Below are 144,179 nucleotides of genomic sequence, written 5' to 3'. Positions count from 1 at the left end.
TCTTCATGTTCTGCTTTACAGTTTTGAGGCTCCAGGTCTTCCATGAGTCTGAGTCTGACCACGCGATTTTCCTCTGGAATTTGATGGTGGAAGCCGTCGCCACTGCCTAGAGGCGGATGCACTTGGCGCAGGAGAGAGAGTCCATTTGAATGAAGGATGTTTAAGCTTTCTTTTGACTGGCAAAAATTTAATCTTTCCACTGGAAATTTGTTTGGATGTATTTATCCAAATCATCGCCAAATAGTCTCTCCCCATGAAATGGGAAACTGGACAGAAGCTGTTTGCAGGGTGCTTTAGCAGACCCACCCTTCACCAAAGGGTCCTACGCATGTGTGCTAACACAAGGGCCAGACAAGATGCCTGGCAAATAGAGTCTTTCATAGCATCTATGGCCAACATATGCTTTTGTAATTCAGCCAACTCATGGGCCTGTTGTGCAGGGAGCTCGTTAAGAGCATCTGTGAACTGGTCCTTTAAGGACTGACAGATGCCTATGGCTGCAATTGCAGGCTGAGCTACAGTACCTGCTAAAAGAAAAGGAAGATTTTAACAGGAATTCCAACTTGTTGGATCCTTTAGCATTTGTGCACTGTCCACTGGACAAGTTGCACACATAAGCAAAAAGACAAAGTGAGAAAAGTGTTGAAAAATAGGACAAAAAGTCCGGACAGCCGCGCTCCGAAAAATAATGATTCCTTTAATAATGCAAATCCATACAGCAAAGATAAAGATAAAAACAGCCAATGCGTTTCACACCATCAAGGCAGGTGCTTATTCATAGCTAAATTTCAAAATACTAACACAGACATATATATATATATATATATATATATATATATATATATATATATATATATATATATATATATATATATATATATATATATATATACACATACATATACACACACACACGTATACACACACAGTGGGGACAGAAAGTATTCAAACCCCCTTAAATTTTTCACTCTTTGTTATATTGCAGCCATTTGCTAAAATCATTTTAGTTTATTTTTTTTCCTCATTAATGTACACACAGCACCCCATATTGACAGAAAAACACAGAATTGTTGACATTTTTGCAGATTTATTAAAAAAGAAAAACTGAAATATCACATGGTCCTAAGTATTTATTTAGACCCTTTGCTCAGTAGGGAGATGGGAGAAAGTTATAGAAAGTCAACCATCACTGCAGCCCTCCACCAGTCGGGGCTTTATGGCAGAGTGGCCCGACGGAAGCCTCTCCTCAGTGAAAGACACATGAAAGCCCACATGGAGTTTGCTAAAAAAACACCTGAAGGACTCCAAGATGGTGAGACATAAGATTCTTTGGTCTGATGAGGCCAAGATAGAACTTTTTGGCCTCAATTCTAAGCGGTATGTGTGGAGAAAAACAGACACTGCTCATCACGTGTCCAATACAGTCCCAACAGTGAAACATGGTGGTGGCAGCATCATCCTGTGGGGGTGTTTTTCAGCTGCAGGGACAGGACGACTGGTTGCAATCGAGGGAAAGATGAATGCGGCCAAGCACAGGGATATCCTGAACGAAAACCTTCTCCAGAGTGCTCAGGACCTCAGACTGGGCCGAAGCTTTACCTTCCAACAAGACAATGACCCTAAGCACACAGCTAAAATAACGAAGGAGTGGCTTCACAACAACTCCGTGACTGTTCTTGAATGGCCCAGGCCAGAGCCCTAACTTAAACCCAATTGAGCATCTCTGGAGACACCTAAAATGGCTGTCCACCAACGTTTACCATCCAACCTGACAGAACTGGAGAGGATCTGCAAGGAGGAATGGCAGAGGATCCCCAAATCCAGGTGTGGCCCATGGCTGTATTAGATCAAAAGGGTACTTCTACTAAATACTGAGCAAAGGGTCTAAATACTTAGGACCATGTGATATTTCAGTTTTTCTTTTTTAATAAATCTGCAAAAATATCAACAATTATGTGTTTTTCTGTCATTATGGGGTGCTGTGTGTACATTAATGAGGGAAAAAAAATGAACTTAAATGATTTTAGCAAATGGCTGCAATATAACAAAGAGTGAAAAATTTAAGGGGGGTCTGAATACTTTACTGAATACTTTTTATATATGACTCTCACGTATGCCCACTTAGCAAACCTTCTCTGTCAGACCCTCTACGGAAAAATAGGACTCTCACCGAACAACGCAGCAAATGAGCTATTGTTAGTCCTATGGCCAGTGTTACCCCATACAGATACAATCTGAAATATCGATCCTGGACACCATCGTCCTAGTCATGACACATTTAGTTAAATGCAGATGTACATTGCGCTTCTTTATAAATATACACCTCACAAAAAGTGCATATCATATCAACTAGAGATTTGAAAAAAGGGAAAGACAAAAATGGTTGTTCTAGAAAATATATATATATATATATATATAAACATACACAAACATATTTCTTAATATGTACACACCTAGTACCTAGATTTCTAAACACCGGCCATTATCGCATTAGACTCAAATCTCGTAACCATTACTGATTATGAGTGTCCAGATAAAGAGGATAAGCCAAACTCAAGGATCGGTTCATCTGCTGATCGATCCGCTAATAGACAAAGGGTCTACAGGACAACTTATTGGTGCTATATGGAAGCCACAGTATACTCACAATATGTATACATGTGTACATATTAGGAGTGCTGAAATTAATCGCTGCATCAATGCATCGCGATTTGGGTGTCCCCGATGTGGCATCGATGCATACGAATGGAAAATCATCCCAACTTGCCCCACCCCTCCCGGGAGAGCTCCGAGCTTATGGTTGTTAAAATGACTGTGTTACAATCAAGTGCCCCGCTGTATGTGCTTTTAAAAAATATGCAAGTTCATACCCCATGTCTCAGTGTGTGTACAATACATGCCGCTCATGTGACTGCCTGGCCCGCCTCTCTCCTCTCTCTCCTGATGTCAGCGGAGAATTCTCAGCCCCGCCCGCTGACTGTAGCTATCAGATCAGAAGAGAGGCGAGCAGGGCTGAGAATTCCCCGCTGACATCAGGAGGGACATGAGACGAGAGAGGGAGGTGGGCCGGGCAGTCACATCAGCAGCATGTATTGTACACACACTGAGACATGAGGGAGGTATGAAGCTGCATATTTTTTAAAAAGCACATACAGCGGGACACTTAATTGATCGTAACACGGGATTTATTAAAACACAGTAATTTTAACAACAGTAAGTAGAGTACAAATGTGTACACTTTCGCGCCGTGCTGACAGTTCCCTGGCTTCCCCTTTGCACATTCCATTGCGTTAACTCCTAGTGTGCTGGAAGGTGCGAACAGAAAAGCCAGGGAACTTCACAGGACTGTTTGTCAGCTGTGGATTGTAATCCCTCCTGACCTCCCAGCAGCAGTGTGTGTGAATGCCTGTACCCCATAGTGCACCAAATTAGTGCACTTTTTAAGGGAGTGAGGTTATTTTTAATTCAAAGCGGAGTTCCAGTCAATTTTTTGTTTATTAAAAGTCAGCAGCTACAAATAGTGTATCTTCTGACTTTTAATAAGCACTCACCTGTCCTACAATCCAGTGACGTGGCCACCCAAACCCTCCCTTCTCTTCCCTGCCTGTCCACGGCGCTGTTAATACTACTGTGGGCATCCGGCTGTGACAGCTTGCAGCTTCACAGCCGGGTGCGCATGTCTCACTGCGCTGTCCTGCATAGCCAGGCAATCTTCTGGGATCTGTGATGTGTCACAGAAGATTGTAGGGAGGAAGGGCCGCCTAGGCGGCCCAAGCGGAAGTGGGAGCTTGTCGGTAATCGAGATGCATTGCGGAATCCAATTGTTGACCAGATAATAGTAATCAAATCGAATCCTGAGACCAGTGAAGATGCGCACCTCTAGTACATATAACATCTCAGATGTTTAAACACCAACATTGTTATGTCGGTCCTGAAACCGTATGACCGGTATAGTGATGTATATACCTGAAAAAGATTGGAAATGAACAGGATTGTAAAAGCCCAGTGAATCCATTAACCAAACAAATAATGGACAAAATGGTGACAGGACAACACGTTGGTGCTATTTGAAAGTCACTCTGTGCCCATGAAACCTCAAGTACAAAAAAATTACTAAAACCGAGAGGAGTATGTATATTTTCTATATATTGTTAATCAAAAACCAGAGAAGACAGGAGATTTTACTCATAAAAATGGGAAATATCCCATTCATGATTCATTCCACCTGGCTTTCTGGTATTAAAAATAAAAGATCCAATATATCCTTTCTTGCACAACATTCTGAACCGTCCCTGGCCAATCTGTACATGGGATGGTGGGAGAGGTTCCACGTCTTTGCATGTGGTAGTCCCCTTCGAGCACACACATTGTTTTATGGTCGCTGCATAGACGACCTGGTACTCATAGTTTCAGAGGAAACTGGCAGTTTAGAGAGTCTCTTGTCTTATTTCAATGATAATAATCTCAACTTGAAGTTTACAGGACATACGAGTCCAGTTTACATAGATTTTTTGGATGTCACTCTGAAGGGGGTTGGGGATAGAATCACTACCAGCCTTTTTAGGAAACCTATGGCAGGTAATGCACTCCTACGAGCTTATTCCAACCATCCGAAGCATACCCTGCGGGGTATTCCTGTAGGTCAATTCTTGAGACTTAAACGTATCTGCAGTGACAACACAGAATATATACAAGAGTCAGAGATTATGTTATCACGTTTTAGGGAGAGAGGCTATTCTGATTCTGTTCTCATTAGAGCTCTTAATATTGCTAACAGCACCCCATGGGAGATATTGCTACAGGAGAATCCAATTAAGAAAAGGGCATACAGGGGGACTAGCACACATAAAGATCACTCTTTCTCTTCTACACCTGTATTTTCCACTCCGTTCAGTACAGAATTCAATAAGATTAGGAACATTGTTTCCAAACATCTGCCAGTACTATTTAATGATCCCATTTATGCGAAAATTCTTGCTAATGGTGTTAAGTCTGTATCCCGTAAAGCCCCTACTTTGGGAGGAACCATATCACCAAACCTATACACCAGTAAATGTCCTCGCAAACACTGGTTACAGTTTAGGGGCACATTTGGATGTGGACAAAATGGTTGTCCCTGTTGTCCCCATATCCTTAAAGGCGATGTAGTTCAAGCCACTGCTATTAATAATAAAAAAGCCAAAATCACTACATTTGCCAACTGTAATACCATGTATCTGGTTTATATTATTACACACAAATCATGCCACATACAATACGTTGGGCGTACCACACGCAGATTGCGTGACCGCATGTATGACCATCTGTACGATATTCAGAAGGACCATAACACAAATGTAGCCAGACACTGGAACATGATACACCAGAAGGATACTTCAAGTTTAGTAATCCAGGTACTTGAGAGGGTAGTTATGCCAGCCAGAGGAGGAGACAAGTTCAGAATGTTGTGCAAGAAAGAGGTATATTGGATCTATTTATTTTAATACCAGAAAGCCAGGTGGAATTAATCATGAATAGGATATTTACCATTTTTATGAGTAACATATCCTGTCTTCCCTGGTTTTTGATTAACAATATATAGAAAATATACATACTCCTGCTGTTTGTCATTTTTTGTACTTGGGGTTTCATGGGCACAGAGTGACTTTCAAATAACACCAACATGTTGTCCCATCACCATTTTGTCCGTTATTTGATTGGTCAATGGATTCACTGGGCTTTTACAGTCCTGTTCATTTCCTTTTTTTTTCCCATCTCTTTATTAAGGCTTTTTTTTTTTTAGACATAAGAAAATCATTCATACAAAACCAGTTCAGCCTGCACCGGGTTGTGACCCCGGCCCTGCTATACATATAAGATTGGTCTCAACATTACAACCGCACACCCCCCCCCCCACTATCTACCCCCCAGATCTCTCCAAGTATATGTCTGTATATATCTGTGGTCCAGCCCTCTTATCTTTACTCACACTGCCTTCCCTCTACCATCCTTTCAGCATATTTCGTAGAATGCTTATACTTTTCCCATTCTTTCCATCTCCTTTTGAACCCTTCTTCTCCTATTTCGCCACTAAACCTGAGAAACTCCATATTATAAATTTTGCTGATTTTACCAAGCCAAAGCTTCAATGAAGGGCTCTTGGGATCCTTCCACTTTTGGGGGATTACGCTTTTAGCTGCATTTAAGAGATAGGGCAGCAATGAACTCCTATATTGTTTTATGGGCATACTGACCCCATGGAGCAGACATACCCATGGCTCTTCAGGTATCTTGGCGCCCGTGATTTCTTCTATTGTTAGTAATACTTCTTTCCAGTAGACTTTAATTTTTGGGCATGTCCACCAAATGTGGAACATAGTTCCAATTTCTGAACATCCCCTCCAGCAAAGATTAGAGGTCTCCTTTTGAAATTGATGTAATTTATCTGGGGTTCTGTACCAACGCACCAAACACTTGTAGTTCATTTCTAGCGAACTACAGTCCGGTGAAACAGCATGTGTCAACCTTAATATTTTACCAACATCCACCTCCGTGCCACCTGTTCCCATCTCTTCCTCCCATTTTTTAATAAATGGCGGGGGACCCAATATTCTTAATCTAATTAAAGTTTTGTAAATCCTCGAAATCCCTCTCCTACCGTCTGTTGCCAGGCACAGCTGCTCAAAGGGGAGCAAGCTGTCCACTGATCTGATCGGCTAGAGGATGGGAATCCACAAAGTGTTTCAACTGTACATACCTCCACCTATTTACTTCTAAAACATCTTTTTTATTAATCAGTTCATTATATGTGCAAATTTTACATTTGCGTGTGATATCTTTTAATTGTATATCTTTATGCTTAATCCATCTACCAAAAAAAACTCTCTTTCCCCGGTGCAAAATAAGTGTCACATAGTGGTATCAGAGGGGAATTATACCCCCATTTTTCCCGTTTGTGTACCCCTTCCCACGTTGCCATAGCTGTCCATGTGATTGGGTGAGTGTGCCCGTCTAAGTCTCTTAGGTGCACCGGGATCCAAATCACTTTCCCGAGGTTAACTTTATGACCAAACTTTCCAATTTAACCCACCTTTTTTCTTTCTTTTTTTTTTACCCATTCAACCCCCCGTGCCATCAGAATTGCGATATAATAAGTTTTAATATCCGGTACCTCCAAGCCCCCTTGTGCCTTGTCCCTCATAAGTACCGCCAAACTTAAACGAGGCTTTTTAATTTGCGAGATAAACCTCCGTAGTAGCGTATTCATTTTTCCAAAATACGTATCTGGGATTGCAATTGGGAGCATTTGTAATTTATATAGTATTTTAGGGAGGATTTTAAAGCTGTTCATCCTACCGATCCAGGACCTCTGTCTGGAGGCTATTTTATTTAGATCAGATTTGATATTGTTTAACAGAGGGATGAAATTTTGTTGGAAAATGGTTTCGTGTGAAGGTGTTATTTTAACTCCTAAATACTTTAACTCGGTATCCCTCCAAATAAATGGGAAGTTTTGTTTATAAATTTGTTCCTCCTGTGGCCTAACGCTTATATTAAGTATCTCAGATTTTGAAGGGTTCATTTTAAAATTTGCTACATGGCCATAAGTTTTAAAAGTTTTCAGTAGGTTGGGGAGGGTTAATCTAGGGCTGGTAATAAAAACAAAATGTCATCGGCATAAGCCGCCACTTTGTGCTCCTCATTATCAACCTGAATCCCCCTAATATCAGGACTTTGTCTTACCCCGGCCAGTAATGGTTCTAATGAAAGGACAAAGAGTAATGGGGACAGGGGGCAACCCTGACGAGTCCCATTGAACATTTCAAAGGTCTCAGATACTGTCCCATTGACTTTGACCTTCGCAGTAGGGTGGTTATATAGGGCATTTATCCAACGCATCATCCTAGGGCCCACTCCGCATGCCTCCAGTGTGTTCTGCAGGAATCCCCAGTCTACTCTGTCAAACGCTTTTTCGGCGTCTATAGACAGTAGCAGCCCTGGGGATCTACTCTCTTTTATCTTTTGAACCAGCAGAAGGGTTCTAATACCGTTATCCCTACTTTCCCTACCTGGAATAAAGCCCACTTGATCGGTATGTACCAGGTCGTTCATTACTGACTTCAATCTGCTGGCTAAAATCTTTGCAAACAACTTCACATCTGCGTTCAATAGAGGGATAGGGCGGTAGCTTGAGCACAGTGAGAGATCCTTACCTTCCTTAGGGATGATGGTAATCAAGGCCTCCAATGCTTCCCGTCGTATCTCCCAACTAACGCCTACCCCATTCATGTAAGAGCACATTCTAGGCACCAATATGTCACTGAACTTTTTATAATATGCAACTGACAACCCATCGGGACCTGGACTTTTCCCAGCTGGTGACTCCTTTAAAATTTTACGTATTTCCTCTTCCGTTAAGGGATCCTCTAAGAGGCTAAATTTATCCAGCGGTATTTTTTTTAGGCCAGTTTCATTTAACAGTGTTCTAGTATTGTCTAGCCTCTTCTTGACCCTATCTGGGGGATCTTTTTGGGTTATTGAGTATAGTTTACCATAATACTCTTGAATAACATGTGCAATGTCTGGAGTTGAGTGTACCTTCTCCCCGTTAACGGTTTGTATACTTTCGATAAAGTTGGCCCTTTTTTTCCTTTTTAATACTTTAGCTAAGTATTTACTAGACAAATCTCCCCATTGGTACCTTTCTTTTTTGAGCCGACAGAAGAGCGCTCTGTTATCTTGATCAATAAGATCCTTTAATTCCTCTTTCTTTATGGTTATCTCCAGCTCTTTACCGTGGTCCCCTGTATTTTTAAAGCTCTGATCAAGGTTGTGAATTTCTTTATATAGCGATTCAACTTTCCGCCTACTCTCTTTTTTTTTTTTGCTGCTCCTATTGCAATCAGGATCCCCCTGATATATGCCTTGTGGGCCTCCCACACTGTGGCTTCAGAGGTAGTATCATCACTATTTGTTGTAAAATACCCTTCTAGCTCTTTTTTAGCCTTTCCACAACCTTAGCATCCTGTATCAGATCTTCGTTCAGTCTCCATATGTTATTCATTTTATGTACACCCTCTATCTTTAGTTTTATTGATACTGGGGCGTGGTCATAGAATGTCCCGATTTCTATGTTTGAGACCATTACTTCGTTCAGCATCCTATGCTCCACTAGGAATAGGTCAATTCGAGAGTACGTCCCGTGCACGGCGGAATGGAAAGTGTAGTCACGTATTTTGGCGTGTTGAATTCTCCACACATCTATAAATTGATGTTGATGTAATTTCTTTTTCAGTGACACTCCCTGGGCCATCCCAGACTGCCGTGCACGTGACGTACAGTTCATTTCAGAGTCCATGCAAACATTAAAGTCCCCTGCCATGATTGCCTACCCTGTCCTGAACTCCATAAACATCTCCACCACCCCCAACAAAAATTTTGTTGGGTACCTATTCGGTCCATAGATATTTGCTATGGAGTACTCTACATCATTTATTCTACCCCTTAGAAACAAATAGCACCCTTCCGGGTCCGCCATTCTCTCTTTGGGGGTAAACCGCACTCCTCTAGCAAATCCTATGGCGACACCCTTCGCTCGCTTAGTTGGAGAGTCCCCATAGTACCACAATGGATAGTCTCGTGACCAAATTTTAAGATTTGAGTCCAGAGTGATGTGTGTCTCCTGTAAAAGGACAACATCAGCTTTAAGGTGCCTCAGCTCACTTAAAATGTTGGCCCTTTTGGTTGGAGTACATTGTAGGATACTATTTTTAGTATGGTCATCCTATATCCTAACCCTCCCACCACCTACTTCCATTGACTCTTCTAGACGATGATATATTAGGGCTTCTGGTGACCCTTTTACTTTAAATTGGATAAAGATCCACCCCCTGCCCTCCTCTCCCCCACTCCCATTGTCCCCTCCCTCCCCCCCTATCGCCCTCCCCACTGCCCATTGGGGGCTTTGCCTTCACAAGGCCCTGGGATCCGTGGCCAACCCAATCCTTCCAGCTCGCCGGATCTCCCCCCGAAGGTTGAGCTCCATCTATGGTGCCCACAGCAGCCGCCGCTCCCCAGCCCGAGGTGCCCCTCCACGTCCCACCCCCTCCCCCCTATGCAGCGCTCTCCCTCTCCCTAGCCCAACCCCCATGTCCATTCCCCTATCTCCCCGTCATCTTCTCTCTGGCTTCTTCTTGGATTATTTCTTCTTTTTATCAGACGATTGCCACAGTTTTTGGTCCGCGACATTAGACGTTTTTGCGTGGGCTTCCCACCAGCCTGGTATCTCCACTAACGGAATGTCCAGTTTCTTGCAAAACTTTTCCATGTCTTCTGAAAATCTTAGTGTTGCCGACTGGCCCTCTTTCTTTCCTATAAGACAGGCAGGGAGGCCCCACGAATATCGTACATCATTGGTCTTTAGCAGTTCCAGCAGGGGCTTCAACATCTTTCTCCTTCTGAGGGTTTCCGATGCCAAGTCAGGGTATACTTGTAGTGCGGATTCGTCGTATTTAACTGCTGTTGTTTTAAGTTTCATCCAGATCTGCTCCTTGTCTTTATACTTGTGGAATCTGGCCACCACATCTCTTAGGATTTCACCTGCCAATTCTGCCGGTTTTATAATCCGATGGATTCTCTCAAATTCAATCTTTACTGTGTCTTCATTCCCCAGCAGAAGGCCAAATACGTTGTCCATTTTTTCTTGTAAATCCTCAACTGGTAGCTCTGGTAACCAACTAATCCTTACATTTTTCCTGCTGCTGCGATTTTCCTGGTCCTCCATTTTATATCGGATATACTTTTGTTCTCTCTGCATTTCTTCCAGCTGTTCCTTAAGTTCTGTCATAGCGACCGCCTGAGAGTCCAGTTTTTCTTCTGCTTCTTCGACTCTTTTAAGTACATGGTTCATGTCCTCGTGCATAGACACCAATTTCCCTTGTATGGACTCTTCCAGCCTTGCGAACATCTCTACCATCTCATCTTTTGTTGGTAAATGGTTATCCGATCTTGGTTCGTGTTCGCTGTCATCAATCATTTCTTCTATGGCTTGTGCTGGTGTATTGGTGTCTGTCAAGGATCTTCTCATCCCAGTCTTAGGTGTTGTTTCTGGTATTTTACTTTTTGTGCTGGTCCGTTTGCTTGGGCTGACTTTGCCATTCTCCTGTGACAAATATTTCTTAATTGTACCGGGACTTGCACTTACTTTGGGGGGATTTGCTCCTGCCCCCTTCATTGACCTTCCCCTCATTCTATAATTGTACTCGGGGTTTGCCCAAGATACTCAGGTGGGATGGGAGAAAAAACACGTATGTATATGATAGTTTTTCTTTTCTCACCTCCCTGACTTCCTCTCCCCTCTGCTCCTCCTCCCAGCCGTGTAGTTAGGCTCCGAATCAATGCTTTATTCTTTATTCTGGATGTCTTGATGTATTTCAGTAGAGTAAATCAATGTTCAACAGGAAGTCAATTCTTACATGCCTATAGCTAGGCCTATGCTTATCCAAACCCCGGTCTCTTTTAGTTACTTCCTTTAGGGAAGTGTCCCCTCTCCCAGTATCCTCACCCCTGTCAAAACCAATGTATGGTGTCAGAGTCTTAATGTCCCCGCCGAAGCCCCGAGCACTGTGCGTTCTAGTATAAGTTTGCTCCGGTTATCAGTCCTTTTATAATCCCAGTTGCAAGGTATACTATTACTTTATTGGTCAACCTTCCTTAGATCTGTATATTCCAGTAGCTCTGCTTATTTCCCCACCGGGTATTGTGTGCCTCTTTGGGGGCCTGAGGGAGACTGTATCTTGTTTCAGCACATTTACACTGTATTTCCCATATTGTGTCAGTATCCTTGCCCCTGTGTATCTGCAAACGCAGAGCAGAGAAATACAGAACCTCCCTCTGTTGCTACATAGAGTTCTTCGCTTTTACTTTATTTCAACTTTCCAACAGTCTCCTTTTTAGCCACTAGGGGGAGCATAAGCACAAGCTTGACCAAAACACGCATCAATCACAATACTGTCAGCTACTATGTTCCCGTGACTCACCCCTCGGATGTTTTCCGGCTTTTACTCTCCTCGGATCTGATTAGACGTTGCCGCTGACTTTGAGATGACCACTGCTTAGTTCAGGTAAGAGGGGGGTGAGGTAGGAGGGGAGAGACAGGTGTCCTCTGGTAGCAAGTATTCAGGGATCTTGTGACAGGGATCGCTCAGGCACTTTTCGTGTTCACTGCTGTCTGTAGCCGGTGTCTTGCCGAGAATGTTCCCTCGGCGGATAAGTTCCCCCCCTGTACTGCGCAGGCGCAGCGCCTGCGCAGTACATACTACTCTCAGCCGCCGGAGATAGCCGAAGCTCAAATGCTTCAATCAGCTGTACACAGCGCCTGCGCTCTGGGTCCAGGTTCCTTCCCCACCATCCAAGTGGACCTAGAGGGGGAATCTAAAAGTGGCGAGCGCAGCGAGGCCGTGCCCGAAGCGTGGCGAGCGAAGCGAGCCCGCGAGGGGCCCTCTTACAGGCGCCGTGTACAGCTGATTTTCAGCTGTTCTGCTTCGGCTATTTCCGCCGATACCTACTGCGCAGGCGCAGTAGAGGGGGGAACTTATACGCCGAGCGGAACTTTGTGGACGCTCGTTGCTGGAGCCTGGGAATCCCGCACCGACTCGCTCTCTGTCTGGTTCCTTACTCCCATCCAGCCAGGGCCGTTCGCACTCCTTCCTTCCCCGCTGCAGCCCTGTAAAACTGGGCCGTCCGCTTCTCCTGCAGCTAGGTGAGATGCTGGGGAGGACGGACCGCTGCCCCACCACGCCGTGACATTCAAGATCGGCAGGCCTACAGCGTGGGGCTAGGTGAGCTGACTGGAGACAGGCTGGGTGGTGCTGGGGAGAGATCATCCCTTCAGCGCTGCATCCCGGGAGGGTGGTTCGCGGACCTCAGGCTCAGCAGAAGCACCTGCGTGACGCCCACATTGGGCACCTCCCTTCCAGCGTCAGTCCTGTTCATTTCCATTCTTTTTCGGGTATTTACAACACTATACTGGTCAAGGTTTCAGGACTGACATAACAATGTTGGTGTTTAAACATCTGAGATGTTATATGTACACACATATACATATTGTGAGTACACTTTGGCTTCCATATAGCACCAATAAGTTGTCCTGTAGCCGCTTTGTCTAGTAGCGGATAGATCACCAGATTTACCGATCCTTGAGTTTGGCTTATTCTCTTTATCTGGACACTCATAATCAGTAATGGTTACGAGATTTGAGTCTAATGCGATAATGGCCGGTGTTTAAAAAATCTTGGTACTAGGTATGTACATATTAGGAAATATGTTTGTGTATGTTAATATTTATATATTTTCTAGAACGACCATTTTTCTCTCTTTCCTTTTTTCTTTTTTTTTTCCCAGGTAATGACATACTTTATTTGGTGAACATCGGATGGTACATTATCATTAAAGAAAGGTGAAACAACAGAGTTGAAAACTATAACCTAATAAGCCTTACTTCTGTAGTGAGTAATATATTAGACAGTATTTGAAGTGATGACATAAAATATATAGTAAAGAATAATCTAATAACAGAGAATCAGCACAGGTTAATGAAAGACAGGTTGAATCTTACCAAGTAAATTCAAATCTAATGGTGGTGATGTTGGTGACATAATATATTTATATTTTGAATAAGTATTTCATACTTGTTATGGGTTCTCTAAGATAAAAATAAAATAAAAATAGATAAAAAAAGTATATTCGGATTGCTGCTTTGTTGCACTTTGCAGAATATTCATTATTTTTTAACCACTTGAGGTCCAGGCCATAGCCGAATGACGGCCACAGCACGGACCTCAATTTCCGGGAGACGTCCTCCCCTGTGCACGCGCACCGCAGGGCGCGCGGTGCACGCGTTGTGATCACCAAGTCACGGAGACTCGGATGATCACAGATCCGAGTAAGGGACCGATCCCGGCCCCTTACCATGTGATCAGCTGTCAGCCAATGACAGCTGATCACATGATGTAAACAAAAGCTCGGTAATCGTTTTCTTCTTCTCCTCACGCTGACAGCGTGAGGAGAAAAAAAAGCCGATCACCGGCCTATGTTAAAGGGACATCGGTCCCGAAGAGGAAGGAGCCACATATGCCTCATCTGTGCCTGCCAGTGCCACCTGCCATTGCCACCTGCCAGTGCTCACAGTGCCCAGCAGTGCCACCTATCAATGCCCACAAGTGCCACCTATCAATGCCCACCAGTGGTGCCAATCAGTGCCCCCTAGCAGTGATGCCATCAGTGTAAGCAATCAGTGCCCATCACTGCCACCTATCGGTGCCCATTAGTGCCGCCTCATCAATGAAGGAGAAAAATTACCTGTTTGAAAAATTTTATAACAAAATATAAAAAAAAAACATTTTTTTTTTTAAATTTGGTCTTTTTCAATTTTTTTAACAAAAACTAAAAACCGCAGAGGTGATCAAATACCACCAAAAGAAAGCTATATTTGTGGCTCTTTCCTTTTTCAAATCTCTGGTTGATAAGATATGCACTTTTTGTGAGGTGTATATTTATAAAGAAGTGCAATGTACGTCTGCATTTAACCAAATGTGTCATGACTAGGATGATGGTGTACAGGATCAATATTTCAGATTGAATGTGTATGGGGTAACACTGGCCATAGGACTAACAATAGCTCATTTGCTGTGTTCGGTGAGAGTCCTATTTTTCCGTAGAAGCTCTGATAGAGAAGGTTTGCTAAGTGGGCTCCCACCCACCTGTGCATACGTAAGAGTCATATATATTTTATTAATCTTTTTTCATTATATATATATATATATATATATATATATATATATATATATATATATATATATATATATATATATATATATATGCGCGTGTGTATATGTTTTGAGAACTCTCAAATGAGGTATGCACAGGGCCGTCTGTTATAAGACCTCACGGATATTTTATCACAGTAAATATACACATATATGTGTTCAGAAATTTTAGATAACCTTTTTGGTTTTAATATGATTTTTCAGGTCGAAAGTTTTCCACTAGTTCTAGTTTTTTATTGTGTAATGTATTCATTTTCGTTAAACATCAGACTTATGTTACACATGTCCCTTTCATTGTATTATCTCTTTTTTCAAAGGAGCAACATTTGATGTCTACACAGAAAAGAAGCTCAGCTGATCCACTTCAATATTAATTGTTGTTGTGTATACTATCTTTAATTGAACCAATTTTCAGCTGTGTTTGTTTGAGTGTATATATATATGTCTGAGTCAGTATTTTGAAATTTAGCTATGAATAAGCACCTGCCTTGATGGTGTGAAACACATTAGTGGTTTTCATCTTTGCTGTTACGGATTTGCATTAATAAAGGAATCATTATTTTTCGAAGTGTGGTTGTCCGGACTTATTGTTCTATTTTTCTGCATATGGTGCATATCGAGCAGCACCCACACCTGAAGAGGGAGGAGATCGTAGGTAACAGACAATTGGAGCGGGTTTTCTTTTTCCTTTTACCTATGTGAGAAAAGTGTTGCACGGACCCCTTCATCAGAGCCTGGAGTAGAAGGTGAGATTTTCCCTCGGAAGGGCTAGAAGCATCTTCTCTGCACAAGCAAGGAACCAGGTAATCCTCTTCTAAAGGTAGGCCCTTTCCAGATTAATAGTTGGGTTGTGCTTGGATTTGGGAAGTTGTGGGTATGGATTTGCTGTGTCAATTTGTGTGGATTTGCTGTATGTGTGGATTTGGGGGGGGGGGGGGGGGGGGCTGTGTGTGGTTTTTTGAGGGGGGGAGAAGTGACAGAGTGGGTTTGCTCTGAGTGTGAATTTAGGCTTCAAACTGTTACTCCTGTTTGATTATGCAGGGGATTGAAGCCAGCACAACATTATTATTGTGTGCAGCACTGGCCTGCTGAACATGTCGACTGAGCGACCAATGTCTCAGGCTTTAAGCTGTGAACTATTGGTACTGTCTGATGTGCATGCTCAAGGATGAAGAGAGAAAGTAAGAAAAAAGTGTTTCACAGACCCCTTCATCAGAGCTTGAACTAGAATGAGGACAGTACATTCAGAAGACCTTAATGAATCTCCTGTGCACAAGCAAGGAAGATGTTGAACCTCTATGAATGGTTGGATCTTTCCAGATCCATACTTCGGTTGTGTTTGGATTTGGGAAGGTAGGTCTGGGGATTTTATGTGTCAATGTGTGTGGATTTGCTGTGTGTGGATTTGGGGGGAGGTGAGGAAGGGTGGGTTTGCTGTGTGTGTGATTTTGGGCTTTAAGCTCCAAATTAGTACTCCTGTCTGATAGCGCATTTTTGCGCTATAAAAGAAAAAAAATGGGATTTTTATAACAGCTTACCTGTAAAATCCTTTTCTTTGAAGTACATCACGGGACACAGAGCCATAGTAATTACTATGTGGGTTATAGGCCACCTTCAGGTGATGGACACCGGCACACCCTAAACAGGAAGTTGCCTCCCTAAATAACTCCTCCCACTACTGGGAGTACCTCCGTTTTTGTAGCACAGCAATACACGTGTATACCAGAAAGAGGGGAGGGACCTCTGTGTTACCTGATGTACTTCAAAGAAAAGGATTTTACAGGTGTAGCACTAATCCCCGAAGGAGCGGCTGATTAATTATATCCGTAATTCACGTTCACCACCTGACCCATCGCAGCCCATAAAATCAGAAACAGTCCATATTGCATTTTTCTCTTGCTTTATTAAGTAACATGAACTGGGATAGGAGAAGGGTTTCTTTTGAGATGCTCTTTTGTTGCTTTATCATGTTTTGTCTGCCTCTCATGCAAAGACCTAGCATCACTGCGGATAATAAGAAATCACTCTATGTGATTTCTTCATTCAGGGAAGATGGAAGTAGATTTGATAGAGAATAATCGATAAAGAGTCACTCTGAATAACTTCTTCATCTGCAGAACTTTTTAAGGACAGTCTGTATCTCTATATGTGTGCTTGCAGCTTTACCGCTACCTTTTTACCACTACTTCCCATCTGCATGGTACTTCCAAGCTGAGCTAAAGAAAAGTCGCTCTGAATAACTCCTCCAGCTTGACTGATTGGAATCCCGGGGCATTGCTAAACCCAAAGTCACAGGCCATCACCGCCTGTCTCACTGACTTGCGTACCAACTTTCCTCAGCCTCTGGCAGTACCCTTCCCTTGGGCTTTCACTCACGTGATCAATAGTCCATGTGCCACTCAAACGATCGATCGGCCAGTTTCCTTCCGCTTTTCTGCTACTTCTTCTGCAGTGATTCTTTGTTCCCTTTCCACTTTTCTGGCACACTCCCTTCCCCGCAGGGGCGGCCAACGACACCAGCGACTACATGCTGTACGGTGTCATACTCCTCTACGGGTGCCAGTTCCCCACCCTCCTCACAGGGGGGGCTCCGTTGGCTCCCCAGAGGGGGAACCTCTCCTCTCCAGGAACCAGGCTGGCTTCTCTCCCAACTCAAACTCTCAAACTCATCATGTGACCCGGCTTTTATATGAGAGTCCCGGGGCATTTCCAAACAAATTAATGATTGGCCGAGACTCATAGTTACATAGTAGGTGAGGTTGAAAAAAGACACAAGTCTATCAAGTCCAACCTATGTGTGTGATTATGTGTCAGTATTACATTACATATCCCTGTATATTGCGGTCATTCAGGTGATTATCTAATAGTTTCTTGAAGCTATCAATGCTCCCCGCTGAGATCACCGCCTGTGGAAGGGAATTCCACATCCTTGCCGCTCTTACAGTAAAGAACCCTCTACGTAGTTTAAGGTTAAACCTCTTTTCTTCTAATTGTAATGAGTGGCCACGAGTCTTATTAAACTCTCTTCTGCGAAAAAGTTTTATCCCTATTGTGGGGTCACCAGTACAGTATTTGTAAATTGAAATCATATCCCCTCTCAAGCGTCTCTTCTCCAGAGAGAATAAGTTCAGTGCTCGCAACCTTTCCTCATAACTAAGATCCTCCAGACCCTTTATTAGCTTTGTTGCCCTTCTTTGTACTCGCTCCATTTCCACTACGTCCCTCCTGAGGACTGGTGCCCAGAACTGGACAGCATACTCCAGGTGCGGGCGGACCAGAGTCTTGTAGAGCGGGAGAATTATCGTTTTATCTCTGCAGTTGATCCCCCTTTTAATGCATGCCAATATTCTGTTTGCTTTATTAGCAGCAGCTTGGCATTGCATGCCATTGCTGAGCCTATCATCCACTAGGACCCCCAGGTCCTTTTCCATCCTTGATTCCCCCAGAGGTTCTCCCCCCAGTGTATAGATTGCATTCATATTTTTGCCACCCAAATGCATTATTTTACATTTTTCTACATTGAACCTCATTTGCCATGTAGTCGCCCACCCCATTAATTTGTTCAGGTCTTTTTGCAAGATTTCCACATCCTGCGGAGAAGTTATTGCCCTGCTTAGCTTAGTATCGTCTGCAAATACAGAGATTGAACTCTTTATCCCATCCTCCAGGTCGTTTATGAACAAATTAAATAGGATTGGTCCCAGCACAGAACCCTGGGGAACCCCACTACCCACCCCTGACCATTCTGAGTACTCCCCATTTATCACCACCCTCTGAACACGCCCTTGTAGCCAGTTTTCAATCCATGTACTCACCCTATGGTCCATGCCAACGCACCTTATTTTGTACAGTAAACGTTTATGGGGAACTGTGTCAAATGCTTTTTTTAGCAAAATCCAGATACACCACGTCTACGGGCCTTCCTTTATCTAGATGGCAACTCACCTCCTCATAGAAGGTTAATAGATTGGTTTGGCAAGAACGATTCTTCATGAATCCATGCTGATTACTGCTAATGATATCATTCTTATTACTAAAATCTTGTATATAGTCCCTTATCATCCCCTCCAAGAGTTTACATACTATTGATGTTAGGCTAACTGGTCTGTAATTCCCAGGGATGTTTTTTGGGCCCTTTTTAAATATTGGTGCTACATTGGCTTTTCTCCAATCAGCTGGTACCATTCCAGTCAATAGACTGTAAAAATTAGGAACAACGGTCTGGCAATCACCTGACTGAGTTCCCTAAGTACCCTCGGATGCAAGCCATCTGGTCCCGGTGATTTATTAATGTTAAGTTTCTCAAGTCTAATTTTAATTCCGTCCTCTGCTAACCATGTAGGTGCTTCCTGTGTTGTGTCATGAGGATAAACACTGCAGTTTTGGTTACTGAAGCCCCCCGATTCACTCGTGAAGACTGAGGAGAAGAATAAATTCAATACCTTTGCCATCTCCCCATCCTTTGTAACCAGATGTCCTTCCTCATTCTTTATGGGGCCAATATGGTCTGTCCTCCCTTTTTTACTGTTTACATACTTAAAGAATTTCTTGGGATTTTTTTTGCTCTCCTCCGCTATGTGTCTTTCATGTTCTATCTTAGCCATCCTAATTGCACCCTTACATTTCTTATTGCATTCTTTATAAATTTTGAATGCTGTGGATGATCCCTCAACCTTGTATTTTTTGAAGGCCTTCTCCTTTGCTTTTATATGCATTTTTACATTGGAGTTAAGCCATCCAGGATGTTTGTTCGCTCTTTTAAATTTATTACCCAATGGGATACATTGGCTAATGCCCTTATTTAATATGCTCTTAAAGCAAACCCATCTCTCCTCCGTATTCTTTGTTCCTAATATTTTATCCCAATTTATGCCTTTTAGCAAGGTTTGTAGTTTAGGGAAGTTGGCTCTTTTGAAATTCAGTGTCTTTGTGTTCCCTTCATGTCTCCTATTTGTGTGATTTATACTGAAACTAATTGACCTGTGATCGCTGTTACCTAAATTGCCCCGTATTTCCACATCTGTTATCAGGTCTGTATTGTTGGTAATCAGTAGATCTAGTAATGTTTTATTTCTAGTTGGTGCGTCTACCATCTGACCCATAAAATTGTCCTGCAAGACACTAAGGAACTGGCGAGCCTTAAATGAATGCGCGGTTCCCTCCGCCCAGTCTATGTCTGGATAATTAAAATCCCCCATTATGATAACACTTCCCATCCTTGCTGCTAATCCAATTTGTGATAGGAGATCCGTCTCCACTTCCTCCCTCAGGTTAGGGGGCCTATAGCATACTCCCAGTATTATTTTCCCCTTAGCTTCATCCCTTTGGAGCTCTACCCATAAAGATTCCACCTCCTCCCTAGCCCCCTCAGTGATGTCATCTCTCACATTCACTTGTACATTATTCTTGATATATAGGCATACCCCTCCCCCTTTTTTACCCTCTCTATCCTTGCGGTATAGGGTATACCCTTGAATGTTTGCCAGCCAATCATGAGAGCTATTGAACCAGGTCTCTGAAATTCCCACAAAATCCAAATCCTCCTTGTACAACAGTATCTCTAGTTCACCCATCTTGTCCGCCAGGCTCCTGACATTGGTGAACATGCCACATAGTTTAGACCGGTCGCATATTGTCCTCGTATTGGGTGTTTCAAGATTGCAACTTGGACTTGCTACTATACTCACCTTGTGTTTTTGTGCTTTGGTTAACCTACCACTAATGCCCCCAATACTACCCTCTGGAATATCTTCTGCGCTGGCTATCACTGTCTCTGGACCCTCCCCCCCATCGCCTAGTTTAAAAACCCCTCTAACTTTTTGGCCATCTTCATTCCCAGCAGATCTGCACCCTCCTCATTTAGGTGCAGTCCGTCCCTTCTATAGTACCGGTTACCGACTGAGAAGTCGGCCCAGTCCTCCAGGAACCCAAACCCCTCCTTACTACACCAGCTCTTCAGCCACTTGTTTACTTCCCTAATCTCCCTCTGCCTCTCTGGTGTGGCTCGATGTACCGGTAGTATTCCTGAGAACACTACCTTGGAGGTCCTTTTCCTCAATTTAGCTCCTAAGTCCCTAAAATCGTTCTTTAGGACACTCCATCTGCCTCTGACTTTGTCATTGGTGCCAACGTGCACCATGACAGCCGGGTCTTCCCCAGCCCCTCCCAGTAATCTGTCCACAAGCTTCAAACACAGCTTCAAACTGACTCGCATACAAACTAACTGCCACTCAAATCCCAAATGAACAAACAGGCCTGCTATAATGGTACAAGCCTGCCTAAATTTACCTGGAATTGTAAACTAGCAGAGAGGTCACCTACATAAAAGTAGGTGCCCGCTACACAGGTAAGCTGTTATAAAAATCATATTTTCTTAATCGTAAATCACGGGACACAGAGCCATAGTAATTACTATGTGGGATGTCCCAGAGCAATGCCAACTGAGGGGAGGGAGACACAACAGAATTAGGGCAACATGAAACTAGAGGAGTTATACTGCTGCCTGCAGCACACTACGCCCAAAGGCGATATCCTCATGCCTTTTTACAGGAAAAGGCATGGAAGACAGGAAGTTTAGCTCCCTATATAACCCCTCCCCTTACTGGGAGTACCTCAGTTTTGTAGCAAAGCAATATATGTGTATTAGAAGAGGGAAGGGACCCCTGTGTCCCGTGATGTACTTGAAGAAAAGGATTTTACAGGTAAGCTGTTATAAAAATCCTATTTTCTTTTTCATACATCACGGGACACAGAGCTACAGTATTTACTGAATAGGATGTCCCAGGGCAATGCTATCTGAGGGGAGGGAGACACAAACAAAAAGTAGGGTGCAATCAGACCTGAGGACCATATACTGCTGCCTACAGCACACTGCACCCAAAGGCGATATCCTCATACCTCCTCACATCCAGGGCCGGGCGGAAGGGGCGGATCAATGTATTGTAGGAAGGGGGCGCAGTGCTGGCAGGCAGTGTGTTCTTAAACTTTGTGGGCAACAAGTGACTACCACACTGCAGAGCTGCGCCTGCTTGCAAAGCTGTGCAGAGGCGTACTAAGTGGGGGGCGGCCCGCCCCGGGTACCACACACTGGGGGAGGTGTGTCAGGCCAGCCCCCCCCTCCGCGACTGAAGCGGTGGCAGTTTTGCGGATTTAGGCAGCGGCGCAATGACAGGCACAGGCAGGGAGAGGCGATCTACATTGTGATGCAAGGGGGAGAGGGTTTACGGGGGGGGGGTGCAGGGTGACACCGCTGCACCTACCATCCCCTCCTCTCGCAGGCTGTCTGTGCAATCCCGGATGTCACACAGGCACAGCCGAGCAGAGTGAAGCCGCCTCCCCCTTCTCTCTGTTTATGTGTAAACAGGGGGAGGGAATCTGCTGAGCATGTGCTGCTGCGCTGATCTGAGGTACTGAATGGGGGGGAGGGGCTGCACACTGCACTGAATGAGGGACTACACTAAAGGGGGGTGTCTGCACTGAATGGGGGACTACACTAAAGGGGGGTGTCTGCACTGAACGGGGGACTACACTGAAGGGGGTGTCTGCACTGAATGGGGGGGCTACACTGAAGGGGGTGTCTGCACTGAATGGGGGGGTGTCTGCACTGAAGGGGGGTGTCTGCACTAAACGGGGGGCTACACTGAAGGAGTCCAGAGGTGCAGGGTGTTGTGTAATGTAAAGGGGTGCAGGGGGCTATGTAAAGGGGTGCAGGGTGTTTTGTAATGTAAAGGGGTCCAGAGGTGCAGGGTGCTGTGTAATGTAAAGGGGCCCAGAGGTGCAGGGGGCTGTGTAATGTAAAGGGGCCCAAAGGCGCAGGGGACTGTGTAATGTAAAGGGGCCCAGAGGTGCAGGGGGCTGTGTAATGTAAAGGGGCCCAGAGGTGCAGGGGGCTGTGTAATGCAAAGGGACCCAGAGGTGCTGTGTAATGTAAAGGGGTCCAGAGGTGCAGGGTGCTGTGTAATGCAAAGGGCTGCAGGTGGCTTTGTAATGTAAAGGGGCCCAGAGGTGCAGGGGGCTGTGTAATGTAAAGGGGCCCAGAAGGTGCAGGGGGCTGTGTAATGTAAAGGGGCCCAGAGATGCAAGGTGCTGTGTAATGTAAAGTGGTGCAGGGGGCTGTGTAATGTAAAGAGGTCAGTGCGGGGGATCGCTGGACTCCAGGTTAGCAGGACTGGGGGATGGGGAGGGGGTCCAATGTAAGTTCACTTTACAGATTTTCTGTAAAGTGAACTTACAATTTAACCATTTGCTGACCCACCTCAGTACATATACTGCGACGGGGCTGCAGCCATAGTATTGTATTGTTTTAAGTGTTTTCTGGTTTTGAAAGGACACTGACTCTTTCTTTATACCGGGAGGGGAGGGGGGGTGCAGTTTGCCATCTTCGCCCTGGGCACCAGATGGCCTTGTCCCAGCACTGCTCACATCCACCTGATAAAATCTGGTAAATGTATGGACTGAAGACCAAGTTGAAGCCTTGCAGATTTGAACCATGGAAGCTTGGTGATGCACTCCCACGAAGCACTAACAGTCTTAATGGAGTGCGCTTTTGATTTGAGAGGGTGGAATCCTCCTCTTTAAACCATAAGCCTGAACTCAGGAATCAGTACGGGGGGGTGTTGGGGGGAGGCATAACACCTGGTGAAAGACCAGCTCTAAGCCAACGCGTCCACTCCAAGTGCCCCGTCCCATCTGTTCAGGGAGAAGAAAAGACGCGTCTTTCTGTTTTCTCTCGAAGCGAAGAGGTCTACACTAGGCCTTCCCCACTTTCGAGATATTGCCTCGAAAAAACCTCCTGGTTCAAAACCCAGTCGCCTTCTCTCAGCAATCTCATGCTGAGGAAATCCGCCACCTGATTTTGTTCTCCCTTCAAATGCACCGCCGAAAGGAACAGGACATTTGCTTCGGCCCACCTGAGAATGGTTTCTGCGAGGACCCACAGGGATCTGCTTTTGGTACCCCCCTGCCTGTTTATATAGGCTACTGCTGAGGAGTTGTGCAATCGGACTCTCACATGCTGCCCATGGAGTTCCCCTGAAAGGCTCTGAGTGCCAAGGCTATAGCTCTCAGTTCCCTCCAGTTCGAGGACCCTTTTGCCTCCTTTCTCGGCCAGACGCCCAGTACCATACGGGAATCTAGATGCGCACCCCAACCTGTGCCACTCGCATCGGTCATGATACTTCTGGACACTGGTAGGACCCAATCCAGACCCTTTCTCCCCCTTTTGGCCCCCTTTCTCCACCACCAGAGGGACCTCTTGATTTGACTTGGCACCGTTATCAGGGAGTCCAAAGACCCCTGACTGCGGTCCCAGACTCTCAGGATGAACAGTTGTAAAGGGCGAAAATGTAACCCTGCCCACTGAACTGCTGGAAGCGATGATGTCAGTAAGCCCAAAGCTGACATGGCTCTTCTTACAGATATCTGATGACTGCCCTGGAGTAACAACATTGCCCTGTCCACCTTCTGGATTTTTTCCAAGGGAAGGAAGACCTGCTTTGTTGAATCCAACACGTAACCCAGAAAGATCACCCTTTGTGACGGTATCAAGTTGGATTTCTCCAGGTTCAAGAGCCAACCTAGATTCTCCAGGATGTCTCTTGACAACTGTAGATCCCGTGACAACTGTTCCGGGGAAGAGGCAAACAGGAGCAGATCGTCTAAGTATGCGATTACTGAGATGCCTCTGAACCGCAGAAAAGCTAAGACCTCCACCATGACCTTGGTGAAGATGCGGGGGGGAAGAGGATAGTCCGAAGGGAAGGGCCCTGAACTGCAAGTGAAACGTCCCTTCTTTGGTATTCACCGCCAGCCTGAGGAACTTCTGGTACCCTTCTGCGATGGGAATGTGCAGATAGGCATCCTTCAAGTCTACCGAAGCCATGAAGCAGTTCGGGGGAAGGAGCGCTTTCACCGAGTAGATAAGAGTCCATTCAGAACCTCTTGTAGGTGAGCGAGACATTCAGAGGCTTCAGGTTCAGGATGAGTCTGAACTTCCCTGACGGTTTGCGGACCACAAAGATGTGGGAATAAAAGCCTCTGCCTGTCTCGCCTTCTGGGACTCGTACTACCACCTCCTGTTCCTCCAACTCCTGCAGAGAGGAAAGAAGAGCTGATGACCTTTCTGCGCATTTTGGCAGCGTGGTGACCAGGAGTCTAAGTGGCGGAGGTTCTGCAAACTCCAACCGGTACCCTCTTCTTATGATCCCCAAAACAAATTGGTTGGAGGTGATCATCTCCCACTGTGGGAGGAAGCACCCCAATCTTCCTCCCACTGTGGTTCCGTCACTTGGTCTTTTTGGGCTGTTCAGGAGGGCGAAAAATAGCCCCCCCACGCCCTTTTGTCCCCAACCCTTTTTCTGTTGTTCAGATTTTGGGGGGTCAAACTTCTTCCGGGGGCGAGACCTTCTTTTAGTCCCTGCAAATTTCCTTTTAAAAGGAAAAGCCTTTTTTTTGTCGGCCGTCCGATCCAAGACGGCCTCCAGACCAGGTCCAAACAGCAAGTCCCCTGTGAGAGGGATTCCGCAAAGTTTGACTTTAGATGCGGTATCTCCCTGCCACGTCTTAAGCCATAACGCTCTCCTTACTGAATTGGATAATGCTGCAGACCTTGCGGACATACGCACCGACTCTGCCGAGGCGTCCGCAAGATAAGCCACCCCCTTAAGGAGCATAGGGAAAGACGACAAGATCGTTTCCTTAGATGTCCCTGCCTCTATGTGTGCTTTAATCTGCATCAACCAATATTCCATGTTCCGTGCCACCACTGTGGACGTCATGGCAGGCTTGAGGTTACCCAGGGAAGAATCCCAGGATTTTTTGAAGAGGTAATCTATTCTCTTGTCCATGGGATCTGGGAGCGCCCCCATGTCCTCAAAAGCCAGGTCAGTATGCCTGGAGACCTGTGAAAAGGCCGCGTCAAGTTTAGGAGATTTATTCCATACCAGCGCCTCCTCTTCTGCAAAGGGAAACCTTCGTTTAAGAGTTCTTGAAAAGAAAGGTTTCCTTTCCGGGTCCTGCCACTCTTTTTTGATGGCATCAACCAAGACCTCATGGACCGGAAACACCTTCTTATGCTCTCCCAGGCCCTTATACATCTGGTCATGGAGTGATAATTTCTTCCTTTCCTCCTGGATTCCTAAAGTGGTATGGATAGCTCCTAAGAGCTCCTCCACTTCTTCCAGCGAACGTTTGTAGCGAGAGGCTTTTGTGGATTCCCCATCCACTTCCTCTCCCTCCGATTCCCCTTGGAAATCTGAAGCAACGCTATCAGGCTCCTCCTCAACTTCCTCCCTGGCGCCTCCTGGATTCTCCCCACTCCCAGAGGGAGCATCCATTAAGCTTGGAGCAATACTCCGTTGTGTTGGCTGAGAAATGACCTGGGGCTGTGGCAACTGGAAACTAGAAAAAAAGTGTCTTAAAAGTTTGCACAGTGCTAGAAAGCTTCTTGACGGACGCTGCTAGATCCAAACATTGTTCCACTGACTGTTCCCTCACTAACCCCTCTATACACTCCTTACAGAGTGGCTTGGACCAAGACTCCCCCATCGTGGCTCTGCATGAAGGGCATTTTTTCTTGGCATTATGGGGCGACTTGCTTTTTTTCGTAGACTTGCTCTGAAAAAAAAAAAAAAAAGGAAGAGCAGTCAGAGAATATATCCACCAGCACTTCCCACAGAGGGCCACCAGGGGTGCTTTTCCCAGGACCAACCACCACCAGGGTCCCGGTTACAACCCTTCCCCCTACCACCAGAGGAAACAAACACCTGTGGAGCTTACAAGAAGGAGGTAAGGGAACACCACCCCAGGGTTCTTACCTTTTGAGTGACTCTTACTTTTGAGTGGCTGGTGCAGGATTCTGCAGGAGCAGTTCGAGAAGCCTCCGCTTCCGACATTTTCCCTCTGGGGATCGTGTGGTCTCCTAACCTCCGTGTGCGGTCCTCACAGCAGAGATGAGGCAGCACCAGCCAAGCGCGCGGTCCGCTTTCAACCCCCACGACCGAAACCGGAAGTCGCGGGTTAGACGGAAGCACTGACCCCCCCCGCCGGAACTGACGTCACCCGCCGTCCGACCCAGCGCTCAGAGCTCCCACGCCAAAGCGGACCCTTCCAGCTTTACTACTTCGCCAAGAGAAGTTGGAGGAGCGCGATGTGCAGTTGATAAAGGTACCCAGCTCACTAGCCTCTCAGACTGCAGGGTCAAGGGAGAGAGAGACCCTGGTCCCCCCCCTCCGCTCAGGATATAATCGGCCTCAGCCTCCCTGGCTGTTTTAGCCCTTGGCCCCTAGTGGTGTCTCCCCACCAGAGGAAACACCAGAACTGAGGGGCAGGGGGGACGGTGAGGATTAAATCTTGAAATTGAAGGCAGTGTTTCCTCAAGAGTGGAGGAGCCAAGGTCTCTCTATGGTGCTGTCCTGAAAGACGGAAATGGGAAAAGGCTGTTTTTGTAACGCCGACAGAACTAAATTCAAGTTCCAAGGGTTCAGGGGTGACCTAACCGGGGGATTAAGCTGCGTTACCCCCTGAAAAAAACTACAAACCAAAGAATGCAAAGCAAGTGGTCGTTGAAACAATACCGATAGGGCCAAGACCTGGCCTTTGAAAGTACTCAAGGCCAGCTTCATTTCTAACCCCATCTGCAGAAAGTCAAGGATTCAACCTATGACATACTTCCTGGGGTGCCAACCCCTGGATTCATCCCAAGAGACACATGCCTTCCAGACTCTATAATATGTGATTCTGGAGGCCTGCTTCCTTGCATTAACCAAGGTAGATGCCACTGAACTTGACAGCCCACGTTTCTTCAGAATGTGGGTCTCAATAGCCAAACCATTAAATTTAGTGGTTGTAAGGTAGGATGGAATACCGGACCTTGTGAGAGAAGGTCTGGACGTGGTGGTAGGGTCCATGGGGTCAAGTGCCATACCAAGATCTCCTGGGCCACGCTGGGGGCCACAAGAATCACCGACTTCCCTTCCTGCTTGATCCTGCGAAGAAGTCATGGACACAGGCAGAATAGGAGGGAATGCATAAATCAGTGAAAACTGATTCAACGGGAACACCAAGGCATCTATTCCGCATGCTAGCGGATCCTTTGTTCTTGACACAAAGTTGTTGATTTCTTTGTTGAACCTGGATGCAAACAGATCTACATCTGGGATCCCTCATCTTTGACATATTGACAGGAAGATATCGGGGGTGAAGAAACCATTCTCCCGGGAACAACTGCTGGTGACTCAAGTATTCCGCCTGCCAATTTTCTATCCCTAGAATGAAGACTGCCGATATGCAAAGTATACTGTTTTCTGCCCAAGATAGGACAATTCCATAAACTGAACGTTCAGGCCCTCAGGGCCAAGTGCTCTGGCCGAATCTCTAGAATGTTAATGGGCAAGGTCATTTCTGATCTGGACCACTTCTCTTGGACAGCTGCCTCTTCCAGGACTGCTCCCCAACCTAAAAAAGGTTGGCATATGTTGTTACCACTTCCCAGGTAACTGTAGGAAGGATTTTCCCTTTGCAGATTTTTGGTTATTAACCATAAACTGAGGCTCCAGCGCACCTTTGGAGTTAGACACATTGGGAAATCTAGAGCTTGAACCTTCTTGTTCCAAGCCGATAGGATACTGTTTTGCAGCAGTCTCGAATGAAACTGAGCATAAAGAACGGCCTCGAATGAAGCCACCATCTTTCCCAACAACCTCATGCAAAGCTGAATAGAAGGATTCGTCTTGCTTTGACCACCTGAATAAGTTCCTTTATGGCGCTGATTTTTGCCTGGGGCAAGAATACCCTTTTCTGGGTGTATCTATGATCAGACCCAAGTATTCTAGCCTCCTTCATGGTTTTAAGGAAGATTTCTTTAGGTTGAGAATCCAACCTAGGTATTCCAGGTAGTTGAATGTGGTGACCATACTTTGGTCTAAGCGGGCTACCGACTGGTCTATCAAGAGCAGATCGTCTAGGTAAATTATAATCGTTATACTTTGGGCCCTTAATCTGGCTAGAGGAGGGGCCATAACCTTTGTAAACACTCAAGGTGCAGTAGCTAGACTGAAAAGCAGAGCTACAAAACTAAAAATGAAGATTTTCTACCTTGAAAAGTAGATATTACTGGTGAGCGGGGAAAAAGGCACATGGAGGCATGCATCCATGATGTCGATTGACGCCAGAATTTTCCTCCTTGTAGGATGGAGACAACTGATTGGATTGACTCCATGCGAAAAAAGAGCGGATATTCAGGAACCAGTTTAGATTTTTGAGATCCAGAATGGGTTTGACATCTCCATTCAGTTTTGGCACCGTGAAAAAAGGTTTGAACAAAACCCAACCCCTGCTCTTTCATGGGGACCACCATGATCACTTTTGCCAAAAGATGGTTCAATGCTTGAAAGTAATGCCGCGTACACACGGCCGGTTTTGCCGTCAGAATAAACTCCGAAGATTTCTCCGATGGAATTCCATTCAAGTGGTCTTGTCTACACACGGTCAACCCAAAGGCCGACCGTCCAGAACGTGGTGACGTACAACACTTATGATGGGACTAGAAAAAGGAAGCTCAATAGCCAGTAGCCAATAGCTTTCGTCTCGTACTTGCTTCAGAGCATGTGCCGTTTTTGGTCCGTCGGAACAGCATACAGATGATCGTTTTTTCCCGATAGGAATTGGTTGCATCGGAAATATTTAGAACATGTTCCATTTCTAGGTCCGTCAGAATTTAAAAAAAAAAAAGAAAGTCCGATGAGGCCTACACACAATCATAAGGAGGCTTTAGTATTTTGTAGGTTTCCTCCCACAAGACTTCTTTTGTCCCTGGGGTTGACCCTGAGGATTACCTCTTGAACTTGACGGCAGAGGCCGTTGTGACTGCCTGGAGGCTGATGCCCCTGGCACCGGAGAAGGAGCATGTTAAAATGAAATACGTTTACTCCTTTTCTTAACCACTTCCCACCCGGCCATTGCACATAAATGGCTGGGTGGGAGCTCTCTCCTTCTGAGTTCAGGAACGTCCCTCAGAAGGAGTGGGATTGCGTGCCCGCGCAGCGGCGCGATCCCGATGCGCTCGTGTCACCCGGACACGGCGCATCTCCGATCGGCAGGAGGGCTCTGCGATTGGCCCTCCTGATCACATGACAGCCGTGTCGAATCACAGCCGTCATGTGATGTAAACACAGAGCAGGTTGCTAGGCAATCTGCTCTGCTCTCCTCACACGGAAGTTGTCAGTGAGGAGAGGAGAGCAGATCGCTGCAGCCGGCTGGTGATCAGCGAGTATGAGCTGTTTTTTTTTTAGTGACCCTACACAAAACACAAAACAAACACTAAGTAAACACACAATGTCCCCAAAACACATCCCCAAAACACATGTCCCCACATAGTAAAAACACATGTCCCCCACATATGTCCCAGTAAAATCACATGTCCCAATGTTTATCTGCACACATATGTCACCTGCACACATCTGTACATGATCATTTGCGCACATGTGTCCGTGATCACACGAACCAATTATTATACACTTAACGGGATTTTTTTTACCAAAAAAATGTAGCAGAATACGTTTTGGCTTAACTTTATGACAAAATTTGATTTTATTGGATTTGTTTTAAAATGGAAAGAAGAAAATATTGTTTTTTTTTTCCAAATTTCCACTATTTTTTCACTTATATCGCAAAAAATAAAAAACGGAGTCGTGAATAAATACCACCAAAAGAAAGCTCTATTTGTGTGAACAAAATGATAAAAATTTAATTTGGGTACAGCGTAGCATGACCGCGCAATTGTCAATGAAAGTGTGAGAGCGCTGAAAGCTGAAAATTGGTCTGGGAAGGAGGGGGGCGAAAGTGCCCAGTATTGAGGTGGTTAAATGGCAAAGGGGTACTTTTTACACTAAAAAATTCTTTGGATGTATTACCCAAATCATCCCCAAACAGCCGTTTTACCGCAAAAAGGAAGACTAGCCAGGAGCTTTTTGCATGGTGCTTAGCGAAAGGCGCGAGGCCTGAAGGATAGAATCTCTCATAGCGACTATTGCAAACATAAAGCTGCTAGTAGCTTGCCAGATCCTGGGCCTGCTGAACAGGATAACCTTGAGCACCTGTTTAAACTGGTCTCTCAAGGATTGACCAATTACTGTCAGCGCAGGCTGAAACACTCAACCTGTCAAAGAAAAAAGTGTTTTTAAATAGGAATTCAAACTTTTTATCCATTGGATCCCTAAGCATTTGAGCATGGTCTGCCGGACAAGTCAAACTTTTATTCACAGAGGATATAGCAGCGTCAATTGCTGGTATCCCTACCTTTAGTGAATTTTTTCCTCCATAGGATAAAGTGTGAAAAACTTTTTAGGAGGGAAAAAATGTTTATCTGGGTGATCCCACTCAGATACAAAAAGCTTTTCCAGCAATGAATGGACAGGAAAGGCATGCGCAGCTTGGGGAGGCTTTAGCGAACCCAAACACTCAGTTAAGGGTACATAAATGTGGAACGCACCATTCAGTAAGAAATTGCACCATCAATCTTACAGATTGTGAAGCTGATCCCCCCACATTTGACCCCTCAGAAGAGGAGTCATCAGCCTCACCATGGTCCCCTGAGGGAATTCATCTTCTTCCACCCCCAGTTCCTCAGTTTGAGGGTCCTGAGTAATGGAAGGGAACCTGTCGCATTTTGTCCCACACTGGGATGCGATTAAAGCCGCTAACCTTTTTCCCAATCCTATCATGGCTGAGGAAAAAGACCTTTTTAGTAATATAGACAGGAACGGCAGTGTTGAAAACATTTCATGGCTCCGATGCTCACTGTGACCAGCCAATCCCTCTTAGGGGAGGATGCCATTGTAGAGAGGAGTTGGCTTTCCAGAGCTTGAGGTAGACCCTTTTAGCCCATTTTGGGGGTGTTTCAACCTCCCCTTCTGACCATAGCCCGATGTACAAATGCAGAGGTACTACCAGAAGAAATTGCATCCACTGTTTGAGCAATAGTCTAGCAACTGCCACTGCTATTAACGCTCAGCCTGATGCTTTTAGTAAATGTGCCAAGGGAATGCCTGTGTCACCAACCTCTTACATGCCCCTTTTTGCTCTTGCGTCCCTCCGACATCTGCAGCCAGCAAAAATTGAGCTTTTAAATATACTCCTGCGCTGGACGTTGCTGCACGCCAAGGCCGCGCAAAGCCCCGCCCCCTCCGTCACATCATGCCCCTTCTCTTTTCAAAGGAGGGTTTTCCCGCGCGAGGCCTCCGATCCGACGGGATCGGCGTGTGTGTCTGTGTGGGGGGGGGGGGGTGGCGAGAAGGAGACCTGTGACAAGCCGCCGTGCAGGGACGGTGCAAAAAACGGAGCGGCATCGCCGATCGTTTTGGCTTCCCCCTATCGAGGGAGAGCTTTGTCCAGGTGGGGGGGTTTTTAGTGGAAAAAAATCCCCCTCAATCTTACCGGAGGTCTGAGCTGCTCGCCGGAGGGAAGCCTGCTGCTTCTGCTGACACGGTGGGCTCCATTTACAAAACCTTCAGGAACCGGGGACCCTCGGGGAACCCACACTCCTGGACCCGTAAAGCACCCCGCCAGTAAAAACTTTATGGCTGAAAACACCAAAGCACTGGATCCCGGGGTCTATCTCTCTAAAGAGAAGCGTTACGGGCTAAACCTCGTTTCTTTTGCCAGGAGGCCCGGGTACCATTCAATTTGGCCTGAAAAGACACTTTGAATGGATCTGGCTGCATAGCTAGCCCAGCAAGGATTGCTTCAGTGGAGCTCAGCACAGCACATCTTTACCCGTGACCAACACCTTAGACACTGGCAAAAAAACGGAGGTACTCCCAGTAGTGGGAGGGGTTATATAGGGTGGCAACTTCCTGTTTAGGGTGTGCCAGTGTCCATCACCTGAAGGTAGACTATAACCCACATAGTAATTACTATGGCTGTGTCCCGTGATGTACAATTAAGAAAAAAAAGGGACAGCGAAGTGTTGTGTGCCCCTATTCTGAGGAGGTTTGAAGGCAGCGCATCATTATAATTGTGTGCACCACTGGCCACCTGAATGTGTCGGCTGAGAGACCAATGTCTCGGGTTTTAAGCTGTGGACTATTGGGGCCATCAGATGCGCGCACAAACAAGCAAAAAGACAGAAAGTGAGAAAAGTGTTGCACGGACCCCTTCATCAGAACCTGGAGAAGAAGGTGATATTCTTCTAGCTTTTCTGAGGGAAAATCTTCTCTGCAAAAGCAAGGAACCAGTTGATCCTCTTCTAAAGGTAGGACCTTTGCAGATTAATAATTGGGTTGTGCTTGGATTTGGGAAGTTGTGGGTGTAGATTTGTTGTGTCAATTTGTGTGGATTTGGGGGAGGGGAGGTGAGGGAGGTTGAATTTGCTGTGTGTGTGGATTTGGGGGCACCTGGAGATAGGGTCGGTTTGCTGTGTGTGTGATTTTGGGCTTTAAGCTCCAAAGTATTACTCCTGTCTGATAGCGCATTCTTGCGCTATAACAAAAAGTTGGATAGGGAAGTGTTGTGTGCCCCCATTCTGTGGAGGATTGCAGCCAGCACATCGCTATAATTGTGTGCAGCACTCGCCAGCTGAACGTGTTGTGACCAATGTCTCGGGCTTTAAGCTGTGAAATATTGGTCCCATCTGATGTGCATGCTCAAGCATGAAAGTAAGAAAAGTGTTTCACAGTCCCCTTCATGAGAGCTTGGAGTAGAATTAGGGCAGTACCCTCAGAAGAGCTTAATGAATCTCCTGTGCACAAGCAAGGAAGATGTTGAACCTCTGTGAATGGTTGGATCTTTCCAGATCCATACTTGGGTTGAAGGTAGGGCTGTGGATTTGCTGTGTGTGTGTGGATTTGGGGGGAGGTGAGGAAGGGAGAGTTTGCTGTGTGTGTGATTGTGGGCTTTAAGCTCCTAATTATTACTCCTGTCTGATTGCATTCTTGCGCTATAAAAGAAACAGAAGGCCAGGGAAGTGTTGTGTGCCCCTATTCTGCGGACGATTAAAGGCAGCACCTTATAATTGTGTGCACCACTGGCCACCCGATTGTGTCTGCTGAGAGACCAATGTCTCGGGGCTTTAAGCCGTAAACAATTGGGGCCATCAGATGTGCACACACAAGCAAAAAGACAAAGTGGGAAAAGTGTTGCACAGACCCCTTTATCAGAGCCTGAAGTAGAAGGTGAGATTTTCCTTCAGGACAGCTAGAAGAATCTTCTCTGCACAAGCAATGAACCAGTTAATCCTCTTCCAAAGGTAAGACCTTTCCAGATTAATAGTTGGGTCGTGCTTGGATTTTGGAAGATGTTGGTGTGGATTTGCTGTATGTGTGGATTTGGGGGGGGGGGCTGAGGGATGGTGTGTTATGGATTTGGGCTTTAAGCTCCAAATTATTACTCCTGTCTGATAGTGCATTCTTGCGCTATAAAAGAAAAAGGAGGACAGGGAAGTGTTGTGTCCCTGTAAGGTACCTGTGATAGGTAGTGTCCGAAGTGGCGCTTGTGTGCTGAGGATTCAGGCGAAAACTTAGTCAGGTAGATCAGGTTGGCAACAGATCAGGCGAAGCGGTACACGATCAAAATTCAGAGTGTGGTCAGGGAGGCAAAGGTCATACACGAGCCGGCGGTGAAGTACAAAATCAGCAAGCTAGAGCGTAGTCAGGAATTCAGGCAGAAGTTCATATACGGTATTCAGAGTCACAAAGCACTCACAACACCCAGGGAGCTAGTCCACACAAACGGACACTGAGAGATAGGAAGTGCTGCTATTTATGGGCTGCTTTGATTGTAGATTGCCCACAGCTGGCAGCAGGTGGGGCTACTGAGTCCAAGGTAATGCATCAAACTGAGAGAACATAACCGTAACTCCAGAGCTCTTCTGTGGCACAACAAGCAAGACTGCAGCTGTGGGTCCAGGAACATCCCGGCTCGAATACACCCAGGCACATGACAGTGCCCCCATTCTGCGGAGTATTGAAGCCAGCACATCACTATAATTTTGTGTGCAGCACTCGCCAGCTGAATGATCAATATCTCAGACTTTAAGCTTTAAACTATTGGGGAAGTCAGATGTGCACACACAAGCAAAAAGACAGAACATGAAAAAGGTGTTGCACAGACCCCTTCATCAGAGCAAGAAGGAGAAGGTGAGATTTTCCCTCAGAAGAGTTAGAAGAATCTTCTCTGCACAAGCAAGGAAGAAGTTGATCCTCTTCGAAAAGTAGAAGCTTTAAAGATCTATACTTGGGTTGTATTTGGATTTGGGAAGGTGGGGTGTGGATTTGCTGTGTCAATGTGTATAGATTTGAGGAGGGGAGTGGAGGAGAGGGAGGGGGGGATGGGTTTGCTGTGTGTGTGGATTTGGAGGGAAGGTGAGGAAGGGTGTGTTTGCTGCCTGTGTGATTTTGGGCTATAAGCCCCAAAGTATTACCCCTGTCTGATAACGCATACTTGCGCTATAAAAGAAAAAGGAGGACAAGGAAGTGTTGTGTGCCCCTATTCTGCCTAGGGGTGAAGCCAACACATCATTAAAATTGCATGGGAAACACTGCGCTAACAAGTGAAACCGGAGGAGCAGCTACATAGTCTGACAAAAACAATGCATAAATGAAAAATAAAAAATGTAGCGCATAATAAATGTGTCTAGGTCAAGGTCACAACAATTCTTAATTGGTACTTCAAAAATAATATTAGTGGAAAAAGCAGCCAAATGGCATGTGTGTAAACATAAAGTCAATAGGTAAATGTTTATAAAGGGATATAATGTCCCGCTGTACAGGAAGGAAAACATGCTCCGAAAAGTGGTGGTATTCCAATGGTTGTCAGAAGTTAAACTTCACAAGAACCTGGCATATCAACGAGATGAAGCAATAATCGAAAGGGTGGTGTGTGGAAAACTCTTACCAGATCCCGTGGATTCCTGTGTCAGCGACAGTGTGCCACCGAGGGCGTATAGAGGGACGTCCTGTCGCTCAAATCCTCTAGGCTGGAATCTGCATGGATCTCCAGGGGCCGCCAGGCAGGTACTCACAGTAGACAACCGAGGTATGGATCAGGAAGACAAGGACATCGCTTGTGGAGCTGTAGTAAGCACTTAACCTCATTCGGAAGGTATGTGGAAAGAAAAAATATGCTTCCACATAGTGCAGATAAAAACGGGGGTGTTTTTATTTCTAAAAAAACCTTTAACAATATAAAAACGTGATCACAATAAATTGCAATAAATTAAAAGAAATGGGCAACACGGAGGATGGTGAATGAGCCCGACGCGTTTCGACCTAGGGGTCTTCAACAGGGGCATAAACCATCCACTCCAGGTTGCCTATATTTATAACTAAAAATATCTAGAAAGGACCAATGACAGTGGGTAAAAATCAGACCATTTTCATTGGGTAGGTGTAATTACATGATCACCCTTGGAATGGCAAAACAGGAAGTAATCGCCTATTCCATTGAGCCTGTGCAATCATCTGATATCACCTAGTATAGCATGGACAAATTAGAACCAATCACCAAAAGGCCCAGGGTCAACAAAAAAATCTCTCGGCCAATGGTAAATATGCCACATAATGGAACTTCCTATCAAAAGACCCCACTGCTGACAGTAAAAGCCGACTTCTAACTATAACAATGACAGGGGCCAATCGCAGCAAAGGTATGGTTTGACAGATGGATAGAGCGGCCAATCGGGTGGCTGGCTGCAATTCCGCTGTGACATCCGCTCATAATCATGCCCAACTGAGAGGAATGACGTCACGTCGGGAGACGCGCCCGGCGTTCGTCTCCCACGTGGACCGGGTGGCCAATCAAAAGAGCAGACTGAGAGCCCTGCTCCGCCGGTCCCCGATGCACGTGTCAAACTGAAGGGAGTGACGTGGCGCTTGGAAGCGCGCCAAACGTAAAGCATTCATCACGTGACCGGCTACGGGGACATCGCAGAGCCAAGGAGCAACGATGTCGCGCAAACTGTGGAATCTGTTCTCCATGGCTAGACTGCGCATACGGACCCGGAACTAAACCACAAGGTCACATGGCAGGAAGATGTCTCAATGGGGACACCACAATTCAAATAATCTGGTGGAAATGCACATTAGATTAGCCAAAAAAATATACAAAAACAAAACTCAAAGAAATAATTAAAGGAAAGATTGATGGTACATTCCTTAGTAAATAACCTCATTATAATAAACTCATAATAAATCGAGAACCATTATGAAAAAATTTATGTGGTAAGGAGCTATGATAGCAACAGACCCTAAAATAAGGACTGGTAATTGAGAAAAGAAAAAAAAAAAAAAGAAGAAGGGAGAAAAAATGAGTGGAAAACTAAGAATGAATATCAAGATTGATGAAAGAGTTGAGGTCCCACTCCACGTTCAACCCGAACAGGAAATAGGACCTCAGCTCATATATCCAATAAGTTTTGAGGCGCAAAACGCCTCGAAGACGTGACTCTCCTCTCCAATGAGGGACAAACCTGTCAATCACCTGGAATAAAGTCCCAGTAGGGTCTCTATTATGGCACTCTAAGTAGTGCCGGGGTACTGTGTGTGTTTACTTTTGCCCTTCTTAATGCCAGCCACATGCTCGTTGACTCGGATCGAAAAAGTCCTGATAGTGCGACCAACATACTGTTTAAGGCAGGGGCAAGTCACTAAGTAGACAATATATTGTGAAGAACAAGTGGTAAAGTGCTTCATGATGGTCCCTCGAGGTCTCAGATGGGACATTCATCCCCAACAGGATGAGCTGGATTTGGAATCATGGTATAAATACTTCAATGAAGTCGGTATAAAACTACTTGGATTCCTAGTTGAAAAGAAAAAGATCAAGTTGTCTCTCATTGACATCGAAATCAAGGAATTGAGAGACAAATTGATTCCTCATAAGACCTCTGCTGAATACATCTCATTAACAATTTGAGAAATGTTTTAGAAAAAGAAGAAAAGGACCAACGAAACAAAAAACGTATAACAGGGATTACACCGATTATACTACGCATTCGGTTTTCAATTGGCAGAGGAAACTTAATACAGCTTCTTCTCCTGATGGAGAACCTTCAGCCATGGAAACCTCTATTCCTTCTATGGCCCATTCAGATAGAACACTGCTTTACCAACCAGGAGCTAAGGAAGCTATACCTAAAAAACAAGGCCCAGAACAAGGGCCTCCCCGACCTCCCCGTGGCCCTCCCCCACTTTGGAATTCGAGGGGAGGGGCCTCGGGGTGGAGGGGTACGCCTAGAGGTCACCCAATGGATTTCCAACAGAGAAGCAACCCAAGAGGTCCCTCCTCAAACCCTGGTTCCTTCCAGGGCCACCGTGCGCCCCAACACCAAAATTTGGAATATAGCTACCATACCCTGATTCGTGTTAGTAATCGGTTCACTCCTCTCAGAGATAATGTTCCCTATGACACTCATCATGATACATATTCTCACTATGAGAGGGAATACGATTACTATCACAGATCTCCATTTAATTACAATCAGAACTGGCCCGGCCCCAGTCAATCATTGGGTTTTCAGAGAGCCACAGAGGGACACTCAGGACATTTAGAAAGAAAAGAGGGACCAGAGGGGGGAGGAGGGTCCAAGGCCAAAAGAAAAAGAACATAAAGGGGAAAGGTATCTTCAATTTGAGTTCTGCCACATTGACCGAAGCTGAAAAATCGGTCTTGGACAGAGGACTCAAATTTGTCCCTCCAAAACCTCTCAATAAATTTTCCACATTTATTGATGTCCTTAAATGTACACGTAAGCTTAGCATACAAAGGCATTTTCTAACTAGACCTTCCATACCTTCTACCAGTCAGGTGATCTTTTCCACAAGAGTTCCCTCTGTGTCCTCCAACAACAATACAGTTCTCCATCTTTCAGATGGAATTCCTTCTGATTCAAATGTTGTTCATTCAGGATTGTCCAATCCTTCTTTATTTAACCCCCCAGGTACCTTGGCATCTTCCATCCAGGTTTTCAAGAATCTTGTTTTGGAAGACTTGGACAAACTAACCAAACGTAGGAAACACTTATATGTTAAACCTGACATCAAAATCGGCCTGAAATCATTATGTGAAAAAAAGAACCTTATAATCCGACCCGTGGATAAGGGCGGAGGTATTGTCGTTCTAGAGAAAGCAGATTATCTTAAAGAAATGACCAGAATCCTTAACGACTCTAATACAAATAGCCCTATTCCTACCGACCCCACTTTGGCTTTTATAAAGGCCCTAGTTGAACTGATAGATGAGGGATTTGCATTGGGGATTTTAAACAAAAAAGAAAAATGTTTTTTAGTTCCTCAGGTTCCACGTATTCCTGCCATATATTATCTCTCCAAAGTCCATAGGGACCCCGTTAATCCCCCCGGTCGACCTATTGTCAGCGGGATTAATTCGGCTACGGCTCGCATTGGAAAATACGTTGACTTTTATTTACAGCCGTTGGTCCGTTCCACCCACTCTTATCTAAAGGACACTAGGGACATTATAAAACTATTGGAGCCAGTGCAATTTTCAGAAGGGATGCTTCTGGTCACAGCGGATGTGGCGGCACTGTACACGTGCATACCACATCATTTGGGCTTTGATGCCGTTGAGAAACATCTATCCAGAGATAATAAGCTTCCTTCTTTACAACGCAATTTCATCATGCAATTGTTAAAATTCGCCACTAGGCATAATTATTTCTGGTTCCAAAACCATTTTTTTCTGCAGAAGAGGGGTGTGGCTATGGGGGCTAAATTTGCCCCCAGCCTCGCCAACCTCTTCATGGCCCAGTGGGAAGAGGATGTCGTCTATGCGGCACAGAGACCTGAGTTGATTCTCTGGGCCAGGTACATAGACGACATCCTCTTCCTATGGGATGGTGACCATGTATCATTGGACACCTTTATGGCCATACTTAATACTAACGATAGGGGAATATCTTTGAGTTATGAGGCAGGAATGGATTCATTCCTGTTGATAGTTGCCATCAAGAACAATGGCTCAAGTCAGTGCCCCGCAGCCAATTTTTGAGACTACGGCGTAATTGCACTAGAACCTCTGATTTTCTGTCGCAGTCACAGGACCTTAAAGACCGATTCCTTGAAAAGGGCTATGATCCTGACCACCTGGATGGAGAACTGAACAGAGCATTATCCACCGAAAGAAGTTCCACCTTAATGGAACGCCCAAAAATCACATCTGAATCCAAAGCCAAATGGTCGTTTTTACTACCCATTCAATTCAGTCTAAACAGATTAAGGCCATTCTCAAGAAACATTGGAGAGTGCTCTTAAACGACAGGCTTCTTAGCTCTGTTTTACCGGAGCAAACGGCTGTCGTTTTCAGAGGGGCACGGTCCATTCAAGGACAAATCGCTCCGAACATAATAGATCCCCCCAAAAAAGTTTCCTTTTTTCAGGAATGCAAGGGTTATTACCCTTGCCGTAGATGTAAAGTTTGTTTCCATAACATTGGGGGGAGAGGTAAAAGCACTACTTTTACATCTACTGTCACTTCCCATGTATATCATATGAAGCACTTTACCACTTGTTCTTCACAATATATTGTCTACTTAGTGACTTGCCCCTGCCTTAAACAGTTTGTTGCTCGCACCATCAGGACTTTTTCGATCCGAGTCAACGAGCATGTGGCTAGCATTAAGAAGGGCAAAAGTAAACACACATAGTACCCCGGCACTACTTAGAGTGCCATAATAGAGATCCTACCGGGACTTTATTCCAGGTGATTGACAGGTTTGTCCCTCATTGGAGAGGAGAGTCACGTCTTCGAGGCGTTTCGCGCCTCGAAACTTATTGGATATATGAGCTGAGGTCCTATTTCCCGTTCGGGTTGAACGTGGAGTGGGACCTCAACTCTTTCATCAATCAATCTTGATATTCATTCTTAGTTTTCCACTCATTTTTTCTCCCTTCTTTTTTTTTTTCTTTTCTCAATTATCAGTCCTTATTTTAGGGTCTGTTACTACCATAGCTCCTTACCATTTAAATTATTTTTTCATAATGGTCCTCGATTTATTATGAGTTTATTATAATGAGATTATTTACTAAGGAATGTACCATCAATCTTTCCTTTAATTATTTCTTTGAGTTTTGTTTTTGTATATTTTTTTGGCTGATCTAATGTGCATTTCCACTAGATTATTTGAATTGTGGTGTCCCCATTGAGACATCTTCCTGCCATGTGACCTTGTGGTTTAGTTCCGGGTCCGCATGCGCAGTCTAGCCATGGAGAACGGATTCCGCAGTTTGCGCGACTTCGTTGCTCCTTGACTCTGCGATGTCCCCGTAGCCGGTCACGTGATGAAGGCTTGACGTTTGGCGCGCTTCCAAGCGCCACGTCACTCCCTTCAGTTTGACACGTGCATCGGGGACCGGCAGAGCAGGGATCTCAGTCCGCTCTTTTGATCGGCCGCCCGATCCACGTGGGAGACGAACGCCAGGCGCGTTTCCCAACGTGACGTCATCCCTCTCAGTTGGGCATGATTATGAGCGGATGTCACAGCGGAATTGCAGCCAGCCACCCGATTGGCCGCTCTATCCATCTGTCAAACCATACCTATGCTGCGATTGGCCCCTGTCATTGTTATAGTTAGAAGTCGGCTTTTACTGTCAGCAGTGGGGTCTTTTGATAGGAAGTTCCATTATGTGGCATATTTACCATTGGCCGAGAGATTTTTTGTTGACCCTGGGCCTTTTGGTGATTGGTTCTAATTTGTCCATGCTATACTAGGTGATATCAGATGATTGCACAGGCTCAATGGAATAGGCGATTACTTCCTGTTTTGCCATTCCAAGGGTGATCATGTGATTACACCTACCCAATGAAAATGGTTTCATTTTTACCCACTGTCATTAGTCCTTTCTAGATATTCTTAGTTATAAATATAGGCAACCTGGAGTGGATGGTTTATGCCCCTGTTGAAGACCCCTAGGTCGAAACGCGTTGGGCTCATTCACCATCCTCCATGTTGCCCATTTCTTTTAATTTATTGCAATTTATTGTGATCCCGTTTTTATATTGTTAAAGGTTTTTTTTAGAAATAAAAACACCCCCCTTTTTGTCTGCACTATGTGGAGGCATATTTTTTCTTTCCACATACCTTCCGAATGAGGTTAAGTGCTTACTACAGCTCCACAAGTGATGTCCTTGTCTTCCTGATCCATACCTCGGTTGTCTACTGTAAGGACCTGCCTGGCGGCCCCTGGAGATCCATGCAGATTCCAGCCTAGAGGATTCGAGCGACAGGACGTCCCTCTCTACGCCCTCGGTGGCACACTGCTTATGCGATTCCCTGTCGCTGACACGGGAATGCACGGGATCTGGTAAGAGTTTTCCACACACCACCCTTTCGATTATTGCTTCATCTCGTTGATATGCCAGGTTCTTGTGAAGTTTAACTTCTGACAACCATTGGAATACCACCACTTTTTGGAGCACGTTTTCCTTCCTGTACAGCGGGACATTATATCCCTTTATAAACATTTACCTATTGACTTTATGTTTACCACATGCCATTTGGCTGCTTTTTCCACTAATATTATTTTTGAAGTACCAATTAAGAATTGTTATGACCTTGACCTAGACACATTTATTATGCGCTACATTTTTTATTTTTCATCATTAAAATTGTACGCATCACTGGCAAGTTGAATGTGTCGGCTGAGCGACCAATGTCTCAGACTTTAAGTTTTGAACAATCGGGGCCATCGGATGTGCAGACACAAGCAAAAAGACTGAACATGAGAAAAGTGTTGCACGGACCCGATCATCAACTCATGGAGGAGAAGGTGAGATTTTTCCTCAGAAGAGCTTGAAGAATCTTCTCTGCAAAAGGAAGAAGTTGATCCTCTGCGAAAGGTAGGACCTTTCCAGATCTATACTTAGGTTGTGTTTGGATTGTGCTCCCTCCGTTTGTACATAGTTAGTAGACTGAAGGTGTTGACAAGCCCTGCAAGTGTCTGTTTACATGGGCGGCTGAGCAAGAGCAGAGTGGTCACAAAGTGACACAACTAATAAAAAAGACTGACTGTTTGTAGTGGGAATGCCTGGCTGAGGAGGGTGTAGTGTGAGTAACTGAGTACTACTGAGTACTGTTGAGTTACTGAGTAATGTTGATTACTGAGTATTGTTGGGTAACTGAGTATTGTTGAGTACCTGTGTATTGTTGAGTCAGTCAGGGGACCAGCATTGCTGGAGCAGAGCGACGCCCCTAGCTGCCAGGGGAAAAACTCCTCCAGTGAGGTCGGGAGCGAGGCTAAGGGTAAGGAAAGACAGATTCTTGTGGTAGGGGACTCAATTATAAGGACAGTGAGGGCTATCTGTCAAAAAGACCGTAAGTGCCAAATTGTATGTTTACCGGGCGCTCGAGTTCGGCACATCACGGATCTGGTGGATAGATTATTGTAAGGGGCTGGGGAGGACCCAGGTGTCATGGTACACGCGGGTACCAATGACAAAGTTAGAGGAAGATGGAGAGTCCTAAAAAACAATTTCAGGGACTTAGGAACTAAATTGAGGAGTAGGACCTCCAAGGTAGTAATCTCAGAAATACTACCGGTACCTTGAGCCACCCCAGAGAGGCAGGGGGATATTAGGGAACTTAACAAATGGCTGGGAGGGTGGTGTAGAAAAGAGGGGGTTTGGGTTCCTGGAGAACTGGACCGACTTCTCAGTCAGTTACCTGCTCTTTAGCAGGGACGGACTGCACCTAAATGGGGAGGGTGCAGCTCAGCTCGGAGAGAAGATGGCTTAAAAGTTAGAGGGACTTTTAAACTAGGTGATGGGGGGGAGGGTCCAGATGTAGAACTAGTCAGTGTGGAACAAGGTTCAGCGGGTAGTATTGGGGGCATTAGTGGTAGGGTGACTAGAATACCTAAACTCGAGGTAAGTTGACAAATCTAAATTGCAGCCTCATTACAACTAACAAGGAGATGTGTGACCGGACAAAACTCTAAGGCTTGTACACTAATTTTAGAAGTCTGGCTAGCAAGATGGGAGAACTGGAGCCTGCTGATGTATGAGGAGTACTTTGATTTTGTGGGTATTTCAGCGACGTAGTTTTACAGCTCTCATGATTGGCTGGCAAACATTCAGGAGTATTCCCTATATCGCAGAGATAGGGAGGGTAAAAAAGGGGGAGGGGTATGCCTGTATATCAAGAATGATGTGCAAGTGAATGTGAGGGATGATATCACTAATGGAGCTAGGGAGGAGGTGGAATCCTTATGGGTAGAGCTTCAAAGGGAGGAAACTAAGGGGAAAGTAATACTGGGGGCATGCTATAGGCCCCCTAACCAGAGGGAGGAGGGGGAGGCAGACCTCCTATTACAGTTTGGAATGGCGGCAAGGATGGGAAGTGTTGTTATAATGGGGGATTTTAATTATCCATATATAGACTAGGGAGAAGGAACCGCGCATTCATCAAGGCTCGCCACTTCCTAAATGTCTTGCAGGACAATTTCATGGATCAGATGGTGAATGCGCCAACAAGAAACAATGCGTTACTAGACCTACTGATTACTAACAATACAGACCTGATCGCGGATGTGGAAATACGGGGCAACTTAGGAAACAGCGACCACAGGTCAATTAGTTTCAGTATAAAACACAAGGATAATACAAAGACACTGAATTTCAAAAGAGCCAACTTCCCTAAACTACGCTCTCTGCTAGATGATAAAATCCTAGGAACAAAGAACATGTAGGAAAAATGGGAGTGCTTTAAGAGCATACTAAATAAAGGTATTGGCCAGTGCATTCCAATGGGAAATTAACATTAAAAGAGCTAAAAAAAATCCTGGGTGGCTAAACTCCAACGTAAAAATGCATATAAAAGCAAAAGAAAAGGCCTTCAAAAATACAAGGCTGAGGGGTCATTGTCAGCATTCCAACTTTACAAAGAATGCAAAAAGAAATGTAAGGGTGCAATCTGGATGGCTAAGATAGAACTTAAAAAAGGCACACCGTGGAGGAGAGTAAAAATAATCCCAAGAAATCCTTTAAGTATATAAATAGTAAGAAAGGGAGGCCAGAACATATTGACCCCATAAAGGATGATGAAGGGAATCTGGTTACAAAAGACGGAGAGATGGCAAAGGTTTTGAATATATTCTTCTCATCAGTCTTCACAAAAGAAACGGGGATACAGTAACCAAGGCGGTAATGTTAATTTTCATAACATGTCACAGGAAGCACCCTTGTGGCTAACAGAGGACAGAATTAGAAATGGACTTGAAAAAATTAACATACATAAGTCACCGGGACCAGATGGCTTGCACCCCAGGTTCCTTAAGGAATTGAGTCAGGTAATAGCCAGACCTCATTTTTGAAAGCTCCTAATTTTTGTGGACAGTTTACTGACTGGAATGGTACCAGTTGATTGGAGAAAAGCCAACGTAGCACCAAAATTTAACTACTTCCATACCGGGCCATAGTAAAATGACATCGGCAGGAACACTCTTTCATCTTGGGCATGCGGCATATGATGTCTTCCCGTTCTCGCCGCTCCTGCAAGCCCCCGGGGGCCCGCAGCGCAGTGATCGGGGATGAAGCATGTCCCTCGGGACACAGCCCATCCCAGATCAGTGTAAAGAGACAATAAAAATGGCTCTTTACCACGTGAGCAGCTGTGTCCAATCACAGCCAATCACATGCACTGTCCTCATGCACAGCGCTCATTTGTGCCCCTAGGGGCGCGCAGAGCAGGCGATCGGGGACGGGGCTCGTCATCCTGACAATGACTGGCTGTGTCCAATCACAGCCAATCACATGCACTGTCCTCATGCACAGCGCTCATTTGTGCCCCTAGGGGCGCGCAGAGCAGGCGATCGGGGACGGGGCTCGTCATCCTGACAATGACTGGCTGTGTCCAATCAAGCCGGTCACAGAATGTAAACAAACCATAGTTACTGTTACTAGGTTCTGATCGTGTGTGAGGAGGAGATTGCGGTAACAGTTCGATACTACTTACAGTACACACCAACACACATGGATTGCCCCCCAAGAGGACCTGTCACCAGCCCATTAAAGTACCAGCCCATCAAAGTACCTGTCACCAGCCCATCAGAGTACCTGTCACCAGCCCATCAGAGTACCCGAGTACCTATCTGCAGCCCATGCCTCAAAGACTATACATTGGTATTTGCTTTCCAAAATGGGATCATTTTGTGGGTAATTCCACTGTCCTGGTGCTCCAGGACCTTCAAAAGTGTGATAGGTAGGAATGAAATTAGATGTGTAATTTATGCTCCTAGAACACCTGAAGCTACTACTTCAATGTTGGACCTCTCTATGTGGCCAGGCTGTGTAAAAGACACACATGTGGCATCGCCATACTCGGGATGAGTAGCAGAATGTATTTTGGGGTGTAATTTTTGCTATATACATGCTATGTGTTAAGAAATATCTTAAAAATTGACCACTTTGTGTAAAAAAAAAAAATATATATATATATATATATATATCTTTTCATTTTCTTTACACGTTTTCCGAAGTCTTGTCAAAATAATAATGTCTCATAGAATATACGTTGGGGTGTTTGCTTTACAAAATTGGGTCATGTTGTGGATAATTCCACTGTCCTGGTGCTCCAGGGCCTTCAAAAGTGTAATAGGTTGTTAGGAAATTTTATGTGTAATTTATGCTCCTAGAACGCCTGATGGTGCTCCCTGCATGTTGGACCTCTCTATGTGGCCAGGCTGTGAAAAAGTCACACACAGAAATAACTTGTCATTATGACAACTGTGTATTTAAAAATAAATAAATAAATAAATACAAATTTTCTTTATTTTTCCAAGAATTTTGGGAAAAACTTACAACTTCAAAAAACTCAGCATGCCTCTTACTGAATACCTTGGACTGTCTGCTTTTCAAAAATCGGTCATTGGGGGGTATTTGTACTTTCCTGACATTTAACCACTTGCCGACTGCCCGCCGTCGGTTGACGGCGGCAGAATGGCACTCCTGCGCAAATCGCCGTAGCTGTACGGAGGGCACTTTAAGGAGTACAGGGGCATCCCTAAGGAGCGGATGCTCGTGCCCGGCGGCCGCGATGTTCGCCGGGCACCCGCAACTGCTCCTGACAGAGCGAGAATAGGGATTTGTGTGTGTAAACACACAAATCCACGTCCGGTCAGGGGAGAGGAGACAGATCGTGCGTTCCTAGCATATAGGAACAACGATCGGTCTCATCCCATCCCCCCACAGTTAGAACACACCAGTGAGGGAACACATTTAACCCCTAGATTGCCCCCTAGTTTTAACCCCTTCCCTGCCAGTGACATTTATACAGTAATCAGTTGCTATTTTTAGCTCTGATTGCTGTATAAATGTCAATGGGCCCAAAAAATGGTCAAAAGTGTCTGCTGAAATGTTGCAGTCCTGATAAAAATCACAGATCGCCGCCATTACTAGTAAAAAAAAAATATATAATGCCATAAATCTATCCCCTATTTTGTAGACACTATAAGTTTTGCACAAACCGTTCTATATACGCTTATTGCAATTTTTTTTTTTTTTACCAACATGTAGAAGAATATATAACAGCCTAAACTGATAAAGAAATGTGTTTTTGTTTTTTTTAAATTTGGGATATTTATTATAGCGTGTTTTTTCAAAATTGTCGCTCTATTGTTTATAGTACAAAGAATTAAAAATTGCAGAGGTGATCAAATACCACCAAAAGAAAGCTCTATATGTGGGGAAAAAAAAGGACATACATTTTGTTTAGGTACAATGTCGCACGACCACGCAATTGTCAGTTAAAGCGACGCAGTGCCGTATCGCAAAAAATAGCTTGGTCAGGAAGGGGGCAAATCCTTCCGGGGCTGAAGTGGTTAAGGGCCTCAAGAAATGAGATAGGCCAACAGTACATCAGGTGTGATCATTTTTCAATGATTGGTACCATAGCTTGTAGACTCTCTAACTTTCACACAGTCCAAATAATATACACTTCGGCCTCTTTCACACGGACGATCCGTATGTCCGTTTTTCATCCTTCCGTTTTCGGATGAAAAACGGACATACATTCATCCCTATGGAGCGTCGGATGTCAGCGGTGACATGTCCGCTGACATCCGACCCGCACCGATCCGAAAAGTGTAACGGAGGAAAAACCTACTTTTCCATCCATTTTCGGATCGGATGACGACGGACACTACGGTCCGTCATCATCCGATCCCCCATAGGGGAGAGCGGCGCTCTGACAGGTCCGCCGCTGCACAGCGTGCAGCAATGGACCTGTCATCTTCCTGCTCAGCGGGGATCGGCGGAGCGATCCCCGCTGAGCAAGCGGGTGTTCACGGGGCGGATCATCACTGATCTGCCCCGTGTGAAAGAGCCCTTATTTGGGTTATTTTTACCAAAAGATATGTAGCAGTATAAATTTTGGCCCAAATTTATGAACAAAAATTACTTATTTGCAAAATTTTATCATAGAAACTAAAAAAAAAGTGTTTTTTTCCCCCAAATTTTTGCTCTTTTTTCACTTATGTTGCAAAAAAAAAAAAAACCCAGTGGTGATAAAATACCACCAAAAGAAAGCTCTATTTGTGTGAAAAAAAAATATAAAAATTTTATTTTAGCACAGTGTTGCATGACTGAGTAATTGGCATTCAAAGTGTGAAAGCGCTGAAAGCTCTGTCTTGTATTGTAGTGGTTGAAAAAAGGGCAGAGATATATCCCTGGGAACTACAGGCCAGTTAGCCTAACATCAGTAGTCTGCAAGCTATTGGAGGGGATGATAAGGGACTATCATAGTTGCCAACATTGTCAAAAAATGTATTGGGATACTTTTGTGTCGGTGGGCGGGGTCGTATTATAATTAGGGGCGGGGCATTCATTTTGAGGCATGATGTAGTGGAGCGAAAAATGGGCATGGTTTAAATGGAATGATGGGGCATGGCTCAAAGGGGGGTTCGAGTCTGAGATGAACGAGGGATGAAGGGAGAAAGAAAGAAATAGGTAGGTAAGGAGAGAGTAGGAAGGAAAGAGAGGGATGGAGGGACAGCAGGCCCAGATCCTACACCACAATAGCAATTAGGGATGAGCCCGATGTTCAAGTCAAACGCATCGGGTGTTCGCCCATTTGCCGAATTTAGAATATTATGTGGCGTTCACGGGAAGTTCGAGTGCCCGCGGAACGCCCCATAATGAACGGCGAGATCGCAGTGCATTGACGGCTGCTGATTGGCCAAAGCATGCACCTGACCTGCATGCTTTGGCCAATCACAACGCGCTCTGCTATGAGAACCATGATTGGCCAAAGGCATGGCTCAGGAGGCTGAGTCCACGCCCCACACTATGTAAGGCTGCTTACATAGCGGCCGTACATAGTTTTTGAATGAGAGCAGCAAAATGACATTTCCAAAAGAAAAAATGTAATTTAAAACTGCTGTAGTGTATTTCCGGATTCTGGCATTATAGATAAAAATCATTGAAAAAAATGACATGGTCCCCCCCCCCCCAGTCCATTACCAGGCCCTTTGGTGATATTAAGGGGAACTCTGCGCCAAAAAATGGCGTGGGGATCCCCCCCAAAATTCATACCAGACCCTTATCTGGGCACACAATCTAGCAGGCCGTACTGTACCAGACCACATGCCCTCAACATGGGGAGGGTGTTTTGGAGTACCCCCAAAACACCTTGTCCCCATGTTGATGGGGACAAAGGGCCTTGTCTGTTTGGGACAATTCCTTTATTAAAAAAAAAAAAAAAAAAAGTCCTGCGATGTCCATTCATCTTCGATCACAGCGCAGAGGACCCGAGTAGAAAAAAAAAAACTGTGAAAAACTTCGCTTTGATGGGAGGCTCCCGCCGACTGCAGCCTTTTTGCGATGACAGCTGTTATATAGCTGAGGGCAGGGCCACCTGCTTGCGTAACCGGGTGGCCCCGCCCTCAGCTATATAAGAGCTGCCAGCGCAAAAAGACTGCAGTCTGCGGGAGCCTCCCATCGAGGCAGAGTTTTTTCTCGGGTCATCGGCGCTGTGATTGAAGATGAATGGACATCGCGGGACATTTTTTTTTTTTTTAATAAAGGAATTGTCCCAAACTGTCTACTATCATTTTTACTTTTTTGACACTTTTTAGGTGAATGTGTAGGGGTACAAGGTACCCAATACCCATTCACATGGGGGGGGGGGCAGATCTGGGGGTCCTCTTGTTAATGGGGGCTTCCGGATTCCGATAAGCCCCCCGCCTGCAGACTCTCACAACCATCGGGCAAGGGTTGTGGGGATGAGGGACAAGGTGTTTTGGGGGGACCAAAAGCACCCTCCCCATGTTGAGGGCATTTGGCCTGGTACAGTTTAGGGGGGGGGCGCTCTCCCATTCCCCCTCCTTTTCCTGCGGCCTGCCAGGTTGCGTGCTCAGCTCAGATAAGGGTCTGGTATGGATTTTGGGGGAGAGCCCTATGCCGTTTTTTTTATTTTTTATTTTGCCTGGTAACGGACTGGGGGGGGGGGGCATGCCATGTTTTTCAATGATTTTTATCTATATATACACAGGTGTGAGGGGGGCTGACATATATACAGGTGTGTGTGAAGGGGGCTGACAAATATACAGGTTTAGGGGGGGCTGACAAATTTACAGGTGTGAGGTCGGCGGACATATATACAGGTGTGTGTGTGAGGGGGGCTGACATATATACAGGTGTGTGTGAGGGGGGCTGAGATATATACAGGTGTGTGTGAGGGGGGCTGATATATATACAGGTGTGTGTGTGAGGGGGGCTGACATATATACAGGTGTGTGTGAGGGGGGCTGAGATATATATAGGTGTGTGTGTGTGAGGGGGGGCTGATATATATACAGGTGTGTGTGTTGGGGGGGCTGATATATATATATATATATATATATATACAGGTGTGTGTGAGGGGGGACTGACATATATACAGATGTGTGTATGTGTGTGTGGGGGCTGATATATATACAGGTGTGTGTGAGGGGGGCTGAGATATATATAGGTGTGTGTGTGTGAGGGGGGGCTGATATATATACAGGTGTGTGTGTTGGGGGGGCTGATATATATATATATACATACAGGTGTGTGTGAGGGGGGACTGACATATATACAGATGTGTGTATGGGGACTGACATATATACAGATGTGTGTATGTGTGTGTGGGGGCTGACATATATACAGATTTAGGGGGACTGACATATGTAAAGGTGTGAGGGGGGCTGACATATACACTGGGTTGAGGGGGGGAAGCTGAGTGCGTACAGGTTAGGTGGCTGTTGTGCGGATTCAGTAGGATTGCCCATGGACAAGCCCTAGGGAATGTTGGTAGTCAGGCTGAGAGGGCCCAGGCCTAAAGCTGTGTAATGGGCCCAAAAATTTCTGATAGCTGCCCTGCATGCAACACATCTCCACCATGCAGCACATCGCACGTCCCCATCTCCATGCAGCACATCACAGGACCTCACACCTCTCTCTTGTCCTCGCCGCATCACTGAGCTGCAGCACATTACACATCGCCATGTACCTCATAGCTCTCCTCCATATATCTGCCCCCCCCCCCCCCCCTGTAATACAGCAGTGGTGCATGTGGTGGTGCAGACACTCATGTGGTCCATCATACTCCCTCTGCCCACACACACACCTCTCCTCTCCTTCTATCACCATAGCACAGGAAAGTCACATGGCGCGGCTCATCACAGGCTGCTCCGGTCACATGACCCAGCCTCATCTCTGGGCTTTCTCACCCATGGAACGAATCGGCTGCACTAAGGCAACCCCCGGGTAAACAAACGCCCACTCGCCCTCCTGCGCGTATCGATTGGCTGTTCATTCCTCGGCCGAGGAAGGTGATTGGCCGCTCCTCCTGCCCGTCTGTGAGTCGGTCCTGCAGCGCTTTCTCCAAAGAGTTGTCTCCTCACTTCCTGTGAGCGGAGCGCTGAGTCAAAGTGCTGTGTGTATGTCGGGGAGGAGGAGGCAGGCGGTGCCGGGACAGTGCGGCCACACTGAGTGCTTTGTCCTCTCTCCACACTCCGCTATGGTCTCATTATCTGCTTGTTACTCAAGTGTGTGGAGCCTTTGTGAGCTGGGAGCATCCAGGAGACTCAGCCCTCCTCCTCCATCATCTCCTCATACAAGGTGAGTGCACACCTAAACTACCTACCTCCTCCTGTACATGGTGAGTGTGCTGGACATTGATCAGCCAGAACATTATGACAGGTGACATTCATTATCTCATGACAATGGCACCTGAATGTGGGTGGGAGAGATGAGACAGCAGGTGAACATGCTGTCCCTGAAGTTGATGTAAGGATCCAAGTGACTGATGAGAACCACATTGAAATGGATAAAGGACTGGGTCAGAGCAACTCCAAATCTGCAGAACTTGTGGGACTGCAGTGGTCCAAGAAGGGAAAATAAGCATCAGGGTCATGGACAGCCAGGGATCAATGATCCCCCATAGGGAGGGAAGGTTGGATCCCATAGAAGGGATACTGTACTGTAAATTGCTGAAAAAAGGCATCCAGAGGTGAAGCCAAGAGCACTTGTGGGGGACCAGAGAAGAGGAGGATCTGGGCTGCTTTGTGCAATAAAATTACACGGAGCAGGTAGGTATAACAGGCTTTTTTTTTTAAATTAACCACTTTCTGACCAGTCGCATACCTGGTACGTCATTGGACTTCAAGTGGTTATACCAGGATGATGCTGCTTCAGATCATGGACAGTAATTCTAGCACCAGACCTACTGTGTAAATCTAAAGTGGTAACCTATAAAGGCTATTCAAGCGTCTCCTATGGATAGTACAATTTGTCGTCATTGCATGGTCATGCTCAGTTTTAAAACGTGATGTGTTTAGTATCTATTTACCCAACATAACATCATATTTTACCAAAAAGTTGGGTTATGTATTGTTTTTTTTTTCTTTTCAATTAAAATAAATGTATCCCCCCCCCCCAAAAAAAAATTGCATTTGAAAAACCACTGTGCAAATATCATGTGACATACAAAATTGTAAAACTCACCAATTTCTTCTCTAGGACCTCTGCTTAAATTTTATATAATTCTCTAACCCTGTCTTCAAGTGGTTAAATAACTATCGCTTACAACAGCTTCAATGCTATTTCTGATAGGCTTCAGAACACACAGGTCATCGTAGTTTGTTGTGTATGGGGCTGTGTAGTTGCAGACTGGTCAGGGTGCTCACTCGGACCCCTGTCCACAGCCAAAAGTACCTACAATGACCATCAGAACTGGACCACTGAGCAATGGGAGTAGATGGTCTGCTCAGATGAATCACCTTTTCTTTTTCATCGTGTGGATAAGTTGTTGGTCAGGTGCATTTGCATCACTTGCACCTGACCAACAATGGTGGAGATGGCACCAGGATGCCGTATGGGAAGAAGACAATTTGGTTGAGTCTTAAAGGATCTGGTACTGATGGCTTGGTGTCAGATACCACAGCATACCTTCAGAGGTTTAGTGGCATCCATGCCTCAATGGGTCAGGGCTGTTTTAGTGTCAAAAGGGGGGCCTACTCAATATTAGGTGGGAGGTCATAATGATATGGCAGATTAGTGTACACTACTCATGGAATACCTCCACAGGATGAAGGTACACTGCCACATTATTTAATCATCTGTGTGTGCGTGTACAACTAAGGATGAGCTTCGGCGTGTTCGCACAGCCCACATGCAGAGCCCGCCAGGGAGTCGGCGCTGCGCTAATCACAGGCAGTGAGACATTGTCCCGATGCGCAGCTGCAGAGATAGGGAAATGTGATTAGCGCAGTGCCGACTTCCTGGCGGGCTTTGCACGTGAGCTGTGCGAACACGCTGGAGCTCATCCTTATGTACAACATGGAGGAAGCCTTGAAATCACTTTCCAGTCTTGGGGAAACAAATCTTTATTCCATGTACAGCTCACAGTACTTTGTGATCAGAGGGAAGACTCCTCTATAACTTTGCGGTCAGTGTAAAGTAAAAAAAAAAAAAAACCCCGTTACAGACCACTAGAAAGATGGTGTCAGTGGTTACCTGTTTGAGAGTCTTGCTCAAGACCCTAGTAGCCTCTGGAGGAATCCTGGGGTTCCATGGAGCTCTAGTTGAGACAGGCTGGTATGGATGAAACATTTCTATTTGGATTTAGCAGTGTAGGGAACTCCGGGTATATAGTAGGTTATATTGGTCCAGATTGGAATGACACACACATTTCATACCTGTCAGATCCCTGACAAAGCGGAGAATCACTGTAGTAGTCACCATTGTATTCCAGGTCCTGTGCTGAGCAGCTGTCCTGCTGAATAGCGTCCACAGGAGGGAGCTTATTTGGCATGGCCTCCATTCACAGAACACTTTGCTTTCTTTCAATGAATGCAAAGAAGTCTGATTGGACAAGGTAGAGAGGTGGCCCAGTGTTGTCATGATCTGCGCCTTGTCCAATCAGAGAACGCTTTGTATAAATTGAGAATAATACAAGGCGTTCTGTGAATGGCACCCATGCTGAGTGAGGCCCCCAACCCTGGTGGTCATTATGGAGCAGGACAGATGCTCAGCACAGCACCTGGAAGACAGCGGTGACTACTACAGTGATTCTCTGACTCCAAGAACACCACAGGTATGGAATGTGTATACTTGTGTAGAAATTATCCATACCTGGAGTTCAGCTGACCATACACTATACAATCTGTGCAATCTCAGTTATGGTGGACAAACAGTTGTGCTCATAAGTTTACGTACCCTGGCAGAATTTATGATTTCTTGGCCATTTTTCAGAGAATATGAATGATAACACAAACATTTCTTTCACTCATGGTTAGTGTTTGGCTGAAGCCATTTATTATCAATCAACTGTGTTTACTCTTTTTAAATCATAATGGCAACTAACTACCCAAATGACCCTGATCAGAAGTTTACATACCCTGGTGACTTTGGCCTGATAACGTGCGCACAAGCTGACAAATGGGTTTGAATGGCTATTAAAGGTAACCATCCTCACCTGTGATCTGTTTGCTTGTAATTAGTGTGTGCGTGTGTATAAAAGGTCAATGAGTTTCTGGACTCCTGACAGACCCCTTCATCTTTCATCCAGTGCTGCACTGACGTTTCTGGATTCTGGGTCATGGGGAAAGCAAAAGAATTGTCAAAAGATCTGCAGGAAAAGGAAGTTGAACTGTATAAAACAGGAAAGGGATATAAAAAGATATGCAAGGAATTGGGCAGTGTTCAAACTCTAATCAAGAAGTGGAAAATTAGGGGTTCTGTTGAAACCAAACCACAGTCAGGTAGACCAACTAAAATTTCAGCCACAACTGCCAGGAAAATTGTTTGGGATGCAAAAACCCACAAATAACATCAGGTGAAACACAGGACTGTAGGACTGTTTCAAGATGCACAATAAGGAGGCACTTGAAGAAAGATGGGCTGCATGGTCGAGTCGCCAGAAGAAAGCCATTACTACGCAAATGCCACAAAGTTTCCCGCTTACAATACGCCAAACAGCACAGAGACAAGCCTCAAACCTTCTGGCACAAAGTCATTTGGAGTGATGAGACCAAAATTGAGCTTTTTGGTCACAACCAAAAATGCTACCTTTTGGAGAGGAGTCAACAAGGCCTATGATGAAAGGTACAGAGGTGGATGATGTTTTGGGGGTGTGTGAGCTACAAAGGCACAGCAAATTTGGTCAAAATTGATGGCAAGATGAATGCAGTATGTTATCAAAAAATACCGGAGGAACATTTGCATTCATCAGCCAGGAAGCTGCGCATGGGACGTACTTGGACATTCCAACATGACAATGATCCAAAAAACAAGGCCAAGTCGACCTGTCATTGGCTACAGCAGAATAAAGTGAAGGTTCTGGAGTGACTATCTCAGTCTCCTGACCTCAATATCATTGAGCCACTCTGGGGATATCTCAAACATGCAGTTCATGCAAGACAGCCCAAGAATTTACAGGAACTGGAGGCTTTTTGCCAAGACGAATGGGCATCTTTACCATCTGAGAAGATAAAGAGCCTCATCCACAAATACCACAAAAGACTTCAAGCTGTCATTGATGTTTAAGGGGGCAATACACAGTATTAAGAACTGGGGTATGTAAACTTTTGATCAGGGTCATTTGGGTAGTTTCTGTTGCTATTATGATTTTAAAAAGAGTAAACACAGTTGATAATAAATGGCTTCAGCCAAACACTAACCATGAGTGAAAAAGTTTGTGTTATTCATATTCTCTTAAAAATGGCCAAGAAGTCTTAAATTCTGCCAGGGTATGTAAACTTTTATGAGCACAACTGTATGTGAAACGATCTGATTGATCTGGATAATATGATTGTATCTATGAATCATCAAAAAGGCAGAAGTGCCTGTGGTTGCAGCATGGTAGTGTGCCATTTATGGGGTTAAAAAGGGGGTGAGGAGGCAAGATATCCCCCTCACTTCCCGTCAAACACCTCTAAAAAGCGATCCAAGAACTGATCCCTTTTCAGAGGAAAAGCAGCTCTTGCTGCTAGTGTAAACAAGCCTTAGGCTCCTGTTCTCTAATCTCTATTCTCTTGTCAACTCTGACCTCTTGTCTGGATTGAAGTGAACAATCGGCCACAGTGATTTCAACATATAGTGAGTCAATGTCTAACCACATCCAGTCATGCGTCTCGCAGGCAGATGTAAAGCTTCTGAATCACTGTACAGTACACATCCTTCCTCACATACAACAGAGCCGGGTATTAAAGTTTTGTCAGAACTCTGAAAGGTTTTCTCTTAAAAATCTCTGGGCCCATTCAGATCTATGCTTGTGGGTAGAGGTAGGTTTTATTGTAGTTTGGTTTGTCATTGATAGAACTTCCCCACTCTCTGCTTGAGTGTCTCAATCAAATAATAATAATAAAAATTATACATGTATTTGAAAAATATCTTACAAATTAACTTGTATACAAAAACTCAATCAGTGTACACTCTCCATTGCTTTGTTTAATAATCCCCTCAGTAATCTGCATGAACCAGGTAACCAACCCCTCCAAAAAGCCCAGCACTGAGCTACCTAAAAAGGCCGATGTGTGAGAAATACAAATAACTATTAATATGGAAAAGTAACAATGCGAATAAATGAACTGCAACAGTTTAAAAATAAAAAACAAATTGATGTCCATACTAAGCATAAACAGAAAGTGTCTAGGATAATATAGAACGATTAACCCATGCAGAAGTCACACATTATCCATCTAGTAAATGGGAACAAATCCAAATGTGCTATTTCTTCAGCTGTGAGCTCCCTGGACTTAGGCTTCTGGTTATTTGCTTCACTTTATCCCAGGGAGGCAAAGTAAGCTCTGCAGGCTAACATCCAGGATGTTTCCCTTTGTCCAAGGAAGGCAAAATAGGATCTGCAAATCTCATCCACAGCTCCACTCTTTCAATGTCATCACCAAGCAGTATTCCAAATTGACACCGCCATCTGATTAAAAAAAAACAATATAGCGTAAGAGGTTTAAACAATTATTTATTATAAACACCAAACATACTTGCACACAGTCTGTGTAATGCAGCACATGCTCTATAAGCACGATCCCTATTAAAGTGGTTCTAAAGGCAAAAGTGTTTTATTTTATTACTATTTTTTATTTTTTAAATCTTAATGTATTCTATGCATTAAGATAAAAAACCTGTGTGCAGCAGCCCAATACTTGGCTGTCCAGGGACTCTCCCTTCTCATTGGCTGAGACAGCAGCGGGCACCATTGGCTCACATGGACACACAGAGCAGTCTCTCGGGTGCCCCCATAGCAAGCTGCTTGCTATGGGGGCAGGAGGGAGGGGTTAGGAGTGCCGGAAAGGGACCCGAGAAGAGAAGGATCAGGGCTGCTCTGTGCAAAATCACTTCACAGAGCAGGTAAGTATAACATGTTTGTTATTTTTAAACAACCCCCACCCCCCCCAAAAAAAAAAAAATTAATATCCCTTTAATCCTGACTGGGCACCCAGCTTGTATCTGATGTACACAGTTCTCCAGCCGCTCCGAGCTGGACTCAGGCTGCTGCCCTCAGTTCATGGGGGTGACTTCCGCTCCGCCCTGTGACGCGTTTCATTACTATGACAACTTCTTCAGAAGTATCTACTGATAGCCTTTGGCTCCTTCATACTGTGTGATCCACTCAGCAGGGGATCTGTCCACTGATTTCCGCTGAGCAGGTGGATGACAGGTCCGTGTCTGCTCCGCTCATGCAGAGTGGACACGGACACCACTCTATGGGCGGTCAGATGGGAACGGACCGCTTGTCCATTTACACCCAACTGCCACCCGATCCGCTGGACGGAAGGGGATCAGATTGGATGTAGGCGGGTGTAAATGGACACATGTCTGTTTACACCCACCGCTCCATAGATAAGAATGGAGGTTCCGATCGGGTCCATCTGGAAAACTGACCCAATCCGAGCATCTGTGTGAAAGGGGCATTTTGTACAACCTCCCTGCTGTCAGAATACAAAGGCTCAGGGGGGAGGATATCCCCATCGAGTGTGTGGATGGGGATATTGAGTTTATTTTATTCTTGGTTGATCAAAAAAAAAAAAATAATCTATGGGCTTCTTTAGACTTGAGATGTACTGCAGTATTTCTGAGGAGATGTGTCAGTTGGATTATTGAAGGGAAAAAAAAAAAAGTGGCAAAATGCCTTTATTACCCTAATTCAAGGAATGCATTAAGGCAATAAAACGTTTTAGGTTTAAACCCACTTTAAGGCTGAAGATTGGCTTTGGCAATTTTAATATAGTTACATTGGTCCAGGTTGGAGTAATGTAAGAATATATTGGCACTACCTGTGGGAATCCTGTGAGAGCTGAAAATCGCTGTGGTCGTGGGCTGAGCTCCAGCGAGACACAGTGGGGGACAGATCATGCCGCAGCACGGCCTGTTCTTGGGAGGACATCATATGATGTCCATCCAGAACGAGAGAGCTCCTGCACAGCTTATAGTAAAATGACAGCCGGGTGGGAGCTCTCTTGTCCTGGGTGGACATCCTATTAGGTGGTATGCAAGATAATTTAATATCGGCATGCAGACATATACATGCTGATGTGTTACAGGTACATTTAAAAAAAAGAATAAAATGTTATACTTTCCTGCTCCTGTGCAATGGTTTTTGCATAGAGCAGCCCTGATCCTCCTCTTCTCCGAGTGCCCCCATAGCAAGCGGCTTGCTATAGGGGGCACTTTTGTGGGCGCTCCCTAGCCACGCTCTGCCCATAAGACACACAGAATGGGGCTCAGCCCTGACTCCCTCCTTACTGGCTGTGATTGACAGCAGCAGGAGCCAATGGGGTAATTAGCAAGGCACATTCAGGCTGGGTTCACACCTATGTGAATTGGATGAGGTTTATCCCACATCCGATTCGCATGACAGGACAGGTTCACATATCTCTGTTGCAGCTGCGGAGCAGCTAGCACAGGAACATTGTGCATCTTTGGCTCAGTTTCAGGGCCGAATTCAGGCAAAAATTTGGCCCCGTTTCGTCACTGAAACGGAGAACAGGGACGCACTGGACTCCTGCTACGAGCTGCATTGGTATTAGGTGTGAACCCAGCCTCATTAAGTCATGCAGTTTCTGGGAGTGTAGTGTGAATCAGCCATTCTTAATAGCCATACACACCTGTGTCAAGAATTTCCATTGCAAATTATCTGCTGGCACAAAGTCAAGATAGGTCCTTTCCAGCAATTTCTAACTTATATAATATGGGAGGATACTGCTATGATGTCAGAAGTCCACAGCTATGGCCTAATTTTAATCAATACTGTACATATGTTCTTATACAATCTGCAGTGACCTGCCTTTTTTCTGCACTGGATAAACGCAGGCCACCACTAGGACACATAGAAAACAATGGTTTTCTATGTGCCCCATTCACACAACAATGCTGGTGTGATGTGCAGATCATTGGATGTCATTGCAAAAGCAGCACAATGCACCACGCTGCTGTGCAGTAACATGAAGTGTCATGAACTAACATGAGTGACATGAAGATTTACTAAAACTGAAGAGTGCAAAATCTGGATCAGGACTGCATAGAAACCAATCAGCTTCCAGGTTTTTTTTTTTGTCAAAGCTTAACTGAACAAGCTGAAGTTAGCTGATTGCCTACCAGGCACAGCTGCACCAGATTCTGAGTGCTTCAGATTTAGTAAACCAACCCCTATGTGACACTGCAAATTTAAAAAGAAAAAACAAACCATGTTAGCAGTGCAATGCGCTGATATGCCCATCACAATGTTCCTTACTTTGACCCTGACACCAGCCTGCATGGTAAAATTTTGTGTTCTAGTATTAACCTACTAGCCTCAGACCAACAATAAACCTAAAGTAGAACTAAAGGCAATTTGTTTCCCATTTTGGATAGAGTAAGGGAGAGTTATAACCTTTGTCATCTTTGTTCCATTGGGGAGATTTGTGAAGCATTTAGCATCCAGCTCCGATCTATGTGAGCCCCAATAATTAGACCTCTGGTGCTATCTGAAAGCATGATAACTCAGAAAACCTACCCTTTTAATGTGTTTTACCCCAGGTGTCCACATACTGCTTTATAAGGTTTTAAGTGTCAGTCCATAATTTATTTTTTAAATACACTTGTGTTGAAAGAGGCTCCATTAAGACTTGTATGACTTCAAACTTGTGCAACTTTGGATGGGTGCGACTTGGATGTGATTTGTTGTCCCTCTGCAAAGTCGGACCCATTATTGCACCACTGTTTGATGTAAAACATTCAGGTATGACTTCATGCAACTTTTCAGGGTTAACATTGAACTCTATGTCCCTCAAATTGCATGAAAGTCAGACCAAAGTAATGCATGAACTACTTTTGAAGTCACTGCGACTTTAAGTTGTACATATATCAATGGTTATCATTGCAAAACATGGGGTGTTACTTTGATGTCCAAAGTCTCATTACAAGTTGCACAAGTGTGAATTGGGTGTAAGAGGAAAATAGAGCAGGGTGTTGCCCAACTGACACAGCGGAGTCACATGAATTTTGCTCTTCCACAGAAGGATCTTGCTTAGCTGGATTGGGAGAAAAATGTACAAGAAACCTGTCATGAGAAAAAACTTGTAGGCTGCCTCTGCTTGTAGTTGCCAGGCTGTAATGCTGATGGAGTTGATTTTATTAAAGGCAAAAAAAATGTTCCTTGCAAGATTATTTCCATGTGGCTTATGGAATGTGTTGAAATTTCATTTTGCAAAGCACATCCAATCATGTGAAAGGAAAATAAAAAACAGTGTTTTTGCTTGCACATGATTGGATGATGACAGTCAGCAAAGTGTCACCTCGTTTACTGAGCTAAGAGAAAATCCCCATGCAAAGTGCACAGGCTGTTTGTCTTTATTAGGTCATGAATATCCGAAGCATACATACATACATACATACATACATACATACATACATGCTGACTAGACTAGTGAACTAGACTTTGATCTTAAGTCATCTGTGTCTAGAGAATCATTTATCATGCTCCTCCATAAACAGGTGTGAGATGTCTTATTACACCCGTGTAGGCACATCATAAAGTAAGGGGTTAAAGGTTGAACTGTATTGTAATAGTTTTTTCTGTGTTTTTCAGAATGGGCATTACAAATGCAGATTCCAAGTCACAAACTTTTAAATTATCTGTAGCCTACTACACACTATCAAAACCTTTTCATAGCCCAGCTCTGGGAATTTGGCAAAATCTATCCTTGTAATGGTGCCATTTGCACTGCAAGGGTTCAGTGTTTGTTATGTCTGAGGGTAGAGGATCAGGCAGGATTACTTACCCTGACTCCCCGCTTCTGGGCCATCCTCTTCTCTCTGAAGCTCCAGCCTGTGGGCTGTGCCTCTGCATCATCGTGTACAATGCAGGGCTATTAAGGTGGCTGTAAACCCTTTACAATTACTTTTTGCTATAAGTAAGCCTATAATAAGGCTTATCTGTAGCTACCACGGATGTCTCCTAAACCTGCACGGTTCAGGAGATATCCCCTATATCAGCATGTGCTGACGTCATCGGCTGCTTCAGCTAGTATGCTGCTGCTGGCAGCTCCCGCACCCATACGTGGGAGTGACATCATCGCGGCTCTGGCCAATCACAGCGTAACTCCAGGAGCGGTGTACCAGGACCGCAGCGGTGGCTTTGATCTAAGGTAAGTAATGCATAATGAGCTAGTATGCTATAGGTACCATAAATAATATAATAGATGAGCATGTTAATGAAACACAATGTACAGGGATAGGGACAATTGTAGACTTGCACCCACACTCACTCAGGTTGAACTTGATGGACTGGTGTCTTTATTCAACCTTACTAACTATGTAACTATATATCTTTAGAGTCAGGGACTCTAAAAATGAATGGTACCCAAACACGTATGGAGCGTTATTTACTAATGCAGTGCGATTTGAGATCTCAGGCAGTATTGCAGCAATTCTGCCCAAGATCCCAAAAAGCCAGATGTGAATTGGGCCTAAAGAAAAACAAAGTTCTGGCTTTACATTGACCTTGGATTTACCTGCTAAAATGTGCACATTTCCTTGTGATCTTTCTGCCTCTCCTCTGCTATTTTGCTATTAGCATAAAGAGAGTAAGACCATGCAAACCGCATTCAAATATCTCCCTTCTACCTGGCCTTGTGAATACTGCTGAGAATCCCCACACTGTTCTGTGGACCCTGAATTTTCTCCTTTCTTTAAGCCCACATCTGTGTCTTCCTTCTCCCTTTTCTTTGCTTACAGGACAGGTGCTTCTGGTGCAAGCCTAATTTTTTACCTTCAGTTTCAATACATTTTGTTTAATAATTGAATTCTTTTGTCTTGATTTCATCTGTTTTTGTTTTTATTTTTTCACCCACAGAAGGAAGATCTAAAGATTGACTCTGAAGTTTCATTGTTTGGAAGTGAGGAAATCTGAAGTATATTGACAGTTTGGAGTGTGACCCTTGTTTTACAGACATATATTACTACTGAAATATGCAATCTTTTGCTATGGTGGTTGTACCTCCTTTTTTTGCCTTTTTTTGACTAAATGATAGGTAGATAAAGCAGGTTTTGTTCCTCTTTTGGGGATTTTTGATTGTTTCCTTCTGTTTGCCTTTATGCATTTTCGCACCAAGTTTTATACACTTGTGCCATTGTATGGTGACCGCCATACCACCAACGTAAAATGTCCACAACATATCGTCAGGCATCAGACACCTTGCTTCATGGAGAATTCGGTGTCTACCCATCCAAAGGCATTCGTTATGCACTCAGTCTGACCCAAACAGGGCTCCATATACAGAGACTGGTGCCCAAACCTGAAGATGACCATCGAACAGTGCTGCCCATTATGGACATGGTGGGATGCCACACACTACGGAGTCGTGGCACAAATGATGTTTTTGCCTATTTTTCTATTTATTCCTATCCGATGAAGAAGAAAAAGGTTGCAATGGGCTCTACACGCGCTCGCCAAAGGTTGGTTCACACTTTTAGAGTGGATGAAGCCTCCAAGTATGAAAAAAATCAGTCTATTGCAGAGAAGTGGGCAACTGCAATCAAGTGCCTGATTCAAGATGTCCCCATCTCCAGTGACATCGGTAAGGACATTTTTGCAGCTGAATACAATTTTTTTTCTTCCTCTTTTGTTGCCCATTTGTGAGATTCGTATGTGCTTGTGAAATTCTAGAAAATCTAGCATCTTTAATATACCTAAGAGCATTCTGCACATTCATGCTGCACAAACGTAGTGACTAATGTGCCAGAAAAGATCTGTGCTTTGTCTTCCAGCACATATGACAGTAGCAGATAGGCAGGGGCTGAGAGGTGAGTGGAGAATTTTTTAGCAATAATACATTTTAATGATCTACAGCTGTTAGTGGCCATCATCCCAGGGTCCTTTCACCTGGTCTTTCTGACCAGGACCACTTATCCATTTTTCAGATGGATCTGATTGGAAATGCCATGTAAGTCTGTGGGCAGGTGGATGTAAATGGATGTTTGTCCATTTACATCCATCTACCTCTCTATTTTTGTAACGAATTGTGCTCCATTAGCTTCTTCTTGACAGTAGAAATCAGAAACGACAAAATCCATATTGCTTCTGAGTTCCTAGTAGCAAGGTGAGATCAGCAAACAGATGTTCTGGTCTTTCTCCCCTCTACTCGGCAACATCTGCCATGCGGGTCCTGGGCCCAGAAGCTGGGATAGAGGAGCCTGGGAAATGTTTTGGGAGGGGCTTCATTTTATGATGATCTGTGGGACAGCCACATGTTTACCTCTACCTGAAAGCCTGTAACAGTTGGCTTGTGAAATTTGCACACACACTCCCATCACTGTAAAACCCATTGCTGTTGCCATTGTATGCCATATGCTGGTGGCAGTTAAAGGGTAAAGACCCTGAAAATACAGAAAAATACCTATTGACCTGCCTGAAATGGGTTCTGCACCTGTATACTGTACAGCATTTTGTGTACTGGGTGTTGTCAGCAACGACCAGCCTATTTTTACTAAACTACTCTACCACCACCACCACTCTCAGATCTTCACAATACAAAGGCTTATTCAAGATAACAACTAGAAGATCTCTATGAGCTAACATGGGAGGTTTGCTATGGACAAAACTTTAGCAGGTTGCATTGCACAGTGGGTGGAGATTAGGATGTTTCACCACCACCTATAAATTAGCTTGTCTGCAGAGTAATACCGCATAAATGTCCAAGTGTAACTGTCGAGCACTCCTTCATACACTTTAACTACTTGGGCTCCTTGGGGTGTAGGATGAGCTTATGTACGTAAACCACAATTGTGCAACACATATTTGGTATCCCTGAACTTGCTGGAGTGAGAGATGATACTAAGTCCATCATTCATGGCTAAATCTTAATTGATGCCTGCTTTAACCCCTTGTTTGCTGTACTGCGCAAGATTGTAGGGCATTTGCAAAGTGGCCTTATTCGCTTGAATGGGTCATGCTTTGCAGGTGCTATACCCACCAACCATGACCGGGTGTATAACTCTTGCTGTAGCTGTGATGTGTACACCCCTGGATACTGCAGCTAAAGGGGGTGCAGTTGGGTCAGGTGGAAAAAAAGTGTTAACTTTGGGATTTTACCAACTCCCAAACTGCAAATGTAAATGAACCCTTGATGTTCTGAGCCCCCTATAAGGCTGCTTTTACACTAACATGCTGCTGTTTACCTGGACTTCTGGTGCAGTGCAGCGTATCTGCGACCTTTCTGGGTTAGCTGTGCTTTGCCGTAGATGTTTATTATATCCTGCAGGTGTGGTGCAATTTTGAAAGCGCACCAAAACGCCTGCACTCAGAAAGGGCATCTAACCTACAGCTTATAATAGAAGCCTATGGCGAAGTAAAGCAAATCCGCAGGTAAGCAGCACATCAGTGTGAAAGCAGCCCTATATTATTATGCCCAGTGTATTGCTTCACACTGACCTGAAGATGTCCTTTCCTGCTGCTGGAACCACTCTGGAGACCGCTAGCCAGGATAAGAAATGGAGTGCATTTTGTATTACTCCGCATGGGACAAGAGCCAGCACTACAGAGGAAGCATCAGCTTATGCGGCTCTTGCTCCCTACTACAGTTTCAACTTTACAAGTAGTCCCTCTGCATGGCATTCTGATGCTCTGAGATGGCGGGTCAGCAAGCCCAGACCATGATCTACCAGTCACCTGGCTGCGATCTTCTGGTTGCTGACCCTTGCTCTGAGGGATTTTCTTCTAAGATTGCCCTATATTTGGCTCCATCCACCTTTCCATCAACTCTGACCAGCTTCCCTGTCCCTGCTAAAGAAAAGCATCCCACAACATGATGCTACCACCACCATGTTTCACGGTGGGGATGGTGTGTTCAGGGTGATGTGCAGTGTTAGTTTTCTGCCACACATTGTGTTTTGCTTTTAGGCCAAAAAGTTCAATTTCGGTCTCATCTGACCAGAGCACCTTTTTCCACACGTTTGCTGTGTCCTCCACATGCCTTCTCGCAAACGGGACTTCTTATGGCTTTCTTCTTGTTACTCTTCCATAAAGGGCAGATTTGTGAAGTGCACGGCTAATAGGCAATGGAGCCTATAGGAGCTGAGGATTGAGTGGTAAAGCTGCTGTACCCAGTGCCCTAGACATAAAGGAGCAGTTTACCCTCATAGTGCAGCCACAGCCCCACTGCAAGGGAAGATTTTTAGGTTTCCTGGAGTTCACTTTTGGCAGGGGAGGATAATTCTATTTCCCAAGATACAGATTAGCTGTTCTAAAATAATCAACATAAAGTGCAGGAGGCAAATAAAAATGACTCTTGTGTAAATGTTACAGCAATAACTTGACTACATTTTTACTGAAAATCCTGAATAGTCTCCTATACAGTATAAACTGAGCAAGTCTTGGGAATTTATTGACCCGACGTGATGTGCTGACAATTGTTCAGCCCTGGGAAATGTGGATTTGGGATGGTCTGCCCTTGATGTGGGCTCTTCTGGATTGCAGCCCAGAATCATTCATGTAGCTGAAAAAGGCTTACCCAGCTGACCACAGTATAGCTGCCTCAGGTCGTCTTGCTTGTGGTGCCAAGCACATGATTCCTTGTGATGTTTCTTTAATAAATAGAATTAGCTGTAAAACAATTCTTGCTGTAGCAAATACTAAAAAAAAAAAAAAAATCTAATTCTAAGCCCATGGTTCACTTTAATGTCTTTTAAGAGCTTATACTTTTGTTCCATTCAGCAGCTGAGAATGAGGAAACCAATCTCTGTAATGCTTTGGGATATTCTCCCTTTAAAATTCCACCCCCACTCTGTTTTTAGGGTGGCTACTTTGCCTTGCAGGATCCCCGGAGGGTCTGCTGTAGCCACCCTTATGCATGCATTCCTATCTTGGACTGTGGGTAGAAGGACCAGCATAAACGCTGTACAGATGGGTATGCATGCGCTTTCTTTTTGATGGTGCTCGTCTTGATGGGACATATAATTTGAGGCTGTCATGTGACCATGCTGTTAAAGTGGTTCTACAGTCTAAGCATTTTTACTTGAATGCATTCTATGCATTCAAGTAAAAAACTACCCACAACCTACACATGGCTTGCTGAGGGGGGCACTTGTAAGAAGGAGCGGAGAGCATTGGCAGGGGATTACAGAAGAGGAGTTAAGAATTCACTCTGTACAATACCATTGCATAGAGCAGGTAAGTATAACCTCTCTTTTATTTTAAATAAACGATATCCTTTGCAATCACTAGTGTGCATGCTCCCTGACCGGAAGTTCGGGGAATCTGTGCTAAATGAGAAGCCGAGTAAATGGCTTTTCTAAGAAAAAGTTGTGTTTTTGCACATATGCAAAATGTGCACGTCTACTTGGTGGAAATTAACTACTTGATCTCCAGAAGCTTTAACCCCCTCCTCCGTGACCAGGCCATTTTTTGCAATACGCCACTGCGCTACTTTAAAGAGGAGGGCCAGTCAAAAAAAAAAATTAAAAGTCAGCAGCTACAAATACTGCAGCTGCTGACTTTTAATTGGACACTTACCTGTCCCAGGGTCCAGTGATGCGGGGGATCGAAGCCCTGCTCGTCTCCCCCTCCGTTAAGTGGCGCCGGCATTGCAACTGTGGGCGCCGGGCTGTGGCTTCACAGCCTGGCACCCTCTGCGCATGCGCGAGCGGTGCCGCGCGCCGTGATTGGCCGCTCAGTCACCTGGGACCTGTAATGGGTCCCAGATGATTGACAGGAGGGAGGGAGCAGAGCTGAGCCCCTCCTGTGCCGAGGGGGAAGTGATGTCACCAGCCCAGGCACTGGAAGAGGCAGACTACGAGGGACCCCCTAGCAACAGGCATTTAGAGGTAAGTTAAAAAAAAAATATCCAAATGTTTTTTTTAATTTTGGCACAATCATGACTTTTTTTTTTAGGGTGGAACACCACTTTAACTGACAACTGTGCAATCATGCAACGCTGTACCCAAATAAAATTTTGTCTTTTTTCCCACAAATACAGATCTCTTTTGGTGGTATTTGATCACCACTACGTCTTTTATTTTTTGCATTATAAACAAAAAATCAATTTTGAAAAAAATATTATATATTTTTTACTTTGCTGTAAAACCTATCCAATAAAAAATTGGCAAAAGTTATATCATCTACAAACTATTGTGTGTGTGTGTGTGTATAATATAAATATATAATGAATGTGTGTGTGTGTATATGTGTGTATATGTATATGTGTATATATATATATATATATATATATATATATATATATTTTTTTACATTTTTATACTAATAATGGTGGTGATCAGCGAACCAGTGACCCTAATATAGCGATCAGTGCTAAAAATATGCACTGTACTAATGACACTGGCTGGGAAGGGGTTAAACATCTAGGGCGATCAAAGAGTTAACTGTGTGCCTAGTCCGTGTTTATGTGCAAGGTGCTTTTACTAAGGGAAGTGATGTATTTTATTCTCTGCTTTGAAGGGACACAAAATCCACCACTTCTCCCTTGTCAGAATGAAGCTCTGCCTTCTTTACATGGGCTTTGTTCTGTGTCTCTGCCTGACGATTGGTGGGTGACAGCCATAGCCCGAAACTTGCAGATTGGCTTCTGCTGTAATCACAGTAGAAGTGGCCCGCTTTCAACGCGTGCCCCCTAGGTGGAAGTGCAGAAACGTGTGTGTGTGTGTGTGTGTGTGTGTGTATTTATATCGTTATTCTTTTCTCTCACAAGAGTGGGTACACCCCTCACATTTTTTTTTTGGTAAATATTTTTTATTATATCTTTTCTAGTGACAACACTGAAGAAATGACACTTTGCTACAATGTAAAGTATTGAGTGTACAGATTGTATAACAGTGTACATTTTTTGTCCTCTTTAAAATAACTCAACACACAGCTATTAATGTCTAAACTGCTGGCAACAAAAGTGAGTACACCCCTAGGTGTAAATGTCCAAATTAGGCCCAAAGTGTCAATATATTGTGTGGCCACCATTCTTTTCCAGCACTGCCTTAACCCTCTTGGGCATGGAGTTCACCAGACCATCACAGGTTGCCACTGGAGTCCTCTTCCACTCCTCCATGATGACATCGCAGAGCTGATGGATATTGGAGACCTTGTGCTCCTCCATCTTCCATATGAGGATGCCCCACAGATGCTCAATAGGGTTTAGGTCTGCAGACATGCTTGGCCAGTACATCACCTTTACCCTCAGCTTCTTTAGCAAGGCAGTGGTCATCTTGGAGGTGTGTTTTGGGGTCCTTATGTTGGAATACTGCCCTGCGACCCAGTCTCTGAAGGGAAGGGGATCATGCTCTGCTTCAGTATGTCACACTACATTTTGGCATTCATGGTTTCCTCAATGAACTGTAGCTCCCCAGTGCCAGCAGCACTTGTGCAGCCCCAGACCTATGGTTACCTTTACAGTCCTCTACACACTGAGTTTGCACTGCTTTACTTCAGGATTTATACCCCATGTTCTTGGTGCTTCAAAGAATCTCCAAAGCTTCCACAGAAGTCTCACAGCTCTCCTTAACCGCTGTTGAGTGGTGCTTATTCAGAGTTAGTTTGCATTGGAGGTATGATATATCCCAGGATGCACTGGGAAAACAACAAGTGAATCAGAAAGACTACATCCTCAATCGCCTCTGGTTCATGTGTATATGTACTGGGAGCGTCTGTTGCAGATATCGAATCTGCTGTGCAGCAGGTAGGTGTACAGGGACTGGATTGAAGTGGAGCAACTGGCAGATTGCACACATGGTGCTCAACATGGGAATGCTATAGCTGAAGGTGAGCAGGGACTGGAGAGAGGACTGAGCGGCGGGATCAGTAGAGCTGGGTGACCGGAGTGGGAAAAACTAGTAGATGTCACACGTGGTGCACAGGATAGGAGCAATATAGCAGGAGGTGAGAGGGAGGAGGATCAGCAGAGCTGGGGGTTCTCTTGTCAATGCAATAGTCAACCCAATCCTTAAAAAGCCCTCACTGGACCCAACCAATCTTAACAACCTACGCCCCATCTCCATGCTCCCCTTTATATCCAAACTCCTTATACGTCTGATCTACAACCTACTGAGCGACCACCTTGCCGAGAATAGTCTTCTTGGTCCGCTTCAGTTTGGATTTCGTCAACACTCCACAGAAACTGCTCTCCTAAAACTAACAAACGATCTACTAGCGGCCAAAACCAATGGACACTATTCTGTACTCCTACTCTTGGACCTTTCTGCTGCTCTTTGATAGTGTTGACCCCCCCTCCTCAAAAAACTCCACACCTTTTTTTGTCTCTGCGATTTTGTACTCTTCACTGGTTCTCTTCCTACTTATCCAACTACACCTTTAGCGTTACTTACAGTTCTACTTCCTCTTCCTTTCTCCTGTTGGGGTCCCCCAAGGTTCTGTTCTTGGACCTTTCCTTTTTTCAATTTACACCTCCTCCCTGGGTCAGCTGGTGCCTTCCAATACCATCTCTATGCTGACACCCAAATCTATTTTTCTACCCCTCAGCTCAATCCCTCAGTCTCCTCACATATTACTAATTTACTAACAGATATAAGTCTGGATGTCGCACCACTTCCCCAAACTCAATCTATCCAAAACCAAATTTATTACTTTTTTTTTTTTTTTTTTCTCCGCCACGTGCCCCTTTCCCTGATCTTTGTCAAAGTCGATGGCACAACTAGCAGCCCATCCCCACATGCCAAGGACTCTGAACTCTCCTTTAAGCCCCACGTCCAATCACTGTCCAAATCTTGCCACCTCAACTTTCGCAACATCTCCAAAATACGCCCCTTTCTAACCAATGACATGACGTAAAGCTCTTAATTCACTCTCTGATCATCTCTCGCCTTGAGTACTGCAACTCCCTTCTCATTGGCTTACCTTTACATAGGCTATTACCCCTTCAATCTATCATGAATGCTGCTGCCAGACTCATCCACCTTACTAACCGCTCTGTGTCTGTGTCCCTTTGATAAAGTCACGTGGTGTGACGCAACGCGTCAGGATAGGAGGAGTCAGGTGCCGACGCTTCTCGGGGACGGCCGAACCCGGAAGCTCATTACATCTATTGATCGCTGTGTTTTTACATGTAAGTTACTACGTTTGTCAATAAAATTTGCCCCTAATTACTACACTATGAGACCTCTGCTTTGTTCCTAACTACCATTGCTGGGATTACTGGGAGCGGCGGGAGGAGATTCAGAGAGCCAGATCTACTGACATCGCTCCAGGAAACCCATCCTCTCCAAGATTATCTATCCGCTCTACTTGGCCCACTGGGGGCCGCTGCTGGAGGTGAGAGTCTGGGGGAAACACTTGGTGTGTGCACCAGAACTTATATAGAAGAATAGCACCAGTCACTGCACATTTGCACCTTATTCAAAGACCGTTTCTTGTGGACATCACTCATCACAGTTGCACATTTTTATATACTTATGGACTAAATTGCACTACTGTCACTTTGGGACGGCATCTCTGCTGTGGGATTGTCTGTCTATATATTGATTAGTCATTTATTTATAGCGCATTAGTGCGTTTATGATGGCATGACTGTACTATTATCACTGTTTGAATTTTGATTTAGTTATTGTGGATTCATATTGATGCGGAATCTCTGCACGCATCTTACATCTCAATCATCTTTTTATGCACATTATGACAGTTTGCTATTTATATTTTTATGTGTTACACTCTTAAGAGATATTTGGTATTTTTATTTTGCTCAGCACCAGGGACCATTTGATTTTCAGCTGCTATTTTTATTTTTATGTGTTACACTTTTAAGAGACATTTGGGATTTTCATTTTGCTCAGCACCAGGGACCATTTGATTTTCAGCTATTTTGGGAGGTTATTATTTCAAATATATCCAGTTTCGTTAAATATTGTCACTTCCTTTTATGCGTGGTGGCTAATACATTATTTATTTCATTTTGCACTTGGCACTTTAATGGTTGACGTTCACTCACTTATTTTATTTATATTTGGCACTGATGCTTCCTTTGATGGACTCCAGTGTGGAGCTAGTAGTTCAGAGTTTACCATAACTTTTTCTTGGTAGGAATTAGTATCTTGGAGTTACCGTTAAGCACAGTGTTTGCCAACCTTATTCTTTGTCTTAGAAGATCACGGTTAGGATTTTAATTGCTGGTTTGGTACTGATTTGATAGAGCAGCGCCACATATTTTATATGAATCTATTGTTTTCCTGGGGGAACTGAGTGGACCCATCTATGTTGGCAGCTCTCTACCTGGTACCTCGCTGATAGTTTCAGATTTTCGTTTAGATTGTGGTTTTTGCGCATTAGTCCCTATACATTTATTCGCTCTGTGTCTGCTGCTACTCTGTCAATCCCCTCCACTGGCTTCCACTCACCCAATGAGTTAAATTCAAAATACTAACAACAACTTACAAAGCCATCCATAATTTTAGCCCCCAGCTACACCACTAGCCTAGTCTCAAAATACCAACCTAATCGTTCTCTTTGTTCCTCTCAAGACCTCCTGCTCTCTAGCTCCTTCATCACCTCTTCCCACACTCACCTCCAAGACTTTTTTCCAGAGCCCCACCAATATGGAATGCCTTACCCTAATCTGTCCGATTTATCTCCTACTCTGTTTAGCTTTTTAGACAATCCCTGAAAACCATCCTCTTCAGAGATGCCTATCCTACCCACACCTAACAACTGTACAGTATTTTCATTTTCTCCTTCAGTTCATCCCCCACTGTTATCACCTTTTTTGTTTCACTTGACCCTCCCTTCTAGATTGTAAGCTCTAACGAGCAGGGCCCTCTAAGTTCTCCTGTATTGAATTGTATTGTAACTGTGCTGTCTGCCCTCATGTTATAAAGTGCTATGCAAACTGTTTGCACTATATAAATCCTGTGTAATGTTGATGACCCTGCCTTCTGTCTTCCCCCTACTACTGCTCTTACCAACTCTCGCTCATTCTACATCCATACACTGATAAAACCTCCAGTACTCTGGGACATGCCCCTTCACATAAATCACAGTCCCACATTACCTCCCTCACCCTCCTGCTTCTCCTAATCTCTGGTGACATATCCCCAAACCCTGGGCCACCATCATCTGTCTTTGCCCAACGCTCCCATCCCCCTACACCCTCTGGCAGGAGCCGCAACCCACAGAACTTGGTCCATATTCCTCTTTCCAAAACCAGCCCCCCCTTTTCCTGTGCCCTGTGGAATGCACGTTCTGTCTGCAACAAACTCGCCGCCCTCCACGACCTCTTCATCACAAATTCCTTTAACCTTCTTGCCATTACTGAAACCTGGCTTCATGAATCGGATACTACTTCTCCTGCTTCCATCTCCCATGGGGGCCTTCTCTGGACTCACTCCCCCAGACCAAGTGGACGGAAGGGAGGTGGAGTGGGAATCCTTCTAGCCCCATGCAGCACCTATCAGGTTCTTCACCCACCTCCCTCTCTGACACTCTCCTCTTTTGAGGCACATTGCATTCGTCTTTTCTCTCCCATTTCTCTAAGAATTGCTGTCATCTACCGGCCCCCTGGACCGGTATCAGCCTTTCTTGATGACTTCTCTGCCTGGCTACCCTACTTTCTCTCTTCTGAAATCCCCACGATTATTCTTGGGGACTTCAACATCCCTGTCAACACTAACACTGCTATTACTTCTAAACTTCTCAGTCTAACCTCATCGCTTGACCTGAAGCAATGGATACAGGCTCCTACCCACTCCAACGGCAACACCCTTGACCTTGCCTTCTCCTATCTGTGCACTCCGTGCAACCTTTCCAACAATCCATTCCCACTCTCTGATCACCACCTTATTAGTTTTGCTCTCTCCTTGTCTTCCACCTCTTCTCCCTCCAACCGCCCAACAGTTACACGCAGAAACCTTCGCCACCTCAACCCTTCTCTTCTCTACTCTGCTACTGATCACCTCTATGACAAAATCTCCCCCCTGTCCTGCCCCAACCAAGCTACTTTCATTTACAACAGCTCACTGTCTTCCTCCCTAGACAAGCTGGCCCCCCTCACTACACGCAGAATTAGGCCCCGACTGCTACAACCCTGGCAAACAGATGACACCAGAAGTCTCAGAAAACGTAGCCGCGCTCTTGAGCGCCTGTGGCATAAGACTAAGACCCAGGAAGACTTCACACAATATAAATCTGCCCTCCTAAAATACTACTCCTGCCTTCACACTGCCAAACAGACCTACTTTATCACACTCATCAACACCTTCTCATCCAGTCCACGTCAACTCTTCTCTACCTTCAACACTCTACTCTGTCCTCCACTGCTTCCACCCACCAACTCAATCACCGCCCAGGAGATTGCCAATCACTTCAAAACTAAGATTGATACAATTCATGAGGAGATCGCCAATGCGCAAAAACCTCCCCCATGCAACACCCCATGTCCACAGATACAGTCATTACTTCCCTCATTCAACCCTGCTACTACTACTGAGGTTGCTAAACTTTTATCTAGCACTCATCTAACCACTTGCCCCCTGGATCCTGTTCCCTCGCAAATGCTACGCTCACCCTCTGACTCGATTCTACGCTCTCTAACTCACATTTTCAACCTCTCCCTCTCTTGTGGCATCTTCCCAAACTCTCTAAAACATGCGCTAGTCACCCCCATACTAAAAAAGCCCTCACTGGATCCCACCAATCTCAACAACTTACGTCCCATCTCCTTACTCTCCTTCTCCTCCAAACTTCTTGAAAGACTGGTCTACAACCGATTAAGTGACCATCTGACCATGAATAAACTTCTTGATCCCCTTCAGTCCGGTTTTCGCCCTTAACACTCCACGGAAACTGCTCTCCTTAAACTCTCATATGACCTACTAATGGCTAAAGCCAATGGACACTATTCTGTACTACTTCTCCTGGATCTCTCTGCTGCCTTTGACACAGTGGACCACCCACTCCTCCTCGAAAAACTCCACTCCTTTGGTCTCCGTGACTGCACTCTTCGCTGGTTCTCATCCTACCTATCCCACCGCTCCTTCAGTGTCACTTACAACTCTACTTCCTCCTCTCCTCTTCCTTTTTCCGTTGGGGTCCCCCAAGGTTCTGTTCTCGGACCTCTCCTTTTCTCAATCTACACCACCTCCTTGGGTCAGTTGATTGCCTCCCACGGCTTTAAATATCATCTCTACGCTGATGACACCCAAATCTATCTCTCCACCCCCCAGCTCTCTCCATCTGTCTCCTCACGCATTACCAACTTATTAGCAGACATATCAGCCTGGATGTCACATCACTTTCTCAAACTCAACCTATCCAAAACCGAGCTCATGATATTTCCTCCCTCAGGTGCCACTTTCCCTGATCTCCCTGTCAAGATCAACGGCTCAACTATCAACCCATCTCCCCACGCCAAGGTCCTAGGTGTAATCCTGGACTCTGAACTATCCTTTCGACCCCACATTCTATCACTATCCAAAGCTTGCCGCCTCTGTCTTCGCAACATCTCCAAGATACGCCCCTTCCTAACCATTGACACCACAAAGCTTCTAATCCACTCCCTGGTCATCTCCCGCCTTGACTACTGCAACTCCCTCCTCATTGGTTTACCTCTAAATAGGCTATCCCCACTTCAGTCCATCATGAACGCTGCGGCCAGGCTCATCCACCACACAAACCGCTCAGCGTCTGCTACACCCCTCTGCCAATCCCTCCATTGGCTGCCACTCAGTCACCGAATTAAATTCAAGATACTAACTATAACTTACAAAGCCATCCACAACTTGGCCCCTAGCTACATCTCTAACCTAGTCACAAAATACCAACCTAATCGTTCTCTTCGCTCCTCCCAAGACCTCCTGCTCTCAAACTCCCTTGTCACCTCATCCCATGCTCGCCTTCAGGACTTCTCCAGAGCCTCCCCCATCCTCTGGAATGCTCTACCCCAATCCGTCCGTTTTTCTCCTACGTTATCCACTTTCAGACGATCCCTGAAAACTCATCTCTTCAGAGAAGCCTATCTGGCCCCCACCTAACAACTGTACATTTATCTTCTCAATCAGCACATCACCCACAGTTATTACCTCTTGTATCTCTTGACCTCCCCTCTTAGATTGTAAGCTCTAAGGAGCAGGGCCCTCTGATTCCTACTGTATCAAATTGTATTGTATTTGTACTGTCTACCCTCAAGTTGTAAAGCGCTACGTAAACTGTTGGCGCTATATAAATACTGTATAATAATAATAATAATAATGATGATAATAATAATGCAACCATGTCTACTGCAAATATCTTTGCATGGAAATGATTCACATGCTGACTCCGAATCTGACCCCCCCCCCCCCAAGAGATAAGATCCATTAGATCTTGCATGATTGCCTTGAAGTCAGTATTATCTTTATCATTTTTTTTTTTTTTTGTGGGAGGTCATAGTACAAGGCTGCTTGATACAAGCTGACACAGGACGACTTGAACCTTTCCCCTTTCTGGGATGTTTCCTGGACTGAACTTGTTTGGATTACGAGTAATTAAAAAGGCAGAAAAAAAAGTCCATATTAGGCCTTTTAAAAACCACTTTAGGCTGATGTCAGATGGGCAATTTTTGCTGCGAGTGATCCCAGTGGCAAACTCGCTAAGACATTGCCTGTTTGTCTTCCATTACTAGCGATTTGAAGCAGCGTTTTGTCATAGTGGTTCAGCTGGTGAGGGAGTGGTTCTCTAGGGACAGACAGGCAGCCTCTTAATGACACCGGTGATTTTGTCACAAGTGGCAGAGTCGCTCATATGTCATTACACATTGTAAGCACTGTTTATATTCAAGGTGGTCACATAACATTACCCTGATTATTTATTATTATTATACAGTATTTATATAGCGCCAACAGTTTACGTAGCGCTTTACAACTTGAGGGTAGACAGTACAAATAGAATACAATTTGATACAGTAGGAATCAGAGGGCCCTGCTCCTTAGAGCTTACAATGTAGGATTATAAACCCTACACCTTCTTTTTTTGGAAACAAAATGCTTTTCATGGTGTCACATGCTCCTAAAGTAAAGTACACTTGTGGAACTGTAAAGTAGTATTCCCCTGTGTTGTGGCCACTTCTCTGTTCTGCATGTTATGACTGAATTGGTCCGACAATTGTGCTGTTGGCAAGATTTAATAGAGAGGCTTGACATGGACATATAGTGAGAGTGTATGATATTGGAGATAAATGGGATAAATGTATGGTACTTGAAAGAAATGGGATGAGCGTCTGGTACTGTAGAGAAATAATGATAGCTGATTTTTTTTTCTGCAGTTATAGGCTTAGTTCACATAAACTATATTACCAAAAGTATTGTGACGCCTGTTACACGCACATGAACTTTATTGGCATCCCAGTCCTAATCAGTAGGGTTCAATATTGAGTTGGCCCACCCTTTGCAGCTATGACAGCTTCAACTCTTCTGTGAAGGCTGTCTGCAATGTTTAGGAGTGTGTCTATGTTTGACCATTCTTCCAGAAGTGCATTTGTGAGGTCAGGCAGTGATGTGGACGAAAAGGCCTGGCTTGCAGTCTCTGCTCTAATTTATCCCAAAGGTGTTCTACCGGGTTGAGGTCAGGACTCTGTGCAGGCCAGTCCAGTTCCTCCTCCTCAAACTCGCTCATCCATGTCTTTATGGACCTTGCTTTGTGCACTCATGTTGGAACCGGAAGGAGCCTTACCCAAACTGTTCCCACAAAGTTGGAAGCATGAACTTGTCCAAAATGCCTTGGTATGCTGATGACTTAGCGTTCCATTCACTGGAACTAAAGGGCCAAGCCCAACCCCTGAAAAACAACCCCACACTATAATATGTCCTCCACCAAATGATTTAGACCAGTGCACAAAGCAAGGTCCATAAAGACATGGATAAGCGAGTTTGGGGTGGAGGAACATGACTGGCCTGCACAGAGTCCTGACCTCAACCTGCTAGAACACTTTTGGGATGAATTAGAGCGGAGACTGCAAACCAGGCCTTTTTGTCCACATCAGTGCTTGACCTCACATTTGCTTCTGGTAGAATGGTCAAACATTCCCTAAGAGACGCTCCTAAACCTTGTGGACAGCCTTCCCAGAAGAGTTGAAGCTGTTATAGCTGCAAAGGGTGGGCCAACTCAATATTGAACCCTACGAACTAAGACTGGGATGCCATTTAAATTTAATTGTGTCTGGTTTCGGGATAAAGACTGGTACGGTTTCAATTCAGTTATTCAGATGCAAATTTGAAAATTTGACACTGAACTGGATGGAAAACCGCACAGAACCCTTTTTATTCACACCACATCCTGCCTGTATATAAGTGAACCGGCTCCATTGAAAGTTGGTCTGGTTCACATGTTATGCGAGTCTGATGTGGTTCAAAACACATCTGATTCACATATACAGTTAGGTCCATATATATTTGGACACGGGCACAATTTTAGTTTTTTTCAGGTATTTACCAAAACATATTCAATCTATAGTTCTATAATAGCTGTGGGATGAAAGTGCTCATTCTTAGGTTTAATTTAGGGGGTTTGTACACCCAATTTAGAAGAAGGGTTTAGGAATTACAGCTCTTAATACCCCCCCCCCCCCTTTTTTTTTTTTTTTTTTTTTTTTTTTTTTTTAAAGGGACCAAAAGAAATTGAACAATTTAATCAAAAGCTGTTTCATGGCCAGGTGTGGGCTACTCCTTCGTTATTTCTTCATCAATTTGGCAGGTAAAAGGTCTGGAGTTGATTCTAAGTGTGGTATTTGCATTTGGAATCTATTGCTGTGAACCTACATCATGCATTCAAAGGAGCTGACCATGCAAGTGAAACAGGCCATTGTAAGGCTTCAAAAACTAAACCAATCCATCAGGGAGAGAAGCAACATTTAGGAGTGGCCAAATCAACAGTTTGGTACATTCTGATGAAAGAAGAATGTACTGGTGAGCTCAGCAACTGACAGCCATGGAAGACAATAGTGGTGGATGATCGCAGGATCCTCTCTATGGTAAAGAAAAACCTATTTACAGCATCCAGACAAGTGAAGGAAACTTTCCAGGAGGTGGGCATATCATTGTCAAAGTCTACAATCAAGAGCAGACTTCACGAAAGCAAATACAGAGGGTTCACCACACGGTGCAAACCATTCATAAGCCTGACGAATAGAAAAGCCAGATTAGACTTTGCCAAAAAAACATCTAAAAAAGCCAGACCTGTTCTGGAAAAGCATTCTTTGGATGGATCAAACAAAGATTAATCTGTACCAGACGGGAAGAAAAGTGTGGCGAAGCCTTGGAACAGCTCATGATTCAAAGCATACAACTTCATCTGTAAAACATGGTGGAGGCAGTGTGATGGCATGGACATGCATGGCTACCAGTGGCTAGGGTTGCCACATCATCCCTTTTAGTCCAGGACACATATTAACCACATGCCGACTGGGCCATAGCCGAAAGACGGCCACAGCGCGGTCGGGTTATCCTGGGTGGACGTCTCTGGGATGTCCTCCCAGAATACTGCTCTCGCGCGCCCCCTGGGGCGCGCACCAGAGAACTTCCGTGACCGCCGGGTCCACGGTGAACGGCCGCTAATCGCGGCCGTTTACCATGCGATCGCTCCGTCAAATGACGGAGCGATCACATGTAAACAAACCGGCGTCATGTCATGACGCCGGTTCCTCCCTCCCCTCTGTGTACCGATCGGTACAGAGGGGTAGGAGCGGGGAAGGGATCGGATGGTAGCAGCATTGTGGGCTGCATCTGTAGTGCCCACAACGCTGCTCTGTGACAAATACAGTCACATCCATCCATCCATCCATCCCTCCATGCTCAGCCATCCCTCCATAATATAATACCCTGCAATGCTCTGCAATACCCCACAATACTCTGCAATACCCCACAATACTCTGCAATACCCCACAATACTCTGCCATACCCCACAATACTCTGTCATACCCCGCAATACCCCACAATACTCTGCCATACCCCACAATACTCTGCCATACCCCACAATACTCTGCCATACCCCGCAATACCCCACAATACTCTGCCATACCCCGCAATACCCCACAATACTCTGCCATACCCCGCAATACCCCACAATACTCTGCCATACCCCGCAATACCCCACAATACTCTGCCATACCCCGCAATACCCCACAATACTCTGCCATACCCCACAATACCCCGCAATACCCCACAATACTCTGCCATAACCCACAATACTCTGCAATACTCTGCACTACTCCACAACACCCCACAATACTCTGCGATACCCCACAATATTCTGCAATACCCCACAATACTCTGCAATACCCCACAATACCCCGCAATACTCTTCAATACCCCGCAATACTCTGCACTACTCTGCAACACCCCGCAATACTCTGCAACACCCTGCAATACCCAGTCATACTCGGCAATACCCAGTCATACTCGGCAATACCCAGCCATGCGCAGCCATACCCTGCCATGCGCAGCCATACCCTGCCATGCGCAGCCATACCCTGCCATGCGCAGCCATACCCTGCCATGCGCAGCCATACCCTGCCATGCGCAGCCATTCCCTGCCATGCGCAGCCATACCCAGCCATGCGCAGCCATGCGCAGCCATGCTCGGCCATATTCAGCTGTACTCGGCCTCTGTATGTGTCCAGGCTGTGGAAGTCTCACACATGTGGTATCGCCGTACTCAGGGGGAGTAGGAGAATCTATTTCGGGGTGTCATTTTTGGTATGTACATGTTATGTGTTAGAAATATTGTATAAATGGACAACTTTGTGTTAAAAAAAAAAATGTGTTTTAACCACTTCCGGCCCGCCGGCCGTCATACTACGTCCTTGAATTTGTGCGGGGATATCTGAATGATGGGTGCAGCTACAGGCATCATTCAGATATCAGCTTTTTCAGCCAGCAATTCCCTACACCAAAGGAATGATCATAGCGGCTGTTCCACTGCTTGATCGTTCTTATGGGAGGTGAGAGGGGACCTCCCCCCCCCCCCCCCCCTTCCCGCCGCCCTCCGGTGCTTCTACCGTCTCACCGCTACGATCGAAGCCAGGATCGTTTTTTTTTTTTTTTTTTTTTTTTTTTTTTATTTCAGGCTTCCCAGCCTAGAGGTGAGATGTGGGGTCTTATTGACCCCATATCTCACTGTAAAGAGGACCTGTCATGCCATATTCCTATTACAAGGGATGTTTACATTCATTGTAATAGGAATAAAAGTGATCAAAAAAATTTTTTTAGGAAAAAAGTGTCAAACTATAATAAAGTAAAATGAACAATAAAAAAAAAAAAAAATTTTGAAAGCGCCCCTGTCTGTGTGCTCGCATGCAGAAGCGAATGCACATGTAAGTCCCGCCCACATATGAAAACGGTGTTCAAACCACACATGTGAGGTATCGGTGCGAACGTTAGAGCGAGAGAAATAATTTTGGCCCTAGAACTCCTCTGTAACTCAAAACATGTAACCAGTAAAAAATTTTAAAGCGTCGCCTATGGGGATTTTTAAGTAGCGAAGTTTGGCGCCATTCCACGAGCGTGTGCGATTTTGAAGGGTGACATGTTAGGTATCTATTTACTCGGTGTAACTTCATCTTACACATTATGCAAAAACATTGGGCCAACTTTACTGTTTTTTTGTTTTTTTTTTAAAGCACAAAACTGTTTTTTTTCCCAAAAAAAAGCGTTAAAAAAACTGCTGTGCAAATACCGTGCAAGATAAAAAGTTGCAACAACCGCCATTGTATTCTCTAGGGTCTTTGCTAAAAAAATATATATAATGTTTTGGGGTTCTATCAAATTTTCTAGCAAATAAATGATGATTTTTACATGTAGGAGAGAAATGTCAGAATTTGCCTGGGCACTCCAGAACGCCTGAAGGTGCTCCCCTGCATGTTGGGCCTCTGTATGTGGCCACGCTGTGTAAAAGTCCTCTCACATGTGGTATCGCCGTACTCGGGAGTAATAGCAGAATGTGTTTTGGGGTGTAATTTGTGGTATACATATGCGGTGTGTGAGAAATAACCTGCTAATATGACATTTTTGTGGAAAAAAAAAAAAAAGAAAAAAAAAATCTTGATTTTGCAAAGAATCGTGGGAAAAAATGACAACTTCAAAAAACTCACCATGCCTCTTACTAAATACCTTGGAATGTCTTCTTTCCAAAAAGGGGTCATTTAGGGGGTATTTGTACTTTTCTGGCATGTTAGGGTCTCAAGACTATAGATAGGCTGTCAGTAATTCAGGTGTGATCAATTTTCATATTGGCACCATAGCTTTTGGACTCTATAACTTTCACAAAACCAAATAATTTACACCGATTTGTACTTATTTTTACCAAAGATATGTAGCAGTATAAATTGTGGCCAAAATTTACGAAGAAAAATTACTAAATTTGCTAAATTTTATAACAGAAACAAAAAAAATTTTATTTTTTTACCGAATTTTCAGTCTTTTTTTTTTTTTTCTTTTATAGCGCAAAAAATAAAAAACCCAACGGTGATTAAATACCACCGAAAGAAAGCTCTATTTGTGTGAAAAAAAGGACAAAAATTTCATATGGGTACAGTGTTGCATGACTGAGTAATTGTCATTCAAAATGTGAGAGCACCGAAAGCTGAAAATTGGTCTGGTTAGGAAGGGGGTTTAAGTGCCCAGTTGTCAAATGGTTAATTACACAGGTTCTGAGGCTGATTTAATGCAGATAAGGCACCAAGTGAGTTTGACATCTTAATCAGCCACAGACACTGTGTATTTAATGTGTGTCCTGGATTAAAGGGATGACGTGGCAACCCTACCAGTGGCACTGGGTCATTGGTGTTTATTGCTGATGTGACAGAAGCAACTGGATGAATTCTGCAGTGTTTAGAGAGATACTATCAGCCAAATGCAGCAAAGTTGATTGGATGCCGCTACACAGTACAGTTGGACAATAGACGTGCACTGCTAAAAAATTTGTTTTCGTTTCATTCCTTTTTTGTTTTTTTGTTTTGTTTGGTTTTTTTCTTCGATTTTCGGGTCATTTTGTTATGATATCAATTCATACATTCAGAAATTTGAAAATCTGAAATGACTATTAAACTATAGGTATTGGAATTTCCTTTCAAATTTGGCTGTTGGTGAACGTAACGAATACGAATTTATCCAAAGTTATGAATTATCCGAAATAACGAATGCTGCATCTAAACAAATGGAACATAACAAATTACTTCTAATCAATAATAAAAACGTTATTATTATTTATTATTCATTACGTTCCATTCGTTTAGATACGGCATTCGTTATTTCGGATAATTCGTAACTTCGGATAAATTTGTACTTGTTACGTTCACTAACAGCCAAATACGAAAGGAAATAATACCTATAATGTAATAGTTAAGTTATTAGTTAATTATTTCAGATTTCCTAATTTTTGAATGTGCGAATTTAAGAATTTTTGAATATTCAAATATTTGGAAAAATTTGTTAAACGGGTTTTCCTTAATTCTGATATTTCCCAATCAACGAATTTGTCGAAACTCGTTAAACGAATCCGGAACAAAACAAATTTCCCATGTCTACTGGACAATGATCCAAAACACACTGCAAAAGCAACCCAGGAGCTTTTGAAGGAAAAGAAGTGGAATATTCTTCAATGGCCGAGTCAATCACCTGATCTCAACCCAATTGAGCATGCATTTAATTTGCTGATGGCAAAACTAAAGGCAGAAAGACCCACAAACAAAGAACAACTGAAGACCGCTGCAGTTAGAGCCTGGCAGAGCATTAGAAAGGAGGAAACCCAGTTTTTGGTAATATCCATGGGTTCCAGACTTCAGGCAGTCATTGCATTAATGTACACAGGACGCTGAGGCAACCTCCTGTGAACAAATTTTTTGACTGCTTCAAACCGGCATTTAAAAACACTCGTTTTGCTGCGTTTGCATGCCACGTTTTGCCGGGTGTGGCTACATTTGCGTCTAGGAGCGTTTAAGATAACAGCATAGGACCCTCTCAAAGCCCCAAAAACAGTATTATTTAACTATTTCGACCATTCTGTGAGACCAGAGTAGCAGCAGCTGAGAGAGCAGCAGTGTACTTGTTTCTACCTCAATTTCGGTGCTTTTACTATGGATCCCATAATGAGCATATGTGAGGAAAAAATTCAACTTTTTTAATACATTTAGTTTTTAAATTGCAGTTGATTAGTATATATGTTTTGTTTATTTTTTTTTTTATAAGCTGTATATGTAATTTCATTTTTTTTAATTTATTTTGTCTCTTTTATGCAAATTTAAATTGCAATTTTTAATTAACCCTAACCGGAAACCCTAACCGTAACTTGTTCTTCAAGGGGAAAACCCTAACCATAACCCCCTAACCCTAATGTGAAACCCTAACCGGAAACCCTAACTTGTTCTTCAAGGGGAAAACCCTAACCATAACCCCCTAACCCTAATGTGAAACCCTAACCGGAAAACCCTAACTTGTTCTTCAAGGGGAAAACCCTAATCCTAACCCTAAATTTCATGCAACTATGTTTGATCAAGTGGGGGGGGGGGGTGAAGCTTAATGGTGGGGTCATCTGGTTAAAATCTAACATATGGGTCAAATTCCAATTATACTTTGGCTAACAGCAATGCTAGTGGTGTATTGGATTGGATCATGCTCATTAGGGGTATATAAATAGTCTATGAAGCATAGCAAGCAATTACAAGTTTTTAATTTTTTTTTCTAGTGTTTTTTCATCATTTGCTATCATTTTTAAATTTTGTAATGTTAAAAAATAGGGCACCTGTAAAAATGCTTATAAACAAAAATGCGGCTAAATGCCAGTACCGTGTTTAGTGTTGGAAACTTTGGCGTCTGAACTCCATTTTTTTTTTTTTGCTTTCAAAGAAAAGCCTATAAACGCAACTGCCTAAAAACAACATTACACGAAGATAACATTGGTTGAGTTCAGGGTCAGCTAAAAAAAAGCAGCCAACTGCCTCTGCCTCTGAACGTCTGTTTACCAGCAGCAGTGTACATGAGGCCTAAATGATTCTCAGCAAAATATTAAAAATGAACATTTTCTTTATTATATTCATTTGTCCAATTACATTTGAGCCCCTGAAAATGCGGAGACTGTGTATAAAAATGGTTGCCGTTCCTAAAATTTGTGCTTGATGATAATTATGTTCAACCCCTTGAATTAAAGCTGGAAGTCTGCACTTCAAATACATTTGGATTGTTTCGTTTTAATTTTATTCTGGTGACATACAGAGCCAAAAGTATGAAAATTGTGCCTGTGTCCAAATATACAGTTTGTGCTCATAAATTGACATACCCTGGCAGACTTTATGATTTGTGGGCCATTTTTCAGAGAATATGAATGATAACACAAAAACATTTCTTTCACTCATGGTTAGTGTTTGGCTGAAGCCATTTATCAATCAACCGTGTTTTACACTTTTTTTTTTTTTTTTTAATCATAATGGCAACAAACTACCCAAATGACCTTTCTGACAAGCCCTTGATGGTTATCAGGTTCCTTATTTTTAGGGCATTTGGTCTGAATGCCACAACATGTGTTTTCTCTATAATTATCTCATCTTTGCAGTTGTTTCTTCACAATTCTGCAGCTTTTGACACTTCAAATATTTCCTGACAAATGTATCTTAAAGGGGTTGTAAACCCCCGAGGTTTCTCACCTTAATGCATTCTACTTACCTGAACCCGGTCTTTCCAGCAACAAGCACGCCAGCTCCAGCCAGTGTCTCGGGTCCTGATTTGATAGATTGATAGCAGCATAACCATTGGCTCCGTTGCTGTCAATCAAATCCAATGATGTGTGAGCAGGGGGCAGGCGGAGTCCTGCTGTCTGTCAATGGACGCATCAGCAGGACACGGGAGCGTGCCCGGAGGGAGAGCACTTCTCTATTGGGAACTTTATGTGGGAGAGGACCTAGGAGCGCACCACTGGGGGACCCCAGAGGAGGAGAATCAGGGCCACTATGTTCAAAACCCTTGCACAGAGGAGGTAAATATAACATGTTTTTTTTTTTTTTTTTTTTTTTAAAAGAGCCTTTACAACCCCTTATAAGATAGACTGAACCATAGATCACATGTGACTTTGTCAGGAGTGTTGGTCACTCCTGGAACCTAATTTATTAACTAGGTTATAATTCAGGGCTACTCAAATTACAGTCTTGTTATCAGTGTTGCCAACCACCAACGTGAAGTTTACTGGCAGGACGCCAAAATTTACAAACTGCACCAATTTTTTTTTTTTTACTGGCAAAAATCATAAAATTTGCTGTCAGAGCCACATTTTTTCTGGCACTGCAAAACAGTACCTAAAATGAGAGTTTTCAGTGCTAAACAGTGCAAAATGCCAATATTTAAACTATAAACACAATGTGAGTGCAATTGGCAATGAGTTTAAGTTAAACAAAAGTCAAAAACCATATTTCTCAATTGACATGAAGGTCAGGTTACTATAACCCAGCCAGCACAGCGTTCCCACTTACATCAGAGTCTACAGAATTCCGCCTTACAGTGAAAGGGAACTCTTATGTAAAGGGCAATGCTACAGATCATGATGTAAGGGGGGTGGGGGGGCTCTGGTGACTAGAGACCACCTTCCACAGAGTGAATACACTAAGGTAAGGGGGGGGTTACTAGAGCTGTACGATAAATCGTTGAGTCGAAATCGCGATTCTTTTCCCTTCCCGATCTTCAAAACAGCATTTCACGATTCTTTCTAACAGGTGCAGAGAGTTCTCATAGCTGAAAAAATAAATAAAAAATATCCAGGCAGCCTGACAAGTTTTATCACAACATATTGGATAAGTATAAACAAAGTAACATTTCTTCTTAGATCAAAGGAATGAACTTCTGCCTGTAGATGAGGGAAGTTTAACCACTTAAAGACTAAACCTTTTTCTGGCACTTGCTGCTTACAAGTTGAAATCAATATTTATTGCTAGAAAATTATTCAGAACCCCCAAACATTTATATATATTTTTATAGCGGAGACCCTAGAGAATAAAATGGCGGTTGTTGCAATATTTTATGTCACACTGTATTTGTGCAGCGGTCTTTCAAACACAATTTAAAAAAAAAAAAATACACGTTAATGAATAAAAAAAAAAAAAAAAAAAACTAAACAGTAAAGTTAGCCCAATTTTTTTGTATAATGTGAAAGATGTTATGCCGCGAGAATCGTGAGCGACTCACGATCTTTATTCTGAGCAAAAAAATCGTAATTCTCATTTTAGCCAAAATCGCGCAGTCCTAGGTGTTACTTAAATGGGGGGGGGGACTTTTTATATCAGTGCCCCCTACATTGTTGTATTCACCCCCCCCTTACAGTCCACACACGTCTAAATCCTCCTATGACCCCCATCCTGGTGGCGCTATCCTCTCCAGTTTTCCGCTCAGACTGCAGACATTATAAAAAAACACGAGATGGTCAGAGGCTGCGGACATGATACAGGAGGTGAACAGAGGCTGCGGACAGGATACAGGAGGTGGTGGACAGAGGCTGCAGACATGGTAGTGTCCTTTTCATCCCCTCACAGTAGCTTTCTCCTCTGTCCACCTTTACCTCTCCACATCAGTGGCCTGCTCTATCCCCTGCACAGCTTCAACCCCTCCCAGTAATATCATCTTCCTCTGCCCCCTTTTTGCTATCCCCCATGCCAGTCGGCCGAGCATGTACGAGCTTCCCCGAACGGCGCATGCACAGTTACATGGTCGGCTCGCGACCATCTTTTTTTTTTTTACGGGCAGCGGTGCCCGTAACAGACATTTACGGGCAGCCTGAAAATGGGCTTAAATTTACAGGCTGCCCATAAATTAATGGGCGGTTGGCAACACTGCATGTTATGTACCTAAAATGTTGAACTGGTACCCAATTCTTGTGTTTCATTGCTATTGCTAATTACCTGTTGGTGTTTAAAGTACACGGAGTATGAAGAACTCAATATCATCACACTAGTTCTGTAGTAGTAGCAACGGTTTAACACCCATGCTACTTCAGACATTTTACCCTCACATCTGTTTGACAATGATTTTCCATTATAGGGCCAGTTCACACCATAGAAACGCAGTCCGGATGCATTCCAGGTGCTTTTCTGCATACACGTTTTTGATGCAGTCCGGTGCTTTTTTTTTTTTTTTTTTTCCCCCCTCTTTTTTTTCTTAACCTTAGACCCCTTTCGGTGCTTTGCCGGCAGTATAGCAGCGCTGCCCCATTGTTTTCAATGGGCAGGGGCGCTTTAGGAGCTGTGAGTTCACCGCTCCCAATGCGCTCCAAAGAAGCTGCTGGCAGGACTTTTTCTGACGCCCTGCCAGCACACCGCTCCAGTGTGAATGGAGCCGCTGTTTCAGGGCGCTTTGAAGGAGCTATATTTAATGCTATAGCTCCTGCAAAGTGCCTCAGTGTGAAAGAGGTCTTAAACTACTTTATCAAATATCATTATCAAATATTAATTCTCTCCTCTATAGATCATTTTGTCATTACAATGTTTCAACCTGTATTTTGTGTTATACATGAGATTGCTATATAACTCTTAATTGCTATATTATAATTGTTACTTGATGATCTTTCAATAAAAATCTTTGAACGAGAAAGTACACTGAGTAGCTCCTAAATTTTGCATAAATCTGGCAAGCCCTTTCAAAAACCAAAAATGTTTATTGTGTGATATGGATATGAGATAACTTGGGTTTATTTTACAAGTATTTGGGCTGTACACTATATTTGGAAAGTTGTACAGTTTCTTTAAAGTATAATAAAAAAAAAAAAAAATTAAAATTTTTGTTCACGAGTGCTTTTTTTTTTTTTTTTTTTTTTTTCTTGAAAACCGCAATATTTCAAATTGCATGACCGCATGCATGTGGATCGTCCAGTGTGCAAAGAATCCACAGCTCATACAAATCTAAATGCACATATTCAGGCTGATTGAAAAACACCAATTCAGTAATCGGTTTGCTCAGAATTTGACTGGTTCTCCACATAGTACTAGTATAGCTGTCATTGAACAGCTCTGGGTGTAGGTACTGTCAGAAGTATATGTTCCTAATGCACACAAATGATCCTTGGTAGCTCGAACTAAATGGTGTATGGAAACAAATGGCTTAGTATATATAATAATTTATTGAGTTCTTTTGCTGTTTTACTGTGGCAGGTTGGCTCCCCTGCGCGAAACCACGTAACTGTACGTGGGCTCGCGGTCCCAAACACACACTCTTCCCTGTTCTATTCTGACAGGAGTGACAGATCTGTCACCTCCTGTAGTTAGTCCCTCCCCCTTCAGTTAGAATCACCTCCCAGGGAACACACTTAACCCCTTCACCGCCCCCTAGTCTTAACCCCCTTCACTGCCAGTGACATTTTTACAGTAATTAATGCATTTTTAATCGCACTGATCCGTGTATTAATGCCAATGGTTCCAAAAATGTATCAAAATTGTCCCATGTGTGCGCCATAATGTTGCAGTCATGATAAAAATCGCAGATTGTCGCCGTTACTAGTAAAAAAATAATAGTAAAAATGGTAGAAATCTATCCCCTATTTTGTAGACGCTATAACTTTTGTGCAAACCAATCAATATACGCTTATTGCAATTATTTTTTTTTTTTTTTTGCCAAAAATATGTAGAAGAATACATATCGGCCTAAACTGAAGAAAAAAAATGTTTTTTTATATATATTTTTGGGGGATATTTATTATAGCACAAAAAGTAAAAAAGAATGCGTTTTATTTTTTCAAAACTGTCGCTCTTTTTTGTTTATAACGCAAAAAAAATAAAAACTGCAGAGGTGATCAAATACCACCAAAAAGCTCTATTTGTGGGAATAAAAGGACGTCAATTTTGTTTGGGCACAACGTTGCATGACCGTGCAGTTGTCAGTTAAAGCGACGCAGTGCCGAATCGCAGAAAGTGCTCTGGTCAGGAAGGGGTTAAATTCTTCCGGGGCTGTGGTTAATGTCACTGGTTCCCTTAAAGTGTCAGTGTTCAGTTGTCAGCTGCAATATTGCTTTTTGTGCTATAAGTCACTGATCGCCGCCATTACCAAAAAAAAAAATTTGTGTATATATATATATATATATATATATATATATATATATATATATATATATATATATATATATATATATATATATATATATATATATATATGTATGTATGTATATATCATAGTTTGTAGACACTATACCTTTTGCGCAAACCAATAAATATACGCTTATTATTTTTCATTTTTTACCAAAAATATGTAGCAGAATACATATTGAACAATAATTAACTAAAGCGCTAATTGGATAAATGTCATGATTCTGATGTTAAGTGATAGTTATATAATGATTCCAATATGTGTGTGTGCGTGTGTGTGTATATATATGTATATGTGAAAAACCAAAGCTCCCAATTAAGCCCGGGTTCACACCTATGCGAATTAGATGCGGCTTACACCGCATCTAATTCGCAGGACATTTTAAAATACATTCATATGAATGTATCTGGTTCACATATGTGCGTTGCATTCGCACTGCGCATTGCACAAAAAACGTGTGCGTTTTTTGGGCATTGCGGTGCGAACTACAAGCCTATTATCTCCTATGGGAACGCATCTGATTCGCAGATGCATTGCGTTCTGAACAAGGATTTTCTCTTTCTCCTCACTACACCTCCCCCTCTCCCTCCCCCTCTCCCTGCTCTCTAATCCTGAGCAAAAACGCAATGAATCCGTTGAACAGGAGATTGTTATCTCCCCAGTGAAACCTGAGCTTCAATTCGCACCACACATGTGTGAAACCAGGCTTAATGTGCTATTCCAAAAAATTAATTTCCAAAAAAAAACTTCTACGTGAACAATATAAATAGTAAAGATAGTATGAAGTCGCACCTCTGTGTTTGTGTTCTGATACCACTTAAAAAAGATATGTGAAATTAGATGCGCTAAATACACTGTTAATTGTGTGCTGAAATTAATTCATAATAATTAAATTAAAATTATTCATTTAGGGCAGATATTGGACCACATATTTGAGACCTCTAATGATATAAATTATTCATGTAATAATCCTAAATAAGTATGATTATCAAATCCGCATATTGCATTATAGATCTACCAAGCTGGTGTAAAACCAAAAAACACAAAAATATAACAAAAATATCTATGGCAGAATGATTATCTTCCTTAATAGGCTTGGTTCAACAAATGTTGCGATTTCACCCTGAGTTTGTTCACTGTTTCCTCTGATAATCAGCTGGTACACTTTTCAATTTCATTCATGCAATCAGAGAGAATATTCATTGCGCAATGAACCTTTCAAATTGATCTCGGTAAATCAAACTAAACACATGCAAAAGTGAGTGCAACACACATCAGCGCATAGAGCAGTCAGCCGCCCACCGCGATCTCTTCCTCGCACCGTGCTGTGAGTGCCAATCGGGCACATCGGATGATCGGGGGGGGGTGGGGAGGAGCCAAGTGACGTCAGCCGATGTGCCTGATTGGCAATCACAGCACGGTGCAAGGAAGAGATCGCGGTGGGCGGCTGACTGCTTTTTACGTCAATTTTGGATTCGTTTTAATCAGTCTTAAATGCCATTTTGGTTGACTAAAATGTTAATTTAGCTAACCAAAATATTTTCGTCAATTCAAATTAACACTGTTCTGCACTGTGTCCCTGTGTGGAGGCATGGTGAAACATAGATCCTCAGAATAGATGAAGCTCTGCTTCAAGACTTGTAAAAAAAAAAAAAGTCACTGAGTAAATTGACCTTTTCTCCAAAAATGACTGTTTCTTATTGGTTTTATTTTCACAAAAAAAAATAAAAAATTGCATGTTTCCCATTGTCTGCTCTTTAGTAGGATATTGACGTTTATACCCTAATCTTCTGAAGCGCTGGCTCAAATGTGGTTTTGTAAAAACAAATTTGCCAAGCCTGGCTTCTGGCACCCAGATTGTGGTACTGTCTCATTATACATGAGTGACTGCTGAGAGTCCTATAGAAGATCTTTTAGATTTAATACTAGTGAGGACATTTCTGTTTTATCTGACTTGATTAATCTTGCTCTTCTGTTGACATTTTTAAATCTAGAGATTACTCGAGATCTCCAGCCCAGAGCCAGGCGGTTATTGCTAATACTAAATCCTTGTGGTGGACGTGGCAATTCCCTACAGCAGTGTCACACACACATTCTGCCCATAATTACTGAAGCAGATATCAGCTACAACCTCGTACAAACAGGTGCGATTTTATACAATGCAAATTATGTGTTCTTACTCCAATTATTGGTGTTGTCAATTGACTAACTATATCACTTCTTTCTTGTTACGTCCAGAGAGACAAAACCATGCACGAGAGCTGGTACAGACTATCAATTTGGAAGAATGGGACGGTATTGTTGTTATTTCTGGAGATGGTCTTCTCTTTGAGGTAATATCCACATTTAAACATTAGTTACATAGTAGGTGAGGTTGAAAAAAGACACAAATCCATCAAGTCTAACCTATGTGTGTGATTATATGTCGGTATTACATTGTATATCCCTGTATGTTGTGGTCGTTCAGGTGCTTATCTAATAGTTTTTTTTAAACTATCGATGCTCTCAGCTGAGACCACCACCTGTGGAAGGGAATTCCACATCCTTGCCGCTCTTACAGTAAAGAACCCTCTACGTAGTTTAAGGTTAAACCTCTTTTCTTCTAATTTTAGTGAGTGGCCACGTGTCTTGTTAAGCTCCCTTCCGCAAAAAAGTTTTATCCCTATTGTGAGGTCACCAGTATGGTATTTGTAAATTTAAATCATATCCCCTCTCAAGCGTCTCTTCTCCAGAGAGAATAAGTTCAGTGCTCACAACCTTTCCTCATAACTAATATCCTCCAGACCCTTTATTAGCTTTATTGTCCTTCTTTGTACTCGCTCCATTTCCAGTACATCCTTCCTGAGGACTGGTGCCCAGAACTGGCCTGCATACTCTAGGTGCGGCCGGACCAGAGTCTTGTAGAGCAGGAGAATTATCGTTTTATCTCCTGGAGTTGATCCCTTTTTAATGCATGCCAATATTCTGTTTGCTTTGTTAGCAGCAGCTTGGCATTGCATGCTATTGCTGAGCCTATCATCTACTATGACCTTAGAGGTCCTTTTCCATCCTTAGCCTGAGGAAGGTTCCTCTGGAACTTTGCTGTATTTCTTTGCACGTTGCAGCTAGGGCCTGGTTGTTTGTAACTTTAGAGTAGAACATCACTCTCCCAATCCACATTGATTTTTTTTTTCTAATAGTCTATTAGAATTTTCATTGCAGTTACAAAGTAAAGAAATACAGTAGTGAGTGAGAGACATGTCATATCAAATCCAGGTTTACAGATGTAGGTATTGAACAATAAATGATATAAGATGAACAGGCTATAAAGCATAACCAACCCGTAAGGGGTCTCTAAACCAAGGCGACGGGGGGAAGAGAAATGGGGGGCAGGGGGAGTAGGGAAACATAAGGGGGCGAAAGGGTAACGGAACAGGGCCAGAGTAACCACCAGTCACCATAGAGCTGTCGGAGCAGCTGCAGGGTGAGAACATTTAACTAACTTCAGTAGTAATAACAAGGAATCATAAGTTTAGTTATTAAACATCATCAGATCCTAATGCTACATCTAAAGTTGGATAGCCATACAGACCAAGTTGTACAGAATTTTGTAAATGTCATATTGGTAATCGACAGTAGCTTTTCCATCTTGCATGGGTGATTAAGTGTGGATACAGTATCTAAGATGGATGGAGATTGGTTTGTTTTCCAAAGCTTGGCGACTGTGAGCTTTGCAGCTAAAAATAAATGTATGAGTATTACTCTAACTTTGGAGGGTAATTTTGTGTATCCCTAAGTGTATGACTGCTAATGCAGGGTCTGGGGAGATTGTTGGCTCACCAATGTCAAAGACTACTTGGAAGATTCTGTTCCAGAAAGATCATAGGGACTTGCATTTCCATAGGATGTGGTAAAGGGAACCGATTTCTCCACATTCGTGCCAGCAAAGTGCTGATTTGGAGGGGTGAAATTTGGAGAGCTTGTATGGCATAAGATATCAATGATGGATTGATTTCTGATAGATCTCCCAATGGTTAACACAATGGGATGAGGAATACGTGATATTAAAAGCCTTCCGCCAAGCATTGTCAGTAAATGTGGTGTCCAGATTGTGTTCCCATTTGATGATCGTAGTAGTCTTGGTAAAGCATTCATTATCACTATAGAAGGTGTAAAATGGTGAGATGCCCCTACTGAAACCAGGCAGCTCGTGGAGAAATCGGTAAAGTGGTGTAGGTAAGTCTAAATGCGGGGGAAGTGGGTGCTTTAGTAAAAATGAACGAACCAGTAAATAAGTAAAAAGGGAAGATGAAGGTAAATGGTAGTGAGATCTTATATGCACAAATGTGCCAAGAGAACTTTTATCGTAAAGATCAGAAAGCGCATTAACCCTTTCGCTGCCAGGCCCTGTGCACCATTTTGTACACTCAGGTGGCCAGGCCATTTTTGCAATGTTTCCTTATCTTTTTTATTTTTCACTTATAGCTTTCAGAGTTTTGTAAAAGACCCCCCAAACCATATATTTTATGAAAGCACATGACCAGTAGAATAAAAAGAAGGTGTTACTGATTTTTAAGGTCCCAATTTTGCTAAAAATCCACTAAAATCATTAGCAGCTAAAAACACAGCAAATTTTACAAAATTCCTGCGTATCGGCCGAATAGCGATGCTATAACGGCAGTAAAGCGCTGCTAAAACTAGCCCCAGTGTGAGACACGTCTAAATCTACCCTTGCAATTTTTTTTTTTCTTTACGACTTTTTAGTTTGAATTCTTTTATTTGGAGAAATATCAGGGGTCTAAACAGACCTCGGTCTTTTTTTTTTTTTTTTTTTTTTTTTTTGAAACCTGAGGTGCACTGTATATTAATGAATAAGGAGTCTGTAAAGACTCCAATTGATTAAAAAAAAAAACTGTTTCATTCACAAACTGACAATAGTAAACAGAGTTTACTATCTGTCAGTGATGAAAGAATGCAGGAGCGATCTGTAAAGATCACTGGGCTGCATTCGTTCAGGAAAGCACAGGGGGTGGTAAAACATGTTTACTGGACCCCCTGTCCCCTGCAACACCCCCTCCCTCCTCCAAGCTGACCGATCTGTCAGCGGTTGCAGCCGGCGGGAGGAAAGGTGGGGAGAGCTGGCTAACAGCATGGAGGGGTTGGTGGAGGGGGGGGTTCAGAGCAGCGCGGGGGTGTAGTTTTTTGAAAAAAAAAATCCCTCTGTGTCTGTCCTGCAGCACGGAAAGCCGGCGGGAGGGGCGGTGGGAGAGCCGGCTAGTAGCTGCAGGGCAGGCGGCACCTGGGCATTAGGCGAGGGAGGGTTGGAACAGCACTGGGGGGGTTTCTTTTTTTTTTACAGTTCAATCCCTCTGTGGCTGCCTTGCAACACAAACAGCGGGCGGGAGGGCAGAGGAGCGAATCTGACAGCTGCAGGACAGCCACAGAGGGATTGGAGTTTGCAAGGTGGGGGGATCGGTGCTGGGGGGGGGGGGGGATTAGAGCAGGAAGGGTAAGTTAGTGTAAGGGAGAGTTAGAGTGAGGGTGGGGTGCACATTAAATGTCAGCATAGGCAGGTGGAAGGGCGGAAGACATAGCGGCAGATCGGCGGTGGCAGGAGGGGGGGGGGGTTGTTCACATTTTAGTTAAATTGCTCTGATCAGTGGCTTATTAGCCACTGATGAGAGCTGAGAGTAAAATGGATGTAGGTGTGGCGCTGTTCTGGTAGGGTGAATAATTAAGTGATAAACCACTATAACTAGCAGTGTGTTGTGATAGTATCTGGGTGGTGTTGCAACCTCTGGTGACTATTTAGAAATGTGGTAACAATAGATAAAGGGACTACTTCATTACTAATATTCCGAGTGTGAATTGTTCCATGTAAATAACAACCAAACATTTGATTAATACTACAAAAATATATGAAAAATGATGTAAAATATGCCCAATATAACATACAGTATATTTAGTGGACCTGGTGACAAAGTGCATATACAAAAAAGTGCTTAGTGAAAAAAAAGGGGGGAGGGTTGCTAGTTAGCAGATTGACAAAGTGACTTGTGCTCAAAACAATAAAAGCCAGTGCTTGCTGGAAAAACAATATTACTTTAAAAGGTCTTATTGTGTGCACAAATGGTTTTTGTGCTTAGAAAGAATTAATCCCTCTAGAAAAACAATGTTGTTAAAAGCGGGTCTTCTTGTTCCAGTACTGGCTCGGTGATGGTGCTGCTTAATCGTGCTCCTAATGTGCATACACTCACCGAATAGCCTCATGCCTACAGGGGTATTGCGCGGTCACAGTATTTGCCACTGTGTAGCAACTCCTGGCAGTTCCGGTTCGTTCTTGTAATGTTTTATCATTTATGGTGTGTTCAGCATATAAGCCATGTTCGTAAGCCACGCCCTATGCGTTTCGTCCGCTCCTGTAGACTCCCAATGACGAAACGCGTAGAGCGTGGATTGCGAACGTCTTGCGTCACCTCCAACTAGACGAACACAGGATATTTTGACGGCTTTTATCCCTGTTTTCTCATGCTTACACTAGCTTTAACAATGTGAGTACTATCTTTGCTTATACCTAAAATAAAGCTTTTTAAACAGTTTTACGCTGTGGGCATCCCTTCTCTACCATATGCTGAACACACCAAAACGATAAAATAACATTACAAGCACGAACTGGAACTGCCAGGAGTTGCTACACAGTGGCCAATACTGTGACCGCGCAATACCCCTTTAGGGGTGAGGCTATTCGGTGAGTGTATGCACATTAGGAGCACGATTAGGCAGCACCATCACCGAGTCAGTACTGGAACAAGAAGACCCACTTTAACAATATTGTTTTTCTAGAGGGATTAATTCTTTCTAAGCACAAAAACCATTTGTGCATACAATAAGACTTTTTAAAGCAATATTGTTTTTTCCAGCAAGCATTGGCTTTTATTGTTTTGAGCACAAGTCACTTTGTCCATCTGCTAACTAGCAACCCCCCCCCCTCCCCCCCCTTTTTTTTTTTTTTTCCCACTAAGCACTTTCTTGTATATGCAGTTTGTCACCAGGTCCACTAATATACTGTATGTTATATTGGGCATATTTTACATAATTTTTCATATATTTTTGTAGTATTAATCAAATGTTTGGTTGTTATTTACATGGAACAATTCACACACGCAATATTAGTAACAAAGTAGTCCCTTTATCTATTGTAACCACATTTCTAAATAGTCACCAGAGGTTGCAACACCACCCAGATACTATCACAACACACTGCTAGTTAATAGTGGTTTATGACTAATTTATTCACCCTACCAGAACAGCGCCACACCTACACCCATTTTACTCTCAATTCAGTACATTCCACTAAGGTGGAATTGTACCTGTAGAGGCAGTAGTTCTATACTTCACCTGTACCTACTTTAATTGCGCGGATTCAACTTTCTTTTCACTGATGAGGGCTATCAGTTTGTATAGTAGCATCTGCTGAACAATTATGCTATAAGTTCATGGTCACTGAAGTAACCATGAGCTTATAGCAAAAGGAGAAATGAGGTCTGTACAGCGTACGGACTTGGCCACCTAGGGGCAGTGTTGTAGGTCCATACGCCGTACGGTCCTGGCAGTGAAAGGGTTAATGCCTTTGGCTTTCCATACTGATAGGTTAATTTGTGTAATGAAATAATATAGGGTTGTTATGGGAACTGGTAGCCATTGTGTAGGTGCAGTATGGGAGGATGAGAGGTTGAACTCTGACCATAGCTGGAAGGTTGCGGACATGGTTAATACTTTAGAAGGAGGGCAGGGAGCCCCCAGTTGAAGGGCAATAAGAGCAAATTTAGGCTCTCCATGTGGTATAGATGCAGTTTCTCATTGATTATTTTTAATCCTTAGACCTCGTGCACACTAGAAAGCTAAAAACTGCTGTAAAAACGCTAATGTTTTAGTGTTTTTTGCCGGTGTTTAGCCTAGTGTGTAAAGCTACGTTTAGTAGCTGCGTTGTTAAGGAGCGGGCTGCCGATGTCCTTAACAACCAGTGAATAACTGGTTAAGGAGCAGGCCAGGAAGCCGGCCACCATGTTCTTAACAAAGGATGAGTCATCGGCTGTCAGCAGGCTTCCCCACTGACAACTGAATATAAAAAAAAAAAAAAAAAATTGCCGGCAATCAAAAAATGTGGAAAAATAACCGCATGGGGACCCTCCTGGATCTGGTATGGATTTTAAGGGGAACCCCACGCCAAAATGGGAAAAAAAAAATAACCTGCGTAGGGGCCCCCTCAAAATCCATACCAAACCCTTTATCCAAGCATGCAGGAAAGGGGGAAGATCGAGCGCCCCCCCCCTCCTCCCTGAACCATACCAGGCTACATACCCTCAACACCACCACCCCAAAGCACCTTGCCCCCATGTTGATAGTGACAAGGTCCTCTTCCCCACCACCCTGGGCTGTGGTTGTGGGGTTCTGCGGATAGAGGGCTTATTGGAATCTTGAAGCCCCCTTTAACAAGGGGGGCCCTCCGATCCTGCCCCCCCCCCATTTGAATGAGTAGGGGTACATTTGTACCCCTACTTATTCACCAAAAAGTGTCAAAGAGAAATAAAAGCACAGTTTTCGAAAATCCTGTGTTTTTTTTTTTTTTCCTTTTAAATAATGTCCCCCACTGTAGATCCATCGTCAATCACGACGCCCATCGCCACCACCGGACCCATTGGCGAGGAAGGCTAAGATGGGAGAGGGGAACGGGGACCTATTCTTGACACACACAGTCACAGCGTCGTCTCTTAGAAGTTCAGCCCCCTCCTCCTTCCTTCACCCTGGGGCCAATTAGAACCGTTTGTGAAGTCGAAAGGCTTCACTGCCAGTTTCCCTTAGTGGAAATGTCGGCTGCAGCACTCGATAGCCGATCCGAATATCGGCTGGGGTGCCGACATCGCGGGATCCATGGACAGATAAGTGTCCATATATTAAAAGTCAGCTGCTACAGTATTTTTCCCCAGGCTGGAACACCTCTTTAACCAGCTAATCAGTGATTAAGGACGTTGGCGGCCTCCACTTTAAAAAATGCTGCTCCAAAATGAGCTGGATCTGTTTTTTTTTTTTTTTGGTTTTCTTTTTTACAGCTTCTAAATGCCTATGCCATTAAAAGCTCCTAAAAGCCTATGTGTGCATGGACACATAAAATAACATGGTGAGGCGTTTGAAGCTGTAAGAAAAAACATCTGACGCTGCTAACAGTGCCCTGTGTGCATGAGGCCTATTAGTAAATAGATAGGAAAGTATATCATATTTGTTTTAATCTCTTCCAGACCGCCTTCCGCATATTTACTGCGGGAAGGTGGCCCGGCTGTGCGAAATGACGTACCTGTACGTCGCTTTGTGCAGTAGCCTCTGGGGGGTGCACGCTGATTGGACAGAGGGGGAGCCAATCAGCGGGTCCGGCGGACATGATGTCTGCCAGCCACACGCAATCGTTTCCCTGATGTAAACAAGGCAGATCACCGTTCTGACAGGGGAGAACATAGAGATCTGTGTTCTCCCAGTCTGAGCAATCCTCACACAGTTAGTAAGCACTCCCTAGGGATACACTTAACCCTTTGATCACCCCCTGGAGTTAACCCCTTCCCTGCCAGTGTCAGTACAGTAACAGTGCATATTTTTAGCAGTAAAAAAAAAAAAAAAAAATAACATAAAAATATCCCATCGTTTGTAGATGCTACAACTTTTGCGCAAACCAATCAATATACACTTATTTTTTGTAAAAAAAAAAAAAAAATATATAGCAGAATACATATTGGTCTAAATTAATGAAGAAATTTTTTTTTTCAAATTTTTTTTTTTTATTGGATATGTATTCTAGCAGAAAGTAAAAAAAATAAATAAAAATATTATATTATATTTTTTAATAATAAATAAATAAATAAAACCAGCAGAGGTGATCAAATACCACCAAAAGAAAGCTCTATTTGTGGGGGGAAAAATTGACATCCATTTTATTTGGGTACAGCGTCGCAGGAGTGTGCAATTGTCAGTTAAAATAACACAGTGCCGTATCACAAAAAATAGCCTGGTCATGAAGGGGATTAAACCTTCTGGGTCTGAAGTGGATAACCACTTGACCTCCAGAAGATTTTACCCACCTTCATGACCAGGACATTTTTTGCAATACTGCACTGTTATTTTAACTGACAGTTGCGCGGTCATGTAATGCTGTACCTAAATAAAATTTGTCACCCCCCCCCCCCCTACTTCCATGCCACCTCCGTGAATATGACTTAAAACAGAAAAGAAAACATTGAGCGGGACTTTAAAGGCAAAATGGGACGCATCCTTTTGATAAAATCTTTTTATTAATAGACAAAATATAAAAGGAAACACATAGAGAACAAGTATTCAGTTAAAAACGTAGGCATCCAGATGCAGTGAGTGGCCAATATAAGCCACAATTTTTACACCAATACTATTACATGATACTGAGTGAGTGAACCCCTGTGCATCAACGCGTTTCGCTGATCTGCTTCTTCAAGACAAACAGAAGGGTAAAAGAAACAGGCTCACTTCATAAATTGAGAGATTACAAATGAATAAATTCTGTACAAAAATTAAACATAGTATTGACATATCATATGTACACACTTGCATCTTTTTTAATTAGCGCATTAGCTACAAACTATGGTGTGTGTGTATATATATATATATATATATATATATATATATATATATATATATATATATTGGGATTTTTTATTTATTTATTTTTGTATTAGTATTGGGGGCGATTAGCGACTAATAGTGGGACTAACACTTTGTGGAAACCAGTGACACTAATACAGTGATCCGTGCTAAAAATATGCATGGTTACTGTACTAATGACATTGACTGGGAAGGGATTAAACATCTAGAGCGATCAGAGGGTTAAATGTGTGCCTAACCAATGTTTTTATGTACAGTGTGCTGCTTCTACTAAGGGAAGTCCTGTTTTTTTTTTTCCCTGCTTTTGCAGGTACACAAAATCCATCACATTCCCTGTCAGAACAAATATCTGTCTTGTTTACATAGGCAGTGCTCAGTTTTTGTGTCTCTCCTCGTCAATTAGCGGGTGCTGGCGGACATCTATTGGCCAGCACCCAATGATGGGCTTGTTCTGTGTCAAATCACAGCACAGCTGTGGCGCGCACACCCCCTTCCCAGAAGTGCCGGATTACGTACTAGGTACGTGATCCAGCGTAGAAGAGCCGCTCTGTCGCCGTAGAACTAAGTTATGTGGTCGGCAAGCAATTAAACTTTTTTTTTTTATTTTTTACATTTCAGTTACTTCCTGGTTTCTTGCCTAGGCAGATGATGTCCTACATCCCGGGAGTCTTCAGGAGGGGAGGAGAGTAGGTGGGGTTTTCTTGGCTAAGCATGCCCTACCGAATGCATGTTTGATCTAAGGGCACTCTAAGGGGTCTCCAGGAAGTAAATTCTACAGGAATCATCTGCCCTTACTCAAGATGGTCACGGCCAGAAATGCTAGGGGGGTGTTTTTCAAAGTGATTTCTCAGCAAAATAAAGCACAGAGACATGGATGAATGGGGGAGTTTGCTTTGAATATTTATAAACTTTAAAATATATTTAAAGTTGATAAGCCCACAGAAGCCAATGTTGTCAGTTGCAAGTAAGTAACATCCTTTTTTTTTTTTTTTGTTTTTAAAAATCCTAGTGACTGCAGGCTGCTTGTACTCGCTGTTTTAGAGATGGTAGTGCTTTTCTTTTAAAAGGCAAGGTTGCCTGGAGGGTCCCATAGAAAAGAAAGATAGATGGATCTCGACTGTGATGCTGTATATCTTTTAATGTTAGAACGAATGGTATTGTCCCCTCTTATGTTAGTATTATTCGAAATGTCTGTAGACTTTGCCTACTATTTCATTGGCAGGCTGTTACTTTACTGTTGTTCTAATATTACCACCGCAATGAAAAGCTTCTTTCACATTGAAGGCAGATTAGAGAGCGATTCCCACGCTGTACCAGATAGGGCAGGAAAAATCCTACATTGTACATGTAGATTTGCTGTTGTGTGGGAACAGCATGTGTGGAAGTATTGTGAATATTTTCTGTTTTATTTTATTTTACTGTAGTTTAGACAGTAAAAGAAACTCTTCCCAGCACTTTCCTTTATTATTTAAAATTAGTTTTTAACACTTACCAGGACTGGAGAGCCTGTTGTATATGTTTTTATTTATATGGCTTTTCTTGATTAAAATTAAATCTCTTCTGTGGACTGTCATTTGTGTGCTTCTGATATTCAAAATTCCTGGCTGTCATGCTGATCCTCTTGCTTCAGTAATATCCTTCACTGACTCAGAACAAGTAACCAGATCAGAAGTCCTGAATCACAGGCTGTTTGCTTGCTCCAGGACAGTTACCTTGACACGATCAATCTAATAGGTTGGTGACCATCTCTTATGAGAAATACCCAGTTCAGCTTCTATTTAATAGTGTGTTTTTTTTTTGGTAGTCCTTACCCATTTTATTTATTTTTTGTCTTTTGTGGACTGAAGTTACTCCTGCACAGGTAAGTCGCCTGCCTGACTTTATGTCTCAGGTGTGGGTATCCCGTATACAACAGATTTGGTCATCTGATGATGACCAGAATTTATTATGGTGAGTCATTAAAGACCATAGAGAAGGTGATTAGAAGAACCCTATGTGCAGTGGCATGGCTCTCATACATACACGTCTCCTGTTCCAGGAAGGTATAGTTGCAAGTTAGTGGCAGCATTTACACCGTGTTTCATCGAAAATAAGACCGGGTCTTATATTAATTTTGGCTGCAAAAAACACACTAGGGCTTACTTTTAGGGGATGTCTTATTTAATTACGGTATTAAAGTGGTTGTAACCCTAAAAAAAAAAAAAAAAAAAAAAAATCGGTTCCTTCAAAGCATGATAGATAGCATAGTGCTTGTGCTGTGACATTTACCCCTCTCCATGTTCTAAAAATCAATCATGAATAAATCAATAAAAAATTAAAAGTTTGTCACCCCCTCCCACTGTCAGATCAGGAGTCAGTTTAACCATTTAAAGAAATCCATCTTGCTTAAAATCCTTTTCAAATACTTTTAATATAAATATTATACCGGTACATTAGTGTGTCCACAGTTTTATACCATAAAAATAACTTTACAGCTCCCCTGGGCATTCACGTGATCTGCTCTTCTTCTCTGAGGTCCCCGCTGACGTCAGCCCACTCCGAGTACTGCAGAGGGACGGGCCGCAGACATCAGTGGGGAGGAGAGGATGAGAGTGAAGAGCCGAGATCCAGCTGACGTTAGTGGGGAGTAAAGGAGGAGAGAGAAGACCCGAGATTTCGCTGATGTCAGCTCGCTCTATGAAGAGGAAGAGGCTGCAGACATCAGCCGGGATGAGAGAAGAGGATCTCCGGTGGCTGTAAAATATTGTAGTAATAAACGGAGACACTGCACCAGTATACAGTAATGGATTACAGGTTCTTTAGTGAACTTTGATAGGGCTTATTTTCAGGGTAGGGCTTATATTGCAGCCCACCCTGATAATCGCGCTAGGTCTTACTTTCGGGGTAGGGCTTATTTTCGGGGAAACGCGGTATTAGCTGAGGAGGTTTCCAAAATATTGTTTTGCATGATAATAGATCCTTGTATGTACAACTTAAAAGGATTTCAGTGCAGGTGGTGGTGCAAGAGAAATGGGATATTTTGACTTTGTAGAACTTAGTCTTAATGTGGCTCAAAAAAACAATGATATGTAATTTAAAAGTTCTGTACAAACTGTTGCTTGCTTGTTGTTCATACCCAAGTTTTATTCTACAACTGTTCTGATGCCTTTTGTTTGCATGAAGGTGCTCCTTGGATTTTGGACCCCTCTATGTAGCTAGGCTACACCTTTCACTATGCCTTTCAGAAAATACTTTTGGATGTTTGGGTGTTTCTCCTGTGCTGGCTCTTTAGGGACAATAAATATGATAGGTAGTCAAGAAATTAGACGTGTAATTTGCCCCCAGAAAGCCCAAGTTGCTTCTTGGATTTTGGACCCCTCTATGTTTCTAGGTTGTGATGTGGTATTCCCATACTCAGGAGGAGTAGCAAAATGTGTTTTGGGGTGTAATTGTAAGTATGCCTTTGCTGTGTATCAGAAATAACTTGTTCAATTGACAACTTTGTGAAAATGAGAGTCAGTTTGTACATCAGGACGGATACATATCTATCTATCTATCTATCTATCTATCTATCTATCTATCTATCTATCTATCTATCTATCTATCTATCTATCTATCTATCTATCTATCTATCTATCTATCTATCTATCTATCTATCTATCTAAGTTTGTAGATTCTTTTGTTCACACAGACTAAATAATATACCCTTTTTTCACCAAGGAAATGTAGCTAAATACAGCTGGCCTAAATCTATGAAGAAAGAATAAGCACATTTTATTTACAAGAAAAAAAAAAGATTAAATGGCACAAAAAGATAGCTCTATCTGCCTAAAAAAAAGATTCAAAATTTATTTGGTACAGTGTTGCATGACAAATTGTGATTCAAAGTGTGACAGCACTTAAAACTAAAACATGTCTTGGATAGTAAGAGGGTGAAACAGTGGTTAAAGTGGAACTTTCCCCATAATTTGGTCACATACATTCCACATTAACAATTATGCTACCAAAATTAGTGTGTGCTGTAAATTGCCTCCAGCATTGCTCCTGTTGTCTCTTGCTGGAGGCTGCCATTTTGTTTAAGCCCAGATTAGTTACTTCATTATTGGAAACTCACCCCTTCTCCTTGGTCTCAAAAACTGTTACCTTCTTAAAGAGGAAGTAAACTCTGCAGAGGGAAAAAATGTTTCCCCCTTCCCTGCAAAGTAAATGCATAATGTGCTAGTATTTTTCACATACTAGCACATTATGTGATACTTAACTGCAATTGAAGCACGCATGGTCCCCACTGCAGGCCACATCCATCTTTAGCCATCTTCCTTCAGGGGACGCGGACTCCATCTCTGTGACTGGCCAGAGCCGCGTGACGTCACTCCTGCACATGCGTGCGGGAGCCGCCAATCACGGCAGGCACTCCTGAGGAAACGGCACAGACGGTCGTTCCTTCAGAGCGCATGTGCTGATGACATCATCAGTATACAGTAAATTTCTCCTAAACGGTGTATGTTTAGGAGATATTTACAGTACCTATAGGTAAGCCTTATTCTAGGCTTACCTATAGGTACAAATACTGCAGGGTGGTTTACAACCTCTTTAAGTTAAAATGTGTACATTTATAGCCTTGACTGTATGACTTGGCTCCGTTTTAGAGCGGAAGGCTGACAGAAGCTTTAGGCTGGATACACACACACAAAAGTTTCTATTTTGTTTAACCGCTTGCCGACCAGCCGCCGCAGTTGTACTGCGGCAGCATGGCTTGGCTGCGCGAAACGCCATCATGTTACGTTGGCTCCTATTTTGTCCACTAGGGGCTCCCACGGAGCTGATGGGAGTGCCCGGCGGTCGCAATCACTTCCGGGCTCCCGCAATTGCTCGGGGCATAAACACACAGATCCCGGTTCTCTGACGGGAGAAGTGACAGATTGTCTGTTCATACAGAGTATGAACAGCGATCTATCTCTTCCCCTACACTGTCCACCCCCCTGCAGTTAGAACACACACTAGGGAACACATTAACCCCTTCACCACCCCTTAGTGGTTAACCCCTTCACTGCCAGTGACATTTTTACAATAATCAATGCATTTTTATTGCACTGACCGCTGTATTAATGCCAATGGTCCCAAAAATGTGTCAAAATTGTCCAACGTGCCCGCCATAATGTCGCAGTTTCTGATAAAAATCGCAGATCACCGCCATTACCAGTAAAAAAAATGAATAATAAAAATGCCATAAAACTATGACATTTTGTAGACGCTATAACTTTTGCGCAAACCAATCAATATACACTTATTGCATTTTTGTTTAACCAAAAATATGTAGAAGAATACATATCGGCCTAAACTGAGGAAAAAAAGTTTTTTTATATCTCTTTGGGGGATATTTATTATAGCAAAAAGTAAAAAATAATGCGTTTTTTTTCAAAATTGTCGCTCTTTTTTATTTATAGTGCAAAAAATAAAATCCGCAGAGGCGATCAAATACCACCAAAAAAAAGCTCTCTTTGTGGGGAAAAAAAGGACGTCAATTTTGCTTAGGTACAGCGTCGCACGGCCACGCAATTGTCAGTTAAAGCGACGCAGTGCTGAATTGCAAAAAGTGCTCTGTTCAGGAAGGGGGTAGAATCTTCCGGGGCTGAAGTGGTTAACCCAACGGGCTGAACGAAAAAAAACAGAGTTTGCTGTATCAACTAAGCAATGCTAGTTCTGACAGGAGGACTCATTCGCCGCTTGACAGAAGCTGCTTCCTGGTGAACTGGCCAGAATTCGGATTGTGTGTACACTGCTTTTGCAGTGCTGAAGTTCACAGGCTGCAGGTGAGGGAGAAAGGAGAGAATATGAGGGAGATCAGACACTATCCTTGTAACTTTAACTCTTGTGTGTCTCCTTGGCAGCAGAGTTTATTCTGTCTCCGCTCCTGTTTTTTCTTTTCTCCCTCCCTTATCTGTGTTCCCACCACACAGTCTGTGTCATTCCTGTTGTTTTTTTCCTTCTTCAGTAACAGTAAATCGTAAAGCTGTCAGCTGATTGTCCTCTAGTGGCTTTACTTTTAGGCACAGTGCTGAGAATAAAGAGCAACTGAGCATGAGCAGAGTGAGACCGTGCATTACTGGATTTTAAACAGTGTAGGCACTTTTTTTTAATTTTACATAGCTTTACCTGTAAAAGGGGCCAGCCTGAAGTGATCTATTGGGACCTAATTTTCTGACTAAAGTTGCATTTTAAGTAGAGTGTGTGTGTGTGTGTGGATTATTTTTGCAGAAAAAATATTTAGTGTCCTGTTAAAGCACTTACTTCTTTTTATAAAAATTCAGTGTTTACTAAATGCCCCCTCTTGTTGTTTACCACCTTACAAGTACACCATGGCACGTGGGCTTTAAATATCAACACTCTAAGGGCACTTTCACACTGAGCAGCGCCGGGTATCGGCGGTAAAGCGCCGCTATTTTTAGTGGCGCATTACCGTTGTCTTTGCGTCGCTTTTCGGCCACTAGCTGGGCACTTTTAACCCCCGATAGCGGCCGAAAAAGGGTTAAAAGCACCCACAAAGCACCGCTGCAGTGGCGCTTTGCCAGCATTTCGGCGTTTCTGCCCATTGATTTCAATGGGCAGGGGCGCTTTAGGAGCAGTGTATAGTGACAGGAGAGTCGCTTTAGACGCTTTGCTGGCGTTATTTTTAGCGCTATAGTGCCTGCAAAGTGCCTCAGTGTGAAAGGGGACTTATGCTGCTTTCACACTGAAAGCACCGGCCATTAGTGGTAAAGTGCAGCTCGTTTTAGCGGCGCTTTACTGCTGTGTAAGCAAAGCTTTTTGCCCGCTTTTCCGGCGCTTTGAAAGCACTGCCCATTAATGGCAATAGGCAGGGCATTTTTGGGAGCGCTGTATACAGCACTCCCAACCTGCCCCAAAGATGCTGCTTGCAGGACTTTTTTTCCCATCCCGCAAGTGCACTGCCCCAGTGTCAAAAGACACACTGGAATGAATGAGAGGCGGTTTTCAAGCGCGTAGCAGAGGCTATTTCTAGCGCTAAAGCGCCTGATAACCACCCCAGTGTGAAAGGGGTCTAAATACACCTTTTTAATATGTGTATGTAAAAAAAAAATTTTTATTTATAATTAGTCGGGTTGATGTCACTGTTTGGGAAACCTTTGTTTTATATGACATTTTTGTGTTTTTTTTTTTTTTTTTTTTTTTTTAAGTATTTTTTGTTTCTAGGAGTACTAAGACCGATAATGTGTTTAGGAAGTTATATGGTGAAGTTGAGCTCTGACTGCCTGGATTAATGAACTCCATGTTTTTTTTCAATGCCTAGTTTAGTTTTTGATTTTATAGTGTTTGAAATAGTGAAACCTTAACCTGCAAACTTAATACAGCATACTAAATAGATTTAGATTGAAGTAGACTCCAGCAAGTGTGCGGGAGCTGTTCTAATTTCCTCGCTAATGTCATTGTATATTCTACTCAGGTTATTAATGGCTTGATGGAACGCTCTGATTGGGAAGATGCAATAAAGATGCCTATTGGAATTTTGCCTTGTGGCTCAGGAAATGCCTTGGCTGGAGCTATTAACTACAATGCAGGGTAAGAAAACCACTTGCACCAGAGATATTGAGCTGGTTCACACAGGAGTCACATTTCTGAGCTTAGTAATGGAATAAGCATCAAGAATGTAACTCGGAGGCTGTGTTGGAGAGCATACCCTGTGTATAAAGACAAAGAGAGTGTGACTTCTTTTTTTTATTTGCACAATAAAAAAAAAACACACACACGGCTCCATTTATAAAAGCATATTGAATGCGCTAATCAGTCACGTGACACATTTTCCCCAAATATTGCATGCGATAATGGTAAATACCACATTAAAACAGTGTTAGTCAATTCACTAAAGGAAAGAAATAATTAAATGCATGAGTTGGATAAGTAGTGGTCCAGGCATGCGATATTGGAGAAATGTATGAATATCTCTACCTTTTTGGATCAGTTCTCCAGATTTTCTGAGACTTTTTTTATGTATACTGCATACAAGCAGAGACTTCATTTGCTGCATGAACCTCCCAGTCACTCCAAACATAATACAATGTACATGCATATCACAATGATCTGATCCCTTATTAAGAACATATGTATGTCATATGTAGCGGGAATACTTTACTTTTTCACAAATATCTTTAGCAAAAATGTTTGCAAGACAGATGCATTATTGTATGTTTTATTGCAAAACCCTAAATTAAAAAAGATTCCAGAAAACACCAGTGTTCTCCAGCCATATTAGTAGGCCAAGCATTGTTAGACCTAAAATGTGCAGAGCAACTGTAAATATGGTCTTGAGGCATATGCAAAAAGAACTTGGGCGTCCCTTCAGTTTGACACACACCCCTAAACATCTTAATGATGAGGAGATGTTTAGAATCAACTATATCTTGGGCATATCTGAATGATGTATCCTTACTATCAACATAGAACATACAGTATCTCACAAAAGTGAGTACACCCCTCACATTTTTGTAAATATTTTATATCTTTTCATGTGACAACACTGAAGAAATGACACTTTGCTACAATGTAAAGTAGTGAGTGTACAGCTTGTATAACAGTGTAAATATGCTGTCCCCCCAAAATAACTTAACACACAGCCATTAATGTCTAAACTACTGGCAACAAAAGTGAGCACACTTCTAAGTGAAAATGTCCAAATTGTGCCCAATTAGCCATTTTCTCTCCCCAGTGTCATGTGACTCGTTGGTGTTACAAGGTCTCAGGTTTGAATGAGGAGCAGGTGTGTTAAATTTGGTGTTATCGCTCTCACTCTCTTACTGGTCACTGGAAGTTCAACATGGCAAAGTACTCTGAGGATCCTAAAAAAAAAAGAATTGTTGCTCTACATAAAGATGGCCTAGGCTATAAGAAGATTGCCAAGACCCTGAAACTGAGCTGCAGCACGGTGGCCAAGACCATAGCAGTTTAACAGGACGGGTTCCACTCAGAACACTCAGAACAGGCCTTGCCATGGTTGACCAAAGAAGTTGAGTGCACGTGCTCAGCGTCCGATCTAGAGATGTCAAATTTCCGGAAATTTTTTGTCTTTTCAAGATTGAAAGTCATTCTGTTACTTTAGGAACATAAAATATGACTATGGACAATTTGACTTGGCATAAAATGATCACAACTAGCATATTAAAAATGTAGTGTAGCCAAACAATTATCACAAACAGAATTTACCTTTTTATAATATTTATTTGTAACAAAGGGAGCAACAATCTCCTGAACTGCTTACTAGTTTATGTGGAACAGCCAAAAAGCCTCCACAAAACAATTTTCAAAACCAAAAGTAACAATTTTTCATATTTCCTCTCCACAGTATTAAATAAAAATAAAAACCCCATTCTCATAAAAAGAATTGAAGATGGGGGAAGTGTTAAGAAAAGAGTGGGACTAAGTTTCAATGGACATTTAATCAGAATCATTTTCTGAGCTGAAATTGTCAGTATCCATCTCTGCTTCTGCAGCTACTCAAAGTTTTTTTTTCTGAATTTTTCCGTTTTTTTTTTTTCCCGGGCCTTCACATCTCTAGTCCTATCCAGAGGTTGTCTTTGGGAAATAGACGTACGAGTGCTGCAAGCATTGCTGCAGAGGTTGAAGGGGTGGGGGGGGGGGGGGGGGGGGGGGGTTAGCCTGTCAGCCTGTCAGCGCTCAGACCATACGCTGCACACTGCATCAAATTGGTCTGCATGGCTGTCGCCCCAGAACGAAGTCTCTTCTAAAGATAATGCACAAGAATGCCCACAAACAGTTTGCTGAAGTCAAGCATGGTTCTGGGAGTGTCATGGTCTGGGGCTGCATAAGTGCTGCCGGCACTGGGGAGCTACAGTTCATTGAGGGAACCATGAATGCCAACATGTATTGTGACATACTGAAGCAGAGCATAAGCTCCTCCCTTCGAAAACTGGACCACAGGGCAGTGTTCCAACATAACGGCCCCAAACACACCTCCAAGACGACCACTGCCTTGCTAAAGAAGGTGAGGGTAGAGGTGATGGACTGGCCAAGCATGTAAACCGTATTGAGCATCTGTGGGGCATCCTCAAACGGAAGGTGGAGGAGCGCAAGGTCTCCAACATCCACCAGCTCCATGATGTCGTCAAGGAGGAATGGAAGAGGACTCCAGTGGCAGCCTGTGAAGCTCTGGTGACGTCCATGCCCAAGAGGGTTAAAGCAGAGCTGGAAAATAATGGTGGCCACACAAAATATTGACACTCTGACACTTTGGGCACTATTTGGACATTTTTACTTAGGGGTCTACTCACTTTTGTTGCCAGCGGTTTACACATTAATGGCTGTGTGTTGAGTTATTTTGAGGGGACAGCAAATTTACACTGTTATACAAGCTGTACACTCACTACTTTACATTGTGACAAAGTGTAATTTCTTCAGTGTTGTCACATGAAAAGATATAATAAAATATTTACAAAAATGTGAGGGGTGTACTGAATTTGTGAGATACTGTATTTTGGTTGTTGTAGTCTTAAGGTAAACTTACATTCTGGTATCTATCGTACTAACCATCAAACTGAAAACACCTAAAACCTCTTTTTTTTTTTTTTTTCCACCTATGTTTATGTTAAAGTGGATGTAAACCCAATGTCATCCTTTCTAAACTACTGCCATAGGGGTTATCTATAAGGATATACATGCCTCCCGCATGTATCTTTACCTGTCAAATGTCTCCCCTCTGTTATGAGGCCCGAAAAACTGCACATTGTGTGGGTGGGTCTGTTGTCTGGAGCTCAGTGGGTTAAGTCGTGATTTCAGTAGACTCCCCTTGTCAATATGCATTTTCTCCTGTGTATTTCTTACACTGAACTTCTGCTATGATCTCTAACATCCAGTGAAAAGACAGGAAAGTAACCACATGATCCACAATCACAAGATTATAGTGGATTAGGAACAAACAAGTATCCTTATAATGGTGTGGAACTTGAGCTGTTTGGCTGCGAGTGCTGATCAGATGTTGACCGGCTGCTGGTTTTCCAGCATCCCCGCTCGACACGGCTGCTGTACACACTGGCCGAATGTCTGACGGTTTCTGTTGAATCGGCCGACCTTCGACCAATATCTGCCAACCTTAAAGAACAGTTAGCTTGGAAGTACACGTGGAACTACACGCTTACTTGCACTCTAACCTTTAGGATGCACATCCCTGCTTTATTATTCCAAACACAAGCTTGTAAATCACCCCAACTACGTCCTACATCACGCCAGAAGCTGCAATTTTCATTAACTGTATTTTACTTCTCTATCCCTGGCTATGTACTCCTGACACAAACTGCTTGTGAACTCTTATGGACTGACACTTGCCTTGTGCCCTCTACACACCTGCTAATTCATGCTTTTACCTTGCTCATTTTGACTTTTTGCTGCTCACTATGATGATATACTGTCAAGTATTATCATCACTTTGGGATGGCTGTTTAAGAGCTCAGGGGCAACATCTCAACATTAGATTTGGGGTTTATGCTAACCTGAAACCTATGCTATGTTTTGAGAGCCCTGACAATCGCCTGCACACTCCCTTTGCAACCACCAGCAATGTGCACCTAACCTACACCTTGGCTTTGCACTGGGGGCACAACGGTACTTCCTCTGTGGCTCGCAATACTAACATTACCAGATCGTTTGTGGTACAACTCTGGCCTTTTATGTCCTAATAAATCTCTCCTGACCCCACCTACCTTTTACCTAAGACTTCTTTCCTTCACACATCCACTTATTAGATGGTAACACATTGCCATATAGTAGATGTGGCACTTCCTTCTCACCCCACTTTTCCCATATACTTCCATGATTTAATGAGGGGAGTAACTGTTCTGTTAGCCAGTTGCAATAGGTGGTGTCACAAGTCTGACTGAAATGTGGGGTTCCAGTGACTGGCACGATTGAAATATTATCTGAACTTAAATCCTTACTATCCCAGCTCTGTGCTTTCTTATGACTCCTTCCCATGATACAGCTCATCCACTTCGCTTCCTGCAGAACCCTATGAAACAATGTTACTTTCCCTCGACGTGTCCAGTTCTATGATGCACAATTTTTGCAATATTTGCTCTTTGCCTAGCTCAAGATTCTCTGTTAGTCGTAATAGAATAAGCAGAGTTCAGTACTGGATCCTTTCCCATGCTTTTGAGGAACCAGACAGGGATGCCTCTTATAGCCATTTATTTTTATCTTAGCCATGAAACCACTCAGTGTTGCAATCCAGGACCTAGAAATCGCAGATGCACACCATAAGATTGTGTTCGCTTAACAGTCTCCTGAATATTTACTTCCCTCACATTACCTTACCTAATCTATTCAATATGCTTTCAGACATCTCTGGACTCAATGAAACAAAATCGAAAGCACTAACTTTAAAGTGTTTGTAACCCTAAAAAAAAAAAGCTGATTCTGTTTTTTGAAAGCATGTTATACAGCACACTGCTTGTGCAGTGTCATTTGGCCCTTTCAGTCACCTAAAAAACCTAGCTGATCCCGCCTGGCTATACCCTCCCCCCTGTAAACTGACCACGGTGTATTATGGCTGCTGAGCCCTGACACCGTGGTCAGTTTACGTGCCTCCGTCATCCGCAGCCCTCCTGTCTCGCCTCTGTCCTCTCCCACTCTCCTCTCCCCCCTCCCCTTCCTGCCTATCAGCGTGTGTGTGAGCCGTGTCCTCCCCGCCCCTCTCCTGCTGCTGCCATACAATGAAAAATAACTTTCTCTACTAACTAGAATCCCCTCTGTTATATCAGGTTAAATTGCTTAGTGCCTTTCTATTTTAAAACTGATGCGGTGCAATAACATTATGCAAAACCGCCACTGAGCGGTCACGTGACTGCCTGAGGCTCTCCTCCCAGTGACATCATAGGGAACCTCAGCCCCTCCCTCTTTAGTCCTCAGGGCAGGAGAATGCCAGGACATTAGCTGATTGACAGTGGCACTGCAAAATAAGGTATTGCGCCGCATCATTTAAAAAAAAAAAGGCATTGAGTGATTTAACCTGCTATAACAGAGGGGATTCTAGTTACTAATGAAAGTGACTTAACGGGCACTTTAACTGTCAACCCTTCTACCAAGTCCAATACACAGTCATGTTTTATGCTTATAATGAAGTACCCCAATGTTTTCCCATTTTGAACACCACTAGTTCACATTCCCCCTCCTCCTCCTCCTCCACCTCCACCTCCACCTCCACCTCCACCTCCACCTCCACCTCCTTTTTTTTTTTTCCCCCCTTTCTACACATTACTTCTTACCCCTTTTTCTACCTTCACCTAAACTATTCTTTGTCAACCTCACTTCTCTAATGCCCCATGTACACTGCTGCTGCTAAACGGACGTTCAGAGGCAGTTCAACACTTTTTTCAACTGCCCCTGCACTCATTCAATGTTATCTTATGGGGACATGTACACAGGTTCGTTTACTGTCGTTTTTAGACAGTTGCGTTTATAGGCCTTTTTTTTAAGGCAAAAAAATGAGTTCAGACGCCGAAGTTTCAGACGCCAAGCGCGGTAACCTGCGTTTAGCTGCGTTTTTGTTTATAGGCATTTTTCGTTTTTGCCCATTTAAAAAAAAAAAAAAAAAAAATGTTTTTTTCTTAGAAATGCTTCTAAACGAAAACGCGGCATGTAAATGCGGCAAAAAGGACATTTTAAACGTGGGTTACGATCTGTCAAGTTAAATCGTTCAAGAGAGGTTGTAAAAACGTCCCATGTACGTGAAGCCTTATTCTCTTCTACATACAGGTAATAAAGAGACCAACCACCCCTTTTGTATCCTCCACTGCACCTGACTTGCTTCCAAATTGTGACACTCCTGCAAACATTGCTTCAGATGACATGCTTATAATTCTACTGCTCGGATGCCAATTATATGCTGTTCTCTCTTTAATACACTGGTCTCTGATACCTCCTAAATGGTTTCTCTTGTACCCCTCCCCCCCCCCCCCCTTTTTGTTCTGATACCTCATTACAGTGTAATGTGTTGCGTTCTTGTGAAACTTTATAAACTCTATAAAATGTAGCATAGTCCCATTGTTTTATTGTACAGTTATTTAATCTTTAACTTTGAAGTGACTAAACCACAATTGCGAACAACGGTGCAATAGTGAGTCATAAGGGATTGGTTGCCAATTAACAGCATGTGATATCTGTAAACGAGATTTGTCAATTAGCACATTGACATGTCAGTTTTTAAAGCAACATGAGTCAGCTATCCGTTCATCTGCAGCATAGTGACTGTCTGAATTATAGATGCACTTGCCCCCTAAGAATGGGCTCCTAGCAGCATATGACAAGAATGGATAAACTGCAGGAGCAAAAAATATACAGTGGACTTAAACTGAAGGTGTGCTGCAGGAATAGACAGCCATTTGACATGCTATTTGCTAAATGTCACTAAAAACACAGCCTTCAGATATCACAAGACTTAATCAGTTTAGCCACTGAAAACAAAACTGCTCAACTCGAGGTTCACAAAGCCAAAAATTATAGTAGGACTGATATGTGAAAACTACTTGCATCTAAAACTATAACCTGATGTGAGGTGCACAAAAACTAAAACCTTGGCCTGTGGGGTGGATTCCCTGCATTAAGGTAAGAAATGTTTTAGGTAACAGTAGTGCCTCTTCACTCCCCCTTATACTATACTTAACTGAGCCCTCACTCGATCCATCGCTGTGCCCATCTGTGGTGGCTCTTACAGACTTTGCTGAGGTAGTGGAAGCAATTGGCACCCGCTGCTGTTAGTCAAATCCTTGTGACAAGTGAGGGGGGCTGTCTTTGTCTATGGATGCAGGCAGTGTGGCTTGGGATTGAGTGGCTTTCCTATGGTGGCACACCTAGAAGAGGAAGAGCTAGGAGCACCTGAAGGGAACCTTAGAAGAGGAGAATCAGGGCTACTCTTTGCAAAACCATTGCAAAGAGCAGGTAAGAAGTATATCATGTTTGTAATATAAAAAAAAAAAAGACTTTACAATCACTTTAAAGCCTGTGAGCTTTTTTTTACCTGTACACTCTTTGGACGTATCGGAAACCTCCAAAGGGGTGAACTAGTTAGAGGGTTAAGGCATATACAAGGGGCCAACCATTAGGGCTTACACTGATAGCTACTGAGAAACTTTGGCTAACACAAGGTGAGCTAAAACAATGCTTTTAGCTTTTGCTTTATTTGTAGCTTTACTTCTGGCTTGTATCAGTTTATTTTTTCTTTAGCACTTCTGTACATGGGTTTGTTTTTGCAGCCCAGACCTGTGTGTAGGGACAGCTATCTTTTTTTTTTTTTTTAGAAACTTGGATATTAAAGATAACAATAGAACCCTGTGGTCTAATATATGTGCAGTTTTGACAGGCTTAGAAAACTGGTCAACTTTGTTTGCAACTGAGTTGTTTTGCACTGTAGGGCTTTGACAAACCCAAATCAAAAAACCTCTAAATTGCCTTGTCACTTCAGAGAAGTACTAGAAAGAATTTATTAGATGAATCCTAGAAGCTTTGACTTATACTGCTCATCCCACAACACAGTTCAGGGCCCCACTTCATTGAAAGGCACAGTGCGTTGTTGGGTGCATTCAACTATATCTTCAGTGCCAACTATATAAATCTAGGAATTTGCATGCTGCAGATCACACCCACCACAACATGTTTTTGCTTGAGCCGTGACACCTTGCAGCTGTGGGTTCTCAGAAAAGTGGGTACCATTGCCTAATCTTCATCTTTATTGTTAATTCAAGCATGTCTGCACAGGTATGTTTTCTTTAATGTTTTGGTTTTGGTACTGGAACTACAAAATTAATTACAATTAATGTTTCAAGCATTAATATAAAATGTTTTTCTAGCTGAAGATCTTTTAGTTTGACATGATGTGTGATTTTTGTTTTCTTTCTTTTTTTCTTTTAGGTTTGAGCAGGCAATGGGGTCAGAGCTGCTACTTAACTGTATCTTGCTGCTGTGCCATGGTACTGTTATGCCTATGGACCTCGTGTCTGTCACAACCTGCTCTGGTACTCGCTCTTTTTCTTTTCTGAGTGTGGCTTGGGGCTTCATCTCTGATGTGGACATAGAAAGTGAAAAGTACAGACACATGGGCTCTGCTCGTTTCACTTTTGGGACCATGGTAAGAGTTGCTTCCTTGCGTACTTACAGAGGCCGCCTTTCTTATCTGCCTGTATTGGATGCTCACCGTCCCATTTGCAGGAGTATCACCCTATCTCCCAATGGAAGCCTTGCTCCAATACAGCGTTCCCAGCTGCACCGTACTATTTCAGATATGGGTCTCTGTGAGGAGCGTAATATTATGTATGAGAGAAGCTCTGCTGCACTTGACACCAATGAGCTACCAAGCTTTGAGACTTCACCTTCTCCTGGCTCTCCAACAGCATTGCACACCTCCCAGTTCACGTTTGACTCAGTGCCTGATGACCTGTCTGAGCATGACCATGTGCTGCCAAATGATGTGGAGCTTCCTACGCACCACCAGGTAAACGGACCCAAGGATGATCTTTTGCCTCCTTTGGGGCAACCTTTACCCAAATCCTGGGTTACTGTGGAAGGAGACTTTGTTCTTGTGCTGGGTATCTATCAGACTCACCTTGGGGCCGACTTATTCACAGCACCATTTTCCTACTTTGATGATGGACTGGTTCACCTATTCTTTGTAAAGGCTGGAATCTCTCGGACAGCCCTTGTTCGACTTTTTTTGGCAATGGAAAAAGGGACACATGTTGGAATGGAATGTCCATACGTTGTTCATGTTCCCGTTCGAGCGTTCCGCTTAGAGCCTCTCACAACAAAGGGAATCCTTACCGTGGATGGGGAGCGGGTAGAATATGGCCCAGTTCAGGTTCAAGTACACAGAGGACTTGGAAACCTTATCACTGGCTCTGGTAGAGTCCGTATGACCTCTTTCTAGGCCTTGCTTTTATCCTAATGGTCTCGTGCAATGCAGCAGTCCCACCTTTTCAGCTACCTTTTTTAGCAGATCTATAATACAAATGATTGCTCAGAGTTAGAAATTCTGAAATGTATTTAATTTTTGGCACGTGTCTCCTGCATTTTTTTTTTTTTTTTTGGTGCTAGTCACCAATGGGAGCATGGTCTGGCGTGTGAGTTGGTGTAATTGATAATGTAAATATGCAAAGAAAATGTTAAGCAAGTTTTACTGATAATGCACTTAAAGTAGAAATGCTTGCTTAAAATGGTATTCTAGTTTTCTTACAGTTTACTCTTTATATGTGCTTCCTGAATACTAATAATTATTTATAAGGCAGAAATCAGTTGTGAAAGATTATATATTTGTCGTAAGATGAAGTGTAAGGCATCTGCAGGTCCCAAGCAAAGTGTATTTTCCATTTGGGGCTGCTAAATGTACTTAAAAGAGAAGTACAGCCAAAGCTTGTTTGGCTGTGCTTTTCCTGTGGATCACGGGAGTGCAGTTCGTTCTGCACTCCTGTGACCCGTTTTCAGCAGACAGCGGGCTAAAGCCTGCTGTCGGCTGACATCTCAGCGCAGGTCCAGGCTGGGAAAAGGTTGCAACAACATGGTTGGGATCCACCCACAACCCTGGACCAGCACCTGGCTCAGCCTCTCAGCGAGTTGCTAAGAGCCTGAGCCAGCCGCTCTTGCCCCCTCCAGAGTCCAGCACTCCAGTGAATGCGGGAAGGGGTCAGAGCAGACAGTGGTTACTGATCAGCGTTGTTTGATCTCTCGGTTATCAGTCTTAGAGCCAGCGGGGGACAGATGCAGCATTGGAGCGTTGCTGCATCCACCTAGTTAAGTATGATTCTTGGAAAAAAAAAACATACTTATCTTTTAAGGCCTCGTACACAGGGCTGTACAGTGCACAAAGCCAGTATACTGACATTCCTGGGAGAATCACTGCTTTCACATACAGTAGCCCATTGTGATGCGATAGAGGAGGTGACTGTATATGGTCATTTGCAGAGAGGTGAGTAAAGCACTAGTATGTACACTGACATTTGCTTCAAATGCAGATGTATGTGCACTGACATTTGCTTCAAATGCAGATAGTGTGATATGGCCGCCTCCTAATCTTAATGGGCAGTTATATGTGGTGGCAGCTAATGCTGGGAATATTAGTATGCAGGCTCTGCATGCTGTACGGCCATGTGCATAAAACATAAAGCAGTGCTGCTTACTGTGCACATACAGCCACAGAAAATGCACATAAGAAGTGCTGCACAAATACTGTATAGAAGACAGGAGCCAATCAGTCCTGCCCTGCAATCAGCAGGTGTGTTTTTAAATTGACATACTTTAAGCCATACATGAGTTGAATTCCGAAAGAATTTTCGTTCAAATTTTGCACCATTAGTGGGCCGCAGCATTGACTGATTTTTGTGTGGCCATCGAATTTGAGTGATTGGGAATGTTGGAATTTTTGGAAAAACAAACAAATTTCTAATCAATGATGGAATAACCATGCTAGAAATATAATGGAAAAAGAAATGCGCATGAGCTGTGACCTGAGAAAAAAAAAAAAAAAAAAGATTCCCGGCTACAAAATTTTTCTTTTGAGTAGCAACTTGAGGTGAAATTAAAGGCTTGGTTGATTGAATTTCAAAATCAATGGTGGCACCATCGGATTACAAAACGCACTAAATTTCCCATTTTCTAAAAAAAAAAATCGACCATGCATGGCCTGCATAAGTTGCCAAAAGCCAGTCAAAGTTATGGCACAAGCAGTATTTTCTTGTTGGCTTTCTAGCTCCTGAGATTTGTTCTGCCACATTAATGGGTAATGCTGCATTGATTGCTCCTATAGCAAATATTTTTTTTCCACTGTGAGAGGTTGGACCATTGTTCGAGACTGCTTGCATGTGGGCTCCCTCTTATGCATGACCCCATTCCAGCTAACACATGCAGACTAATAAAAAGGGAAGTGCTGACCACTAGCCACCAATCACATTTCACTTGCCTGGAGTTAGATTAGTGAAAAATGCATTTTGATTGATTGCAGTGGGTTAGTGAATATTGCTGTTTGCCTTGATGAAGAAGCTTGTTTAATGTCATATTTCATAATAACCTGATGTTCAGTTATAACGGTGCTCTACTATCACTTTTTTAGGCTCCATGCACACTGAAGCTCATAAACTGCCGTTTTTGGGAGTTTTTTTTTTTAACAGCCCATAAACTCCCCTCTGTTATCCTATGTGTCCATGCACACATGCAGGTTTTCGGATGTTTATCAGCAGTGGAGTTTATGGGCTGTTTTCTGAACGCCATAAAATCGCGTTCAGGAGTCGTTTTTCTGACCACAAAAAACACCAAATGCTCATAAACACCGATGAATGTCGATAAACGCTCAAAAACATGGCTCACCAGTGGTTTTTAACGTTTTTGATCCATTGAAGGAAAAAAAAAAAAAGCTAATAAACGCTATTGCAAAAACATTAAACACTGAAAGACACTGCAAAGCTACTGGCGTGTTTATAACGTTATTTTAACGTCCAGTGTGCATGGAGCCTTATATCTGAATACAAGGTTATTTTCGAAGACTCCGTACAGGAATACGTTTCTCACTTATGTTTGAGGGGGTTTTTGAGAAGCAGACACTGTTTATATTAATGACCTGCAAAACACCTTTGGACAAATGCATTGTGAGCAAAGAAAACTGTTCCGTTTTCCTTAGCAATAAATACCGTACTTAATGATATACAGGTTATTTAGTTTAACTTTCACTGTACATAACTACAGTATTTGAAACCAGAAATTGACATTCCTTTTTTCGAAGCATCATAACATTACTCATTCTGCTTTGAGTGCCCTGCAAATTGCTATGCCTTAGTCTAGCAAAGCCATATTTGATGCATGTAATTCCATTCACTGATTCGACAATCTTCTACATTCCCTGGAAACCATTTGACAACCTTGAATGTGATGCTCTCCTTCTGTATAGTTTGATTGGCTGGCTTGTGAATGTCTCAAATTAGTTTTATGAATGGTTTCCTCTGCATAGGATTGCCACAAATGCACTTTTTTGATGTTATTTACAAAGGATTAAGTGTTTTTTTTAATTATTTGCTGTGTCCTTTTTTTACTTCTTGTACATTACTTCTTGATGGTTGGTCACCATATGCAACTTTTAAAGGGTCAGACTATTTGTAACTGATACTTAAGTTTTGATTTGATGCAAGGAGGCTGCATCACCCATCTGCTGACAAAGATCATCTCATCCATACTCCATCAAACTTCTGGCTTCACCCAACTGCCATTGCTATTAAAGTGGAGGTAAACTCTAGAGAAAAAAAAAAAAAAGAGGTATGTATTTTTGACAGAAGAGACGCGCACTTTCTTCTGTCAAAAAAATAAAATAAAAAATTCACTTTCCGTTAGTACACTATATGGTGCATGAAGTTTGCAGTGTACATTCTCAACTCGGGTGCTGGGAATGATGTAACTCCTTTGCACATGATTTACATCATCAATGGGCGCCCAGTGACTAAAGGGAATGCCTGGAAACCCAGAAGTAGCAGAGATGGTGATGGGACACGAAGCTTGTGTTGCACAGAGCTGGAGAAGGACACACCTGTATAGTAGGTGTGCCATAATATGCAAGTATACTGTGCATACTTGTACACTATGGTAAAAACCCACCCAGCACACAGTGGTTTAATACCACTTTAAGATGGAAGGTCTCACACACCCTGTTGGTTATATAATGTATTTTAACTAAAAAGGATTAAAACGAGTTGTGAGTCACTGAGGCAAGGACTAGAGTGATGTATAGCTAATAACGCAGATGGGTAGATCATATAGCTGGTAAATCTGATGGGTAGATGATGTAGCTTGAGTCCTCAAGGCACATATGAAAGAATTTGGAGACTCTGGTCCCAGCACTTTGTATCCATGCTTATATGAAATTGTATTTGGATATTACACCTAAATGTACTTCTCATTAAATAGGACACTACTTGCTGTGGTCAGGTGCCTCTACACAGTTTACTTCATCATAGTTCTATCCTATAGAGCAGGGGTCTCCAAGCTATAGCCCTCCAGTTGTTCAGGAACTACAATTCCCATCATGCCTAGTCATGTCTTTGAATGTCAGAGTTTTACAGTGCCTCGTGGGACGTGTAGTTCTGCAACAGCTGGAGGGCCGTAGTTTGGAGATACCTGAACTAGATCATTGATCTCGAAACTACGGCCCTCCAGCTGTTGCCGAACAACACATTGCATGAGGCATTGTAAAACTCTGACGTTCAAAGACATGATTAGGCATGATGGGAATTGTAGTTCCTGAACAACTGGAGGGCCATAGTTTGGAGAATACGTGCAATGATTGATCTCTATGCTAACTATAGATGCATTTCGTGTGAGGTCAGATGAAAGCTAGTAAATGCATTTTTTTTTTTTTCATATGTCACATACAACATCAGCAATCTTTTCAGTTTTTTTTGTTTTTTGTTTTTTTTTTTTGTTTGTTTTTATTTTTTTTGTAATTAATGATTTGGTGACAGGGTCTCCAATTTATATAACTTGCAGCTTTTTTTTTTTTTTTTTTAAACAAATGTAAGCTGTCTATAGCAGCAGATTAGGCGTTTACTTTATGGTTGCTGGACTTTCACTAGTGATACAAATGGCAAAAATCCCCCCTTCTTTTTCTTTGATCTCTATACATGAAGTTTTTATTCTTGTGTGTTGCTGATCTGTACACTGTCCAGACTCATTGATTAGGAGGAGAAAAAGCCTTTTGGCTAGACACTTAAAATAAGGTCTTATTGTATTGTGAACATTAAAAAATTGCAGGTAAAGGTGTATGGATGGCTTTACTATTTCTAGAAAAGGAAGCCACTGAACTGATTAGTCACTGGTGGTAGCATTCCTGTGGAGGATATAGTGTGATAAATAGAAATTGTTTTATAATAGACAGTGCATTAACCCACAGCAACCAGCAATCAGATTTCTCTTCCCTGAAATAACTGCACATTGCATTTTTGTTTTTAAAGCTATATTCACATTGGCTTCAGAAGGGTTTCAATGCCTCCCAAGTATACTCAAGTGAGTGGAAAAGCTCCGTGCACACTAACGTTTATTGGTTGTATTTGTGCTGTTCTCTCCTATTGACTACAATTGCTTCTCCTGATGGATTCCCTTTCTGTGAGATTACACAAACTGGATTCTCTTCTGTATTTGTGAACTTGGCCTAACAAAAAGACCCAAGTCTGTTATTCATACAGTTCTTATTTTAATGTATAAATACCTCCAGTCTGATTTTCATTTATAAGTGTATATAGCATTTTCAGCTATCGGTCTGTAATTACAGGTTTTGTTGAATGGCAACCATTCTGTTGTCAGAGTCATCACTAAGGAAAGGGTGTAGTGTATGAAAGGTCAGGTTTCCACTGGATTCTGTTGCAAACCATTTTGTCCAAACCATCTTCTCATATACAGTGCCTTGAAAAAGTATTTATACCCCTTGACATTTTCCACATTTTGTCATGTTACAACTAAAAACGTAAATGTTCTTTATTGGGATTTTATGTGATAGACCAACACAAAGTGGCACATAATTGTGAAGTGGAAGGAAAATGATAAATAGTTTGCAATTTTTTTTTTACAAATATCTGAAAAGTGTGGCATACATTTTATATTCAGCTCCATCAACTCTGACCAGCTTCCCCGTCCCTGCTGAGGAAAAGCATTCCCATAACATGATGCTGCCACCACCATGTTTCACGGTGCGGATTGTGTGTTCAGGGTTGTGTGCAGTGTTAGTTTTCTGCCACGCATAGCGTTTTGCTTTTAGACCAAAAAGTTACATTTGGTAACTTTTCTCGCCTCCGGTAAGAACGATCAAGCGGCTGTTCCGCTGCTTAATCATTCTTACAGGAGGCGAGAGGGGATGTGTCGTCCCCCCCCGCCCTCCGGTGCTTGTACCGACTCACACGATCGGTGAGTCAGTCACAGGATCCGCCAGCCCCGGATGTTTAGCATACAGATTTCCGGCGGACCAGATGGTCGCCGGAGTCTCTATGATCATTCGGAGGCCGGGCGCGATGTTATGACATCACGTCCGGCCTCTGTATTCTGCGGTGATGTGTTTTTTTTTTTTTTTTTTTGTTTTTTTTTTGTTTTCTTATTTCATGCTTCTAAGCCTAGAGGTGATATGTGGGGTCTTATTGACCCCACATCTCACTGTAAAGAGCACCTGTCATGCTTATTCCTATTACAAGAGATGTTTACATTCCTTGTAATAGAAACAGAAGTGATCAAAAAATTTTTTTTGGAAAAAAAGTGTCAAGCTAAAATAAAAAAAGTAAAATTAACAATAAAAAAAAAAAAAAATTTTTAAAGCGCCCCTGTCCCCGTGAGCTTGCACGCAGAAGCGAACGCATACATAAGTCCCGCCCACATATGAAAACAGTGTTCAAACCACACATGTGAGGTGTCGCAGCGAACGTTAGAGCGAGAGCAATAATTTTGGCCCTAGACCTCCTCTGTAACTCAAAACGTGTAACCAGTAAAAATTTTTAAAGCGTCGCCTAAGGAGATTTTTAAATAGCGAAGTTTGGCGCCATTCCACGAGCGTGTGAAATTTTGAAGCGTGACATGTTGGGTATCTATTTACTCGGTGTAACTTCATCTGTCTCGTTATGCAAAAACATTGGGCTAACTTTCTTGTTTTGTTTTTTTTTAAAGCCCAAAACTTTTTTTTTTTTTTTTTTAAAAAACGCATTCGAAAAATTGCTGTGCAAATACCGTGCTAGATAAAAAGTTGCAATGACCGCCATTGTATTCTCTAGGGTCTCTGCTAAAAAAACATATATAATGTTTGGGGGTTCTATGTAATTTTCTAGCACAAAAATTATGATTTTTACATGTAGGAGAGAAATGTCAGAATTGGCCTGGTAGGCAAGTGGTTAAACAATGGTTTTCTTCTTGCCACTCTTCCATAAAGGCCAGATTTGTGGCGTGCAAGACTAACTGTGGACAGATTCTCCCACTTGAGCTGTGGGTCTCTGCGGCTCCTCCAGAGTTGCATCTCTGATTTAATGCTCTCCTTGCCCGGCCTGTCAGTTTAGGTAGACGGCCATGTCTTGGTAGGTTTGCAGTTGTGCCATACTCTTTCCTTTTTCGGATGATGGATTGAACAGTGCTTTATGAGGTGTTCAAAGTTTGGGATATTTTTTTTTTTTTTTTATAACCTAACCCTGCTTTAAACTTTTCCACAACTTTATCTGTGACCTGTCTGGTGTGTTCCTTGGCCTTCATGTTATTGTTTGTTCACTAAAGTTCTCTAGCAAACCTTTGAGGGCTTCACAGAACAGCTGTATTTATACTGAGATTAAATTACACACAGGTGGACTGTATTAGGTGACTTCTGAAGGCAATTGGTTCCACTAGATTTTAGTTAGGGGTATCAGAGTAAAGGGGGCTGAATACAAATACACGCCACACTTTTCAGATATTTATTTGTAAAAAAAAAATGAAAACCATTTATCATTTTCCTTCCACTTTACAATTATGTGCCACTTTGTGCTGGTGTGTCACATAAAATCCCAATAAAATACACTTATGTTTTGGTTGTAACATGACAAAATGTGGAAAATTTTAAGGAGTATGAATACTTTTTCAAGGCACTGTACACTATTCCATTATAGGGTAGCAGAATAATAAGTAACAATGCTATGCAATTTTTCACAGTACCAAGCTGTCTTTCTTTTAGAGTTTGGTTTTATTCAGTAGTTATGGAGCCTTCATACTAAATATAAAAACCTGAACATTGCAATAGCTGGTTTCATAGTTGTGTCCCTGTTGTCCAATGTGTTTAGCTATGCTGAAGCTTTGGTACCAAACTAATTGTCTTATATGGTAAGATGGTAAATCATTGGTGATATGGAAAGCGCAGTAACTCTTGATAACGTTGGTTCCTTTTATACAAGTTCTGGTTGCTGTTCTTTACACATTGGCCTTATACATTTAAGGCCCCTTTCACACAAGTGTATCAATCTAGACCGCCTGTCCCTTTCATAGGAGGAACCGATCTAACCATCTTTTGGCACTCTATGAAGTGGCGGGTGTAAACGGCCGCCAACATTCCAATCGGCTAAAAGCAGACGGATGGGTGGGGTCTCCAAACTTTATAAACAAAGGGCCAGTTTACTGATCTTCAGACTTTGGGTGGGGGGGGCTGAACTGTTGCCATTGAGAGTAGAAATTGTCCTGGTGTCAGTGGGAGTACACAATGCATCTCTTGGTATTAGGGGGAGGAATAGTGCTCCAACGTTTGTCAGTGGGAGGAATAGTGCCTCATTGTTGGTATCAGTGGAAGTAATAGTGCCCCATTGTTGGTCTCAATAGGAGAAATCGTGCCCCATTGTTGGTCTCAATGGGAGAAATAATGCCCCATTGTTGGTGCCAGTGGGAGAAATAATGCCCCATTGTTGGTGCCAGTGGGAGAAATAGTGCCCCATTGTTGGTGCCAGTGGGAGAAATAGTGCCCCATTGGTGCCAGTGGGAGAAAGAGGGCTGCTCCACCCCCTCCACAGCTCAGCGCTCCAATGAGCGAGGAGGGAGTAGAGAGCTGTGACTGATAGTTTGGGGCTCTTTGCTCACGGAACTCTGAAAACCGTTGTCAATGACGTGGAGTAAAAAGAAGCAACACTGGCAGAATGACCCACTTAGGACTCAATCTTCATTAGTGCCCCATTGGTGCCAGTGTGAGAAATAGTGCCCCATTGGTGCCAGTGGGAGAAATAGTGCCCCATTGGTGCCAGTGGGAGAAATAGTGCCCCATTGGTGCCAGTGGGAGAAATAGTGCCCCATTGGTGCCAGTGGGAGAAATAGTGCCCCATTGGTGCCAGTGGGAGAAATAGTGCCCCATTGGTGCCAGTGGGAGAAATAGTGCCCCATTGGTGCCAGTGGGAGAAATAGTGCCCCATTGGTGCCAGTGGGAGAAATAGTGCCCCATTGGTGCCAGTGGGAGAAATGGTGCCCCATTGGTGCCAGTGGGAGAAATGGTGCCCCATTGTTGGTGCCAGTGGGAGAAATGGTGCCCCATTGTTGGTGCCAGTGGGAGAAATGGTGCCCCATTGTTGGTGCCAGTAGGAGAAATGGTGCCCCATTGTTGGTGCCAGTGGGAGAAATGGTGCCCCTTCGTTGGTGTCAGTGGGAGAAATGGTGCCCCATTGTTGGTGCCAGTGGGAGAAATAGTGCCCCATTGGTGTCAGTGAGAGAAATAGTGCCCCATCGTTAGTGTCAGTGAGGGGAATAGTGCCTGTTGTCAGTAGCAGGATTTACACTCCATTTGTTGCGTCAGTGGGATAAAGGCAAGTAAAGGGCTGCATCTGGCTCCTGGGCTGCAGTTTGGAGACCACTGGTCTAGCTGATCAGGTGGGTGCTAGGTGTAAATGAACAGGCGATCCATTTTACATCCTACCGCCCATAGAGGAGAGCGGGCTGCGTCTGTGTCCATTCTGCATAAGCGGAGTGAATGCGATTGAGCCATCCGCCTGCTCAGAAGAGATCAGCGGACAAATTCCCAGCTGAGCAGGTTGACTCCTGGCAGAGTCCGCCCCATGTGAAAGGGGTCTAAAAAATAGTAAAAAGTACCACTGATTGTCATTAGTTCTAAAGACTACAAACAGCCAGCAGCTCTGTACGGTTTTAAACACCTAAAACCGTACAATTCTTCATATTTAGTATTGATTTTAAAAAGAAATCTAACCTAAGGTAGTGAATACTATTCATCATAAAACATAATCTGTTCTTACCAGCAGTGTAAACAAAATTTTTATTCTGCTGGGTAAAGTAGTCCTAGAACACATCTTAATTTCCGAATGAAGATTGAGTCCTAAGTGGGTCATTCTGCCAGTGTTGCTTCTTTTTACTCCACGTCATTGACAACGGTTTTCAGAGTTCCGTGAGCAAAGAGCCCCAGACTGCCAGTCACAGCTCTCTACTCCCTCCTCGCTCATTGGAGCGCTGAGCTGTGGAGGGGGTGGAGCAGCCCTCTCAGTCTCTCAGCGGCTCGCTCAGAGGTTAAGACGGGTGTCAGTCCAGGCAACTGGTGGATCCAGACTTCCATTTTTGGGATGACGTGGTGACATCAGCAAAGAGCAGACTTCAGTCCGCTTTCTGCTGAAACCGGGTCACAGGAGTGCAAAACGAACTGCGCTCCTGTGACCCATAGGAGAAGCCCAGCCAAACAAGCTTTGGCTGGACTTCTCCTTCAAAGGCAAAATTACAGTAACACAATGACTTTGCATGCAAGCAGGGAAATATGTTTGGTGCAGTTTTAAAGTTTTGGCAAATGTTGTGGACTATCCATTACTATGGCACATGCAGCAAATATATATATATATATATATATATATATATATATATATATATATATATATATATATATATATTTATTATTATTATTTTTTTATCCTAGGGGGCCCTCCTTTTTCAAGTTTGCTTTAAATCAAATAAGTCTGTCTATTATTTCATTTTAGTTTAATATCAGGCCATATTTTAGGAGTCCTTAAAGCAAACTCTACCAACTTTTTTTTTTTTTATATGGGTCCCCAGCAGTGTCATGCCATAATCTGCTAGTATGCACCAAATACTAGCACATTAGGACAGACTTACCTTTCAAATTGAGCCCTCCAGCTCTGTTGCCAGCCCGGCACTTCAATCTTCACTTGGTATTCCTTCCAGGTTTGGTCTATCCAGCTATTTGAATGACAGGGCCACAATGCCACTCCTGCACATGGGAGCCACCATCGTGACCTGGCGAACTCTGCATTCATGGCAAATGCCAGTAGGGTTTATTTACTAAAACTGGAGAGTGGAAAATCTGGTGCAGCTCTGCATTACAAACCAACTTCTAGGTTTTTTTTTTTTTGCCGAAGCTGAATTGCTACCATGCATGCACCAGAATTTGCACTCTCCAGGTTTAGTAAGTTAACCTCCTTGTTCCTTGAATGCAGAGCTCCCTGCACATGCTCGGTGACTAAATCAGCTGGAGCTGTTGTGAATACCTCCTAAACCACAAAAGTTTAGGCAATATTTACCGCACCTACAGTTAAGCCTTATAAGCGTATCTGTAGGACAAAGTTCAATTTAGGATTTTACCACCACTTTAACAAATAAATTAAAGTCATTCTAAGTAATTGTCCTTTTAACCATATTTGTTTATGTTGGCAATTGCATGAAATCACAGAAGTGCCCAGTAGGATTCCAGGCTACCATCTGACACAAGATTTCACCTCTCATTGTAATTGGGGACCATCATGGGTGCAGCATTAATGCTTTCATATGCAAGATCGAATTATCCTGCAGGGTGGATTCAGCTTTTTATATTTTTGCATACCTGATCACAGAAAAAACAGCCTTATGCTTCAATTTTGGATTTATTTTAACGGCATTTACATGTGCATAAAGACAAGCGGTGTGATCTGGCGCCTGCTCTCAACAGAACAAAACGGAGCTGCATTTTATCAGGGGACTTGTGCATTTTCACATTGTGACTTTTAAACCTTAAGCATATGGCCTTAGATCTCAATCCAACACAAATATCTCATCTCATTGTTCTAGATGAACTCTAGCCTGCTTTTTGTGGGCAACACAGGGTCAACCAGTTACCTCCCTATCCCTTTGTTCCTGTAGTGCTTCTTATAAAGCACAGCTGCCATTTATTCCTTTTTCGGATATATTTGGCATTCACACATGGAAATCTGATCCATGCTCCAGAACACAATGGTGGTTGGACAATATTTATTCAGGTTGTTTTTGATTTAAAAATCAGACTCATTAAATCTCTCCTAACATAGGGAAACCCCATTTGAATTGTCTTTATCTCGAATCTCTGCTGGAAACACCTGTTTCCTTCCTAACCGTAAGGAAAGTACTTTAATTCTGTGGATTCAATCTGGGAATATTTATAGCCCACAATTTGCTTTTATTTTTTGCTGACATGCAGTGGTGGTCTGGTGACCACAACTTAAGCTGCTAGCTCTATAGAAAGAAAGTAGCTGTAGCATTTGATGTGATGTAGATTATGCTGAATCATTTTCTGCTGCCAACACTTTGCTGTTCAGTAATTGTCTTCCAGAATACCCTAGCATGGTGTTTCTCAAAGTCAAGGATGCCGACTTCCTAATGTTTAATGTCCTTTAATTTAGGCAGCAATTCAAAGGCAGAAACTTCTAGTAAGACAATATGGTACATTTATGTGACTGCTTGAATGTAAAGGGGAAAAAAAAGGTACTTGAGGTACCATACTGGAATTCCGTTGCATTCAGTGACCTTTTTTAAAGATAGCTGCATTCTGATGTGACACTGTTAAAGTGGTTGTAAACCCTAACATATACACAGAGAAGTTGGCCTAAAGTGATACAGAGAGCAAACAAATCCTGCATAAGTTGTACCTGTTTATCTGCAGTTCTCTTCTCTACACGTGTTCAAAGTGCTAAATTGTGAAGCTTGTATGAGTGTTCAGAAAAAAGGGGGTCAATCTGCCGGGGGCTCCTTTCCTGTCACCTTTTATCTCTTGGTGTCAGGAAAACTTGTCAGAAGTGATTCATGCTGAGAGCAGAGGAATGAGGCATCAGACAGAAATTACACTTTGTGCTCTGGATTGAGACAAGTACACACTGTAGAGGGATATGCTTTTTTTTTTTCACGGTTCATGTCTGAGATTTACAACCACTTTAACTGGAAAAAAGGATTCTTCAAAAATTTTCCACACTTTGTTTAACTCGTTAACACTTATTAAATATAAAAAAGTGTGGAAACTTTTGAGGACCCCTCGTAGATCCTGCAATGTACTGTAAGTGGGTGTCGGGTATAACCTTCAGAAACCCCTCCCTTTTTTTGATTTTTACTTTAATGATAGCAGGTGGCAGTGTGACACGACATAGGAGGGCATACACACTAGACTGAACATTGGCCTTATAATATTGTGCCTACAGTTGACCATAGACTTTGGGTAATTAATGAATGCTTAAAGAATGCTTGAATAAAGATTCAACCTTTTTCCTCCTATAGTATCAAAACATGTTCTTACAGCTTTGTTTACCCCTTGGTCTTTTGAGAATATTTTTTGGAAGCTGCACTGCCCAGTTATCAATTCTGCTGAAATGACAAGTGTAGGAAGATGGGCATTTTATTCACATTGACATCTTAAAGGGAAAGCTAAAACAGCAATAGGTAGAAGATAGCCCAAGCTGTGAAAACATTTTATTTTGGCCACAGGTTTTTTTTAAAGCTGTCTGTATAATATAGAGAAGCATTCTGATGGTAGGAATTTTCAGCAGAGAAATAATTTCACATTCATGATGGAGGAGGATATTTCATGTACTGTGAGATGCTCTATAAAAATTCTTGCCTGCTCTAAAACAGAAAAGTGGACCCAAAAATTCATAAAGTTTCCAACATGAATATTCCCCTTTTTCCACATATAGATGGTCATCTCTGTGTAGAAAAAGGTCTTTTCCCTTGACTAGAACATTGCTGAACATCTCCATTATCTTTAATTGTTGTGCTTTTCCTGGAACTTTACCTATATATCTGTAAATATCTCTCCATTCAAATATAAATGAGACTCTCTGGGGTCACTTTCACATAGGCCTAGCTGCTGACTTGTGTTCCACAATGGATCTCATTGTCTGCACCAGCTGGCCTGCAGGTACTTGGAACTTTTCAGGTGCATAGACTCTCAGGAAGGACTAGACCACACAGTTCTAAAGGTAAAAATGTTTCTTTTATTAGTATGTTTCGCATATCAGTATAAAATGTTTTGATCAAAATACACCTTAAAGTAGAACTATAAAACTTTTTTTTTTTTCCCCCATTTTGGATAGCGCATCGGAGGGTTATAACCCGTCAGTTTTTTTTTTTTCCCCATCTGTGTCCCATTGCGGAGATTTCCCTTCACTTCCAGTCTTTATAGCTAAACAGGTAGGTAGAAGAAATCCCTGGAAATTAAGGAAATTCTTTGGGGACAACCCAAAATTTGGGGTTTTCTTTTACTTACTAACAGGACAAATAGAAAAAAAAACTGACAAGCATTCTAATCCCTCCCCACACTATCCAGAACTACAAAAAAAAAGTTTTGTCTTTTAGTTATACTTTAAAGATGGGCTAAAACAGTTATATAGGTACACCTTGCGTATGTACCCCTCCGCATAATATGTAGTGGTTTTTAGCATATAACATTAGTTCTGCTATATAACAAGTATGGCATAATACATATAATCCTAATATTCTTTGCTGAGGAGGGGTGGGGGTGCAACTCAACCCGTATTGCAGAAAAACTTCTTTGGTGGGCACTGAGGTGATATAACACAGCAAATCACTGTGACTTCAAATAGAAGTACAGTGCGACATAGGACCAGCAGAGGAGCAAGACACCCAGGACTGTGCCAACAAGGAGGGAAAGAGGACATATAGGAGTGCAAGAAGGTGGGCTCCCAAATGTATTTGAATCCCCACTGGTTTTTCAACAAGCATATGCTGGTCCATCCAGAGCCCTTTTGTTGTACAGCAACCTGTGTACATCTCCCCATGGGACTGCCCCAAAAATCCAGTGGGGATTCAAATGCTATACATTGGGGAGTCCACTGTCTTGGACTCCTGGATGTTCTCTTTCCCTCCTTGTTGGCACAGTTCTGGGTGTCTTTTTCCTTCCCTGCCCCTATATCACACTACACCTCATCCATCTAAACACATAGTAATCTGCGTTATATCGCCTTGGTGCCTCCCAAAGAAGCTTTTCTGCAAAATTGGGTTGAGATGTGCCCCCACCCCTCATCAGCATAGGAAACTAGGAGTATATGTATCATGCCATGCTTATTTTATATAGAAGCTAAATACTGTTGTATGCCTTTTGTATGATGTGGGGGGAGGTACACACACACTCAAAATGTTTGATTTCTACAAACTGCTGTAGCTATAGGAGTATTTACTATCTTTTAAGGTTTATTTTTTTTATCAAACATTTTATACTTGTATGAAACACACTAATAAAAGGAAAGATTTTAACTAGAACTCTGTGGTCTATTCCTTCCTGAGAGTCTATGCTTCTGAAAAGTCCCAGCTCTAATCCTCACTTTTTTTTTTTCATATACATATGTAGGGGTGTGGTGCTGTAATATACCCACCATCATTACCTTTGCATGATTAAGGCTGCTTTCACACTTAATTGCCGCTAAAGCGCCGGTCGTTTTTGCGGTGCTTTTGCAGAGCTTTTTGGGTGCTAGCGAGCCATTTTTTAAAGGTCGTGTGACAATGTTTTTTAAAGTGCTTTTAAGGTGCTTTGAAAGCACTGCCCATTCATTTCAATGGGCAGGGGTGTTTTTGGAGTGCTATTTATAGCTCTCCAAAGCCCTCCCAAAGATGCTGCTTGCAGTACTTGTTTTACTGTCCCGCAAGTGCATCGCCCGAGTGTGAAAGCATGCATTGAAGTCAATGGGAGGCAGTTTTCAGGCGCTATTTCTAGCACTAAAATGCCTGAAAACTGCTTCCGTGTGAAAGCAGCCTTAGTTGTATTTAAAGCTTACTATCCCTTTAAACTGTGTTCCTTGCATTTAGGGTAAACACTCTACAAAAGCTGCATAGTTAACATACCAACCAAAAAAACAGTGGTTTAGATGTAGATGCATTATTCATGCTTTGCATTGTGTTCAAAACACAATCACAATGTCTCCAGGAGATTGAGAGGGGTCTGAATTTGTTAAAGGAAATATTTCTTAACTCTGTCTGCATTCCTAAAAGCTGTGTCATTGTGAAAAAATGTCAGTAAAAGCCTACAAAACAGAAAAAGGAAATCTTCCCAGCTTTCCAATATAATCAAGGTGACAGAACATGGTAGTTGCTAGTTGTCATTTTAACACGACTAGATTTTTTTTTTTTTTTTAAGAATGGTAACAATCTAAACCTTTTTTGTCTCTGATGATAATAAAAAAAAATTCCTTGCTTTAGAACTGATCTTAAACTATTGTAATTTTGCTTACGAATAAATGCAGGCTTGTCCAGCTCAAATAAGAACAGGCCAAATCTAGTAGGATAAAGTAAGAGTCTGCATAGTTCTATTGAGCTCTGCACCTAATTTAAAGAAAATCTATATCATTTTGGAGATACCTGTTATTAAATACTTTTGGGCATCACCCTTGTCAGACCATGATGATCAGATATACAAACATAGACAAGTATGTTGGTACCCTTCCACAAAAAAAAAGAACCAACCATTTTGTTTGAAAAAACTTGAAATTATCCAAAGTAATTGACATCCATTATTGCTTATTCCATATTTATTAAAAATCAGACTTTGCTTTTGACTGTCGGTTTTGAAGGGTGCCTTCTACAGACTACACATTTCAGCTCTTTTTGTAGCTGTATTCTGGTAATATTCAGATAGAGATCACTTCAGAATAGTCCAATGTTTTGTTTCAGCCTTTCTTGGTAGCTTTTAGCTAGTGTTTTGGGTTGCTATCTTAGTGAAAGGCCAATGACCTGCATAGAGACTTTCATACAGTGGGCATTACGTTTTACTCCAAAATTCCTTGATAGTGTTGAGATTTCCCTTCACAGTGCCCTTCACAGTTTCAATGCTAGATGCAGCAAAGCAGTGCCAATACATAACCAAGCCTCTTCCATGTTTCACAGTAGGTACAATGTTCTTTTCAATGAAAGCTTTATTATTTCATTTGTGAAAATAGAACTTATAGGACTTGCCAAAAAAAGAGGTTTGTTCTCCCAGAAGCATTGTGGTTTGTCAGTATGTATTTTTGGAGTCGTCCTTGGTTTTCTTTCTTGTAACCCAGTGTCATTCAAAAAGCAAATGGTGTGATCAGGCACTTGACCTTGGTGTTTAGCTTAGCTTGTCTACAATTCGCTCTATCCTTTAAACTGGGGTCAATTTCATCTTGTGGCCACATCCAGGGTGGATGGTTACACTCCCATGGACCTTAAACTTTTTTTAATCATATTTGCAACTGTGTTCATAGGAACATCAAGCCACTTGGAGAGTCTTTTAGCCTTTGGCTGACCATAGACGTTCAAATCTCGACCGGTTCAGCAGACACCAGCTGAGATTCAAATTGTGTCTGAGCAGGCTTAATGTGCCAAGTTGATAGATCAATCAACTTGGTTACAACCAGCCTACCGGATTCACTTGCCATTATCGCTAGTGGCTGCTATAGCCTATGGCAATAATCACTGTCCGCTGCCATGAGCAGACAATTGTTTGGCAGGAGGGATTTCTCTGTCAGCACTCTGTCTGTGTTGATGGGGGAATTGTGCAAATTTCTTTCCTGCAACCTGTGGAAAGAAAGAAATTTGTACTTTCTATGGCCTGCCTTTACCTTTTGACATGTTGATATGATTTTTATTTTTGAGTTCATCAGATAGCCCTCTCGTTTTGCTTTTTACTGGTTCATGTTCAGTGTGAGGCACACGATGATACCAAACAGACTACTTTTCTCCATTTAAATAGGCTGACCAACTGATTACGAGATTGAAGACGTGTGATACTAATTACAGATGGTTTGACATCTTACTATGACCCAATTATATATAATCTTTTGTAGGGGTACCAACAATTTTTTTTTATTTTTTTTTTTAATCTTTGTACAATAGGCAGTTAATTATCTCTTTTCACACTTTCTTTACTTTTACTGTACTTTGACTATCCAAAGGCATTGAGGTGTCCATGAGACTATTGCTTTTAATTTCATCCGTTCAGGGGGAATTAAGCATTGTTTTTAATGAGTTGTAACTGTGCTGTCAGAGTTGTCCACGCCTGCATATTTCCACATTCTGTCCACAAACACGTAAACAGAAGTAGTAGTCATTCTCTTTTAAAGTGGTTGTAAACCGCCTTCATGAAATTTGAACTAAGCACATATATCTGTAGTGTTTACTTGACTCTCTCCAAAGCTCTAAGTGGCATTTCTCCCTAATGCTTGGTTCCTCTGTTATCGGCATGAGTCACTTCTGACAAGTTCTCTGACACATGAGATAACATGAGCTAAAAATTTGTGTCGGGGAGAGAACTTAAAGCGGGGTTCCACCCAAATTTTGAACAATATCTGTATGTATTCTCTTCCTTGCCTAGATGCTGACATGCCGTTTAAAAAAATTTAAATCGCCGTAATTACCTTTTATTTTTCTATTCTTCTTTGCACTTCCTGGTTCTCCTCCCGTGGGAGTAGGCGTGTTTCTAGCCTCTCCCAGACTCCTGGGAGCTAGTCTCAGGCTTCCCAGGATGCCCCTGAGCATGTGCAGGAACGAGCGGTGAATGCTGGGAGCACAGCATTCACAGCATCCAGGAAACAAATGCTTGTGGCCTTCAAATGCCCACAATGAAGATGGAAACCGCCTGCAGTGAATAATATAAGTTATTCTTTCCGACGAAATCTGACACAGGCGGACATATTACACACAATATGTGAGTATGTAATGCTGAGAAGGAAAGTTTGTGAATTAACTAAAAAAAAAAAACGATAGATAGGTGGACCCCCGCTTTAAAGGGAGATAAGCATGGAGCTTGTCTATTCAAAATAAAGCTCTGCAGGTTCCTTTGTTCCTCTGCCTATGTGGGGGGGTCCTTTTCCTCCAACCAGCTCTCATACAGTGTAAGTCCAGTCTCTCCACCCACCCCTATGTACTGCTTAATAATGAAGAAAGATTTTTAACACGATCTGCACTTTTGAAAGGGTGTAGAAAGGGGAAGACAACAGATATTCATGTAAAACTTATGTGGGCGGATTTGTTTTATGTGTAAAGGAAATATAGTCGTGCTACTTAAAGAAAATAAATTCCAAAAAAGTCTTAAATTGTTATGTGTGCTCAAAGCCCAATGCACAAATAACATACATTAACAGTGAGCAATACATTTGAGGAACTATACCAATCAACGTAAGTGAATCAAAAATACAATTGAAAAAAAGTTCACATAAAAAATTCATATAGTGCAAAAAATAAATGAATTAATGTGTACAAAATCCACATATGATGAAACACTGAGTCCAAATCCAAAGTGAAGAGAATAAAAAGCACTGAAGATTGAAGGTTAATACCACCACCACCGAGGAGATGAGGGATAGGCCTCTCCTTGGGGTACACACCAAAAAATAATGGAGACCCTTATCAGATAAGGTGTACCTCCTATCAGTAGCGAGGTCGTTATCGCCTGCAGATATAACCCTCTGCGGGGTGTTAGGTTGATCCAAGATAACAGTACCTCTGGGCTCCTAGCATCCTCCTCACTCCTTATGCCCATTTCCCTTCCTGTATATAGAGGAACTTTCTTTCTGATAGGAAAGCTAAGCGCTCCCCCGGAACAGGCCATATAGAGGAATAAAAGAAGCTCCAATAGTGTGTTATCCTTAAACATTATATCGTTTATCTTTAAAAGGTTCAAAATACAAAAAAATTTTTAAAAAGATTTGCCGGCAATAAAAATACAAAACGAACGCCCATGCTTCCGGGGTCACGTAGAGCGAGGTGATGTCAATGCATAGCTCCGCCCTGACATGTTTTGTCATACGTGACGTTTTCAAAGGGAAGAATTGATTTGTTTCATCTGTGTATCATCTGAGGCTGTTCACATCATTAGGTATATGTAAAGTTTACAATCATTTTTAAAATGAACCAAAGATGTGTATTGTTGCTTACATTTTGGTGGGTGCTGTGTTTAACGTCCAGATCTGTGCAGTGGTCAAGTGTAAAACTTGTGTCTCTGTGCAGAAGCTTCCTGTGATAAGACCAATCAGTTCTGTTCTTTCCTTGTCAGGGTGACTGGTCTTTTAACTGCCCACTTTAGTTTTTTTGCAGACAGCCTGTAGTGGGTGGACCTGCTCACTGGAAAGGGTATAAACAGCCTAGTGATGATGTCACTTCTACGTTTACAAGGTAATAACTGGGTTTTAAAAGGCATTTGGTGCACATTATTGGATTTGTATCCTTTGTAGCCATTGAAGAATCTATTTACAAATTAAAAGATTAAGATTAAAAAATAGATTTAAAGGGTAGTTCACCTTTACTTTCCCCATCGCCCTCTCTATATGCATTGCAGTGTCCTTAATAAATGCTGTCCTCCATTTTGCAAATGAATTCTTACTTTTTCATATGTCCATATTATTGTCCTCTCCTGTCTGTCCTGCAGATGGCAGGACATACTGTGCATTGGATGCACAGCCCAGGAAATTGTTGAATGTGCATTCCCAGGGGTTTATTTACTAAAGGCAAATCCACTTTGCACTGAAAGTGCACTTGGAAGTAAAGTCACTGTAGATCCGAGGGGGATATGCAGGGAAAATAAAAAACAGCATTTTAGCTTGCACATGATTGTAGGATAAAATCAGCAGAGCTTCCACTAATTTCAGATCTACCCTTTAGATTTAGAGCGCCTGCACTTCCAAGTGCACTTTCAGTGCAAAGTGGATTTACCTTTCGTAAATACCCCCCCCCCCCCCCCAGTTTTGTTGCTTGCACAGACTTCTCTTTTTCACTCTTGGAGAATGCTGAGCTATAAGAGAGCACAAGCTGTACATGCATGGGTGGGGAATTAAGCTAGGAGTGCTCGTTTGTGAGTTTCCTGGGCCATGCATCCAAAGGTGAGTACCTCCTGCCATCTACAGGACAGACAGAGAAAGGCAAATATGTGAGCATCTGAACAAGTAAGCATTTTTCTGCAAAATGGAGGACAGAATTTTAGTGTATTAGGGGCACTGTGATGCGCAGGGACATTTTTAGGAAAACGAAAGGTGATATAACTCTTTAGGTTTAAGTTGGATTCACACTTCTACCTTGCAGTGCAGTTTGCATTCTGGCAGGTTATTGATTACATATGGGTTGCTAATCCACCACAATGAATCAAAAAAGCACATGACTCATTTTTAATAATGCAGCACACAATCTACTGTATGTGCATTGTGTGCTGTGGTGCATTGCTCTCCAGTGTACAGTGCATTGCAGTGCTATTCAGAACAAATGGCACTGCAAATAGAACAGGTGTGTTGCTGTCTGTTGGTGCAACTCAGAAGTCTAAATAGGTCCTTAAAGTACTACCAATGAAACCTGTAGATCTCCTGCATCCAAAAATGCTTGTAAGTCTTGCAATCTGAACAGATTTGGACAGCAGTGAGGTTTACTATGCCAGTGGTTCCTCTACCTCATGGCCCACTAACCATGCATGTTTTCTCCAGTAACCGCGAAGGGAATAACTGTATTACATCACCTGCAAATCTTTCATGAGAACTGATAATTGTCCCCATAAGTCTTGGGTTCATAATCAATAATGGGTACAAAAGACCCCAGCAGCTAATTTTAGGACAACACCACTCTTGAGAAAGTAAAGGAAAGTTATTAAGACAAAGTCCCTTTTATTTCTCAGTGCATAGATATGTTTACGTTGCACCAGAGTTCACAGCTTATAGGACATTTTTGCATTGAAAAGTCTTCTAATTATCTTTTAAAGCATAAGTTCACCTTTGGGAACATGTTGCATATTCCCGCTCCTGCAGCTCAGAAAATGAAACACAAGGCAATCTATTGTCAGATTCTCCAGTATCTTGGAGAATAGCTCTATGGTGTGGAGTCGACTTAGAAATGTCTTAATTTCTGGATTTAGGTAATGTCTGTAGTGACACTTTGTTACACAATGTAAAAATCTGTTGCATTTCTTGCTATTATAAGGCTGTGCTTGACCACCTGTAGGAAATAATCTGGCTACCAAAAAAGTAATTGTTATATCCAATGGACACACATGGTTGTACTCCAACATGCACAGACAAGCGCGTCGGCGTCAGACACTTTCACTTTCAGATCAGCTATCATAGTTATCTTTCAGTACATGACAAGCTTGGTCTTTTTATAAAATTTTTGTTTTGTAGCTGAGTGAAAGATGTTCTGTTATCGGTCATATTTTAGCTAAAAGCTTCCCCTGTCTGGCTAATTCAATATAATATCAGCAAACCAGACTTCCTGTCACATGCTATTTCTGGCAATAATAAAAAAAATATATTATTGTACATTTACAGCTTTATCTCAAATAGTTCCTGCCAAGTTCAGCTAACTAGGCTAGTCAGTTTTATGCTGCTGTGACAAACGTGGGAGAACTTTTCTCTACTGTTAACCACTTCACCTCCAGAAGGTTTTACCCCTTTCTGGCACTGACACTGACAGAGAGACACTGACTGACACTGACATCGCTAGTTACACTATGTAGTGATAATACTGTACTAATGACACTGTCTGAGAAGAGGTTAACTGTGTGCCTAGCAAGTGTAATATGTGCTGCTTTTACTCACAGATCTGGCTGATTTTTCTCCCTGCTTTTCAGGGAGAAAAAACAGCTAGATTGCTGTTCTGAGTACACAGAGGTCTGTGTGTTTGTAAACACAGAACTCTGTTCTGTGATTGTCCACAGCTGATCAGCAAGTTTCAGCCTAAATCATTGTTTGAAACCCGCTGACAAACTTGTGCTGTGTTTTAATCACAGTATGGGTACATTGCCGTGCTGCCTTCTTGCAGTAAATCTACTGTGGGCAGCAAGTGGTAAATATTAAGAGTGTGTGTGTGTGTGTGTGTAAAATATATATATGTATATATATGTGTGTATATGTATGTATATATATATATATATATATATATATATATATAAATATACACACACACAAAATTATTCAGACCCCCTTAAATTTTTCACTCTTTGTTATATTGCAGCCATTTGCCAAAATCATTTAAGTTAGTTTTTTTTCGTCATTAATGTACACACAGCACCCCATATTGACAGAAAAACACAAAATTGTTGACATTTTTGCAGATTTATTAAAAAAGAAAAACTGAAATATCACATGGTCCTAAGTATTCAGACCCTTTGCTTAGTATTTAGTAGAAGCACCCTTTTGTGTGCTTAGGGTCATTGTCTTGTTGGAAGGTAAACCTTCGGCCCAGTCTGAGATCCTGAGTACTCTAGAGAAGGTTTTCATCCAGGATATCCTTGTACTTGGCCACATTCATCTTTCCCTTGATTGCAACCAGTTGTCCTGTCCCTGCAACTGAAAAACACCCCCACAGCATGATGCTGCCACCACCATGCTTCACTGTTGGGACTTGATTGCACAGGTGATGAACAGTTCCTGGTTTTCTCCACACATACCGCTTAGAATTAAGGCCAAAAAGTTCTATCTTGGTCTCATTAGACCAGAGAATCTTATTTTTCACCATCCTGGAGTCCTTCAGGTGTTTTTTTTTTTTGTTTTTTTTTTAGCAAACTCCATGCGGGCTTTCGTGTGTCTTGCACTGAGGAGAGGCTTCCGTCGGGCCACTCTGCCATAAAGCCCCGACTGGTGGAGGGCTGCAGTGATGTTTGATTCTCTACAACTTTCGCCCATCTCCCAACTGCATCTCTGGAGCTCAGCCACAGTGATCTTTGGGTTCTTCTTTACCTCTCTCACCAAGGCTCTTCTCCCCCGATAGCTCAGTTTGGCCGGATGACCAGCTCTAGGAAGGGTTCTGGTCATCTCAAACGTCTCCCATTTAAGTATTATGGAGGCCACTGTGCTCTTAGGAACCTTAAGTCCAGCAGAATTTTTTTGTAACCTTGGCCATATCTGTGCCTTGCCACAATTCTGTCTCTGAGCTCATCAGGCAGTTCCTTTTGACCTTATGATTCTCATTTGCTCTGAGATGCACTGTGAGCTGTAAGGTCTTATACAGACAGGTGTGTGGCTTTCCTAAGCAAATCCAATCAATATAATCAAACACAGCTGGACTCAAATGAAGGTGTAAAACTATCTCAAGGATGATCAGAAGAAATGGACAGCCCCTGAGTTAAATATGAGTGTCACAGCAAAGGGTCTGAATACTTAGGACCATGTAATATTTCAGTTTTTCTTTTTTAATAAATCTGCAAAAATGTCAACAATTCTGTGTTTTTCTGTCAATATGGGGTGCTGTGTTCAATGAGAAAAAAAAATGAACTTAAATGATTTTAGCAAATGGCTGCAATATAACAGTGAAAAATGTAAGGTCCTGAATCCTTTCCGTCCCCACTGTGTGTGTATATATAATGTATCTCACAAAAGTGAGTACACCCCTCACATTTTTGTAAATATTTTATTATATCTTTTCATGTGACAACACTGAAGAAATTACACTTTGCTACAATGTAAAGTAGTGAGTGTACAGCTTGTATAACAGTGCAAGTTTGCTGTCCCCTCAAAATAACTCAACACACAGCCTTTCATGTCTAAACCACTGGCAACAAAAGTGAGTACACCCCTAAGTGGAAATGTCCAAATTGGGCCCCAAGTGTCTATTTTCTGTGGCCACCATTCTTTTTCCAGCACTGCCTTAACCCTCTTGGGCATGGAGTTCACCAGAGCTTCAAAGGTTGCCACTGGAGTCCTCTTCCACTCCTCCATGACGACATCACGGAGCTGGTGGATGTCCTTAGGGTGGACAACCTCTGGATATGACTCTGATCATGTGCACTCAACTTATGTGGTCGACCATAGCAAGGCCTGTTCTGAGTGGAACCTGTCCTGTTAAACCACTGTATGGTCTTGGCCACCATGCTGCAGCTCAGTTTTAGGGTCTTGACAATCTTCTTATAGCCTAGGCCATCTTTATGTAGAGCAACAATTCTTTTGTTTCAGTTCCTCAGAGAGTTCTTTGGCATGAGGTACCATGTTGAACTTCCAGTGACCAGTATGAGCGAGTGAGAGCGATAACACCAAATTTAACACACCTGCTCCCCATTCACACCTGAGACCTTGTAACACTAAAGAGTCACATGACACCAGGGAGGGAAAATGGATAATTGGGCCCAATTTGAACATTTTCACTTAGGGGTGTACTCACTTATGTTGCCAGCAGTTTAGAGATTAATGGCTGTGTGTTGCGTTATTTTGAGGGGACAGCAAATTTACACTGTTATACAAGCTGTACACTCACTACTTTACATTGTAGCAAAGTGTCATTTCTTCAGTGTTGTCACATGAAAATAAAAAATAAAATATTTACAAAAACGTGAGGGGTGTACTCACTTTTGTGAGATACTGTAGGTCCAATGGACTGTATCGAAGGCCTTCTCTGCATCTATGGATCACAGCAGAGAAGGTGTTCAAGTTTGTTCAGCATATTATTATACATTATTATTATACATATTATTACAGTAGGTGACCATAATTCACACTTCATCTTCTCTGATTATGCAAACTTAATAGGCTGTAGCAGCCAATCAGTAGTCTTCTTTCATTGTTCTGACTGCTTTAAACTAATGGGTTATTTTTTTAGGGGGGCAAAAGCAACAAGAACTTCACATAAAGGCTCTGCCCTTATCTGGGCACTGTTTGGCTTTTGTTTGCTTTGAATGGGTTTCACATTCCCATAAGTCTACATCTGGCCGTACACTAGTAGAATTCCATTAGAAAATTTTTGTTTTTGAAAGTTCATTCAGATTTTTAAGCACTGAATGGGCTCAAATTGACAATCATTTTAGACTAGGGACGAGAAAATTCCAAGGAGTAGGATATAAATTTTTTGTTGAATACTTTTTTAACAGTGTCAATTATTATTTGCAACATTCAAGTGGTCCATGTATTTAAACACCACTGCCTTACTGCTCCCTAACTGATGCATGTCTTCCTGCCAGCTCATGTGTCACTGCAAGATGCACATTTAAAAACTGTACCTATACTGGAACTCATAAGAACTGCTTAAGCAATAATAATTATCAATGCTTTCTCCATGAAAAAAGTACTGTTTCATTTAAACCTAAGTTAGAAAGTAACCGTTGCCAAGGGTCTCACAGATACGCTACACCAGGGATATGCAATTAGCGGACCTCCAGCTGTTGCAAAACTACAAGTCCCATCATGCCTCTGCCTCTGGGTGTCATGTTTGGGGCTGTCAGTGTCTTACTATGCCTCATGGGACTTGTAGTTCTGAAACAGCTGGAGGTCCGCTAATTGCATATCCCTGCACTACACTATATTGCCAAAAGTATTGGGACACCCCTCCAAATCATTGGATTCAGGTGTATAAAATCAAGCACATAGGCATGATGACTGCTTCTACAAACATTTGTGAAAGAATGGAGCTCAGTGAATTCCAGCATGGTACCGTGATAGGTTGCCACCTGTGCAATAAGGCCATCTCTGAATTTTCCTTGTTACTAAATATTCCATGGTCAACTGTTAATGGTATTATAACACAGTGGAAGCAACTGGGAACAACAACCCAGCCATGAAGTGGTAGGCCACGTAAAATGACAGCGCGAGGTCAGTGCATGCTGAAGCTCACAGTGCGCAGAAGTCGCAAACTGTCTCTAGCTACACACCTCCAAACTTTGTGTGGCCTTCAGATTAGCACAACAGTGCATACAGTGCTTCATGAAATGGGTTTCCATGGCCAAGTATCTGCATCCAAGCCTTACATCACCAAGTGCAATGCAAAGCATTAGATGCAGTGGTGTAAAGCCTGCTGCCACTGGACTCTAGAGCAGTGGAGACATGTTCTCAGCAGTGGCGAATCACGTTTCTCTGTCTGGCAATCCAATGAACGTGTTTGGGTTTGGCAGTTGCCAGGAGAATAATACTTGCCTGACTGCTCTGTGCCAGCTGTAGAGTTTGGTAGAGGGGGGATTATGGTGTGGGGTTGTTTTTCAAGGATCAGGTTTGGCCCCTTAGTTTCAGTGAAGGGAACGCTTAAGGCGTCAGCATACCAAGACATTTTGGGCAATATCCTGCTCCCAACTTTGTGGGAACCGTT

General features: G+C 43.0%; 1 protein-coding gene and 1 long non-coding RNA gene across 2 annotated transcripts; both read left to right on the top strand.

Moving 5' to 3' along the window:
* Nucleotides 1–11,982: 11,982 nt before the first annotated feature.
* LOC141110068 (uncharacterized) lies at nucleotides 11,983–15,372 on the top strand. The gene is made up of 3 exons (XR_012236230.1): nucleotides 11,983–12,101; nucleotides 13,381–13,435; nucleotides 15,122–15,372. It is a non-coding gene; the product is annotated as an uncharacterized lncRNA (long non-coding RNA).
* A 36,245-nt stretch (nucleotides 15,373–51,617) lies between these two features.
* On the top strand, nucleotides 51,618–120,487 carry SPHK2 (sphingosine kinase 2). The gene is made up of 6 exons (XM_073602698.1): nucleotides 51,618–51,887; nucleotides 62,620–63,343; nucleotides 91,781–91,930; nucleotides 92,025–92,119; nucleotides 107,884–107,999; nucleotides 116,349–120,487. Exons 2-6 carry the CDS (start codon nucleotides 62,929–62,931, stop codon nucleotides 117,358–117,360), a joined length of 1,788 nt encoding a protein of 595 aa, XP_073458799.1. The 5' UTR covers nucleotides 51,618–51,887; nucleotides 62,620–62,928; the 3' UTR covers nucleotides 117,361–120,487.
* Nucleotides 120,488–144,179: the final 23,692 nt, after the last annotated feature.

The sequence above is a fragment of the Aquarana catesbeiana genome, linkage group LG10 (genome assembly GCF_042186555.1).
Source record: "Aquarana catesbeiana isolate 2022-GZ linkage group LG10, ASM4218655v1, whole genome shotgun sequence".
Classification (NCBI taxonomy): Eukaryota; Metazoa; Chordata; class Amphibia; order Anura; family Ranidae; genus Aquarana; species Aquarana catesbeiana.
The sequence above is the reverse complement of the archived record's forward strand: the minus strand, read 5'-3'. Positions and strand labels throughout refer to the sequence as shown.

Coding starts and splice junctions, on each gene's coding strand:
- SPHK2 (XM_073602698.1), top strand. CDS start 62,929: ATGTCCACAACATATCGTCAGGCATCAGACACCTTGCTTCATGGAGAA. Junction 91,931..92,024: donor CTACAACCTCGTACAAACAG/GTGCGATTTTAT, acceptor TGTTACGTCCAG/AGAGACAAAACCATGCACGA. Junction 108,000..116,348: donor GCTATTAACTACAATGCAGG/GTAAGAAAACCA, acceptor TTTTTCTTTTAG/GTTTGAGCAGGCAATGGGGT.